This window comes from Neopsephotus bourkii, unplaced genomic scaffold (assembly GCF_033783945.1).
Source record: "Neopsephotus bourkii isolate Nb327-2 ecotype Australia unplaced genomic scaffold, CSIRO-AGI_Nbou_v1 NB_220, whole genome shotgun sequence".
Taxonomy (NCBI): domain Eukaryota; kingdom Metazoa; phylum Chordata; class Aves; order Psittaciformes; family Psittacidae; genus Neopsephotus; species Neopsephotus bourkii.
The window spans coordinates 163-133,413 of record NW_026900732.1 but is presented as its reverse complement, the minus strand read 5'-3'; the positions used below and the strand labels follow the sequence as shown (position 1 = coordinate 133,413).

General features: G+C 40.9%; 2 protein-coding genes across 3 annotated transcripts; one reads left to right on the top strand and one right to left on the bottom strand.

Moving 5' to 3' along the window:
- The first annotated feature begins 15,753 nt into the window (after positions 1–15,753).
- PGM5 (phosphoglucomutase 5) lies at positions 15,754–81,633 on the top strand. Its single transcript, XM_061344476.1, has 11 exons — positions 15,754–16,129; positions 23,171–23,333; positions 25,546–25,692; positions 28,522–28,647; positions 30,003–30,193; positions 31,090–31,244; positions 55,962–56,077; positions 65,423–65,558; positions 66,455–66,638; positions 73,249–73,383; positions 80,558–81,633. Exons 1-11 carry the CDS (start codon positions 15,869–15,871, stop codon positions 80,645–80,647), a joined length of 1,704 nt encoding a protein of 567 aa, XP_061200460.1. The 5' UTR covers positions 15,754–15,868; the 3' UTR covers positions 80,648–81,633.
- A 2,844-nt stretch (positions 81,634–84,477) lies between these two features.
- On the bottom strand, positions 84,478–86,794 carry TMEM252 (transmembrane protein 252). Of its 2 annotated transcripts, none has more exons than XM_061344474.1 (2): positions 86,424–86,794; positions 84,478–85,338 (listed from the first exon to the last, which is right to left on the bottom strand). In XM_061344474.1, the coding sequence occupies exons 1-2, from the start codon at positions 86,777–86,779 to the stop codon at positions 84,909–84,911; spliced, it is 786 nt and encodes a 261-aa protein (XP_061200458.1). In that variant the 5' UTR covers positions 86,780–86,794; the 3' UTR covers positions 84,478–84,908. The 2 variants fall into 2 exon arrangements, 1 of the variants encoding a protein (XP_061200458.1); XR_009724060.1 differs by having other exon boundaries at positions 85,200–85,338; positions 86,692–86,791.
- Positions 86,795–133,251: the final 46,457 nt, after the last annotated feature.

The following is a 133,251-nucleotide window of genomic DNA, read 5'->3' as shown; positions in this document are numbered from 1 at the left end:
GAAGATTGTGAATAAGGTCGGTGCGAGAACGCAACCTTGTTTCACACCATTGGTTATTGGGAAAGGCTCAGAGAGTGCATCACCATACCTGACTTGGCCTTGCTGGTCCTCATGTAACAGAATAATCATTTTCAGGAACTTGGGGGGACAACCTAATCGTTCCAAGATCAGCCACAAGCCTTTCCTGCTCACAGTGTCAAAGCTTTGGTGAGGTCAACGAAAGTTACGTATAACCCCTTATTCTGTTCTCTACACTTTCCTTGCAATTGTCTGAGAACAAATACCATGACTGTGGTACTTCTATTAGCCCTGAAACCACACTGACTTTCAGGTAGAAGTTCTTCTGCGATGGCAGGTACTAGTCTGTTCAATAGTATTCTTGCAAGAATTTTACCAGCAATGAAGAGCAGAGTTATACCACGGTAGTTTGAGCAGTCTGATTTGGCACCTTTTTTCTTATACAGAGTGACGATGATTGCGTCACGAAAGTCTGACGGTATTTTGCCTTGTTCCCAACAGCACACAACTAGCTCATGAAATTTAGCGTGGAGTGCTTGGCCTCCATGCTTCCATATTTCAGGTGGGACTCCGTCAACCCCAGCTGCCTTTCCAGTTTTCACCTGCTGTATGGCCTTAAGAGTCTCTCCCATGGTAGGGGCTAAATCCAATTCGTTTTTCACCGGATGTTGCAGAATGTGCTGGATCCCTTCGCCTTGAACTACACGATTAGCACTAAAGAGGGTTTGAAAATGTTCAGACCAACGATTCAGGATGGAGATTTTATCTGTAAGAAGCGTTTGGCCATCTGCACCAAGTAAGGGGCTTTGAACCTGGAATGTGGGTCCATACACTGCCTTCAGAGCCTCATAGAATCTTCTGTGGTCACCCAAATCTGCACATAATTGAGTCTTTTCTGCTAGGTTGACCCACCACTTGTTCTGGATGTCTCTAAGTTTCTTTTGGAGTTTGCTACATGCAAGACGAAAGGCTGCTTTTCTTACATGGCAGAGTGGCTGAGCGAGGTGTGCTTGATGAGCAGATCTCTTTTTTGTCAGCAATTCCTGGACCTCCTGGTTGCTATCGTCAAACCAGTCTTTGTTTTTCTTTGAGGAGAACCCAATGGATTCTACGGAGGACTGAAGGATGCTGTTTTTTATATGTTGCCAAAGCGCTTCAGGAGAAGAATCTGTAAGTTGGTCTTCAAGCCTAGTTTGAAGGTTAGCCTGAAAGCTGTCCCTCACTGCAGCTATTTGAAGATTATCAACATTGAGCCTCTTCCTTGGAATGCCGCCCCTCTTAGGTTTGGGCTTGAAGTGGAAATTAAGTTTGCAACGCACAAGGCGGTGGTCTGTTTGGCATTCTGCACTAGGCATCACTCTGGTCTGGCAGACATCACGAATATTTCTCTGGCGCACTAAAACATAATCAATAAGGTGCCAATGTTTAGATCGTGGATGCATCCAGGTTGTCTTCCAGCTGTCTTTCTGCTGGAAGATAGTGTTGGTGATGGTAAGCTGTTGCTCTGCACAGAACTCTAGTAAGAGACGACCGTTATCATTGCAGTTGCCAACACCGTGCTTGCCTAGTACTCCTTTCCAGGCTTCAAAGTTCTTTCCTACTCGGGCGTTGAAGTCACCAAGGATTATGATCTTATCTTCTATAGGAACTTTCTGAGTGAGGTGACGCAGGTCGGAGTAGAATTTTTCTTTTTCTGCAGGGTCAGCTTGCAGAGTTGGAGCATATATGCTGAAAAGAACAACGTGTTGCTTATTGTGTAGTGGAAGACGTAAGGAGATAACACGATCGGAATGACCTATCGGCAAATTTTCAAGTTTGGAGGCTATGGAGTTCTTAATCATGAAGCCGACTCCAGAAAGATGACTTTCAGTTTTGGGTTTGCCTGACCAGTAGAGTGTATAGCCAGCACCATGTTCTTTGAGGCTACCTTCCTCATGAAGGCGAACTTCACTGAGTGCAGCGATATCGATGTTAAGACGTGACAATTCATGGGCAATTAGCGCAGAACGGCGCTCAGGACGCCCACTGTTCACTGTATCAAGCATGGTTCTGATGTTCCAACATGCGAGTGTCAATCTGGACACACCTTTGGAGGCAGGTGTATGCCTTTGTCTCTTTGTCTTTAATTGACCGCAATAGAAGATGCCCGTTGGCCGCGGCTAGCCAACCAGGTGGAGGGGGAGATGAGCTTTGGTTAGGCCACCTTTTCTAGGCCTCTCTCCATATGGAGCAAGCAGTGCTGTCCTTGAAAAAGGCTGCTTGGTCATTCAGGATGCTGCCAAACAAGACTGTCATCTCCTGGGTCAGACTTGAGCGACCAATGTCCTGAACCGCCTGCATGCAGGGTTGGGTCTGCGACTTCCAGTGCACCTTATCACCTGCCGTTTCGTCCCTCACCTGTCGCTGCAGGGCTTTGCAAGTGTGGGTAAACCCTTCGGGCCTGCGCAGTGGATTTATTTTAGGTGAGGCACAGCGTGCGCAGAACTGGCCTCACCCTTTACACCTGAGGTTTATCTGCCAGGGCCTAGCAAGCTTGGACGGTGACAGCAAAGTCCTCAGGTCGTAGGTTTAATTAGAGTATCCTTCTCTTAGATGGATGGCCTTACAGGGCTACACGAGCTCCATCTGCCCGGGTTTGAAGTTGGAGTTGTCCTTCTCCTAGGATGGTTGCCTGAAGGCTAGTGAGCCCATCCTGCCCATGGACACACTTTGTCTGACCCTTCATTTGAGAGCTGACTGGCATGGGAGACCCTACTGGAAGCATAAGCCACCACCAGCATAACTCCCAACTTCACAAGGGCACGCAAGCTCTTTCCCCACGACAAGGGGGTGTCCGTGACCAGTGTATGGACCCACATTCCAGGTTCAAACCCCCTTACTTGGTGCAGATGGCCAAACGCTTCTTACAGATAAAATCTCCATCCTGAATCGTTGGTCTGAACATTTTCAAACCCTCTTTAGTGCTAATCGTGTAGTCCAAGGTGAAGGAATCCAGCACATTCTGCAACATCCAGTGAAAAACGAATTGGATTTAGCCCCTACCATGGGAGAGACTCTTAAGGCCATACAGCAGGTGAAAACTGGCAAGGCAGCTGGGGTTGACGGAGTCCCACCTGAAATATGGAAGCATGGAGGCCAAGCACTCCACGCTAAATTTCATGAGCTAGTTGTGTGCTGTTGGGAACAAGGCAAAATACTGTCAGACTTTCATGATGCAATCATCGTCACTCTGTATAAGAAAAAAGGTGTCAAGTCAGACTGCACAAACTACCGTGGTATAACTCTGCTCTCCATTGCTGGTAAAATTCTTGCAAGAATACTATTGAACAGACTAGTACCTGCTATCGCAGAAGAACTTCTACCTGAAAGTCAGTGTGGTTTCAGGGCTAATAGAAGTACCACAGACATGGTATTTGTTCTCAGACAATTGCAAGAAAAGTGTAGAGAACAGAATAAGGGGTTATACGTAACTTTCGTTGACCTCACCAAAGCTTTTGACACTGTGAGCAGGAAAGGCTTGTGGCTGATCTTAGAACGATTAGGTTGTCCCCCCAAGTTCCTGAAAATGATTATTCTGTTACATGAGGATCAGCAAGGCCAAGTCAGGTATGGTGATGCACTCTCTGAGCCTTTCCCAATAACCAATGGTGTGAAACAAGGTTGCGTTCTCGCACCGACCTTATTCACAATCTTCTTCAGCATGATGCTCCAAAGGGCTACAGCAGACCTCGACGAACAAGACGGCATTTATATTCGATATCGTACCGATGGTAGCCTATTCAATCTAAGGCGACTGAAGGCCCACACTAAGACCCTAAACCATCTTGTCCGTGAACTGCTCTTTGCTGATGATGCCGCCCTTGTTGCCCACACAGAAGCAGCTCTGCAGCGTTTAACATCTTGCTTTGCGGAGGCGGCTGAGGTTTTTGGGCTGGAAGTCAGCTTGAAGAAGACAGTAGTCCTCTACCAACCTGCACCACAAGAAGATTATCGCCATCCCCATATTACCATCGGCGAGTCAGAGCTTAAGACAGTTCAGCAGTTCAGCTATCTGGGAAGCATCATTTCCTCGGATGCCACGATCGACAAAGAGATAGACAACAGAATAGCAAAGGCATATAGAGCCTTTGGAAAACTCCATAAAAGAGTCTGGTGTAATAAACACCTGAAGAAAAGTACAAAGATCAGTGCCTACAGAGCCATTGTATTGTCTACTCTTTTATATGGGTCTGAATCATGGGTCATCTACCGTCATCACCTGCGACTCCTGGAACGCTTTCATCAGCGCTGCCTCCGTACAATTCTAAACATCCATTGGACTGACTATGTGTCTAATGTCACTGTCCTCGAACAGGCAGGGGTCACCAGCATCGAGGCCACATTGCTGAAACTGCAACTGCGCTGGGCAGGGCACGTCTCTAGGATGAAGGATCACCGCCTCCCCAAGATCGTGTTTTACGGTGAACTTGCCACCGGTAGCCGCAAGAGAGGTGCCCCAAAGAAGAGATACAAGGACTCCCTGAAACAATACCTTAGCCTTGGCCATATTGACTACCATCAGTGGTCCACCTTGGCCTCCAATCGGGAGACTTGGAGGCACACCATACATAATGCCGCTGACTCCTTTGAGAGTTCACGAAGAACTAGTCTCGAGGAGAAAAGACAACGCAGGAAGAATCGTGTCCCACCTGTTCCACCCAAGGAGACCTTCTGCTGTGCTTTTTGTAGCCGGATTTGCCTATCCCACATTGGCCTTCTTAGTCATCAGCGCGCTTGTAGTAAGCGTGGGTAAATGCCCTTCCCAAATCTTCGTTCGCGAAGTCAAGCCATGATGGTTGATGATGACATTGCACCATGGGTAAAAGCAAACTTTGGTTTGTCTTGCTCTTGTGTCAGGAGCATGTGTTTTATAACTGGCACTCCGATACACAGAAAAGTACTTCAGTTTATTGTGCTGACTGTACCTATGATGCAACAGAGGCAGTGGAAAGGCCAGTGTTTTCATATCAACCCTGATAACCATTGGTTTTTTTAAACAATTTTTATTAAATATTATATAACATTATTAATAATAATATTGTTAAATTCTTTTTAAACTATAGGCTGTTATACAGCATATTTTTATTTTTTTTAATCCTTCACAAGTCCTTGAGGGTTCAAACTTCATTTCACTTACACGTTTCTGTATTTTCCTTTATGATGTTTTCCAGGAAAGTCACATATGTTATACAGTACCTTTTAAAAGTACTTACATGTTACTATGCGTAAGTTCCTTATTTTAGCTGTTGTCAGTCTGATTAGTTAACAGGGCTGAGGTGTGGCTAGCTTCATATACGACTGCAGACTTTGGGGAGGGGGGTGGAATCTGAGTTTAAAGACTACAAAAATACCCATTTTTACTTAAGTTTTATTAGGAAACTATTCTTCAGATATCCAAGTGTGGGGCAAGCTTGCTCCACTTTCCTCAGAAGGAAGTTTCCTAGTTTATAAATTGCCTTGTGGGCTGGCTTCCCTCTGCTAGGGACATCATCTCCTTTTTTGCAGAAGGCAAGTGGAGAAGGCTGTTATCGTTGTGTCTGGTTCTTCTCGTTGCCAGAACTGTGTCCACCTCACAAGACGCCCTTCCTTACTCCTTTTGTTATTGAAACAAAGGCCGTGTTGACATGGAATTAAAAGTGTATTTTCTAGGAGGACAGTTACAGAATCGTAGAATTATAGAATCATAGTTTGGGTTGGAAGGGACCTTTAAAGGTCACCTATACCCCCCTCCTTCCATTCTCTTCCCCCCCACGCTGAGCACATATTCAACTACATCAGGTTGCTCATAAATAAAAGACTGAATAAAAAAAAAAAAATTTCTTAATTGTAACATTTGTTTTGCTTCTTTATGAAAAATCTGCTACTTTTTCCTGAAAACATCCCTGTGGGATCAGCATCTGCCTCAGATGAACTGAAGGAAGATGAGTAAAACTCAAACTTCTCAGCTTCTGGAGTTCTGGTTTGCAAACAAGGACATCAGAAAGCCTGATATCACAAAGGACAGCTCTTCCAAGTTAGGACTATAAAGCAGCATGCCGCTTGGGCTGCAACAAAGAATTTACAACACAGTAACTGAGTTTTACTCCATGAAGAGCTCTGCTGTTGTCTCCAGAGGAGCAGAATTTGTCTCTGACTGGGGATTTACCCCAGCTTGGCCCTTAATTCGTGATTTCTTTGCCTGCATCTTTTTTGGTAATTGAGCCCCTCATAGGAGAGCAAACGTCGCAAAAATGAGTATTTGCTGTCGTCTAGTGGTAACATTTATTTTAGCAATCATTAGCTCTGCAAGAATGCGATGTTAGTTTTTTCCTAGGAAATTCTGTATCTGATCGCATTTTTATGCTCTTTTCTAGGGAGTAAAGGAGAGGATTTATGAATACTAAAAGGCCTATATTCTTTTTCTGTGGTTCAGTCTAAAATCATAGATTTTTTTCCTGCCTTATGCTTTCCTCTTTCTTTTAAACATAAGAGAATCCTGACGCTGAGAAGAAATTGTGTGGGATCCACAAAGACACACTTCCAAGTTTCTGTGAACCTCATTTTAACTATCATCTGTGTTACAACAATGTGCATTATAAAGGAGAAAATTACATTGTCATATGTTTTCCAAGTATGCTTCCATCCCTTTCCACTTGACTGTGATCTTAGGAGAGCTGAAAGACAAGCTTGTAAGCTTTGAACCAAGATCACTCCAGAAGAATTACTTAAGCATTAAGGCAGGCTTAGCTTCCACACTGGAGAAAAGCTAAGAATAAAGGTTCAGAAACATCAGGAAACCACCACTTTGATAGGGTGTTTGCTGATTAATCATGTAGCCAAGGGGGAGGTTGGTAGGGAAACAGCATCACTGACAAAAACTGATTCAAAGTAAAACCTGACAGGCAAAAGACCAGTAACAGCCAGTCAAACCAGCATCCTCAGTAAAAGTGATAGGTATAAACAACCCTCTGCTTCTGTGCAAGGGGATCCATCTCTGATAAGGAACCTGTAATTCTAGAGTAAAGAAATAAAGTGGCATGTTACTTCTCCACAAGCATTATGGTCTAAAAAAGCCGGTTTTTCAAGCCAGTTCCATGGCAGAGTAATTTTTTAAAGCACAGACCTCAACCAACGCATGGACTGGAAGTATGAAAAGATTCATTAACTCAGTGTCTCTGAGTTTCCCTACTCAGAGGAAATGCCCTACTTAACGCCTGAAATTGAGACTTCATTTTATTTTGGATAACTTTCTATGGCAACAGCCAAGTACAGCTACACTGGTTGTCCAGAGCGCATCGAATCTTTGTTCCACTTACACTTTCACGGGATGTACGGGGGAAATTCTGGAATTGTCCTGGATTTACCTCAGGCAACGCCACGAGCAGAAGGCACACCAAAGCTGAAAGGCAAGTCTGTCTAACTTCCAAGTGCCCAAACACATACATCCAGGCGGGTATCCCTAATTAAGCACCCTTCCTGGCTTGCAGGTAGTGAGAACCGAGAGCGAGATTCTCAGAGATGCGCCAGAGGATATGGTAGATCACAGAACGGAAGAATAAACCAGACTTCTCCTGCTGGCGGACGCTCGAGGACCAGACTTTAATACAGACCAGACATGCAGCAGCAGGAGGCGCTGCTCGACCGCTTTCCACACTGCGGGTGGCACCTGCGGCTGCCCGGGGTTCTGGCCGGAAATCGGGGCTCACGCACAGATGTTTGGAGACATCCTGACATGACTCCTTTGACTCACTTTGTGTGATGCTTTTTCTGAATCTTAAAGTCAGTGGTTCTTTCTGTATTACTTGTATCAATCTAAAATACTGCTTTTCTGTCCATCATCTGACCTCAGAGGTGGCCAAAGAAACAATCAGAGCCACTTGAATACGAATATGCTGTTTAGCAGACACAACATATTTCTGTCAGAATTTTTATTTCTTTTCCTCAGGTATAGTCGAAAGATAAAATGAGTTTCCTGGAAAATTCAAATTTTCAGCTAGAATTTGGAGTATGTGTGCTGAAAAATTACTTTACCCTTGAGATCTCTTAAAAAGAGAAAAATCACGAGTGCTTTGCCCAGTAGTATTCCCCCAAATGGCAGGTCCAGAAACAGCAGGCAGAGAAGTGTGAAGTTAACAATGTGTTTTTCAAAGGGTGCAAAACTTAACGCAGGAAATCTTTCAGCAATTATGCAAAGTGATCAAAACCATGATATTGACACTTAAAAAGGAATCACTGGAATTCTGTGTAGGATCCCTTCTAAAAATAAGGCTTTTTAATCCCTAGGTCTAAAAGGCCAGTGAACTTTTTAAGTGAACTGATGGACTTCAATATATTGTGATTTCCCTAAAAGCTCATACGGAAAACTGCTATTAAAATCCCCCTACCTTTGCCCTCGTCTTCGCACCTTCCCACTCCCCCCCCCCATTTAAAGGAGCTGTTTTTCATGCCACTGCCTCCTTCCATTCTACTGTATTCCTGAAGAGTGTTTGTCTTGGGTCCTTGTCAGAGACACTGTGACTCAAATCAGGGGTGATGACATTTTGCTTTTTCCACCATGATATGTTGTTGTAGAAGCCAGTATATATAAGACAAGGAATCCGTGTACCAAACAATCATTATGGTGAGCGTGGATCTTCATTCAGATGTGTTTATTACCAGAAGGGGCATCAGGGGAGCATTTCCTGCTCTGTTTGTAAACTTTGTGTATGTTTTGACTTCATGTTAAAAAATCCCAGACTTTTTAAGTGAATGGTCAGTAGATCTGCACTATAAAGTCAGTCTCTGCTTCGTGTACCAATCTGTTAGCATGGCAAGAAGCCCAGCATTCTCTGTTACTTTCACTACCTAGCATCGCTGGATCTGGCAGATAGACGGCCGGGGGCATTTGAGAGTGTATTACTTCTGTATTATCACTGCCAAGTTCCCAGGATCAAACCATCATGCGTCAGCTGAGATTTTCAGTTTACTTAGTAATTCCACCACTGGAAAGCATGAGCATACATAGGGATGTTCTAGCCTCTAAGGAGTGGACTTTAGACCATGAGGTAATTTTTATGCCAGGGTTCTGCAGTTAACTAGTAGGTGACCACATGGAAAAGGCCAGTCATTTGTCAGTATCTGTCAAAAGGCATATTTTATCATGTTTATAGAACATGATGTCACTTAAGTGTTACAGCCCAGAGGGCCTCGTTTTGTATCACTCTCACTGGGTGCAGTAGTCGCGCCTATTTCTAGCACCTCTGAAAATCAGACCTGGTATTTGCAGGTCTGTGGAAGTAGGACTGGCTTGTGTTTTATTCCTGCATATCACGTGCCAGCATATCAATCACATGGATAAAGTTTCCACTCTTAACCAGTGACATAACTGGTAAATAGCCATAAATGGAAATGTAAGGCTTCCACAGTGTATATGGAGTAAGCTCCCGCTAAATCAGGCCTTGATGACACAGTGCTTACTTGGCAGTACAGTTTGTTGAAAAGGATGTATCTCTCTCCATCACACAGTCTAGCAAGACTGTGGTGACTGCACACTTCATTTTAGTTAGAAAAAAGTATGAAGCTCTTGACAGTGGGCAAAACTAAGGATGTGAAGCATCCTTCTGTGTTCAGCACTTCCACATGGAGTTTGTGTAGGACTCATAGGATCTGTCATTTCCTGAGCAGGAATTTAAGTAGCTAATTACAAAATGTTATTATTTGATAATGTCAGTGGTTTAGATGTATTAAGTATATTTCCAGATTTTGGGGGAAAATTCACATGGGATACATGTCAGACATCTTTGGTTTTTTGGGATTGCATCTCTGCTTCATTCATTCTGGGCATTAATTATATTGAAGCATATTTATGGGATAGTAGGAGGGAATTCTACTGTGGAGGGTCCTCTCCAACTGTCTTATCCTCCCATGAGAGAGAACTTTGTAGCATTTTCCTGACCATAGCCTTTCCCTTTCATTCCCTTTGTAGCTCTTTTCCACCCTTGAGTCACGTTACTTCCTCATCTGTACTTAATTAAATGACAGCAACAAACATTGCATGTGCTGAGGTTTCATTGTTCTACCCTGAACATTCTGGTACCAATTTATTTTTAATTCCCACTCAGGGGAAAAAAAATAGTAAATCACATCTGTATATAAATCCCAACATGAACTCAAGTGAAAAATGCAGATTTCCTTCCTAGAAGATGCCCCCTGCAGATGTCCTAACCCCTAATATTGGTGTCCAAAGAACTGTACAAATTCTACAGCTGATTTCAATGATTGAATCTAGCAGCTGTTTAACAAAGGTTACTAACCAATACTGACAAGAACTCAAATAATGTACTACTTAAGGCATTTTTATCAATGCAGCATTTATTACACCCTGTGCTCCCCCTGTGCTAGTCTAGACAGGCTGCCTAATGAGAAGCTGTAATTCTTGCAGAAGCATATCCACTGTACTCTGGATTTCAGACATCCAGCAAAAGCTGCTGCACAGCAGTGCCTGTTTCAGTCTACATGGTCATTTAACAAACCTTGCATGTGGAGTAAGACTTCAAACAGCTGTTACTATTTCTCTTAATCTACAAGGAGTGCGTAACAGGTGACAGGTCTAAGAAAGCTGTGTAAATAAGTAGAAATGGTGCTGTCAGTAGTGAGGCAACATATTCAGAGGAGAAACACTGCAATACCCCCTTCAGGACTGGAGAGAAGGCTGACTTAGACTCCCAGGAATTGCATTCTGTTTCCTCTCCCGTGCTGGTGAGTCACATTCCAAGCTGCTGTTAGGGCGATAGGAGAATTAAAGTGTCAGCTGCTTCCCCTGCTCGTTCCAGTCCTGGCAACGGAGGCTAAACCAGCAATGGAGCTGCTGAACTAAATGTGACGGGACTGGAGAGGGGACAAAGACGCTTGTGTCCATGGTCAGATTCTGCTGCTTCTCCACGCTGGCAAGAACCACCACACGAGGGACCTGTTGTTCATATCCTTGCTAACGCCTCAGCCTAGCGTTCAATGCACTTGCCTGAGTATTTGTATGGAATTACTTGTTGAAAACAAGAACAATGGGACTGGTCTGCCAGTAACACTGGAAAATGAAAAAATGCTATTAATGCTAAGCTATTCAAAGCACTAATCTGAGTAGATATATTGTTAAGAGTTTTGAGACGGATACTTACCTTGATTTCCCCTGCTACGCACAGAAGTTTGTGAATAAACTTTCCACAGCTGTGTCTGTGGGCATCTTAAGGAATGCTCTTTGTAAAACGGTTGCTTTCTCTGTTAGGTTAAAAACTGGCAAACTTCATTCCTCTTTTCCTCAGTCCCTTCCTTCCTTGTTTCTTCCTGATTTGTGGGTTGTAACAGGCAATTTTGTCAGTCAGACCCAGCTTACACATCATGAGCTGCTGACACAACAGTAAATCAGTTGTCAAGCATGAGAATTATGTTTTCAGGGAATTTTTCCTGTTTGGGCTTTGTAAATCAATTTGCATGTAAATTTGTAGGAAAATGTTCCTTAGAACAATTGCCCTGTTCCGCAGTAATTAGAGACATACACCTGTAGTGAAAGGTAATATTTTCTGGTGATTATTTTTGAGAACCTAACTGAATTGTGGTATCCACCAATACTACTTCTCAATAAAGCTCTGCTGCAAGGGAATTAATGTTTCTATAAGAGTATAAAATACACTTTCTCTCCCTTTTCTAAACATTATAGCAAGGCTTGCATAGAAAAGCTTTCATTTGTGAACTGAAAGAAAAGACAGCTCAAGTCAGTCAAAATACTGAAAAAATGTTCAATTTTATTGTCTCTTTTCAATTTTTTTAACTCCCAAGTAATTTACATTTTGAAACAAAGTCATTGCAAGTCAAGGAAAATAAAATATTCACAAGTAGGAAATATGTCAAGCACCGAGTTTTAAAAATATTTTGCTTTTATTAGCAAAACAATATATTAACTGAAATCAGCCATTTTATTCAAGTGTTTTTGACAGGCCAACATTGTATTTTAGAACTTGTCTGAAAACCTCTTTTTTTTCAACAGCTGAGGTGAACGTTCCTCATCTCATAACACTACTGGTGTGCTGTTCTTCAACCGATAACTGCACTACTAGTAGTAATTGGAAGAGCAATTACAAGAGTAATTGGAAAATGCAGTTCAGTGGCAGAATGAGAGTTTGAACTGCAAAGTATGGCACCATGAGGAATGGCTGAATTAATTCTGAGTATCCACATTTCTATCACAAACACATATTGTATGGCACAACTGTAAAAATGAGTTTCTGTCTAAAATTAGGGTTTTATACTAGCACTGAATGGTGAACTTGGTAGTGCAACAGTGAAGGAGTCAATACTCGCTTAGGTAGTGGTGCTGGTATAGTACTGCTGCAATGTTCGCAAGACAATACAAAAGATTTTTCCTTAACAGAAAGTAAGTTTTGGGTCTACAGCAATTTTTTGCATATGAGCATTAAATCAGAGCTGGGACAGACTTCTATAATCTACATTTTAGAAGATTCATTAGTAGTTCCTGCATCTTGCAGATGGGACACTTCTGGTCACCAGGTCAACTGAATTAGAGTAACTGGCTAGAGGGATTCTGTTGCTGTGGGACTAATTTCTTTCCTTGAGTCAACACAGACAACAACCCAGTGCTCAGCTCAGAGTATGAAAAAAATGGCTGAAAGGGACACAGAAGGGCACCAGTACAATGCTGGTAAAAAAAAAAAAAAAAGCTGAGGAAACACAAAAAATTATAACTCTTAATGTAATTAATATTGCTTCAGTCAATTGCATGAGACAAATCATGGTAAACACCTTAAGGCTCAGGAATTAAAAAGCTTTAAGAATCAAAGTAAGGGTTGAAAACGTTCCTGACCTAGATAGTGTATGTCAAACACAGCTTGCAAAATTGGCAGTCAGACAGCTAACTGCTTTACTTGGAAATGGAACAAATTTAACATGTATCATACCACTCCATTAAGTTGGTTTTTATTTCAACAACTTTTCAAAAACTAACTCACAACACACTATGGTAATACTACAAATATATTAAGCTGTTGTTTTTCAACAAGGCATTCCAGGCTTTTAAGATCATCCCATATTGATAATTACTCCTTTGTCAGAGGTACGTAGCAGTAACTACTTAATGCACTACAATATAGGCCATTTGCAGAGACCTCCACTTTCCAAAGAGACTGGCTGAGAGCAGAACTGCTTGTGGGACTCGCATTGCTATAAAAGAGAATTTGGAAACCTTCCCCATGCATAACTGCAACAACATAATGCTAATCCAGGTACTAGAAAACTGAAGCATTTATTTTAAAAAGTAAAAAATTTTCCTTCTATTCCGCTTTTGCGTTAGAATGTTCAGGCTCTCCACATTAACTTTTTCATGCTTTGCACTGCTACAGTGAAGGCTGCTCTTTTTTGGTTTTGTTTTTTTTTTTTTTTTTATTTGTAACAAAACTTGAGCTTCTCATGAAATAGCATGGCTTTGGGAAAATGAGTTTTCCAATGTATTAGAGGAAAACAGGGGTCACATAAACTTTTGCTTGGATTTATGTCAAGCAGAGCCTAGAGTGAGCTAAAAAATGTACAGTGCTCTTTACAACCCATTACATTCCTGGTAGGGTCAGTCAAGGTGATGCTGAAACAGACAGTGAAACTCTTCTTTTTATTCTTCAGCACTGCTTATGTAAATGATACAGGTGAAGGCAAACACTTCTGGAAAATTGCTGCTGCGTGTCCCTCTTAAATGTGCATTTTGGGAATGTCAACGTTTGCAGAGTTTTTAAAACTGATTCAAACTTAGCATTTTCTTCCAAATGCTGAACACATTTTCCCTATCCAGTTCTGTATTTTGAACACCCTTACTTTGTTTCTTACTTTGGTCATGATGTTTTCCTTTATTTGGCACTTGGAACTTACCATCTGCCCTTCCTAATGCTTTTGACCTTTGTTGCTGTTTCCTTGTTAAGTACTTGCTGTGGTAGATAGCAGTTATCTGATTCCATTTCAGCTCTCACTAATGCAGACTCTATGTTGTGGCTTCATTACTGACAGTACCCAAAACTGTCTAAGGCATAACAACTCCATCTGTAGTTGTGCTTTGTTTACGTTACGGGTGTGAGAAGTGGCATTTCCATACTGCACAATTTTCCTTTTGCTATTTAAAAAGCATTGAATCAGTACAGGAAGCCACAAATGTGGCTACAGAATAGGACTAAAGAGAGCTGAGATTATTAATTTCCCCATATTTGCTCTGGCCCTCTTGTCAGAGTATATGGCAGTGTATAGAGTATGCAGAATCCCTGTATTGGCTTCAGCTGATTAGTCTATTTAGATTAAACTGTTGGGCCTTGCCTACCACAGCAACGTATAGCGCTCTACTGCGAAGGCAGCGGTCCCTGCCAAAGGGATGTGTGAGTAGCTAACAGTCATGTTCTCTATCTGTTACAAGCCACTAAAGAGTCTGCAGAGACAGGGGTCAAAACCACGACTGAGTTCCTCTGGTTACCATTCATCAGGTGACTCTCACTGGCTCTTAATGCACTCTTAGTCTATGAAACAAACAAACCCCATGCTTGCCTGTCCACCTGCTGTTACACAGCTGATGTTGCTGAGCCATGGCACTCCATTGTGCTGCTGAGTGGTTTATGAGCAGACTCCAACATACAGACTTGAAGAATGTCGTACAAAACTATTTCTGTCTTCTCAGGTGCAGGTCAACACTGGGGGTTTCTTAAGCACCATAATGACATCTAGGTTACATGACTACTTTTTCCATCTCTCCAGCCAACAGAGTTGTCCCTGTAAAAAATACTGTTGTGTAGACCCAGTGTGAAACAAGCATTTGGGTGGAAAATTTCAGCTGATGTTTGACAGCCATAAGCATCTGTAAACACAACCTTTATACTGGAAAATGTCAGGCATCCTCACAATTGCCAGTGCCACCACCTCTGTGTTTAATCTAAGCAGAGTGAATATAAACGTCAATGAACTTGGCCTGACCACATCCATATGAAATACCTTACAGTTTTTCAAAGGGAAAAGCACCTTCAGAGGGTTGCTAAGCCTTACTGGGAGGAAGCCTGGACAGAAACGAGCATGACCGGGCCAGACCCTTCCTGTAGTACTTGGCTCCTGATGTGAAAAAGCAAACCCACCCATAAGTTCGCTTTAGAGAACACTTGCTTTAGAGTGGTATAGTAAAAAATAATAAAGAAAATTAAAATCGATTTCCCTTGCATAAGGTTTAGTAGTGGAAGAGCTTGTTCATGCTTGTATTGCCTGGTGTGGGTTCTCACACGGGACAGTATCAGTCCCGGTCCCGCCCAGCCTGGGGCCTCACCGGCTGCCCGCTGCGGCAGGCGCTGCTCCTGCCTTCACCTGGGAGGTGATAGCACGGGGAGAGGCGGCGGGGTGCTCCGTGCTGCTCCCGAGCGCGGCGGGGGTCGGTGGGGTCGGGCTCGGCGCTGACAGACCGTGATGCCGCCGAGCAAGTGTGCCGCGCCGGCTCCCCCTGCCTGCCCGCCTGCCTCCGGTTACACCCCTGGCAGGGGACCGCGATTCCCGGCGTCGCTTTCCAGGGTTATTTTTGTCCGGGGCCGCCGCTGGCAGCGGGCTGGCAAGACCCGGCCCTTCTCGCGGGCGGCGAGGCGCCGGCGGGGGCCCCGCGGGGCGGTGCAGAGGCGGCGAGCACCCCGCACCCACTCGGCTCCCCCGCGGCGCCGGGGGCCCGCCTCCGGCAGCGAGCCCGGACCCGCGCCGCGACACTCTTGTCCGCTCCCCGCAGCTTGCGTGAGGGGCTGCCGCTGCCCAGCGGGGCCCCACAGCGTGCGGGTGGAGCGCCGTCATGGAGCGGACCCCTATCCCAGTGCTCACCGTGCAGACGGCGCCCTACGAGGACCAGCGGCCGACGGGCGGCGGGGGGCTGCGGCGGCCCACGGCGCTCTTCGAGAGCCAGCGCAACTACCTGCCCAACTTCGTGCAGAGCCTCCTCTCCTCCGTCGACCTCCGCGACCGCCAGGGCTGCACCATGGTGGTGGGCAGCGACGGCAGGTACTTCAGCAAGACGGCCATCGAGATCGTCGTCCAGATGGCCGCGGCCAACGGGGTAAGCTGGCCGCTCGCCCTCCCGCCGTCCTCTGCCGGGACCGCCTGCCCTGCCAGCACCGGCTCCTGCTCGCTGTGGGGAAGCGCGGAGCCGTCCAGCGGGAACGGGGCAGGTTTTAATATCCTAACCCGGGCAGCGCTGAGTGTACAGATCAGAGTGTACCTCCTTCGGGGGTGTGAGCGCCCGGTGTGTTTGCGTGCATCACCCCGGCAGGCTGCTGCGCACGCCGTACCGGGTTGGGTTAGACTGAGGCAGGAGCGGGAGCTGAAAACACGGTTGGCTATGCAGAAGCAAATGTAGCAGAATTAAAAATGCGGGAGGCGAAGGAACCAGATGTAAATATCTACTGCTCAGGATCTTTTAAAAGTGCGCAGGGAAAACGGTATTATTGAAGCAAGAGGAATTCAGCGTTTTGGCTGCATCTTAAGAACAAATTATGAAATGCAAGAAGACAACTGTGGCAAATACCTCTGCGATCAAATGGGTTTTAGACTTTCTTGTGCAGTATTGAAAATAGGAAGGAGCTCAGGAAGAAAAGGGATGTCTTCTGGTAAATGCATGCACATTCAGGTGTCAGTGTGTATATACAGAAAGCTGTAAATGCCAAATGATGCAGACTAAGTCCTTCAAAGCAGAGTTGAAGCTGCTGTGATGGCTAAATCGATTCTTCAGATCTGGTGATAGAAGTGATACATACATATATATATACACACACATATATGGGGTTTTTTTGGTAGTGAATTTACTTTTTCTTGATTGTTTTGAAAAGCTTAATTCTTTAAATGCAGGCCTGTTTCATAACTAGGAGATCTTTCAACTTTGAAATGAATCTCTGTATGTGTCTAATTTCCCCCGCTTATTTACTGTCACCTACAAGCTGTAAGGGTTACAAGCTGTAAGGTATAAACAAGGAGTATTTTAAATTTATTTCCAAAGCATGTTCTCACTGGTACAATCAAGCAGACACTGGGTGGTACCTGGGATTTCAGAGAGGCTGGCTGTATTACATACTGGGCAGCTTTTGCAGACTTGCTGCTCACATGGGGGTTTGGTATAGTCCGGGGCTTACCTGGCCTTGGGTGCGAGGAGGGCTGTTGGGGGGCACACTTGTGAAGGTGGGGACACTGGCTAGTGCAGCGTGGTGGTGGTGGTGGTTTGTCCACAGCGGTGGGGAGCGAGCATGCAGGGAGTGAGTGCAAAGCATGGGGACCTGGCTGGTTTGAGGGGCATTGCGAGGGAGGTGGGGTGGGTCTGGAGGAGTGCTGCTCCCTACTCCCTTCACCTGTAGCTCAGTCCAGCCGGTGGAATTGTACCTGTTGACCAGGTGGGATAAAGTGCAGCAACAGCTAAACTGAGGCCCTGCATGAAGAGCTGCCCTGCTGAGGCTGAGGTCCTTGCCTGCCCTTGCACACCGGTAGGAGCTATGAAGTAGGTTACAGCCACAAGGTGACCACAAGGACTGAGGTGCTGAAGAGGACAAGTTTAGGGTTTAGGAGACCAGGGACTTGTCAGCCAGCTTACATTGTATTCCAAACTCCTTTCTGATTAATTTTTCCTGTCACCTTGCCTCCTTATTGCTGCTTGTTCTGTTCCCTGTTTTGCTCTGTTTCAGGTTTTAGCAGATCTGTAGTAGTGCTGTCGTAGTGCTCCCACTTAAGTCACTGCAAGTTTCTTGAAAACACTGTTTCTTTTTAGTGTTTTTTGAAGCCGTGACCCAAGCTTTTCTGCTCAGAGTTCCCACAAATATCTGAATTCAATCATAATACTCTTACAAATGTCACAGTGCTCACAATTTCAGTAGGCCAGCTGGGGGGGTGCTATTGACACTGAATAGGCTTCCAACTTCCATATGCTAGTGATCCATCCCCTCTTTACCATCCTTACCCTGCCCACTCTCACCCCTCTTTCAATCAAGCACGCTGTAAATGCATAAGCCTCATGTTTACTTAGTGAATACTGTTTGTATGTTTTATTCTTTGGCTGCTAAAATACATCTGCTGGGAAAATACCTAAACCTGCATGAAGGCATTGTTTAGTGCTGTGCTATGTAAGTGGAGGGCAAGGAGGGGAATACTCCTGGAGGCAAAGATCTCTTCATTTGGATGAGGTTAATGCCATTAGAAGACATGTAGCCAGTATCACAAGGAAAGAAGTGTGCAGGTGTAGGCAGGATTGAGTGAAATGTATGGAAGCTTTGAAGCTGCATTCAAAACCTTTAGCCACCCCAGAGTGCCAGGAGTGGGATAGCCACACAGTGCTGATAAACTGAACTTGAATCTCCTTCCTGGAAAACACATATCAAGCGTACGGTTAATTGTGCCTGCTGAATACAAAAATAAAAGGGATTTTCTATTATCAACTGTAAATGTATTGCCCTTTAGAGTTGCTAGGTTCCCCTTGTTCTAATTTGGTGACTCACCCCACATTCCCCCTGTGTTAACAGCCTAGCACAGTTGGCATAGGCCTCGGTACAAGGAATGAGATGAGGTCCCCTGCCCAGTCAGCTGCTGGTACTTGGACTGAGTTCTTCTTGTCTTCAGGCCTTTGGGCTTGTGCCCTCCAGTCTGGGGTTGCAGGTACACACTCCACAGCTATAGCCTATATGGGCTTCCTCGATGGCAACAGCTATGGGTTGGTCCATGATGAGCAACCATAACCAGCACATGCTCCACCACATCTTTCTGTTTAGAGCTGGAGGTGGCTAACCAGGGTCACCCTCCAATGGGTCACACTGCTGGAGCTGTAGCAAGCACATTTGGGTAAGTGACTGCCTGTCACAGGAGGATGCAGGAGCGTGAGGAAAGCCAGACAGAAGTCCTGTACCATTACTGGTTGCAACAAGCAAAGTGGGGTGTTAGGAGGGTATCTGAGGCTGTGTTTCCCTTTTCACCTGAGTCCTGTCACGAGTGGTGTGACCTTAATGTCTGGAAGAACTGGGTAAAAGGTTCCATGTTTATAAGACAGGCTACAAATTAAATGCAAGTATTCAGTTAGACCCATCAACTGGTTGTGGTGTCTCATTCTTTGAAACAAAGTTTAGGATAGGCTTAAATGAGAAGCTGCCGTGTTTGTGTCTCAGTGGTGGTTAGGAAGATGCTGATCATATTCTGAATATTGAAAGTCATAGCAACATACTAGAGAGATCACGGAGTATTGCTGGTAATGCTGTAAAAGCCTGAGATGGCAAAGAGTTTTCCAGTTATCTTCTTTATAATACTGTGTTGGTTTTATTTCCATGTTCTTCAATGCGAATCTTGCCCTCCTTACCTGGACCTGTGTGATACCTCTGTTTATTTCTACATTGAGTGTGGCACTCAGTCATCTTTGGGTTACAACAGCGAAAGATGGGAAGGCACAGCCCTGTGCTGTCCAGGATGTATCTTCTTGCTTCACGTTCTTTCAAGTTTAATTGACTGAGGCATGTGAGAGATTACTGGGGAAAATAATTAAAAAAAGCATTAAGTGACTCCATGATAATCAACTGAATTGTCTGAAAATGCACAGCTGCAAGTGGTAATATTGCATAAAAATGTCCTTGTAAAGCACCAGTGAGGGTGACTGTTCCTCCAGCTGTAACAGTTTGCTGGGGATCATAAGTCTTTGCTTCTGCTTGTAGCTGCTAAAAGCAGAGTGATAAAATAGAACATGGCGTAGGGGAACAGTATTAGAAGAAAAGTTACATGCCTGTGATCTCTTAACCTTGCAAGTTTTTGAATTCCAAAGATAATCTTTCCATGCTATGAAACTGTCCAAGATTTTCAGAAGGGTATTACTGGAACTTTAATTGTGAGACAGTACATGGACAAGATTTCATTACTGTTTCAGTCCAGATTTCTAGAAGTCTGTAAATCTGAGTGTTCCCTACTTACAGTTAATTAAATGTCAGTTTAGTATTTGGTTCAGAGACAAAATGAACAGCTTCTGGGCCAAGGGAGGATGAAGTTGTGTATTCCTGCCACCAAAATAAAGAGAGCAGAGAAGGATGGATAACCCTCAGGGAGTTCTGTAAAAGTACTGACAACCTTCACATAAGGTGACGCTCTTTGCAGTGGTCACTGCATGTGTATCATGCAAGTAATTTCACTTTCGGCATCCTTAATATGCTAAATATTGCACTGTTGCTGTAGCATGAAAATTAGTATAATAACTGATATTTCTAAGTAGTATAGAAATAATAGCCTTGCAAAAAATGCAGAAGGCAAAGCAGGTTACTCCTGTTCATATTAATATTGACATTGAAAAAAATGGGAGGCTGGTTTGTGCAACACACGTTGAACAGGAAAAAAAAAAGAAAATGTGGTGAAGAGGTAGTGCCAAGTAATTTGTGCTTTCTGAATAAGTATTCTTGCTTTAAAAGAACATTTAGGTGTTCATGGGGGCAAAAATCTAAACCTTACTAGTTTAGATAAAGAAGTACAGAGAACATGAGCTGATGGTAAGCCTGTATGCAAATATAAGGTGTTTATACTTGAGTACTTCTAGACAGATTCAGTGGTGTTCTTTTGAAGCATTTTGCAAAATGTAATTCCTGTTATTTTCCTTTTGCTTACCCATATACAATACTGTTTTAAGAGCTGGCACCCATTTCTGACAGCTGTATTTGGAAGATTGAGTCACTGCTCTAGCTTTCTACATGCTTCATAGTTTAAAAAAGGGAGAGACAATATTCAAAACACATATTTTCAATAGTTATTTTCATCATGCTTTTCTTTCCATAATAAAGGTACATGAGTACTGTTGTATAGGCTGAAAGAGAGTTTGTTAAAAGTCCATTTCCTAACATCCTGTGGTTTTTTTCTAGTGCTTCAGAACAATTGGCAGTAGTGGTTAAAATCATAGCATAAATACAGCAGTCTTAAGAGCCATGGTATGAATAGGAAACAGAATTGTTCAATACACTGATTTGAGCAGAAATCAGGTTCAGATGTGTGGTATATGTGTTAACTGTACATATGCTCCACTCGCACCAATTGACTGATCATGTCAGTGGAAGCACTGCTTTAAAAGAGTATGTTGAAACAGACGTGGATTTTGTGGAACAGAAAATGTGGATTTTGCTGATTTACCTTTTTCTCTCCTTAAGAGGATATTGTTTTCCCTGTAAAATGTTTTCATTGTAATAGAACAAAATTACTTGTTTCTTAACTTTTTCTCCTTTCGTTTTCTTTCATTTCTGTAAGTATTGCTCTAATCTGGGAGGAAAGAATACAGTGAAACTCAATGTTTTCCCATTAGTAACATGAGCAAGTCAAATGAACCCTGGAAGATTTTCCATGAACTGTACTTCCAATTTTTATAGCTTTTGTGGTTTCTAGTAATACATAGGCTTCAAAATTACCTGCAAAAGCTGTGAAAAGTGAACAAGGTGGACAAACACCCTATCATCAGATCTTGAGATAAAAATCTCAGCTAATGGAATACGTTGTTCTGCACATTATTTTTAATTTGAAAGCAGAAAAGCAGATCTTATAATTAAGAGTGAAAGAGAAATGTCTAACCTTAGTTCATGCTTTGTGAGGGTTTGCAAGTAAGTAACTTGGGCTTACTTTAGAAATTAATAATTTCAATGTAGAAAATTTTTTTATTTAAATAGTTTTCAAAACCAGGCTAAATAAATTATTTATTAATCCTTTGCTTTTCTGAAATCATTGAAACTTTTAAATAGCTGGACCCAGAAGAATTAATCTATGTATGAAGAAACAGCCTTTTATAGAAAGCTGGCAGGTAGCAACACCTCCTGAACTGTTGCTTTGCCACACACACAGTAGATTTATCAAATCTTTCTCAAACTAGATGAGGAAATCTGAGATTGAATTCCCAGTCTGCTTTTAGATGAGTGAGAAGGACTCAGTATTCTGCACCACCACCCTAAACTTAATAGTGTGTGTGCGTGTGTATGTTTGTTGTGTTGTTTTTTTTTTTTTAAGTGAGGATATAAATCCCCCTCCCCCCCCAGCTTTGTCAGTATCCTTTTAAGCTCCATATGCAGCTACCTCAGTTCTGATAGGTGACACTAACTTCCCCTTCCCCCCTCTTTTTTTTGTATCTGCCTGTATCCCAGGATCTGGAACTCTTCTGTATTTCTTTGTAAATACATTTCTGTCTGGCTCCTAGATTATTTATGTTGAGGTGAAACTGTAGTATCTGTGTAGAGGATGAAGGCAAGGTTTTGAAATTGGAACCTTGCAGCATAATGCCAAATGCATTGAGTCAGTGTTTAATAACGTCACCTGAAAACATTTGTTCCCTTTAAGAATGGTGGGAACTTCCCCTGCTCAGCTGTAACCTAGGAAGCACACCCTTTTCATCTGGAGTGGCCAAGCAGTCACTGATGGCTGAAGGAGGAGCAGTACTTTCCTTAGGGAAGGACATCCAAAGATGCCTTGGTAATAGAGATGTGTAACAGAGACTACAGGTTCTAGTATGTAGTGAAATTTATGATTGGACCAAAAGGATGCTCCATGAAAGGCAATTTGGTGTTCTCTTTTATGCTAGTTAAAGCCCTGCAAACTGTATCCACACAGTCAGGCCTAAACTATATTGGTATGTGAGGGGATTTGCTGTTTTGTGGGGATACGTGAAAGGGTTTCATAGCAAGATGATAGCCCAGTGCTATGCCTGGGAGCTCTGCAAATCACTGCCATGGCTGTGCTCTTGCTTTACTTTATGCTAGTATACTATACTACACTACTATACTCTTCTATAGAGATACACTATACTATAGATATACACTATACTATATATATACTATACTAGTATACTATGCTAGTATACTATACTATGCTATTTACTGTGACTATGCAAGTCACAGTCCACTGGAATTAAATGTGCCAGGATACAGCATTTTTTTGTCAGTGCTGTAGATTAGCATGCAACCAACTCATGTATGTGTATTTCTCTGCAAAAGAATAACTTCCATACTAAGACTTTACAATTTCTATCCTATTCATGTATGCCTATGTATGTATGTGTCTGTGTTTACTTACTAGTTTTCAAAAGTCTAGTACCATTCACAGTACTTTGACTTCCTTTTCCACCTAGATCGGCAGATTGGTTATTGGACAGAATGGTATCTTATCCACACCCGCTGTTTCGTGTATCATCCGAAAAATCAAAGCAGCTGGTGGAATTATTTTAACAGCTAGCCACAGTCCTGGGGGACCCGGAGGAGAGTTTGGAGTCAAGTTCGAGGTTGCCAATGGAGGTAGGGCTGTTTGGTTTTTAATAACACATTGTAGCATTGAATCTTGGTATGATGATGTTGTGGTTTAAACAAGGACAGATGAAAATACGCTGACAAGGATAACTGCTTACTTCAACTGTGTGTTTTTCATTTGTTCTGGTAAAACAATGAAGAATGTATGCATATAAATACTTATTTTTATTTTCAGTAATAGGAGTGTATTTTTTTACATGGGTCTGTACAATAAGAATTCAGTGTTCATTGAAATCCTTGTGGTAGCTGTAAGATTTCTATAAACAAGAAGTTCACCATCCCATTTTTATAGCATTTCTTGTAGTGTGCCAGGTCATTGTAACAGTCTGAACCTTATAAAGATGCCTCTGAGGGAGCTCTTTTGCTCATATTTCTGTGTTGCTTTTGTTGGCATTTACTTTAAAGCTTGTGATTTCAGAAGTGCTGTAAGCCGTATAACTCATTGTCTTGTATGGAAGAAGGCATTTCTCATGTTTACCCGGGAAATAACTGCTCTTACTGAGGGAGAAGGTTGTTCCATTTTAGCTATTCCAATACACTGTTGAATAATGGGAGTTTTATATATAGCTAATGTCTTGTTTTCTGGCAAACTAACGCATGTAGGTATGTTATACATTAAGCATGTTTTATGTTACAGATCTGTGTACACCCATAAAACATCTTGTATGCTTCATACATACATAGAGTGGTTTCCATCTGAAAAAAATGAAAGTGCTTCTAAAATAATGCTTCCTTCCCCATTTTGAAGGTGGGAGAACTTGAGAAGGGGATGCTCTCTTGTGTTCCTTGTTTAATTGAAAAACATGCATGGTTAAACCAGTGTGATTTTATAAACTGAATAGGCTTGAATCCCAGAGAGATTAAAGGGACTGTGTAAGGTCAGACAGTGAGAAAGCCAGGGTCACAACACTGTCATACCAGAGCCAAACTCTTTGATGCATTAGCACTCTATAAACTTTAAAATACCATATACACCTAGGATCTGATTAATGATTAACAGTTGGTGGGGCATTCTTTTTAGTGTGCTTTACCTATTTAAAGAAAATTCAGACAGGGTGTTGAGCTTTAAATATGAAACACTCCTCAAGCACAGGTTACAACGTTCAGTTATGTACGACAATCAGGAGGGATGTAATAAAAAGTAGTTGGTTTAAGTTGCAGCTGAGAAAATGAAAGTTCATTATTAGGCAAGGTTTTTGAGAGAATGGTTAGGCATCATGACAAGCTCCTAGATAGGGCTTTTTTGCTGTGCTCAGTCTATTTTACAGATCTAGTCCAGGCAGAAGCGGTTTGTCTCTATAGATGTAGGACATAATGTGGAACAATGCTGTGGGATCTCTTTAGCTAGCAATATTAGTACACCCATCTATCAAGAATAATCTGGAACTAATGAAATCCACCACTTTCATGGGTTTGGATTAGAAGAGTAAGAAGTCATTTTCTAAGCCAAATGAAGAGTTGAGTGAGCTGTGGACCATCTGGTACAATGTATCTGAGATGGAACACAGTAATAGACATAGCAAAACTGCATTGATTATAGTAGCGCTATAGAGGAGTGGGAAGTTGACATTGGAAAGAAACACAGAGGCTTTGGAATAGGGGAGAGATTGTGTAAAAGGTAAAGATATATTTCATTAAGTCATTGGAGGAAAGCTGCAATAGAACACCACTGTCAAAATGCTAAGACTTTTAAAAGTGATAATTATATCTAATGAAATACCATGAAGCACAAAGTTGTCTCACCTTCACAAGCGCGCATTTGGCATTTGCAGGAAGCCCTGTGAAACACCAGAAACTGCTGCTGAGGACACACTTTCCTTTAATATGTACATTGAGATTCCATGTAGAATAAAAAATGGTAGTCTTCGAGCAGTAAACCCAAAAAAAGGATGGCTGTGGGGTTTTTGGTGCCCTCACTGCCCTGCTCTGGATAGTTAAATACTCTTTGTGAATCAAAATGTTCCAAGTAACACACTGTATTTCCATGTTACATTTTTCCAACAAAAGTTTTAAACCTGTGTTACACTGAAAGAACAGACCTTATTTACCATAGTTCTTTCTTTGGGTTTATTCCTGAAATATATTGCAGAATATATTTCTGAAATACATTCAGAAAACTGCTTATTATAGCACTCACTTTTTGTGTAGGGAACCTTCATTTAATAAAAATGACCCACCACATTTTTTGCTTCTTTTACAGGACCTGCTCCAGATATAGTTTCAGATAAAATCTATCAAATCAGCAAAACCTTGGAGGAATATGCCATTTGTCCTGATCTCAGAGTTGATTTATCACGCCTAGGAAGACAAGAATTTGATCTGGAGAACAAATTCAAACCTTTCCGAGGTATCAACACATGCTTTTATGCATGCTATATCATAGAATCATAGAATCATAGAATAGTTAGGGTTGGAAAGGACCTTAAGATCATCAAGTTCCAACCCCCCTGCCATGGGAGGGACATCTCGCTCTAAACCGTATTACCCAAGGCTCTGTCCAACTTGGCCTTGAACACTGCCAGGGATGGAGCATTCACAACCTCCCTGGACAACCCATTCCAGTGCCTCACCACCGTAAGAGGAAAGAATTTCCTCCTTATATCCAGTCTAAACTTCCCCTGTTTGAGTTTTCACCCATTACCCCTTGTCCTACCACTACAGTCCCTAATGAAGAGTCCATCCCCAGCATCCCTATATGCCCCCTTCCATTGATTCTGATGCAAAATGATAATGGGTAATTATTTAAACATAACTTTACTTCTTCAAGATGCCTTACTACAAGTTACCAAAATATTAGGCACATAGGTAAGTGTTGCATTTGTTTTGCACATAAAGAAGCTGAGTTACAGACTTGTAAGTGCATGAGTCCTCATCATTTAGCCAGTTCCCACTGTTCTTTTGCCATTCATTTTTGCCAAGCATTTGTTCTTAGGCTTGCTAGTAGTTAAACACCAAACACCAACAGTTTTGGACTAGGAGTGGTTTGCTCATGGAAGTCTAATTAACAAAAGTGTTTGCTAGAGTCTCAGTTTATTCATTCTTTGCTCACAGTTCTTAAAAGTTGTGGGATGTGTAAGGCAATGTACTTCTAATGACTCCACGTGTAGAGGGAGTGATTAAACACGTTTCATTTTAAAGATGTGAATACTTTTATGCCTACACTTGTGTTGAAATGAGCCAATTTTTTAACACAGCCATTTTGTCTTGAAGGAGTCAAAAGCAAAGGAAGGGGTCCAGGCAGTATTTCACATGCTATGAAACTCCGTGGGGTCTCAAGAACTCTTCCTCATTCCTGATAGCCTGGAATTAAGGCTAGTTTGTTTTCCACCAAAACTTTATATTTTGAGATGAAGTATATTCTAATACATAACTTTTTTGATAAAAAATCCCCTTAAATTATGATTTTTTTCCAATTATTGTTATTGCAAATAACATGATTGGCTTTTTAGGCAGACAAAAAGGAAAGAAAATTCGGCTCCAGCACCACTCTGAAACTGTATGATTGCTACAGTTTAAAATTTTGCTTTTTCAACTTTTCAATCTCTGCAAATTATATTTTTCTAAATGAAATTGTAGTACTTCCTCTGCCTTAAAGGTAGTATGAAAACAGATTTAAAACAATTGCAATTTGTGTGAATGTTTTTCAAGGAAAAATCATTTCCCGATCATTTCTTCCCAGAATACATCATCCTCGCACAGTAGAGCTGCCAGGGATCTCTACTGGAGCAATGTGATTGGCTTATAAGTACATGAATAATTATACAGCTCTGAATGCAGAGTGGAAGTGCAGAAAGAATGAAAATAATTCTGATGTATTTAAAACTTCTACTTTTTCAGTTGTATGAACTAACAATTTTTCAGTTGTATGGATCGAGGCTACAGAGATATTGAAGCAACTGAGAGTAAACCAGTTGGGTTTGGCAGGACCTAAAATAAGTTTCAGACTTTAACCCTACATGCAGTTTATCTTAACATGTGTGAGCAGCTTCACTGAAGTTGAGGCATTTGTTCATATGTGGGAAGCTTATAGCCTACTTAAACATCATTGGGAGCAAGGCATAGAAGATGTATAGTAGTGTAATTTCAGTGAATCCTTGGCACTTCCAGCGTATACCATAGAATTAACTGATTTCCAAATAGGTTTTGCAGGTTGCTTTTTAGCCTTGAGAACCATTTTTTTGTTTGTTTGTTTGTTTGTTTGTCCAGTCAAGTGTATCATTATGATCTATTCTAAGTGTTCTTCCCAGGCTCAAAAAATGCCTGTGTCATTTTCATGTTACCCTGAAGAAGAGCATTAGCATGAGGCCAGTGTTTCTGAGCAAAACTGCCTGATTTTCTAAGTTACAATTTAACTTGTAACTGTAATATTTCAAGATACTCGTTTAACCAGATAAAAAGACATTTGTATAACATATGCTTTTTAATCAGGGAAAATAATACATTACAAGGTGATTGAGGAGCATGGCTTTTAACAGTTATTTGTAACATTATGGCAGACTCACTTTCATTTTAATATAAGGTTTTACATTCAAGAGAACTGAAAAGATTGTGCCTCTCTGCTTTTATGAATTTAAAATTCAAATGATCAAGACCTTAGCCAAAACCAGATGTTGTATCTGAGCCTAACTTTTCTAAGTCAATGACATATAAAATGCAGACGTATAATGGGAGATTGACAACAAACTGGAGACAGATACTCCTGCTGCCAGCACTGTAAAGAACAGGCTGTATGTTTCTCCTGATGGATTGGTGCAGATACATACTGCTGTCAGGTGGAAGAATATGGCTTCAACTTTGCATAGATATCTTTCATCCTTTGAGAATACATTTTTTTAGCTTGAAAAGATGTTCAGTAGCTTAATGAATGACAAATAGAATTTACTTTGATATATTGTATTCCTATGAATGTTTTCAGTGAAACAGGAAGTGTTGACTTACATTATCACTGCATTCCTTTAGCAGGCAATACTGTTGATCTTTGCAAGGCTTAAAGTTTGATGGTAGTCACACTGAAACCAGTAAAAGTCTTTGACTTTGCCTCTATGGGCTCCATGTTATGTGAGGGTCGTGTGCTTTGATTCTAATTCAGTTGTGTGGCTGGCAGAAGTGTGCTGAGAGAGGTATTTTCCTATGTGCAAACTGTACTGATTTTTTACTATCTTTCCTATTTTTCTAGTGGAAATTGTGGATTCTGTGGATATCTACCTCAATCTCCTTCGAAATATCTTTGACTTCAATGCTATCAGAAATTTGCTGACCGGACCCAACCAGATCAAAATAAGGATTGATGCCATGAATGGAGGTATGAAGTTAAGCTGTTATCAGGACAAAATTGTAGGTACATTGCAATAGCTTCCCAATAAAGACTGTAGACCACAATAGTTGCCCAATAAAAGTACAGAGTATCAAAGTCAGAGATTTTATTAAGGTTAAGAATAATAAGAAAGGATTTGAACATATGCTAGTAACAAGAGCAAATCTAACAACTGATTAGGTCCCTTATTAAGCAAAGAGGTTTATCTTTCTTGGTAAAGAAGTGAGGGCCTATGGGTAACAGTGAATAACCACTGGAGCAATCTATCAAAGATAGTTGGGGATTGTCCTTTGTTGTGGCATCACATCTAAAGGCTTTCTGGATGAGATGTGAACTCTAAAGAGGACCATGTGTATGTGGACAAACTGTCTTCCAAAGTTGGTTTTAGCTCTGCATCTCTGGATTATGCTTTTATGCCTGTAGGTGTTGATAGTTTAACACTGACTTAGAAAAGAGTGTTTTGTCAGGAGTGTACTTTTGGTAAGAACCTGAATTATTTTTTACTGTTATTTTACAGAATTAGCACCTACCTTTTCTTGAACACATTTGTTGTCTAGTTTTACCTCACATTATAGTTGCTCCAGTTAGCAAGATTTTGGAGTAAGGTAGGAGAAAGAGAGAACACCAGGGTGTGATTCCTTTTTACTCTGGGTGACCTGTTCTCACCTGCCTCAGGGATGCAGAGAACTCAGTCAGTGGTTAACAGTCCCGTCAGCCACCGAATGCAATACTAGTTATGCTATATAACAGCATGAGCTGGGGTCTTGGTTGCCCATATCTTTAACAAAATAAATAAGTTATTTTGAAGTTAGTCTTGAGGAAGTTTTTATTTATTATCTACATCGTAGTAACTAAAATGTGGTGAAATTCTTTGGTGGAAAAGCCTGTTGCAATTTTAACATGAATTGGAATGTTAAGTATATTTCCCAGTTGTATTTCCTTACTGTTTACTTTCCTGCTATTATGTGTTAAACTGTTGTTTGCATTCCAGGGCACATAGAGTAGCATCTTATTTTTATTCTAGTGAGAAAAACCCTCTATGTGTATGATAACTTCTTTACTTAGTAATGGGTGAATAAAACTTGCATCTTTCACCATGCAGTGATTACTTTTGCACTTCCACTACTGGGGACCTGGTTTTTCAATGCTGAATTGCCAGTTGATGTTCACTGAGGGGACAATCACACATCCCTCTGTGAAATGGTAGTTTGGGTTTTGTTGTTAGGACAGATGTATAGGATTGCTCCAAGTATGTTTCCTATCAAGTCTCCATGGTGCTGTGAAAACTTTGAAGTGTCAAGCATACGCTTTTGTGACTGCATGGCAGATTTCTGATTTTGCAGTTATGGGACCTTATGTGAGGAAAATCCTGTGTGATGAATTGGGAGCCCCTGCAAATTCTGCCATAAACTGTATTCCTCTGGAGGACTTTGGTGGACAGCCTCCTGATCCCAATTTAACATATGCAACTGCTTTGCTAGAGGCTATGAGAGGTGGCGAGTATGGATTTGGAGCTGCTTTTGATGCTGATGGAGTAAGTATTTTGAGCTGTCTAGAGGTTTCACCGTAGCTGTTTTGTCTGGGGTCAGATGTGGGACATGTAGGTATAATTTATTTGCCTTTCAGTAAGCCCTTGAAGCTGAAAATGGTATTACTTTCAGGTACAGATGATAGCATTTGCAACCCATAAATCAGACACACATGTTGTCATTTGTCTCTGCAGATGACTGCAAATCAAGCAGGAATTGAATGACAAATGGTAATTCTTTAAATATTAGTCTGGTTTTATCTTGTACTGTTGTAACTTTTTTATTTCCTGATTAGGAAGTCACAGGATATATAGGTAATACAGACTTGTCACAGTAATAACTAAGTTAAGTTCTTTTTGGTTGACATTATAAATTGAGGGATTTTTTAGCTAAATAAAGCACTGAATCATAATCACTGTTTGGTTTAGATGTTTTTTTATGTTTTATTATTATCATTATAAATAGCAAAGTGTTACATAAATAACTTTTTGTCCTGACAGGGTGGGAGAAAGATGAAAAGGTTCTGAAGAACTGAGTGTTTTTTGTTGTCAGTAAACACAAAACACCCTCCTACTCCCTATATAGTGCGTGTCATTGGCAAAAATATTCTCCTACATAAGCATTCCCTGGCAGGAACAGACCTACTGAAGTGTCATGTAGGAGGCTGAAGCTAGGACTGATCTGGGAGCTTTGATTTGCAAGGCTGGAGGGAGTGGTGATGTGACAGTGAGATTATAAACCTGCCAGGATGTTGCCAGTAAATTAACCTGCTTGAAGAGGGATGTGAGTAACCCAAAGACTCTTCTTTATTCCCCTGCCTACAGTGGATCTAATAAAAGAAATTACCACTCTCCAAAACATGGAATTTAAGATGCTTATTTGAGTTTGTTTTGTTCTCCAGGACCGCTACATGATCCTTGGCCAAAATGGTTTCTTTGTTAATGCGTCAGATTCACTGGCTATAATTGCTGCCCATCTGTCTTGCATTCCATACTTTTGTCATACGGGTGTCCGAGGATTTGGCAGGAGCATGCCTACCAGCACAGCCCTGGACAAGTAAGATGAAATACTTATTTGTATCACCTTGGTCATTATATTAGATATCTCTCTGTTTTGTACTATGTAGCAGTTCCAAAATCGTGAAGTCTTTTGATAAGAGTTTCTATTTTTCACAGTCTTTATGTGCTTTATTGTTTTAACAAATTCTGACCATATTTTGGTCTTACCTAAACTAATTTTACCAATGTTTACTTGAATGAAAATAGGTCAGTACAGCCTGGAAAAGAAATAAATAGGATAAATCTTTCTGAGCCTTCAAATAACTTGACTTGAAATTCCTTTTCCAAATAACTTTACTCTTGTTCTTAGTAAATAATTGTTTACAGCCTGATGCAGCAGCTCTTGAAATTCATGGAAGTTTTAAACAGATAAAGTACTAATTGAGTACTAAACAAGCTTTAAAAAAAAAACAAACAAGCCAACAGCAAAACAAAACCAAAGAAGCCTCTCTCCCTTTCCCCCTCCCCTTATTTTAAACCATTTAAATATGTCATCTATTATGATACAAAATGTCCCACAAGAAACTGCAGGCAATCATAAAATCCATCCCCAGTTTCAGGGCAGGTTAAAAGTATGCCTAAAGATATTTCTGACAGGTCCAATCTGCTCTTAAAAGATTTGCTGGATATACATCTTGTGTTAGCAGATGAATTTTGAGCAAGTCTCATCCAGGCCTCCATTTCCTCAAAAGACAGGCATAAGAGGATTAAGCTGAGTATTATTGTCGTACATATTCTGCGTGGAAGAACATTCACTGTGTCAGTCGTATCCAAGTGTTGATCTGGTTGCATAGCTTAACTAATACAAGAATGACCTATTGCCCTGTTAAATGTGTTTAATCAGGAAACGGTAATTTCAAAGCGAAATCTAGCTTGGATGAAAAGGATGATTGCTCTTGGAAAACCAAGGGTATTAGGGTGCTTCCCTAATTAGGAAATTTCTGAAAGTTACTAAATTCAGAGGTAGCAGCTTCCTTTAGTACTTGACAGAGTCTTCAGAGAACTGTTACTTACTTGTAGGTAGATGGTCTAGTTTAAGATGAGGCCAGGGTTTCCAGTAGTTTATTTATTCTGTTCAGAGATCCAAAAATCTAATTGTTTAAGTGAGAGCTACCATTATATTGAAATACTGTGTAAAAAAATAGAGGCTAATTTTTGGATATAAACCCTAGGATATCTGTATTCCTGTATGACTTGAAGAAACCATGACATTAAATATATTTGTCTTTTTTTCCTAAAGTTCAGTAAGTATTTCTGAATGTATGAATGTTTTTAATAACGCTGTGACTATTTGAATTATGTTCTTGACAATGTTTGCTTGACCGTCTGAAGCGTAGATCATCTCATGGTGATGACTGCCTTATTTAGTTCTGCGGAGCTAAGTCTGATTATTAAATAAAACTGAGTGATTGATAATGATGGAAGGATATAAATATTTTCTGAGCCATTCTTACAAATATTTATTATTATGAACTTTGCAGACTGTATCCAGGACACTTGAGTTTTTTTTTTTTCTTTTACTTCATAGTTGTATTTTTTTTTCCTGAAGATTTTAAAGTTACATGTTTTCAAAGCTGGTCACTTTTGTGACTCATTTGCACACATAGCAGTCCAAAATATTTGAATTAAGCTTTTCTGTAAAAAATGCCATAATGTTGTCCAGCGATTTTCAGGCTTTTGTGGCCAAAATCAAATAATCTGCTTAATTTATAAGAGCCAGTGCTGAACTCACTCATTGAAGAGCCCAGCTTAGTTCTGAAATCACAGTTAGTAGTTCTTAAGCAAGTCACTTCTAATCGTCAAATAATAGAATGGTTTGGGTTGGGAAGGACCTTAGAGATCATCTAGTGCCAACCCCCTGCCATGGGCAGGGACACCTTTCACTAGAGCAGGTTGCTAAAAACCCCGTCCAACCTGGCCTTGAACACTGCCAGGGATGGGGCAGACACAGCTTCTCTGGGCAACCTGTGCCAGTGCCTCACTATCCTCTCAGTGAAGAATTTTTATCTTGTATCTAATCTAAATCTGGCCTTTTTCAATTAAAGCCACTCCCCCTTGTCCTGTCACTACATACATATCAAAGTTAGAGGCTGCATGGAGACCTCATAGCAGCCTTCCAGTATCTGAAGGGGGCCTCTAAGGATGCTGGGGAGGGACTCTTCATTAGGGACTGTAGTGATAGGACAAGGGGTAATGGGTTAAAACTTAAACAGGGGAAGTTTGGATTGGATGTAAGGAGGAAATTCTTTCCTGTTAGGGTGGTGAGGCACTGGAATGGGTTGCCCAAAGAAGTTGTGAATGCTCCATCCCTGGTGGTGTTCAAGGCCTGGTTGGAGAGAGCCTTGGGTGACATGGTTTAGTGTGAGGTGTCCCTGCCCATGTCAGGGGGGTTGGAACTGTATGATCTTAAGATCCTTTACAACCAAAATCATTGTGTGGTTCTCTAGATTTCTTGTAGGCCCCTTTAGGTACCGGGAAGCTGCTGTAAGGCCTCCCCTGAGCCTTCTCTTCTCCAGGCTGAACAGGCCCAACTCTCTCAGCCTGTCTCCAAAGCAGAGGTGCTCCAGCCCTCTGATCATCTTCATGGCCTCCTCTGGACTCACTCAAACAGGTCCATGTCCCTCTCGTGTTGGGGGCCCCATAGCTGGATGCAGAACTGCAGGTGGGGTCTCACCAGAGCAGAGTAGAGGGGTAGGATCACCTCCCTCGACCTCCTGGTCACGCTCCTTTTGATGCAGCCCAGCACACGGTTGTTTTCTGGACTGTGAGCACACACTGCTGGGTCATGTTGAGCTTTTTGTCAACCAACACCCCCAAAGTCCTTCTCAGGGCTCTTCTCAACCCATTCTCCTCCCAGCCTGTAGCTGTGCTTGGGATTGCTCTGACCCAGGTGCTGTAGAGTGACAATATTCCTGTCCTGGGTTCAGCATTAGCAGTCATTTTTTCTCCTTCGTAGTAACTGCTGCATTGCTGTGTTTTTTTGACTTTTCGGCCTGGGACCAGTGCTGATAACACCAATGTTTTTAGTTACTGCTCAGGTGCTTAGTCTGACCAAGGACTTTGTGAGTCTCATGCTCTGCCAGGGCGGAGGCGAAGCTGGGAGGAAGCAGAGACAGGACACCTGACCCAAACTAGCCAAAGAGGTATTCCATACCACAGCACATCATGCCCAGGATATAACTGGGGAGTTACCTGGAAGGGCTGGCTTACTGCTCGATCGGGCTAGATCTTGATGGGTGGTATTGTATTCTCTTCCCTTGTTATTTCCCTTATCATAATTATTACTGGTGGTAGCACTAGTGGTTTGTGTTATACCTTAGTTACTGGACTGTTCTTATCTCAGCCCATGGGAGTTACATTCTTTCGATTCTCCTCCCTGTCCCAGGGTGGGGAGGAAGCAGGGGGAGTGAGCGAGAGGGTGCGTGGTTTTGATTTACAGCCTGGGCTTAAACCACAACAATTCTTTATTTCTGTATTTTGTTGTTCTAACACTAGAACTAGAGAAATCATGTTAAAATAAAGATGGCTGAAAAAGACACATCAACATTTATAATAGTAGGTGTAGTAGGATAGCGAAAATAGTGCCTAGGAAAAGAAACTTAATTCCTGTTCATTAGTCTTCCTGAAGACTAATGTCTCCGGAGGTCATGGGCCTCTGTCCTGAAGTCTGTGCTAGAGAGCAAATGAAAAACACCTCTTCTGATGGTCCGTCTGTATTGTGTGGCCACAGTTTAGCCTGAATCATTGAACTAGAGCTTTTCCTTAGCTGTATTAATAAACTTATATATAGTATTTCAGAGAAAGAATTTTTAAAATGTTATACTTTTTCCTTTGAGTGTATGATGATGTGTTGTTTAATAGCTCTTCAAAGAGCATTACTGAACTTAAACAGAGGGAAACAATAATCCATAAGACTCTAAATATTGCTTAGGAATACAGCACTAACAAACAGAGCAGTGGATTACAGGCGAATTTACTCAAGACCTTTAACATTTACATGTGTTTGCTTGAAGTGGCTGGTGGAATATACTAACTAGTATGTACTGTAGGGAGAGGTAACACTTGACAGGAAACATCTGCTTTAATACGTTCCAACATCAACAGGATTGCGGCAGTACATCTCCAGGTTTCAGTTCTTTAGTTATATGTACTCTTAGGTTGGTGTTCTTTTTCTTCAGGGGAATGTGAAGCTATGTACCCTGTTCAACAAACTGTTCTTTTTTTCATATCATTGTATTCTGATTTATCTGATGTCTGCATAACAGGAAAGGAAATGAAATACTGAGATGTTAGCTAATGGTTTACAAAATGAGAATCACAAGGGTGAGTAGAATTTATTTCTGTAGGAATTACGAAGCTGGGTGGCTGTGGAAAATAGTAGTCAAGTCTGTATGGGAAGAGAGTTGTTGAGAGAATACCATGGTGTCTAGCGTTACCTGGTACCTTGTTTCTGTGGCCAGGTCATTTCAACAGCATGTAGGTGCTTTGATTATACTCATCTTGAGAAAAATGTAAGCACCTTACCCTGCAGCACCCTGCCAGTTTACATCTGGTAGCCTATCTTTTCATGCAACTTCAACACCAGTGTTCTGTCTCTGATTGTCCGTTTACTATATGGTCAGCTAGACTCAGGTTTTAGGGAAGACTCCAGGGGCAGTGACTCTTCTGACTTATTTAGAGAAATGTCTTCATGCAGAAGGCCAGAGATGTGATGAGCTCCAGACAAGCTGCCTTGGGTGCAGGAAAGAACCTGAACCTTGGAGCACGAAATTGTTAAAATCATAGTGCTAGTTATAGTGGTGTCCATTTTGTTTGAAGCACAGCAAGAAGCTTTGCTTAAGTTATAGAACCATAGAATCATTTAGGTTGGAAAAGACCCCTGAGATCATTAAGTCCAACTACTTCTGCTAGTCTTGCTCTTCTTCCACCTGTTCCTTCTGCTATTTCCCCCCTTTTTCTCCTCTTTTTCTTCCGGCTTTTATTTCTTCTATTCTTTTGCTAAACACTTCCTCCTAATTTTGTTCATCTTCATTCTTTTCATCTATCACCTTCCTGTGTTCTTTGCTCTCTTCCTCTTTTCTAATCTCTTACTGATCCGGTTCCTCCTCCTTTTCTTCAAACTCTTCCTCTTGCCTCCAGATGCCTTCTCATCTTGCTTGCCTCCTGTTGGCTTCTCTTGCTGTCTTCTCCTCCTCTTTCCTTTTCCTTCCTGTTGTTTCCTCCTCTCCTTTTGCTTCCCGTTTTCTGCTGTCTCACCCTTCTCCCCCGTTGCCCCTTTCCAGTTCCTTCCTTTTGCCTCCTCTTCAGCTTCCTGTCCCTTCCTATTGCCTGCTCCTTTTTTTACCTTCTATGTGCCTCTGTATGCTTGTTTCTTTAATACAGGAGCCTCAAACATTATAAGCATCAGTGAATGTCACAAAGACAGGTTGGAAAATATTAATTCAAGTAACTGTCTTCTTACAGGTATTTTGTCCAAGGTACCTAACAAAGTTTGCCCAGTTACGGCAAAGGCAAAGGATACAGTTCTGCTTACTCATTATTAGTAGGGGAGTTGCTCTCTCTTACTGCTTAGAGAGGAGCAACACTGCCCAGTTTTTACTTCATTGTAAGAAATAGGAAATAAAGAGTTGGCTGTTCAGTAGAGATTGTCCAGAAGTGGTCCTTTCTTCATCCTCAGCTTAGGTCAGTTTGCTTTTGTCTCTCGCTCCTACCTGGAAGAACTAGAGAAGCAAATTAAGGAATCTTTCCAACATAAAAACTTCTCCAAGTTATAAATACATATTTCTATGTGGAGGATACTGCATTCACTCTGTGACTGTGATTTGTTCAAGTTATGCCAGTTGTGACCTCAGTGTTTTTATCTTTCTTCAGTAAGATAAGTCAGTCTCACTTTCTCTTATCTGGAATAGGCTTGCTGTGAATTTTTTAAGACACCTCTGTCAAACTGAGTCCCTGTCACGTACAAGCAGTTTTTAAATTAGATGAAGCCTGAAGGACAAGTACTGTTGTGGAATGCTGCAGAAGGACAACTGCATAAAACCTTCATTAGTGTCATTTAAGATGTCTGGAGCATAATACAAGGTTTTTGAGAACTGCAGTGGGAAATTTGGTCAGGATTTGTAACTTTAAAGATAACATTGCAATACGAAAAATAGCCATGTATGTCCTCCATGTACCTGTATATCTAATGAAGAACAGCAGTTTTTTTACAGAGAGGTGTACTGAAAGCTCTCTTCATTCAAAAGAAAAGATGAGTTGAAAACTATGCAGTGCTCTGTTTCTAGCTTAACTTTCGGCTGTAGGTGAGGTCAGTTTATCTATCAAAGTTAGAGAGCAAGATGTGGTGCTTTGTGGGACATAAATACATCCTGTAAGCTTGATTGCTCATGTTAGGAAACATGTTTAATCATAGTTCTCACAAACAAACTTTTGTCCAGGCTTAATATGCCAAACGTGAAAAAATATCTGAGAAAAATAAACTTTTTCCAAAACATCCTGAGCAGGCCTTGCACTATGCAATGGAAGTCCACAGTTTTCTTAGTGTTGCATCTGTCTTATGTCTCATAAAGTGTACAGCTACGAATGAACAACAGGAGTTCCTAGAATGTCCTGAAAAAAAAAGCCCAAAAGCATTTTAATTCAATCAATCTGAGGATTCCCACGTGGATTAGTATGTCTGAACATGCTTGTTATCTGCCCAAGAACAACCTCTCCCATCACAGGATTTTATTTAAATGGTTGACCTTCCTGAAGAAGGCTTCCCACTGATTTCAAAGAAAACTTATGGCACAGAATTTCTACAGAATTTCTACTTCTTACGTGTATTAGAAGATAATCTTTACTAGATTAGTGTGATTGTTTACAGATTAGGAAGACAGGAAATTCTGGGTGTTTGAAAATCTCTGTAAGCCTCTGACAGAGCTAGGGTCACATTGTTTGAAGATGTTTGAGAGTCAATCTTACTTGAAGTTGTAGTCATTTTCTCTGTTTCTGTGAACATTATCATAAAGTTGTGAAGCTGCTTTCTTCCTTAGCCTCCCCAGCCATGTATCTCAGCCACACAGAGAGTTTGCCAATTCTCACTTTCTAAAATCCACAGAACAGTTTGCAAAAGAGAAAAAGCAGAACTAGTGTAAGGAAGAAAATCTGAATTGAAATGGCATTGTTAGGGGCTTCTAGAATAAATAATATCTAACCAACCTGATTGCCTGGGTGATAAACCAATTATCGGTAAGGTTAGGGCAGCAGATGTCACCTACTGCCATTTTAGCAAAGGTTTGATACTGTGTCCCACTTTATTCTTGTATCCAACACAGGACTTAATGATTTAGATGAGTGGACAACTAGATGGGTAAAAATCTATTTTGGTGATCAGGCTCAAGGGCTGTTGATTAATGAGCTGGTAAAAAGGGGGGTATTGTATGGGTCTGTCCTGTGACCTGTCCTGTTTAACATCTTTATCAGTAGTCTGGAGGAGGGGATGGAGGGCACTCTAAATTTGCAGATGACAACCCCCCGCAAACTGGGAGGCGTACCAGCTGATGTGCTGGAGGGCAGAGCTGGCAGTCAGGGGAACCTGGACAGCTGGATGAACTCCACAGATACACATGGTGGAAGGACAAGAAACAATGATAATAACTTGAAGCAAGGAAGTTGTTCAGTGTCCAGCTGGGTAAAGTCATAAGCAACTTTGACTTACCTCATACCTTGGAGTAGAGACCCGCCATGGTCACTTTCAATTTGAATTGTTTTATAATGCTGCGGCCCTACAAAGAGACCTTTGCTGGTAAGTCCTCGGGCTACCAAGATTAAGACTGCCTGTACTCTTTCAGTTCTGTAGTCACCATGATTAACAGCAAGTTGGTGTACAGAAAACCTTGATGTTGCCTTAAATTATTTACTTCATTTTCTTCTAAACCAAGGAATTATCCAACTGGAGAAATTACACTTCTGATATGTACCTAAAGCTATAGTTTCTCTAATATTGAGACAATTCAGAGTACTGAAACCCCAGTTTGAATTACACTCAGTACAGTTTTGTACCACATGTTGTGGTTATATTCACATCTGTTTTGCATCTTTGTCAATGAGCATAGGCACAGTGCCTTCTGAGTCAGCTGACCTCATTGTAGTATGCCTAAAAAAGCTAATGATTATGGGCCACCTGTACTCCTGAGGTAATGGAGGGTCTTTTCCTTGTGGTTAGTTCATGGGATTATTGAATTTACTGTAACAGACCACAGGTCTTGCCAGTCATTAGTGATGATATTACCGAGGCTCACTTCTGTAAGTTGCTGTAGAAGGATATAAGGATAATACCTTTCCCTTTTCTCCATTTATGACTTCCCTTCTATTTTTTTGTTATAATTGCATCTTCCTGACATTTTCTGCATAATAAAAGAACTTGTTCCCTCTTGCCTTCACAGACTATTTTTACTGCTGAAAAACTCAGGTTTTGTGAGCAGCAGTGATCATGCAAGATTTGGGGCTAGATCAGAAAATGTCCCTGTTTGAGGGTGGGGAAGTGTGGAAGCTTGAGTGTTGGTAGTTCCTGGTTCAAGCTTTTTTTTCTTTCCTCATAGTTACAGAGGAACACGTTACAGACCCTTCTGACATTCCATTGTTGCACTAAATAGAAAATTTTTTCTAAATCCTTAATGGGACAAAGCCTGCTACTGAAATTAATTTGTGTCATTTTGTGCTCAGTTGTGTCTTCTGTTGGTGGGTGAATTTCCTCTTCCAGGATAGGCTTGCTTTAAACAGTCTGAGACTTTTTGTTTCTTTATGTTCTTTCCACACATTAAAAAGGTTATCCTCACATCTGCATTACTCAGGAAGCCAGTAACAAGGCAGGCTGTTAACATGGCATACTACAGTGTAGCAATGACAGCTGTTTTTCTGATGTATATACAAAAACCCCTGCCTTTGCTTGAAGACCTTAACTAGTCACAGGCTGTAGTCTTGGAAGTGGGACAGATGCTCCTTACACAGCTGCCTTATACAGTCAGCTGCAGCCATAGAACAGACAGTATCTTTCCTAGGACAAGGCATAATCTTTCTGCTACTGAGCCATGGCAGAATTTGGAGGCTAAAATAAGCTTGGAATCTTTAAAAGAATTTCATTTGTTACACCAAAGTTCACTGAAAATGCTAGAAGTCAGCATACTGTATGTATTGCCATCTGTTCACTTCGTCCTTTACTGACAAGAAGGAGTTAACTTACCCTATAGGCATGTGAATACTGAAATAGTAATGAAAAGTGATTCTTGTGTCTTAGGTAGGAAGGGCATGAATAACCTTGGGGATTACTGCAGTACATCTGGAGAGCATGGCCACATGCTTGCCATATGGTTGGACTTTTCATTAGTACTATGAACTCTGCAGTCAAACCTCGGGTTCTGTGTGGATCTACAGTACATGTGTATGTAATCTGTCACTGTGGCAGGCTCCCCAGGGAAGCGGTCACGGCTTCCCATCAGGATTCAAGGACTGCCCGGGTGATGTTCTTAGTCATATGGTTTAGTTTTAGGTAGTCCTGCAGGGAGCAGAGAGTGGGACACAATGATCCTTATGGGTCCCTTCCAACTTGAGGTATTCTATGATTCTAATTTCACCTCACAGGGACTCTGAGCATTGTGCCAACTGGTTATATTATGTGAAAGACAAATTTTTTGGAGGGTACGTTGCTGCCAAAGCACATCTCTCCCTCATTGTATACTCATAGAAACACTTGCGTTTATTAGTTGTCTTTAGCAAAGCAGCTTTTGTCTCTTGCTTTTAGCACAGCCATGTCTAGATATTTTATATGTCAACAGCTGTTTCTAGTCATTCTATTAGAGCATGTGTGGAGGAGACAATGAAGTTTTCATAAGGCACGGAGTCAGAGGGGCTCTGTCCTGAAGGTTATACTTCCTTTGAGAGCTGACTTTTGAAACATTTACAAAAGTGGGTGCGAGGTTATGCCTTTTGGATTTGAATCTCGAACTGCTGACTAAAGCAACATGAGACCAGCATTTGGTGTGGAACATCATGATAAGTACATCTGTTAGCATCCCACACACTGAAGAAAACAGTCCCATAATAAGAAAGAGTTAACACAGGCTGCATCTTGTGCATGCTTTCCAATACATTTGTAACCAAGAGAAACAGTTGAAAACAACATCAGTTACTGTAGTATTTTTTTGTTAGAAGCTTTCAAACATGGGAGTTTGAGTTCCTGGAAATGCACAGTTCAGAAGGCAGTGGTGGCATTTTCATGATCATGCATGTTACACACAGGATGTGTCTGTGTTATTTATATTTAAAAGAACAGTAATTTCCCCATATATATATAGCTTGTGACTGTAACGCAGAAGTGTTTTTTTCATCCTAGCTGATTTGGCTGGGAGACCTGTGAGAATTTTCATGGTTTTATTACTCAGTTTCCGAGAAGTATGGGCTTTGCTGTTCTTGAAACTCATTAGGGTTTTGCTGTTAAAGTGTACTGCTAAAATAACATCATGAGGTTGCCAAAATGTTACAGTGTGGACTAAGCCACAGCCTGTAAACTTCCATAAAGGATTGTTCTTTTTTATTTCATTTGGTAGTACAGATCTCAGGTGTGATATGTGTAGGGCTACTACAACATCAGAGGAACCTGTACTCTGTGTGTTTATTTCCATCACTAACTACCAAGATTCAGCAATACCATACATGAGTATGTCCTTTTATTTAAATATCATAAACATTACTAATCATTATAGGTAATACAGGTTAAAAGACATCCACAGTCACTGTAATTCGTACTGCTTAATGGATTTTCAGTGCCCTGACTGTTAGCTCCTTGTTCAGGCTTTTTACTTTTATCCTTTAATTTTTACTGTGTTTTTACTGTATTTTCCATCTAGGAAAAGTGAAAGACAATTGACACATTTGGCTATTTTCTACATCTAAATACCACAGTACTGTGGCAGAATTTGCTTTTCCCCTGCTTGAGACTGACAGAACTCTATGGAAGAACTTGGAGGTGTCATGCTGAAGGTGCCGTTCCCTATCCCTTTTTCCACAGTAACTCTTACTGTTCTTCTGATGGGTAGGCTTGCAGCATTCTGTGATTCCTCTGTAGTATGCTAGGGAGGTTCCTTAACGTCACTGTGCAGGCATTACAGGTGGTTTGACTGGCCTGCAGAGTATTTCTGTGATTTCAGAGAGGTACCAAAATGTCTCCGTACGCTGAATGCTTGGGTTGTTAGAAAGTTAGCTTAGTCATAGATCTATTTGTAAATTGGAGAATTAAGTTCTTTAGCAGCTGCTCCTGACTGGCTGATGGCTCAGTGCTGGGGTAGTCTGCTGGATTGTTTGACCTCTGCAGTCATCCAGTGTCATATTTTTCTTGGTATATTTCTACCTCTGTGAAGATCTATTTCTCAGGGAAGGCCGGGCACAATGTGATCGTAAGGAGAGCTCCTTTGTGGGCCAGGGAGCATTGGTTGTCAGCCTTTCTGCAGTAGTCCAACCAGCTCTTGGCTCTTGATTCTTCCAGAATCAACACCTACACCCCTCCTAGTTACCCGAACCTTGCTGAGATAGTTCTTCAGAAACATAAGGAATTGTGGTCTGAGATCATGAACCTGTGTGTTCTCAGGAGTGCTGCTGTGAGCTGATAGATCTGTAAGATTAGTTCCTTTTGTTCAAATGAATCAGTTCCCCATCAGGTACACCTAAAGCTCTCTTAGCTTCTTTTTGTCAAAACTCGTACAAGCATGGTTTGTTTTGCTCTTTCTCCCATAATTTAGAAATGCGTAATAGGCTTGATGTGTGTTGGTTTTGCCAATTACAGATTTTTACTGACATTATTACCAGTCTATGAGCTGCATGCTCCCTATCCATTTAGAATCTTTTTTGTTTTTTCTTTTTGCTGCTTTGCAAACATTGTCTTTGTGGTGCGTATCACTGAGCCTGCATCATCACAGGGTGAATTTAGGTTCTTGTACCTCACTAGGACAAAGTATTAGTAGAACGTCCTGCTAAGTTTATTGTAATAGTGTGTAACTATAGCTTAAACTAACCCGTCAGACCCTTACTTTTCTATCGTTATAGACACCATCAAATGCAGAATGAATCAAGCTCCACATGTCATATGTTTTCAGAGCACTTTGTTATTCGTACCAGATAAGTATATTCTTCGTTTCACTAGAAAGAGTTGTGGAAAGCCTGGCAGTGTCTTTTTGGAAATTCTTCAAACAGATCATTCAGCACATTAAAATTTGTTACTAATGAATGGATGAGAGTCTTGGCAATGCTTTAGCATGCCTGAAAGTATTTCCATACCTGAGATAAAATGAGCAAAGTGTCTACTGAGTTCCTCCTGTCTGTTGCTCATGCCCCAATTTAAGGAGAGCTGTTTTACATGCCTCCTTACTTAACAAGCTATCTTTAGGGTCTTTTAAACATCACTATGTGACTTGAGAGATAGCTGGGAAGTCACCATAAGTGACTTGAATACATATGGGCAGAAAATCAGAAAAGAAAAATGACTTTTTAAAATTCAGTAACTGTTCATTCTAGGTTTTCTTCTCCCATGTGGATCTGACAAACTGGCCTCCCTCCCACAAGCTTTGGAGTCCATCTCAGCTACAATTCATTGATTTGACTGATACCTGGACAATCTATTTGATGAGCCTTGAGTACAAGGTTAAATAAAGTCATATAAGGGACAGAATTTTCCTACTGGTACTTCTGGTTAAAGGCAAAGGAGGGGTCTGCAAGAGCTAGGCAGGAAGAATACATGCTATCTGTAGTCTCAGCATAAACATTTCATCAGTTCACTAAAGAATCATTGGGCTTCCTTATGCTGTGTGTCTGCAGCATCCTGGTTTTCTATATAGATGTACACACAATGAGGAGAAACCACAAGCAAGAGTATGAACATACCCATTTTTGCACATTGAAATTACTTCTTCCCTCCCTTTGAAACAATAAACCTTTCATCTTATCTTTATTTACACAGACCTGTTCATCTTGGCATCATTTTTTGTGTCTTCCTAAGGGCCCTATTTCTGCTTGCAAGGTACTAGATTTGTTAGCAGATTTCTTGGAAATGGCTCTTAGAGTAAACATAACCAGTCTTGCTTTATAATAGGGGTGCTTAATACAATAAAGCAAAAGAGTTGACTTTTGCTTCTTGGCACCAGGTCAGAAAAAACTCAAGCACACTTAATTTTTGGGCTCATGAGAACCCCAGAGATTTGACTGGAAATATGAAAGCCTGTGTAAAAGTTTATTTAAAAAAAAAATGAATGTTGAATGTAGAAAAAATAAATTTAGCACAAATTTTTTCCATGTTTTTCCTAGCTTTTCCATGACTTTGATGTTTTCACTTTTCCCCCATTTTATTATGTACTATCCTCTTTACTTTTTGGCAGTGATCCCTTGTATAAAACACTTGTCCTGTAAAGGAGAAACTGAAGTTGTGCTGTGACTGAGTCAGCATCCCTTAGCATGAACCTCCGAGGTTGCTTCTCTTCATAAATCTCAGCATGGGTGGCATGCTGGAGCAGGGCTGAAAAGATGTAAGAACACATGGAAGTGGAAGGGGTAGGGCTGATGCCAACCTCATGAAGTTTAACCATGACAAGTGCAAGGTCCTACACCTGGGTTGCAGCAATCCCAGGCACAGCTACAGGCTGGGCAGAGAAGAGATTCAGAGCAGTCCTGCAGAGAAGGACTTGGGGGTGCTGGTCGATGAGAAAATGAACATGAGCCGGCTGCAGTGTGTGCTTGCAGCCCAGAAAGCCAACCGTATCCTGGGCTGCATCAAAAGGAGTGTGACCAGCAGGTCGAAGGAGGTGATCCTGCCCCTCTACTCTGCTCTCGTTAGACCTCACTTGGAGTACTGTGTACAGTTCTGGTGTCCTCAACATAAAAAGGACATGGAACTGTTGGAACAAGTCCAGAGGAGGGCCACGAGAATGATCAGGGGACTGGAGCACCTCCCGTATGAAGATCGGCTGAGAAAGTTGGGGCTGTTCAGCCTGGAGAAGAGAAGGCTGCGTGGAGACCTCATAGCAGCCTTCCAGTATCTGAAGGGGACGTATAGGGATGCTGGGGGTGAACTCTTCATTAGGGCCTGTAGTGGTAGGACAAGGGGTAATGGGTTAAAAGTTAAACAGGGGAAGTTTAGATTGGATATAAGGAAAAAATTATTTCCTGTTAGGGTAGTGAAGCACTGGAATAGGTTGTCCAGGGAGGTTGGGAATGCTCCATCCCTGGCGGTGTTCAAGGCTAGGTTGGATGAGGCCTTGGGTAATATGGTTTAGGGTGAGGTGTCCCTGCCCATGGCAGGGGGCTTGGAACTTGATGATCTTAAGGTCCTTTCCAACCCTAACTATTCTATGATTCTGAGATCACAACTCAGAAGACTGGTTTGCGTGTCCACAGACAGTGGTGTAGTCTGAAATTGTATAAAGCTTGTGAACATTCTGAACACTGCTCCAGCTAAGGAAAATACAGTGCAGTAACACAGTAAATCCTGAACCATGCCTATTTCACTCTGTACAGTGTTTTTCATAGAAGCATGGATAAGCCCACATGTCTACGTTGTGCAGTGCACAGCAGTGCAGAGATATTATCTGCAGTCCCTCTGCCTATGTGTTGGCAAAGCACCAAACCTGGCTTGTGAAGGAGACCAACTATGGGGAGCCAGACTGCTTCCTCCTTAACAGATAGATTCTTTGCTGTGAGGCTGTAGATGCCTGAACCATGCTCAGTTGCACAGTATTGATGTATGCTTTACTGTCATTTGCACCTTCATAGCTGCTGAAGGTTGTTGAGCATCCAGCAGGACTTAACCTGGTCCTCTCTTCACATAAAACTTTGGAGTATGAATTTTGTGGAGCTGCACCTGAGAAGTCATGCATACTTGTTCCTAGTCTCTTAGTGTTTCTTTTTATCCCACCATGTCTGTGTTTTTCCTCACACACAGCAGAAAAGGGCACTAGTATAAATACTGTACTTAGAATAAAACCTTGCTCTTTGCAAACTCAGTCCATATACAAGCATTTAGTTTGTCAATCTAGGTTAGTTTTAAACAGTGCATTAATTCTGATTTGTATCATTCAATGGAAGAGAAAAAAAAGGGACATTATGGCCATGTGAGGAGTTCAAAAGGGTAAAATTATTAATAGTTTGGAAATAGAATTTTACACGATACTAATTCCTAGTAGAAAGAGATGAGAATAATTTCTAGCAGTTAGTAGTGAATTCGTGTAAGACTTGGTTCCTCTGCCAGTAATAAAAGTACAATGTTTCTTACGGAATTAAAGGTTTCTCATAATGATTAAATTAATTTTTAAAAAGGACGGGAAGAATTACTTTTCTCTTGAGCTACTAATGTACTTTATTACAGGTGAATTCCTACATTGGAGCAATTTCAAGACAGTACTTGTTAATATCCCTATTCATAGCAAACACCAAGTTGGTGTTTCTTCAATTTAATTACTTTATTACTGTGCAAAAGTCTAGCTTCTAGCTGTTGTGCCCATTTCTGATTCTTTTCTAAATATCTGCTCTATGCTAAACTCTGTCAAAGTGCTGAGATTTTAGGGGATTTTCTTTTCTTTCTGTGGTGACTGCAGAGAATTTTGTGTTTTATAGTCTGAGCTACAGTGCTTTTCATGCTGACAGCACTGTCCATATCATGGTAGTCTGGCTGAGCAGAACCAGATGTTGTAGGCTCAATGGCTGGTTTCCTGCCTGAAGCAGAGGCTTCTGATAAAGTCCAGTTTTTCATAGCAGGAATTCTTTAATGCTGTATTTCCTTGAAAAGAAAGAAAATTCTTAGTTTCCATGTGCACAAACTTCAATTAAATTGGATTAAGCACTTAGCTCTTCAGAGAGTTTTTTCTCCCAAGGAATCTCATTGCTAGGACTCTGTGTTATCATCCAGAATTCAACTTCTTTAATGCCTCAAATTGGGGATGGTAACAATCTGACTGTGATAATACATATGTAACTTGCATGTTATTGGTAGTTTTAACATTGTCCGTAATTTTATATCTTAGTCACTAGGACGGTAACTTACTTGCAGCACCTGCAAATATGGGGTGAAGAATTCCAGCTTTGCATTGGTGTATTTGTTAAATGTGCATTTACTGTCGCTGTTAGCTGGTGAATTCTGCACCAGTAGCAGTTCACTCCCCAGCAAATTAAGGAGCTAGGCTAAAGCACAGTATCCATAAAAAGTATCCTTGCACCTCCTTCCCATAGTGGACAGGATTATCACATTAGTTTTGAAGAGAAAGGCAGATTCAGCAAGGAGCTGTGCTGGCTATTTTTACTTTGACCACTTACTCCCTGAAGAGCAATGAAGAGGCAGAGGCATTCTGCAGCCCTTTCTCAGAGATCTGAAGCAGAACGAGCAGCTGTTGGCCTAGTCACAAGTGCATTTCAGTTCTGTAGTGCTCCCATGGCTCCATAGCTGGCAATGAAGTTAGGCATGTGAATTTACTTTTTTACCCCCTGGGACTGAATCAGAAAGTTGCCTGTTGGAACTAGGTCAAAAATTACCTTACCATTATTTTGTAAAGTGTCTCAAGTACTTTAAAAACTACTGTCCTTTTGGTATGGTGCACAAGATGCTGGTAATATTTGGCTGAGGTGTTACAGCATCTGTGTGACGGAAAACTTAATGGTATGAAGGACGGAGCTGTGTGTTCACACCATGACCTATAGGTGGCAGCGAGGAGCGGAAATAACTGCAGGGCCGCAGTGTGTGCGTGTTCGAGTTCCCTGATGAGTGTTTGCACCATCCTTGTGATTGTGTAGCCTTTTCGAGCCTGCTCCACCAGGAGACAGAAAAAGTCCTGTGAACTTGAATGACCCAAAGGGAGATACTAAGTTTGGCTTAGAAAGTTAAAGGCCAGGCACTGATCTTCCACACAGCAGTTCATGTCCTTGGAGTATTGTGGTTGTTCTGAACATTAATGTGCTTCGTGTAGCTCAAATAAGTTTCTAGTATGTATGGTTGCTGTATATTGCAAGGCATGAGCAAGGTAGGTTGTGTTTATAGGACCTTAACTTTCTGCTGGGGTAATTTTCAAGTTTTGCTGTTGAAATCTTTCAAACATGGGGAAAGGCTGGTGTGAGATTGAGAGGCAGAAGAGAGTTATCGGATCAATTACCTGGCACCACAGTTACGTAGCGTTAATGCAGAGGAGGCTCCATTGACTGAAAGGGAATTAAAATTGTCCTGATTAGAATTGGACAAGGAGATGATTTCTGCAATTACTAGAATCTGTAACTGTCCTCAGAACTATAGTCAGACAAAAAAAATATCCACCTGAAGTTGTAAGTCCTGCCCCTGAACAGCAGACCTTGATTCATTGTACTTTTAGTCCACTTGCAGAAGGATTTTAGAGTTAAAAACTGGGCAGGAAGGAAAATAAAAAAAATGTTTTTTTGGTTTTAGGTTCTTTGCAGATTTAAGTCCCTTCAGATTTTTTTTTGTGTATTGATTTCTGTTACTGTGGTATTTCTCAGTGAGATGTAGCAGACTAGAAAACAGAAAGACAAGAAGCTTGCCTACTGTTCTTTTTTTGTGCCTCATACTTCTGATAGCCTCTCTGCCAGCGTGGTAGTTTACGTCTTATCTTAGTGATATGGCTTAGTTATCTGTGTTGTGTATGAGGCGTTAACATTCCACTGCTTTTTGCTTAATAAATTGAAGACTGGGAAGAAGTAACACTGTTAATACTTGACCATATAAGGGGTATGACTCTTGTTTTAGTTCTGCTGCTTGCACAATATGCAGTTGAAACCTTTTAAGGGAAGGCGGTGCAGACGGAGTGAAAACATCCAGGAGGAGAAAATCCATTTCACATAATGGTGCCAGTGCTGGTGCTGTCATTGCTACTGCTGTGATTTTCTCACAGGTTGTTGGAGCTGCATAGTTAAAAAGGAGAGACTTACAGGTGGGACTGAAGAAAAAATTTAAAACCATTTAGTTCATGGCTCCTGCAACTTGAGAAACAGTAAGAATGAAGAGGGAACTGTCCAAAGGTGAGCTGAATTAGACTTCTGAAGTTGAGAAATGGAGTAGCAAAGTTGTCTTCAACATCAACAAGAAGAGACCACACACAGCAAGAGCAAGTGGAAACATCATACGGTGTGAATGGAATAGGGACTTTGTGACTTAAAAGGCAACGAATATTGTGTCTAAATTCTTAATAAAGTTTTTAAAATTATTTCTTTGCAAATAAATTTGATGTAGATGGAATGAGATAACTGTAAATTACTGGATGGAAAAGAAACTGTGGAAGCATGATAGGAGTTCAATCCTAGATCTCATCTTGCTACTGCAAAAGAATGAACCCATGGAATCTTAGAACTGGTTGCAGGTATGCTGAAGTGAAGTCTATCAAGGCAAAGACTGTACAATATGGTTATATTGTACAGGATTTCTAATAAAGGGATGGAAAATTGATGTAGGCAAACATAAATCAGTTATTTTGATCTCAGAAGTGTTCAGAGTGTTATATCCTTCAGGCCTTATGCACCTTTTTAAGTGGAGGCCCAGTGTGAAACCTTTTTTCTTCTATAGCTAGTAACTCTGAAAGTTCAGGTTGATCGCTTGTGAAATGCTAGTACCACACACTGTCCTTCAGTGGCCCACATGTCTGTCCCACAGATTACTTCGGTTCCTGTTTGTCAGGGTCTAAAAGTGCTTCTCTTTTTGCAGAATCAGGCTCCCTGCGGTCTGAATTACAGTACCTTGTCTACCTCAGCACTGGCTCCACAGAGAAGAGTAGGATTATTAAAAAAGTGTATTTTTGAACACTATGCTGTGTTTTGAAGTGGGCTCACTCAGGTGTCTGTGCATCTTTCACATGTGCAGCTGACACCTACAAGTGGTAGAAGATTAGAGACAGGGACATGCAATAGCCACTTCTTAGTGATTCTTTCATTAATACCTCTCTTCCTCCAGTTTAAGACTCCAGGCTGAACATGATGCTGCAGTTGACCCTAGCCAGCATTTCACCTACAGTGCAAAATTCCAGCAGATCATATACAACGATTCATGAGACCTGTCAAAGAAAGTCCTTCCCCCAGTGTTGTGACCTTTATCTTTGTGGCAAACAGGCATCATGACTGTGGTAGGGTGATGATGTTTGATTGACTGGTCTATGCTCAGAAGTTATAGAAATTTCACTAGGCACAAGAAAGTCAGCTTGCCACAGGCCATTTGTTACATCTGAATGATGTGTATTCATCAGGACGTTTTGTGGCATTGTAAAGATTAGGTTGGAGCAAGCTTCCCTTTTTCATTAATGTAAGTCAGGATAATTCTGCTGAAGTGAGCGCTGTTTTGCTAGTGCAAAACCACATTGACAGGGAGATACCTTCAAGGACCACTTTGCTTTATTATCCCATCTATGAAAAACAGTGTGTTGTCTCCTCTGAAAACTGAAAGAAAGCTACACTAGGATATTCCTTTAACCTTTTTAAAATAAAAGAACATTCTGGTTTTTCCCCCAGTGGAAAGTTATCTTTTTTACACAGTTTAAGCATGATAGTATTTTTACTGTAATTTCAAGGAAAATTATCTGGTCTTTTAAGGGTGCTGTATCCTCTTGTTTCTTAGTTAGGTGACATAGAATCATAGAATAGTTAGGGTTGGAAAGGACCTTAAGATCATCAAGTTCCAACCCCCCTGCCATGGGCAGGGACACCTCAATCTAAACCATATTACCCAAGGCTTTACGGTTGGCTTTCTGGGCTGCAAGCGCACACTGCAGCTGGCTCATGTTCATTTTCTCATCGACCAGCACCCCCAAGTCCTTCTCTGCAGGACTGCTCTGAATCTCTTCTCTGCCCAGCCTGTAGCTCTGCCTGGGATTGCTCCGACCCAGCATATGGCTATGAAGTATAAGGAAGAAGATCTGTGATATTCAGATGTGTAACTGCACTTCTTAGTAGTACAGTTGCCTGGTGCAGAACAGGTAAGTTTTCCACATTAGTCTCTTAAGGCTTTCGGGATCAATTTTAGAATTGCCTGATAATTTCTTTTTCCTGGCAGGAAATTTTCAAAAATCCTAATCTTCACAGTGAAGATTTTTGTTGTGTTCATTCTTACCTTTGTTATGAAATGGCCAGCTCATGGTTTGATAAGACAGATTTCAAGAACTGGCTTAACAATTCTGTATTGGTATTAAATACTCCAATAATTATGCTTTCTAGTTAAGAGATAGCTCAAACAGCTTGTCATGGCTGCATTGTATGTGTTGTAATGTTTTAATAAAAATTGGTTGCTCAGTACAGATAGTGCAGGATTAGCTCTTAAAAATAAAAAAACGAGTGATATTGTACAGTAGGAGGGTAAACTGAAGTATATAACATTACAAGAATTTATCTTCTTATTATGACTCACTAATATCTCCTCATTTAAAAACAGCTGCTCTTGCTTTTTTTTAAATTTACAATACATAGTTTTAAATAATGTGTGTAATTGCAAAAAGCACAGTCCACTCTTCTTTGATTTTTTTTCTTTTTTTTTTTTTTCCTTCTAAACTGGTATTTTGGCATACTGGGAACAGAAAGATTCTTAGCTCTGGTATGGACAGAATAACTAAGGTCATTGTCCTTCAGTTTAGGTCCAAGCGTAAATACTCCATTTCCCAGTCTAGCAAGAGCTTATTAGTGCTACACACAGACAGAAGAAACTTCATTGTGTAATTTCATTGATGTAGTGAGCACTTAACGCTGAAATAAGGCAAGCAAGAATACTATTTGAAGTCAGTCCCATTAAACGTCTGAGGTGACAAGAACCAGAATGTCCATGGTTTTGTTGTATTCCTTCTGCATAGTTCATACTCAGGGAACATATAAACACAGGTATATCAACTATGTGGTTAAACATAAATAGAATGCCTTTACTTCAAACAGACTAGCAAAATGAATGTATCATATTGCTCTTTTTTTTCTTTTCTTTCCAATTTTTATTTTGAATTGCTCTGGAAGTATGTTCCGTTCACCAAGTTGGGCCTTTTGACAGCTAATACCTCCACCTAGAGAACTCAGAGACTGAGGTGTTGCCCTTACAAGAACACTGCTGCATCAGTGGCTTGATAATGACAAGGAGTAATTTGTTAAAAAACAGGGGAAGTTTAGATTGGCTATAAGGAAGAAATTCTTTACTGTTAGGGTGGTGAGGCACTGGAGTGGGTTGCCCAGGGAAGTTGTGAATGTGTCAATTCATGGCAGTGTTCAAGGCCAGGTTGGACAGAGCCTTAGGTGACATGGTTTAGCGGGAGGTGTCCCTGCCTATGGCAGGGGGGTTGGATCTGGATGATCTTAAGATCCTTTCCAACCCTGACTATTCTATGATTCTATGATTCTATGATGTGGTTTTTACATATATGTATATACACGCACATATAAAAATACAAATATATATAAATACATATATAGGACATATAAAATTTACTTTGATGAGACCTCTGCAAGATGCAAACTGTTTGCAGCACCAGTTCCAAAACTCACTTTCTGAGAGAAGTAGTATCATGTCTGCACAAAAAGTCTCATATAGGTAACACAGTCTTTATGGTAACCATTTTCCATTTTTGCTGCTCCAAATGTAGGAACACCAGTGTAAACATACAGAGAGAAAAGAAACTTAAAGAGCTCTATATATATAGGCTTGTTTGAACTGTCCTGTGAAGATACATTGCTAAACCCATCATAGGTTGTAATTAATGAATCTGTGATTTGTTACGGATAATAACCTTTACCGTGACCCACCAAGCAATTGTTCTGGCAGAATTACAAGTTCCAGAAACCCTGATCCCAAGCATTTAGTTGCCTAGCAAAATAAAATATTTCCTTAGCAACTTTCAAGCTTGTCACAAAGTCATATGCTGCATGGATAGTGCTGGAAATCTTCAGTGCTACATAGAAACTAATTTCCAAATTTTGGTCCATGAGGGATGCTACCCTTTCATCTCTTTTTTTTTTTTTTTTTAATCTGTTTGCTTGCTGTAGCAGTGGCTGAAAGCTCTGATTTTGTCATTTTGGCTACAAGAAAGCAGATTGGTGAATGTAAAGTAAAAAAAAAAAGGTTTCATAAATGAAGTTTGGGGGGTTGTTTTTTACTAAAAACCTGTTATTTAGAAAGATGTGGATGTAGCATTGAAAGTCCCTCCCCCTTCCTGCATTTAATTTCTGTTTTCCCTGGCTTTGAAGACGTAGTAATTTGCCAGTTACAGATTATTAGTTTCCTTCCTCTGAGGGTATTTTCCTGTAGTTTGCATTGCTATATCTTTGTTCTGTTGCAGCATATAATCTCTCTTATCCTGCAGCTTTGAGAATTTTTTCTTAAAGAGAAGGCATCTTCTTGTGGGAACGCCTGTCATATTTCTGCGGGTAATCATTTGCCTTAAATGTCTATAGGCTGCTGAAAGGCACATTGTGAATTTATTGAGACTTCCAGTGATGATTCTTTATTTCAGTAAAATGGCAATTAAAATGGAGTATGATTATTTTTCAGTTTACTCCCATTTACTCTGTTAAAGTCTTAAGAACGAAACAAAAAAAAAATTGCAAGGAACAATCTGTCATATTTCACTGTAAACTTTGTATATATCTATATGTCTATGTTTATTTGTTTGAAAGGCTTAGTTTAAAGTAGGCCCAGTGCCAACAGAATTAATACCTATATTTATGTCTAGTATCTAGTGCTAGCCTAGTGCATAGAAATCTTTGGAAACCATGACAGACCCTGAAAGAATTTGGTGCTGGTCACAACAGATCTCTCCAAGGCTGTTTGTCCCCAGACCAGAGGAATACAGGAAAGTGAAAAGGAAAGGATTTCCTTCTCCAAAACCAGTACCAGGGTATAGGAACATTTCTGCAAGCAGATATATTCCTGCTGTGTTGTTAGGCTATCTCAAGAGAATAGGTTTTGCTCTCCCAGCATGTTAGCCATTGTTTTTCTGATTGATTGTTTTCTACTTTTTGGCAGTAGGGCTGTGTTCCCAGCCTGTAGTTACTGTCACTCAGAGATTAAGTCCTTTTATGTTCCTGACTTTTGCAGAGCCAGGCAGAAACCTGTTCAGCTGTGCACTGCGTAACTTCCCTTATGCAAGCAGCATTTCTAAGGGCCAGTAATATAGCTACTGCTTCCTAACACTAAGGTATACACTTGCCTCTACCTCTAGACATGAAAACAAAGCTCAGGATTAAGCATTTTGACATTTTTTTCTCCACGTGCTTCTTTAGCACTTTTAAAATAACTATCAGTAGTGTCTACTCTGTCGTTTACATCCCACTCTTTTTAGTTGTAATATATAAGTACAAAAATGAAGACCTAGCCTGAATAAGAGACTTATATAGCAATGAAAACTTATTACATAAAAAATGGGGGATTTGGAGACTTAATGCCAATGCTGATTAACAATTTGAAGATTTCATAGTGAATACTTAAGGGCTAAACTGTCATTTAGGTTCATTTATGTAACCAGATTTTGAAAGGTTGGTTATGTGCATACTTGGGACAGTTTGTCCCCTCTGCCTTATGCACCTTTTAAGACAGAGGGGAGGACCATCTGAAAACAGATGTCTGTCTGCTAATCAGAAAGGTGACTGGTTTCACCTTAACATGTAACTTCTAGGTTGTTTGTGCTAAACATGTTGAGTCCCACGTTAATTGGTCTGCTTTGCCTCGGCTTGGTTGCAGTTAAAATTATGTAAATCATCTCACATCAGGTATTCTTCTGTACAGGTGGAGTTTAGGAAGTGTTTATTAGTTGTGGTTGTTGCAGCAGTCCTACGTAGACTATAAGATCCTTTTTACTCAGTCATGTTGCTGGACTGTATCTCAAGTCTTATTTTTCATATAAAATATAAACAGCTGGCTCCAAAAATCCTAGGCACACAATGTAAAGAAGCAAATAGATTTAGAATCAAGAAGAATGGTAATATTCCTTCTGTGTAAAACCTAACTCAGTAGTGGGTTCCTTTGAGGATGTTCCTATGTCTTCCTTCTCATCTTTTAGTCCAAGAAAGGATTTTTACACTATGGTGTATAACAGGAATAATTACCAGTTCACAACCTGGGAAAGAAAAAGCACATCTGGCTTATACAGCAGTTTATTTTGCTTCTTGCAAATACTGACAGGTCAGCCAGCTAGTGGGAGCATGTCGTGTGTGTGCCAGAGGAGACAGGAAAACTTAAGTCCAGACTCAGGTTGTGCTCAGAAAGCTTTTTTAGAGGAGATGTTGCATCTTGGAAACATTCTTGTCTTGTCTTGCCTTTGAACACATGAACATAAGCAAAAGTGTCTTTCAAGCATATCAGTGTTGGCCACCCGGTATTTTGTAAAGGAAGGTACTTCAACATGATGCTTTAACTGTCACTAGAATATTAGTATAATAGAACTGTGTATCTCTAGATAGAACTGTTTCTTGCTCAGTAAGAAGAGAAAGATACTGGTAAAGCCTATTGAGCTGACTATTTTCCAAAATACTAGTTAGTATATAAACTACCTGGGTTCCTGTTAAAGTCAGGTGCTGAGACGAGGATGAGGTGCTGTTGATCTGTTGGGTTTTTTTGTTTGTTTATTTTATTTCTAGCCCAGCTGTAAGGAGATGCAGCAAGACCTTGAATATTCCTCAACTGATCTCATGCCATATTTTAAAAACAGTGTCATCTTAATCGTGTGATGTTCTGCTGTGTATTTTCCAGAGTGGCAAAAGTAATGAAGGTTCCTGTGTATGAGACACCAACAGGATGGAGATATTTTTCCAATCTCATGGACTCTGGACGTTGCTCACTTTGTGGAGAGGAAAGCTTTGGCACTGGTGAGTAATGCATAATCAAAAACTTCCACAGACTTTTAATGACAATTTTTCATTTTCCTGGATGTTTAAGTCAAAGCCAAAAGAATAAGCAAAGTAACTGCCCTGTACTGGAACAGTGAACTGTTAGTTGTTCACAACTTGACAGTCTTCTTGCAGCTGCGGTCCAGTACCTTGAAGTATGAAAAATGTGGAGGATGAATATTCAGAAGCCATAGGGAATCCTGTCACTGTACAGACAGTTTTTGCAGGTGCCTCGCACTCTCTTTTGGTTTGAACATAATCCAGAAAGGTCTCACTAGTTCCACTGTAATAGTCTCTTTGCAGTCTGCAACTGCATTTGGAGGGATTTTGCCTGTCTGGAAAAAACACATGGTTTTTCCTAAGGGGGTGCAGTGTAGAAAGTACGAGGACTGGTATGTCTAATGATACGTCTAATCAAACTCAGATAATCATCAGGAATTCAACTGCATATCAGCATCTGTGTTTTCCCTATGCATTGTTTCCTTGCCTGTCCCAAGAACCAGTCAAACAATAGAATACAGAATGAAAGACATATCTGAGCTGTCATGAATTCAGTACTGACAGGAAGCATTAGAGCAGACAATTGAAGTATGTAGTCTATTTATCTGCACAAGTGTGGTCTTGCTTCATGAGAAAAACTAAATAAATTTCACAGTGTTTCTTTTTTTTTTTTGTTTTGTTTCCTGCATTTTGGCACAGAAATTAGCTCTTTGTATTTCTTAGTAGGATTATATTACAAGTATTTTTAAATTAACACATATCAGAATAACTTAAACATTTGCCCAGCTAACAGTTTAGTCTGTAGTTTGGTGTGAGTTCCATGGAATTCTTTATTTTGGTGTAGATTTCTTTGGCTACAGCGTTTTATAGAAAATAAGTTATCATGCATGGAAACTTGGTTATAAATTTCATTTTGCTTTGGTTGAGTTAAATCTGGTATTAAGTTTGTTGGTTGAGGTAAATTAGAGCAGAAAACTGTTTATTTTAAAATGGGGTATCTTTAAGCCATAGACATGCCACTTCATTTGTTAGCCTGTCATTACCTGTAAGTATCTGAATGGACTATGAAGGAAGAACCAAAACTCTATTAGATTTCTTCAGATATCTATCTGTATAAAGTAAGAGAATTTAAATTAATGATCGAAGTTTATTTTCTCTTTGTTGTGAATGGGAACCAGTGTCCTATTATTAGCATGCCTTGGCTTAATTATGACTGGCACAGATTAGTATTGCCTTGAATGTGTATTTTAAGTATGTATATTCAAAGGGTACTCTGCAAGGTTATTGAGTGAGTTGTAACTTGGAGAGAGGGACAGGAACATCTTGTACCTTTCAGAATGCCCTGACATTTATTGTGGTGTGTTGTTAGACAGCATCTCCATTTGCCCGTCAGAGGTCTGGAATAGGGAGTTTCCAGCTCTAGCGGCTTTTTGCTGCTTTTTCACCAGGTCAGTTTCGTAACCCTTCCCTATAAATATTGAAGCTCCTCCTGTTCATCTAAATGCAGATATTTCCATGAAACTTGGGTGGTCTTGAGACATCAGCATGACCTCATTAGCTCCCAAATTATTTGGAAAAATCTCCTGCCTTTATTGTCATGCTGAAGAAAGGGAAGTGTGGGTTTTGACTGGAAGGACCTTGTAAAAGGTCGATGGAGAGTTTCCATCGGCTGAAGTACATCTGGGCACCTTAGCCCACAGAGTGCATCATCACCTGCTGCATGCAATTTTATCTGTTGAGGTATGTAAAGTGAGGCGGGATGGCCTCTATTTGTCACTGCCTTAGGCCTGTTTCAGCTTGGGAAGAAGCAAGTAAGGCTCCTAGACAGTATTACTCTGGTGATATGAGTACAACTCTTCCAGATGCTTTCTGTCTCAGGGAGAAGGGAGTAATCTTTGGTTGCTTAATAGAAGCCTTGTCTCCTTTGAGGAGACTTGCCATTTAAACTTTATGGCTCAGTTATAAAAAAAGCCAAATACCAAATTTCACATGCACAAATTCCCATGCACAGCAAAAAGGTGTATTCAGGGCTTGCTAAGCGGGTTGTCCCAAGCATTGGTGAACTTTAGCACTGCAGATCAGAAATCAGTAGAGGCTGAAACACTGAGAGCATTGTGGTCTGTGTTGGTCTAAGTTTATTACCCTGAGTACTGTTTGGGTGGTTGCTGAAATTGGAAAAGAGGGACAAGTGTCTCATAAAGTTCAAGCAAAGGCCTCTGGAGTTTGTCTGTTTTTCTAGGTAGGTAAGAGAATTTCTCTTAATTTCTCTCTGTTCATGACTTCTGACCTTTGCTTGTGTCCTTCTGTAGGGCCCTAAACCAATTGCTTTTTGTACTATAGCCTCTCTTCTGATTTTTTGAGGTCTCCTGACCTCAGACAAGTCTCTGCATTCTTAGTGATCTCTGTGTTTCTGTCTTAATCTGGTTCTCCTAGCCTATCATTAATTCTCCAGAGTCCTAATAAATGCTAAGGATGCTTGAACAACATATTGCTGGCTAGCATGGAGAGCAGCTCTACACCAATACCTGATCTGTGCATCCTGGTACTTTCTGGTCGGATGAGCTTTGTTGCACGCACTTAAGTGCAGAAAACCTCCTGACCTCCCATTTAAACTAGTGCCATTTAAAAGCTAATCTGAGCTCTCAAGATTGAATACCATGGCATCCAGACAGCTTGAGCACTTGTTTAAACTGGGTCCTCAGTGCATGTGTAGTTGCTTTGTAGGTGAATCATGACAGTGCCTACAGGGCAGTTATGCAGCCATTATGATGCCTGAAGTTTGTTTCTCTTCCTGCCTTTGTTTCCTTATCATCTTTCAATTCAATGCAGCTGTCTGAAAATATCTCATATACCAGTAGGTTTATTTGTAAAATGCAATCTGATCTGTAGCCGACCAATACTTTAACAATGTGAGCTGGTTTTAGCAATAAATATTCACCTTATTGCACATCTTTTAGTGATGTCCTCAGCTCTGTGACATCTCATAAATTTCTGCCAGTATTGGGCATTTGAATCAATCTTACAGCTTTACCCTTAGGGAAATGAAACTTGGCAATTCTTTATATTTCAGCATGGAATATTTAAATAAATGTACTATATAGATGATCAGAGTTGGAAATTTGCTGTTCTGTTCAAAAGAAGGGGGCTTTACAGATCCATAGTCTATCATCAAACTAACGAAACAGCACTGCAGACCAATTGCCTGTGTACCCAGGTAATCCAGGACAGCTGTAATTTCCAAATAATACAGAGGCCTGGTTTTGTAGCATAAGGGATTTTGCTCTAGCAAGTAAATAAATCAAATTTTCTGCTATAAAAGGACAAAAGATTTTGAAAACATCCCGTATGGCTGTGTTTCCCAGACTTGTTTTCTGGCAGCTGATCTTGGAGCTCAACCAATTCTTTAAAAACTTCTTCCATTTTTGTAGCAGTGTGGGGAGCTTGTCAGATGAGGTTAGTAGCTTTTTGCTTCTATGACTAATGTCCAGGACACAGTTCAAGGAAGGGCGTCAGCAACAGCAGTTAGATTGTAAATTTCATCAGCAAACTATTAATCAGGATTAGGAGAGTTGTGTGTCTGATTTATCTTTCTGAAGTTTAAGCCACTTCAGTAATTGCTACATATTTCATAATTTGCATGCTTCATCTCCAAATTTCCTGATTCTGTTAACATCAGGTGCCTTCTCCTGCAAGATTATGTGGAAGAGGGACCAGTGGAGAATACAAAAATGTGCTGCTGCTGAAATGAATGAAAGCCTTAAAAGAGCTGTTTGCTGCTATCTATTACAGTAACATGAATCTAAAATAATCTCATTAACTTGAATAAAGGGACAGAGCAGAATGCCTGTAAATCTCCATTTGCCTAAAGTATCATCAAGGTTTAGATCGATGGATGATAATTTTGTAAGACTCAAATTGTGTGCAAACAAAATGATTTATCATGAGTTTATATCTTCTTTTCAGTGAGGTTTTTATTTAAAAATCACAATTACAAAATGCAATATGCTAGACACAGATGACTAGTTTAGGTAAAAGCAATTACATTTTCTTAATGCATATGACCCTTACAGCTCACTATCAGGATTGGAAATATCAGATACAGCAGAAGTTAGACATATAGAAACCAGCCTGCATGTCCAACATCTTTCCAGTATCAGAAAAACCATAATAAGAATATTTTTTGCATGATCTTTGTTTCTCAGGCTACTGCCCCACAAGACTTTACTTCAAGCCTGTTTAAGCTGAGTACTTCTTTATGAATAGGAACATACTCAGAGTTTTTCCCAGATTGTTTATTCTGAGTTTGGTTATAGCAATTGATGATCACAGTAGTAAATGTAATTTTTGCTACTGTTATATGAAAGAATGTGTGACAATTAAAAATAAGTTGTTGAGGAAGTTGCAGTTACTATAATTTTCCTTACTGATGGCAAATTAAATATAATGGAATAATCAGAAAAATATTTGTTGGCTCCTGTTCTGTTGTCTCTGTTAGCTTCAGCTCCTTAAACAGAGTCTAGAATTCATTATTACCTTGGGTGGTTCAATTAAATGTATTACTGAGAATTATCCTGAGATTGCTGAGAGCCCTTAGAAAGCAGGGAGGACTATTAATATTGCAGTCTTAGGAATACATAGTTTCAAGGCACATTTTACTCGATCCCTCTGCACAAGAGAGCTCTGCCTTTGCAGATCCACAGCAGTAGATGCTGGATCAGCTGGGAGAAAGCAGCCCTCAGGAGAAGGACTTTGGGGGTGTTGGTTGATGAGAAGCTCAGCATGACCCAGCAGTGTGCACTCACAGCTCAGAAACCAGCCATGTGCTGGGCTACATCAAAAGGAGCATGACAAGCAGGTTGAAGGAGGTGATCCTGCCCCTCTGCTGTGCTCTTGTGAGACCCTGTCTGTAGTATTATATCCAGCTCTGGGGCCCCAATACAAGAGGGACATGGATGTGCTTGAAGGAGTCCAGAGGAGGCCACAAATATGATCAGAGGGATGGAGCACCTCTGCTATGGAGACAGGCTGAGACAGTTGGGCCTCTTCAGCATGGAGACAAGAAGACTTCAGGGTTACCTTCTAACAGTCTTCCAATACCTAAGGGAGGCCTACAAGAAATTTAGAGAGGGACTTTTTACAAAGACATATAGTGACGGGACAAGGGGGAATGGATTTAAACTGAAAGAGGGGAGATTTAGATTGGACATTAGGGAAAAATTCTTTTCTGTGAGGGTGCTGAGACACTGGCACAGGTTGCCTAGAGAAGCTGTGGCTGCCTCATCCCTGGAAGTATTCAAGGCCAGGCTGGGCTTTGAGCAGCCTGGTCTAGTAGAAGACATCCCTTTCCATGGCAGGGGCGTTGGAACCAGATGGTCTTTAAGGTCCCTTCCAGCCCAAACCATTCTATGATTCTATGATTCTGTGATTTATAAAGCAAAGCAGAATGGTGTTAGTGTGGGGCAGCAAAATGAGCTCCTTCCCTCCTGTGTGAACTGGGCAGTAGGAGTAAGTGAGAGAGAGAGAGGGCAAAGACATCTGCAGACAACCGTACATGAGGTAAAAACAAGAGCTGACTAACAGAGTTGCAGTTACAGATTTGAATTTTCCAGAAGAAAGACGGGCAATAAAGAGAACAACATATGTGCATACAGTAACCCAGTTGACCAGTGTGCTGGTGGAATAGAAGAGGGTGAATAAACAATTTCCAAGAAATCCCAGTTGTCCGTTTTCCTCCTCCTAAGAACAAGAAACTGAGACACTTCTTGGGCATACATGATTATTGTTCTGTACTCGCATCGGGCTAGTGTTTTTAACCCGTGACTTTTGATTCTGGAACAGTTGTGCTGTTTCCAGCTTTTCTGCACAGATTTTGGCCTCTGAATTGGTTTCTTCCAGTGCTTTCTCTTTCCAGAGGAGCAGCAATCTGTATGTCCTCCCGAAGGACACACAAGGATGCAGCACATGCCAAAGCTGCTAAATGGATCAAAAGAATGATATATTTATGCAGTTATCCCTCTTTATACAGGTTTATGAGCTTAAGCCATGCCAAAGCAAGGCTCAGTGCACAACAAAAAGCTTTACAAAAAGTCTTCCGTCCATGTTTTGCCGCACGATTTTGGTTCAATGAAACACACTCAAAATGTTTGCTAAAACACATTTCTTCTTCGCTGTTCAGTTCAGACCATCATACAGTTGTCGTGATATGTAGACCATTTTGCTGAACGGATGTTGTGCCTTTCACTGCATAATTTGTTGGCCTGCAGTCTGCAGAGTGTTACACAACAGGAGAATAAATGATCATTTTACACTGGCACAAATTGCTGAGGTGTTTAGCTCAATACCATGTCTCCAGTTCTTTCTGGTGTCTGTTGAGACACTTAGGCTGTTTACATTGCTGGTAATGTCAGCCACAGAGGTGACTTTTTAGGTGAAGCTGAATTTTCCAGTGTTAAGGATGAATGGCTGAAAGGAGAAACAGGTGGGTTAGGGAGGAGAGGAGCAGCCATGGTGGGGTCTTTATAAGCGAGCATGCTTCTACCAGATTCCTGCCCAGCCCCAGGGGGTCCCCCAGCCTGCCCAGGAACTTGGGGGTCAGCCCCTGCCCCAGTGATGCTGCAGCAGGGCCAGTCTCCATCTGCCCATACCCCCCCATCCTGCCTGGCCAGCGGTCCCCCCCGACAGGCCTACCCATGGTCCCACATCCTCGCCTGGCCTCCATCCATCCCCATCCCAAAGGAGGTGCCCAGTGCCCGGGGTGGGGCTGCCCTTGGGCCCCCAGCTGCCCTGCTCCTGGCTGGAGCAGTGGGGTGGGCCTGGCTGCTGGACCCTGCCCTGCCACCCCAGGTGAGCCCCAGTGCTACCAGTCCCAGGGGCTCCACAGATGCTGTGGTGACCTGAGGACTTTTCCTGCTGCTACCAGAAGAACGATGGATACCAGTTGGAAGGGACAGCTGTATTCTTGGTCTCTCTTTTGGTGACTATGGCAGAAGCCTGCACCATTATCTGGGAACATAATCCTGGCTACAGTAAAAATTATTGTGACCATGCTGTCTGCTTTGCCTATGAATAAGCTGACTTGATTGTCGGTAGGACATGCTGCTGGTGTTTCTGTAAAAGACACCCTTCAGTTCATTTAACATGTTCTCACAATGAGGGAGTAGAAAAGGTGACGACCTGATTGTTCAAAGGACTGACTTCCTGTGGAGGGACATTTATTTTCCTTCCTTATCTGAAGCTATTAAGAAAGGTATGAGAGCTCACAAATAACACTGCCCTTTTTCCTCTGATTAGTTGGCACTCCATGCTTTTACAGCGCCCAGGGCTCTGGAACTAGGAACAGAATAAGCTGTTGCTCTTCCTACAGCAGCCCCTCACAGACCAGCCCGTAGCTGTAGCTGTTGTAGGAGACTGCCCTTGCTGCAGAAAGCTCAGAGATCAAGGCAGATAAAAAGTGGCAGAAAGTCCCTCCAAGAAGAGGGACTGCCAAGTCCAAGGCAGCAGCAGTGACTGGAGGATCATCGAGACTGAACCTTAGGAATCACCGTGGCTCTCTGCATATCTTGCAGTTTTCCTTATATGTCTTTAATTTTCTGTTGACAGTTTTTCATATGATTAACAGCTTCAGTGGATCAATTTTATTATGAGAACTGTGTCTTCTGCCAGTAGCAAAACACAGGTGACTGTAGACTATGCAGGCTATTATGTAAAATCACACCACTGTGAAGCAGTCTTGCTGCCACAGGATTTTTGTGTTTGAGGAAGGAGGGTATTTCGTAAGACAGGTTTTCAAACAAAGACTTTTTAGATTCCTCTAAGTATCTTCTAACAGCACAGGCAGTTCAATTACCTGATGAGTAGGTAATTCATGGAGGAAACAGAACTTCTGAATTACTGCACTTCCGTTGTACTCAGGGTTTTAGTAACGTGTGACTAGACAGAAAGTTGTAAGGTTGCAGCTAACAAACTTTAAAAAAAATCTAGTGTTATTATGACAGAGCAATGAGTACATGTTTAAGTCTATTAGCTCATGTAGTCATCATCAGTATCAGTGTCAGGTTTCGTGCATTTTACTTTGTGTTAATTCTCATGTGTGCTTCTTCTTGATTTTTTGGTAATCTGTTTTAGATATATATTGCCACAAAAGCTTGTTCAAAATTACCCCAAAACAGATGGCACTTGCTGAGATGACCAGGAACCTTTCCATGAAGGTCTTCTGTTAGAGGATATTGATTTTATTGAAACTTTTTGCTGATTAATACTTTTCAGTTTTAACAGGCACAGCTTAGCTTCATAGAAATGTATCTGGTTAAAATACATTACATGCCTATTGCAGAATAGCCTATTATTCTGAGTTGACATTTTGCTTTGAGCTTGGGAAATGCAAGATCAAGTCTGCCCCTTTGAATTCAGATAGTAGACCTGACTTTGTGCCTCCCGTATTTTAGACTATGTGCTAAATAAATCCTCTGGGGTATTGCAAAATTGTTTCTACTCTCCATTTTTGGATCAATTTCTCTCTTCTTAAATATAAACCTAGGAAGGTATTTGTATCTGAGCATGCAAACAGCTTTACTTGTGAAAAGTATAGAGAAATATAGAAAGAAAAATGTGGGCTTTGTTTTGGTTTTTGCTGTTTCTTTTTTTTTGTTGTTGGTTGGGTTTTGTTTTTTTTTTCTTTTGTTTGGTTGGTTTTTTTTGAGGGTGGGTTGGTGGATTTGTTGGCTTTTTTGTGTCTGTATGTTTTGTGTTGTGGATTTGTTCATGTGTCTGTTCCCTCCCACACACACACTCCCAAAACACTTTTTCAAGCTCTTGGTTTTTCTTCTGATGGGAGATCATCAACATTCTGGAAATGTTCATTTTTAATGAAATGGGAAAATCCTTTCTGTGCAGCTTGACAGATGAACATCTGCAGAGTTAGGAAGATGCTGTTGAACTTGACTCACATAATTCAGAACATTCTGGTTCATGGCCAGGGGTTTTCATATCTAGCCCAGTTCTGGGAAACAGTACTAGAGGTGTGAAAACACACTCTATGTCAATGAGTGGGAATCATGACTGAAAATGTTTTCCTACTAATGCCATTTCTATTCAAGCACTTGTACATTTTTTATTTAACTTCAGGAGCATGGACTTTGTCATATATAAATAAATTACATTTCAAACATTAGTTCTGATTTTCCATCTGGAAGGTATCAGAGTTGCTGATAACTGTACTACTGATTATTATTATGTGACATAAAAAGTTAAATGAGACATTTTCCCTTACCTTGTTTTCTGATTTGTAGTGATACCAAATAACATGCTTTATGTATGTCTCTTTAGGGTCTGATCACCTTCGAGAGAAAGATGGACTATGGGCTGTGCTAGTTTGGCTTTCAATCCTAGCAGCTCGAAAGCAGAGTGTGGAGGAGATTGTCAGGGATCACTGGGCAAAATTTGGCCGACACTACTACTGCAGGTAAGCAAAGTGAGGAAAAGTTACAGGAACTTACACACTTGATAGGACAATTCTGCTACATCTGTGACTTGTTTAGCTGTAGGTAGCTGCATTTAGTTGTGTGTTTGCTGTATGCACAGAATGAAAATCTGACACAGATTACCACTCTTCTCTGGGCAGGGTTTTTCTGATGAGTAAGTGTCAGCAGAAGTTACTCACTTACATATACATCACTCTTACTATATGATTAATAGTTTTCTGATATCAAATGGCAGAAAGATCTGAAGGATTTACTTGTGGAATCTGTTGAGATAGTTTGTTACATGGTGTTGAAAAAAAATCAAAATCTCAGGAAGATTTAATTCTGCATTTGTTTCTGTATGTGCTTCTGTGCGACAGTGGTTTAGTGAGAACCGGAAATATGCCTACTTCTAATTCAGAAGAACTCCCCAAAGATCTGAATATTTACTCATTTTTATTACGTTCTCAAAAGGGTGAATTCTAACTGTCATTTATGTCTTACGCATCTCCCTTTCTCTCAGAATAGACTTAATCCAGAGTAGTTTACATATCTTTATTTTCCTTGGCTATTGAGTACTGTACTGATTGTGTCGTTAATCTTGGAGAGCTTCTTGTGTATCAAAGCCGTTTTCTATTCTACTTTAGAAACTGTAGATTTTCTAAATTTCTGTTGACTCAGAGTCAGGTGCCCAGTGTAGAGCTGTGGTACACATGCATGATGGTCAGGTTGCACAGGACATGCATGTGTTGCTTGTTTAATTTGCAATCAGTACTTCAATGGTCCACATCTGATTTTTAAAGCAGTAAATTGCTGACTGTGAGTATATTGAGTTCTCAGTTTTCTCAGCTGTAGGGGACTTACTTTTTGGTTCTAATTTTTTTTATTTACATGCAAGGTTTGATTATGAAGCACTGGAACCCAGAACAGCATATTTCATAATGAGAGACCTGGAAGCTTTAATCACTGACAAGTCATTCAGCCATCAGCAGTTTGCTGTGGGTAACAATATTTACAGTGTGGAAAGAACAGACAGCTTTGAGTACGTAGATCCTGTGGATGGCACTGTGACCAAAAGACAGGTATGGCTGTACTGATGGAGTAGCAAAGTTTTGCAACTGTCATTTTCTGTAACAGTGTTGTTTCTAACATTCAGCTGACAAGCCTCATATTTGTAGGATGATGTTTCCATTGCTTTGATAAGCACCACGTTTCCCACTTAAGATTAACTCAGTCTGGGTATGAAAATTCACCTCTGGTTTAGCTCGCACTTGCTGTGCATAACTGGAGGCAGTAGTGCCACAGAGAGTATAGAAGGGGTGGACTCCCTGTTGACATCAGTGTACATACATGGAGGGTTCCATTTCCTGAACAATGCAAAATGTCATGTAGAAAGATGATCTTCTGTTTTCTGTCTGAAATCTCTTCTTGCTACAAAAGGAATCTCGCTATTGGTGCCCTACAGGATATTTAAGGCACAATGTCTGTTGCAGCCAATAGCATGCAGAAGGCTTTAGTAGGTTGTACGATATGTAGGCGCATTTGACTTCTCTAGCCCAAATGACCAGTTCTTCTTTCCAATTGCTCCTTCTGGGCTATGTCTATGATGAGTCATAGTCATATGAAGAACTGCAGTTCAGACTGAGCCTTCAATGTTCTGAAGTTCACAATGTGCTCAAAGCTAACAATGTATTTTTTTTTTTGCCACAAATAAATATATATCCAAACATCTTTAGTAAGAGCTAAAACTCATTGTGTTCTGATTTTATGCTGTTTATTTTTATTGTCCTAGTTTCTCTGGTTTGTGAATTACTTGACCTGACCAGACCTTAGCAAATGATATTACAAGGCATTAAAACTACTGTCATGCCATTCTGGTCGGAGTCTTTATAGTTTCCATTCATCATTGCATCCAGCAAGTATAAGCAGCCCACCTGACACTGAACTATTCTTTTAGTGCATATTAGTGCTGAAACAAAATACAAGGAAATTGTTATATCCAAGCCCACTGGAAAATTACAGGCATGGCAGAGTTGTGCCTCTTTTATAAAATAGCTTGTGAATTTTCAGTGCACTTTTCCTTCCTTAATTTTCATACAAAGCCCTTGCCCTAAATTGGAATATAATTGCTAATCATATCACTGCTTAACACAAACGGAGAAACGACTTGGCCGATTTTCAGATGGACTCTGAAAGTGAGCCCATAAAACCAGAAACCATGTCTTTTCATAGGGACAACCACGTATTTACAGTTCAACCAGTTTGTCTTTCAGCAACACACATTCATAGCTCCATGTATCTACAGCCTTAGCAGGATTCTCTAAACACAGCAAAATAAGAGAGGACATTGATCCATGCAAATGAAACAACAGTTCATTCCTGCCATTTTCCTCAGCTAGCTTGCTCTTTATTTAAATGGAGATGCCTCTTTCTAACTGTCATGAGCTTCATGCATATTTTCCAGCTATGTTTTGGGAACCTGTTCAAGGTTTTTCTCCCCAGTAGGTAGCGGGGAGACAGTTTTATATTCAGTGTAGCTGCAGTGTATGTCGTAAATGAAAATGGCTACATGAAAATTAACCATCAGGTTCAGAAAACAGACCCAATAACAACAAAATAGGCAGCAAACAATATACCCAGGCTGTAGCTTCCAATTAATTCTGAGTATTGAAACCCATGAATATTGTTTATCATAGTGCAATAATAAGGCATAAAATTAAATGAAATATTCTGCTCTTAATGAAGGCTGTTTTCATTTTTGAAGCCCTATAGTGCTAGCTTTTGCACACATGAGCACATAACAGTGCTGCTCCTGAGGATCCTCCAAGACAGGAATGGGACCAGTTTCATTTTTCATGTGAAATTTGAATTGGAAGGATGAGAAGTACAAATTGCCCATTATAGTGGTTAACTTCGAGCTCTTTAATGAAGCATTCTTACATTCTGAGATTCACAGAATAAAGCTCTGGAGCTTTTTTATTAGAAGTTAATTAATATTTTCTCATTCCTTTGATAGATTTGGGATGCAAAGGGCTCTGCATGTGATCTTAGTGTTTTGGGGTTTTTTTGTTTCAGTTTGAGCAATGGTCAGGAAACAGGCATTGGAAAAGTTGGAAAAAAGTTATTTCAGATACTATCTCCAGAGATAAGTCAAAAATTCTTCTGTTTAGAATATTCCAATTGCATATTAGCAATAAGGTATTTCCTGTCAGAGTAGTGACTGCGGCCTGATATGCCTAGGGGGACTCTAAAGAGTCCGCAGAGGACCAAATAAAAATAGTGATAATCACAATATTTTGAGGTGAAAGTATTAGCCATTTTATGTGCTCCTAATTTATATGTACATCTCTGTGTCTGATATATTGCTACTAGGTTAGATTTTTCTACTGGTGTTACTCCCTGACATTATATTTCAAAAATGTTTTTCAAAATCCTAAGGTATTTTGCTTGAAGTTTGCTGCTTGGTCTTGTTCATTCTAACATATACAAATTGAATATTATGTACTTTATAATGAAATTGGTAATTAAAAAAATAAACCAAAACAAACTACTGGAAACCAAACCATACTACCATACAGTACAATATGCAGTAGGTTTAGTTTTCTGAGTGCTTCATAAATACATCAGTAGGCTGTTTAACTGAATTATAATGTAAAAGAGAAATCCCTGTGAAGCTCATCTTCATCACATCAGCTTCAAAGTCAGTGGGTTAACCGTGGAACATAATTTTGGTTCAGAGTAACCATGGAACATGATTTTGATTCTGAGTTTAGGCCCAGTTTGCCTAAAATCATAGAATCATAGAATAGTTACGGTTGGAGAGGACCTTAAGATCATACAGTTCCAAACCCCTGCTGTGGGCAGGGACCCGTTCCACTAAACCATGTCACCCAAGGCCCTGTCCAACCTGGCCTTGAGCACTGCCAGGTATGGAGCATTCACAACTTCCCTGGGCAACCCATTCCAGTACCTCACCACCCTTACAGTAAAGAGCTTCCTTATATCCGATCTAAGCTTCCCCTGTTTAAGTTTTAACCCATTACTCCTTGTCCTGTTGCTACAGTCCCTGATGAATAGTCCCTCCCCAATAAATATCTGTCGATTTTCAGAACTGTACTGAGCTTTTCAATTTCCTTCCTCCTAGAAAAAAAAAGTCTGTTCCCATAAGAAAACAATATTCTTGTTAGTGACAAATAGTGTGTCCTGTTTTATTAAAACTGGAAGTTATTCTATCTGGCAGGCTTTTCAGTGTTTTCTTTTCTTTATTCTTGTTTTGTTTGTAAGTTCTGCATATAAAATTTTATGTTTAATGGAGCTAATGCCTTCGATACAGCAAATAGCAAATATGTGACTTTAAATTAATGGAACTTATGTCAGGTGAAAAAATACTGTCATAAGAAACAGTAAATAGGCTGCTTGCAGTTTTGACAGCGTGCTTTGACCTTGATGATGTCAAAAGCTCAAAAGTGTTAAAAAGGGAAGTGTCTGTATGTTAAAGAGTTTTTGCAACAAGCGGGCAAAACCTGTTTGCTTTAGTCTTTGCACAAGATGCTGAGTCACAGGTTATTCAACAGGCAGTGCTTTCTCATATTTATTTGGTTACAGTGATTTTTTTTGGCTGGGTTTTTTGACTTTAAAAATGTTTGAAACTCACAGTTTTTAGATATAGTCTCCAGAAAACAATGAGGAATATAAAAATTTAATAACTCTTATTACTTTCTGTGGTGTTCCTGAGTGAAAAGCTTTGCTAGTGCTTAAATCACTGTTTCCAAGGAAGAGTTGAAAGTTAGCTTTTTTGCTGTATGCTCTCTTAAAAATGAGTTAAATCTCTAAGTGAAATATCATGACTTTAAAAGTTGACTTTCACAGTCCAGCTCTAAAGGCCATTGTTTTCGTAGCATATGATTTCTTCCTGGCACATAGGATTGTTTTTTTTTAATATAATGTATTATTACATATTTTAAGGAGTACAGCCACTGTGTCTCTGTAATTACCTTTTGCAGAGTATTTTCAGCTGTATGGCAGGAATTCTAGTCTAAGACAAACATTAACTGTCACCATGCATGTGTAAAAATAGGTACTGTCAGTTGTATGTCCCTGAGAAATGCAAAATGAATAAAGTGATAAGGTCAGAAATAGTAGAGTGCACTGTCTGAATGCTGGTCATGTGTACGTATACATTACATAAACATCCCAAGTGAAAATAACTGTGACATCAAACTGGCTACAGATTCTTGTGGTTTGATGGAGCATTTTGTGACAAGTTATGGAAGAGTTACGGGGAGTGTTTGTAAATTCTTTTTATTCTGAAGCCCGTAATTTAATGGGTGGTGGGACTTCAGGTGTGCTAAACCAAGTAGCAATGTCTTATTGTTATTATTGACAGATAAACATGGAGTATGTGAAAGGGTATTCAAGTGGTCTTGCTATTCATGTCATTGTGCGAATTGCTAGTCCTGGCAGAAGCAATTTAATTGGCACTGTAGTCTTCAGAGAGGAAGATACTCACATGCTCTGATGTTCATGCTTTCATTTTGTGCAGCCTCCCTTACTTCTGTCTTAAAGCTGATTGACATTAATGTTCTGTACTTTGTATTGCTGGTCCTGGTTTTGGCAACCATTTGAAACAAACTGTACCCAGAACCGTGAAACTCTTCAGTTTATCTTTTTCCATTTCACTGTCATAAAACGTAATGAACAATCAGCAGTAGATAACCCCTTGCTCACTGGTTTAGATCTTAGCAAACAGCCTGTATAATTGAAGTTGTCAAAGATGAAATCCTGATTCCACTGAAATCAATGGCAAAGCTCCCATCAGCATCAATTGAACCATCTCATTATAAAGTTGGTTTAATAGAAAATATTAGAAAAACAGGCTCTACAGCTCAGTCTTCTGAATGTAAACTATTTCTGCTTGTCACTTTTGCTGTATGTATTGAGTCTACTAGATAAATTTATTTATCTATGTTGCCAATGCATGTTAAAATTATACTAGCAGTTTAAAAAGTGTCATGATATCACCAACATTAGAGATGGAAAATACCTCTTAGGCCATCTAATCCACCCTTTGTCCATGCGGGATATTTTCCTGGTTTATACTTTCTAGTGTTAACTGACATTACACAGGAAGGACATGGACCTGTTGGAGTGGGTGCAGAAGGGGGCCACAAAAATGATCAGAGGACTGAAGCACCTGTCTTGTGGGGAAAGGTCGAGAGTTTCGGTTGTTCAGCCTGTACAAGAGAGGACTCCAGGGAGACCTTATTGTGGCCTTTCAGTACTTAAAGGGGGGTTGATAAGAAAGATGAGTACAGATTTTGTAGTAGGGCCTGTTGTGATAGGACAAGTGATAATGGTTTTAAACTAAAAAAGGGTAGATTCTGACTAGATGCAAGGAAGAAGTTTTTTACAGTTAGCGTAGTGAAACACTAAAACAGATTGCTCAGGGAGGTCATAGTGGAAATACTGAAGGTCAGGTTGGACTGGGCTTTGAGCAACCTGATCTGGTTGAAGAAAGATGTCCTTTCTCATCAGTAGATGAGCTTTAAAGGTCCCCTCCAACCCAAACTATTTTATGATTCTGTGATTACCAAGCAAACAATGCTTTACATCGTTCTGGAGATGTTTTGGCATATAGCAGAAGAAACAGAGGTTTCTACTTATTAGAATATTGGAGCACTGTGTTCCTAACAGCAGTGTCTTCTTCAGCTGCTGGTAAAAATGGAAGAAAATAAAGCTTCTCTTTAAATTCTCTTCTCTCATTTTTTCATGATCCCTTAAACAAAGGTAGCAAGGGCTTCAGTTTATGCGCTAGGTGTTTAACAACATCATGTCTAAAAGGGGAAATAAAGTTCAGTGGCATATGAGAGGTGACACCTAGTCTAAGGGTACTTATTACAGAAAGGGAACTAGGCGGTGTGTTAGAGCAGAATTGGCACAGTATTGAAATACTACAACTATGTAACAGTGCAATATAGTCCTTTGGACTTAAGGGCCTTCCTGAACAGAAAGTCTGTCGACTGTGGATCCAAGTATATTGTCTGTGGTCTTTAGAAGAGTGTGTTCATATATACAGTATAAAAGGGGGGTGGAGGAAAGAAAATAAGAGGAGAAAAGGGAAGCAAAGAGCAAATTCACAGTTAATGGGTTTTTTTTATTCTACACACAGTTAACGTGAATTAATTAATATACTTGAAATTAATTAACACTTCATGTTAAGTTTCCCAAGTTTGCTACAAGCTCTTGTTGAAACTCTTTGTAATCTGATATTGATGCATGGTCTTTGAGCGGTAGCAATTGAGTCTATCTTTTATATTCACTACTGACAACTGATTTTTGATCCTGAGTTTCTGTAGCTGTGTTTTAGTCCACTGAGCCACTGATCTTATAAGAGTTTCTTAGGCCATTAATTTTTTGCTCTGCCATACAGAACAAGAACAAAGCAGCCGAATAAAAAAAAAAACAAACCCAGCACTAAGAGAGTTCTTGTTATGAGGAGCAAGAGGAAATACACAAGATCATTTCTAGACTTAAGAGGGGGGAAAAAGAATAATGAGTGAGTTGTCCAAAGTTACAGGGAAAGAGGAATTGTATCCAAATGACTCTTCCTTTCATTGTTTATTTTAAATAGTGAACTGTGGTTTGTAAAGGTACTGCCACCTTACGTACATGTTGCTCCTTCTTCTCCCATAGGGGCTGCGGATTATTTTTTCAGATGCTTCCAGGCTTATCTTCAGAATGAGTGCTTCCAGCCATGTGAGAGCTACTCTCCGGATCTATGCAGAGAGTTATGAAAAGGATCCTAGCCAACACAATAAGGAACCACAGGTAATGCAGTAGTATTATGAGTCAGTAAGTAATGCACTTCCTCTGTATTAGCAATGGCTACAGGTTTTCTCCTTTAGATCAGAAGGAATGCTCAGCACCTTGACACCTGTTTGCTGTGTTTGTGGATGATTTTACTAATCATGTGACTGTACATGTTTTGAAGCAGGACCAACAGATTCAATATATGTGTAGTATCTAGCACAACAGGAATGTCAGGGGCTGAGATGCTTGGTGATAAATGCTGAGCAATGATTTTTAATCTAGTAAGAGAAGCCATGCTCATTTTATTTTTTTCACTCATTGTTTTGCAAGTGTTATAGAACAAATCCCAGTTATTGAACAATATAAAAAAAAATATTTTGCAAGCAGGTTATCTGGGGATCACTTAATTATCTCACCCCAGGGATGCCTCATGATGAAAGTACACTTAGGAAATATGGCTGCCAGAGTCTAAATGATGTAGGGATTCCTTATTAAGGGAAAGACTTGTAGCTGTCTAAAGAATTATCTCATAGCATAACCAGACTCTTTCCTAAGAAGAGTGAATGCTGAGAGCAAGTTGCAGTGTAATCCATCAGATGCCTAAAATAATTAACAATATAAACCACATTTTGAACTCTCAGATTTTTCCTAGTAAAACAACTTGATGCTGTGATATACAGTGAGAGAACTAAGGATGTTTCATGGGAGAGGTTAAGCAGTTACCTTGTAGTAAATCAAAACCCTATAGTTTGAAGTCCCGTGTAGTTGCTTGTTCATGTGAGGTGCAAATGCATAAAAGCTTTCAAAGGATGGGTAAAAACCACTGTGCAGCAGTGGCAGGGAGGGCAGGGTGAGAACATGTGGGAGAAACAGACACCAAGGTCAGTGAGGAATGGAGGAAGTGATAGAGCAGCATGGCGGGCACCTGGTGGGCAGCCAAGGTCAATGCACCACGGCCATGTAAAATTTTATTAACAGCACGAATTGTTTATCAGTTGGAGTTGAGATAATCATTTCAAATGTGGTTCTTCATGCTATGCAGGCAAGGCATAGATGAAACGATAGGTCATGGAAAGAGACAGACTGAGAGTTCATTTTAGAGGTTTGCAGTGGATTTTCAGTAACATTATGATATCTGACACAAAAAGTGTGATCTGAACATGTTTCCTGCCTAACAGATCCCAGCAAAAATTATAGAAAGCAATAGAGCATATACTTGTAACATTCATCTAGCTAAACTTTTGACTATTTAATTACAAATGAAAGCATGCCTTTTAAAATTGAATCCTTTTTGCATCAGCAGACTGTTCTATTTGTTACAAGGTATGCAATGTGAGAGAAGTAACATGCTGGGAGAGCTTAGGCTTCTATATCTCCTAAAGTAAGCTGGGCCAGTAGGGCTTATCAGTGCCCTCAGGGCTTTCATAGCCTGGTCTCATACTCCTAGGGTCAGAAAAATGTCTGGAAGGGTTTAGGGTTTTTTCTCTATTTATGTACTAGAGCCTGTCAGATTATGACACTTTTGGCTGTTTATCCAGGATATTCACTAGTGAACAGATAATCCCAAGGGCAGAAATGTCATTCATTGCCTTGAAACTTGTTGCAGGGACTTTCCTGCATTTATGCAGTGCAGGCAGATATTTTAACATCCAGACTGACTCAGGAAACACATGACAAACAGCAGTTTCATTTCGTTTAATGCAGTAAATTCTTTCTCTGGTTTCTTATTGTATAGCATTGTACAGTTCCTACTGCTCTTTCCTTGCCCTGGCTGGGTACATTGCCAACAGCATGAGAGCATTAGGATTTGAAAGGTGATATTTTATCGGACAGGCAGATGGTGGATTTCAAGGCAGTACATAAAAGTGATTTCAGGAGATCCTCATGCTAGCACAAAAATAACTAAAATTTGTCAAGAAAGCATTTGATCATCTTCAGTGGAATATGTGGAACAGAGTGAATAACAAAGAGCAGAAAACAGCATTGCTGGGGAGGGGTGGCATAGTTTTCCTGATAATTGTAATTCCTGTATTGTTTAGTTTGCTTTGAGATTCATGCTGGTATGTATGTATCTAGACAAGTTGTGATAGATTTGAAGTTTTAAGTGCTTTGTTTCTTCTTTACCTTCAGTAATAGAGGCATAGCCAACATATTCCTAATTGACCAGTTACTCAAAGAACACTGTTATAAAGGGTACATAAAGTATATACCTTATATGTAGTACTTAAGGAAGTTATTGCATTTGGGATAAATGCTTGTTTTTCTTCAAGTGTAGTTGATGTTTGCAGTTCAGTAGGTAACTACATGTGGCTTCCGTATCATTGCACTCTGCCTGGAACAGCTGGTCGTGAAAAAGTCTCTTCCGTTCTTCTTCTATCATAAACCAAGACATAAATTTATTTGATGATTGGCTGCTTAAGTAAATACTTGGTTATTTCTCCTTATTGGACCACCTCCTTCCAGAACTTTCTTTCCACTGATTATATAGACAAGTTGAAGATGAATGCTTTGCATTGGTGACAGTTCCAGTCAATACCTGCACTGAAAGACAAAAATGCCTTTTTGGCTCTTTTCCACAAGAAATGTATTACCCTGTCTTCATAGGCAACTCAGTTATACTGGAAGTTACATGCCATTTTGTGGAATCATTGTGGTAACTGGCTTGAGTTTGCCTCATGCCAGCATCCTGTTTTTCCACCTTCCTTTCAAACAAAGTTACATCTAAAATTGATGAACCAACTTTTTGGCAATTTTCAAGTTTTTCTAGTTTGCTTCTGTTGTCTTTGACAGTGTAACTGCTGATAGAGAATTTTCTGCAGATAAGCAGAAATCTAAACCACTCCTTCCAGTATGCATGCTGAGACATGCATATTGTCCTGAAACACCAGTATGAAATCATGGACTTTCTGAGTGAAGTGTTAACTAAGACATATTGTAAAGGTAATATATACATGGTTCTTCTAAACCAACAGTTCAACTGAGGTGGACAGAATTAATCATTCACATTAGAGGTGCTGTATGTCTCTGGATGGCCATAACTACTTTCCCACAACAGGCTGGACCTGGTGATCTTTCAAGGTCCCTTTCAACCTGAGCTCCTTCTATGATGAACTCTTGCCCGGAATGAAATTTGGACAAAGATCTGTAACAGTGCTCAATATCACTCAGGTTCAACTAACTGACAGTGCTAGCTGCTGGCCCAGCTTTGGTTCAATACCCAACAGAAAGCCTAACAAACTTTGAAATGTGACTGGGGCTGCTCAAACCTGTGCCTTTTGATTTTGGCCCCAGGGAGCCATGCAAGTGAGTGGTCCTCGAGTAAAGCTCTCTTCATGCTTTGTCGTGCTTCAGTACTGTGTAACTGTCTATGGGTCTCACAGGAAGAGCTGATTTTCAGGCCTTGTTGCCTTCAAGTGTATTTTTTGCTCTAGAAAAATTAGAGGTTCCATAACAGCATTCTTGTAACCAGAGCAAAGCAAGGCTAATAGGGACCTTTTGTTCCAATTTATATGTCGGCTAAACAGTAGCCATTAATGATCATAAGGGTCACCCAAATCTTCTTTTAATAACATCTTTCATACAGTTGTTAATGCTTTCCACCTAGAATTAAGCATAGCCAACTGCCTGATTAATAAAGTAAGAGTCCAAGGTAAAGCAGTAAAATATGCTAATAATTACAAGTCTGAGGTCACAGATAAATGTGAATAGCAGAGGCTTCTGGCTGTTGAAAAATCCATTGAAGGAAATTGGCTAAAGCAGCTTCATGGTCACCTGAAAGGTAAGGAGTGGCAACCTTTTTTCCAGGAGTAATGCAGTTCTTCTATAAGTCAGTATCAACAGGAGTAAAAATCAAGAGCAAAAGAAAAAAAAAAAAAAGAACCATCATGCTCTGGGCAAAGTATATTAAAACCAATCCCATGTAAACGTTTTAAAATTATGTAATTTTTAGTGGTGATGCAGTCTAGCTCTAAAACAAAGTCTTGAAAACAATGTTGTCCTGGGTTCAGCAGTAGCACTCATTTTTCTTCTTCGTAGTAGCTGGTGCAGTGCCATGGTTTTGACTTTTAGCCTGGGAACAGCACTGATAATACCAGTGTTTTTTGTTGTTGCTCAGTAATGTTTACTCTGACCAATGACTTTCTGAGTCTCATGCTCTGCCAGGAAGGAGGGGAAGCCGGGAGGAAGCAAAGACAGGACACCTGACCCAAACTAGCCAAAGAGGTTTTCCATACCACAGCACATCATACCCAGTATATAAACTGGGGGCAGTTACCCGGAAGGGTGAGATCACTGCTTGGGTCGGGCTGGGTATCGGTCGGCAGGTGGTGAGCGGTTGTATTCTTTTCCCTTGTTATTTCCCTTATCATTATTATTATTGGTGATAGCAGCAGTAGTGGTTTGTGTTATACCTTAGTTACTGGACTATTCTTATCTCAACCAGTGGGAGTCACATTCTTTCGATTCTCCCCCATATCCCTCCAGGAGCAGGGGGAGAGGGGGAGTGAGCAAGCAGCTGCGTGGTTCTGTGTTGTCAGCTGGGCTTAAACCATGACAAATGTCCAAAGTTTTTCTAAAATGTTCCCCTAGAACAGAGGAGCACTCCATTGATGCTCCTTGTCACTGGTCATGCCCCTCATTGCTGCGCATTACTGAGAAAGTTGCTTTCCAGCTAGCTGCAAGATTTCCTTAAAAAGATGATTTCTTGGGTTTAACTGGTCAAATAGGCATACAAATAGCAATTTCAGGAGGTTCAGTTCATTATAACAAACAACAGTTCTGTCTGAAGCCTTGAACCTTTATGCATTGGCATTTATCTTTTTCTAAAGTTAAGACCGTTATTAGTTGTGCGAAGTTTAATGCAGATGGAAAATCTAGAGATACATTCAATGGGCATGAAATATTAAAACAATGGTTTATTGACCTTTAGGCTCATTTATAGCTTTATTTTATGGATCAACTCATTATTCATTCTTTGCAGATCCTAACACATGGCTAATATCTTCTTGTCCTTTGTCTAGCCACCTGGATATATTACTGAATTGGGATAAGATTCAAACAGGAAGTTTCATATACAAAGACCAAGAAACAAATGACCCATTATGCAAAGTTGTTTGCCCTAGGAACAGTGTAGTGAATAAACTGAATTGTTCTGAATATGGATTAACTAGCTCTGTTTGCAGTATTATTCACTGTGTGAATTGCAACAGCAGTAAATAAGTGTTGTCGCAGACCTATGAAGACTGTATCAGTTACTCTTTAAACAGTGTGCAGTAAATAACAAATGGTGCAGTTCCTTTTGCCAAAAACTAGTGAAATATATGCTAATTTGCTTCAGAATCATTAGATTAGCAGCAACCAAAAAAAGGTTTTGGGGCAGGAGTTGTTTCTTCGCATTTTCCTTCAAAAAGCCAAGCCAAGTAAAAGAAAAATAATTGGGATGAAAAGTGTCTTGATCAAAAGACTGTCATCAAAGACTGAATTTTTGAGACAATTTTTTAATGGCAGGTAGCACAGGAAAAAACAAACTGATATTCAGGTCAGCATATGAAAGGATTATGATTTATATATGATTGTGTATATGTGTGTGTATATATATATATGTATATATATATATATATATATAATGGTTATATAAAGCAGTTGTCTGTGATGTGAAGTTTGTCCAAGAGCAGGGTGAACTTTAGAAATCAGTAACCTAGAAGTCCTTGTATCCAGTATGTTATCCCTAATCTTATGAGGGATAAAATTAAAGGTTTCTGCATGGTTCTGTCATGACACTCTTGCAACCCTAAGCACAAGTGTAGTTTGCTAGAGTATTGTTACCTCTTTTCATCACTGGATCTTTTAGCATGGCTCTGGTTGACTGTTAAAATGCACACTACTGTCCAGAGAAATCATATAAAGTTTTGCCTTTACTATTCATAAGATTTTCTTTGAGGGGCACATGGGATATGGAGATTTCCATCTGTTTGATCACACTCAAGTTACACAGCATATTTGTGTGATTCAGGTAATTTAGCTTCTGATTCTGCCAAAAGCCATACAGTGGATAAATTTTACATCAGCTGGAACGGGAAAGGAATGTAAGAAAAATTAATTCATGTGGCAGTGATTATAAAATACCTCATGAATAAAGGAAATTAATTAATTAAACCTAATCTTCACTTAAAGCTCATTGGGTATACTAGAAAAGAACTAATGTGTTGCAAACATGTTTCTGTGCAGCACAGCATTTACATTTTCCTCCTGTTTCAGCTCTCATGCCTGCCGTCCTCTGTTGTGAGGTGCAGAACAGCTGGCCTTAGATGGCTGAAGCGAATTCAAAGTATTGATTATATTAAGCTTATAAAAAAGATTCCTTCAAATTTAAGCTCTCCAGAATTACTGGTTTGTTTGATTTTATATTTAAACCTGCCAGGCTTAAAGGCAGAATGTAATTCATTTGAAAGAGGCAGCAGTGGGAAACCTTAGTTTAGTAATCAATACATGATTCTCTGAAAGTAAAGTTTTCACTGAAAACTCGGCTCTGCCTATTTATCTTTGCATATCATTTAATTAACTAAGAGAAGATTCAGTTGACATGTGAAAAAATGTATTTCACTTGGTTCTCATGTACTATCATAATCGCTATTATGCACTTACCTATCTGGGCAGTTTTATACATATGGCCAGTAAATAAGCCTGTAGCCTGAAACTTGAGAGTTCATGCTGCTAATAATTGTATTATCTTATTTAATACAATTACAAATATTACTCAGCACACACTTTTATGATTTCTGTTAAGGTAATTGTTACATTACCTTCTGACTCTAAACTTCACAGAAAAAAATCTCATCTACATTGCTTCCACTCATCAGAATAGAAATAATGCTACTTTTTTGATTTCTAGGTTGCTATGTACAGCAGATGTCACAAGAGCTACACAGTTCTTGTTACATAGAGATTTATCAATGTAGTGTATTTGCTGTTTTTTCTGCATAGCTTAGGTATACTCGGTATAACACTTCATAAAACACATGTTCAGCACGATACTCATTGTATCAAGTATGACAATACAGACACTCTGGCTGTGTTAGTGCTGCTTGTTACTAAATTATTTTTGAATTATTTATAATAGTGCAATTAAAGGAGAATTTATAAATGTGTCTTGATATTTCTGCTTCATCTAATTCAATGTATTTGTTTTCTTTAGGCTGTGCTGAGTCCTCTTATAGCAATCGCACTGAAAATATCTCAGATTCATGAGAGGACAGGGCGAAAGGGACCCACTGTCATCACCTGAAGCCACAGAAGATTGTTAAACCAGGGCCAAAAGCAAAGCAGCAAGGAAGAGACAGGATCTTGCTGAAACATGCTAGCCATTTGTGCCTTGTATGATTATAAGTTTTCCTGGGGATTGAGGTAGGGAGGGAAGAAACATTCAGTATAATATTGAGCATATTCATTTGCATTGATCTGCAAATACAGTAGTGTATTGATTTTGTTTTACCTGCAATATCTTAATTTCAGATAACAATATAACCAAAGAAAGAGGCCTTAACCTTCAACTGTTCTCGGGAATGTGTCAGAAAAGGAAAACTGCTTGATTTTGAATGCTGTGATAAAAGTTGGGGAGATTTCAGTTAGGAAGAGGGGGGAGAAGTTGCAAAACAAAGACATGCTTGGTAAATACTGTTTGGTGTTCTTGTCACCTTCTTGCTGGTTTACAAAGAGGTATACAGAGCATGTCCGAGGCATAAGGGCTGTATACTGCGGTTTGCAAAGGGTGTGTTTCCATACCTGACACCACTCTTCCTCTCCTGTCTCTCCAGTGCTCACACACACACGCTGGCAGCAGTGTTGTATACACACTTACACAGGCTCCCAAAGAAGGGGTTATCCCATATTTTTTTTACCCCTGCTTTTAAAGCATATCAATGTGACTTACGTATTTAGATTTTCCTGATTTTTTGACTGTGGGTTTTTTGTTTTCTCCGAAGAAAGGCATTTGGGCTATAGAAGCTGATTGTGACCTTCCAGCAATATGTCGGGTTTGGAATCTGGCTGGCCTTTGCATATTCTCCATGTCAGGAGGTGATACTGGTGCTTACTGTTTTAGAGAGGTAATCACTGCAAGTTCAGCAATTTTTCATGAAAGAGTTATTATGAAAGTTCTGTAAGTCTTTGGAATACTTATGCGCCACTTACCTCAAAGTGGTAAGTGAAGTGTGTAGTGAAGAGGAAATGAAAACAAACGCTGATGAATTAAATAAGAGATACTTGTCTGATTCACCATTTGTGTTAGATTCTTCATAACAGTGGATCGTGGAAAAGAAATCTGGGGAGTGCAAAGGGTGAATCAACATCCCGGCATAGATCTGAGAGGGATATTGGGGATATGGGCATCAACATTTTTATGCTTGTGAAATGATACTTCAGTTCTAGCTACAATACTGTGTCCTGAAGAAGAAGAAAAAAAAACACTTTATGCATGTGACTTGTTTGAAAGCTTTGCTTCCTTGGGAACAGTGTGGTCACTTGTATCATTCATCAAGGTGGCAAGGTACAACTTGCCTCTTTGCAGTGTGTTTCAATTTGTTATGGTTGTCAAAGTTTAGTGCAATTTATATAATACTTCAGCAAAGGAGAATGTTTTGATTCAACACTTCTGTCAAAAAATTGCTATGGCACTTAGTACACAATAAAGAGTAATGCTGTATTTCTGTCTTAATACATAATTGTGGACAAGACACTGCACTTTCAAGCATCCTAATAAAAATGCCTTTAATACAATTACATAATGTACTTAATTACTGTAAACAAATCAGGTACTAATGTTGTCACATAGTATTCTACCTTACGACTGGTAGTCACATAAAACAAAGGGGATTTGAAGCTGTTAGTTTTTTATAAAGATTTTTGTGGAGACCTCCGGGGCATTCTCACACAGTCTGGACTTCTACTTTTGACTGTAAGAATATTCATATTTATAGAAATCTTGTTTAACTAATCTTTCATTTTTCTTATGGATCAACTTCCTCTAGGTGCAGGATAGTAAGCTCTTAACTACTGGATCAGGCATGGTCAAACATATTCTGGATTATGACACTTAGTTCAAATTACTGGGCCACAGGAAAGAACATTCTGAAAGGAGTCCAAGAACTTCTAAAATCTTTTACACATTCTCTGACAATGAAATAATTTCTGATCACATGATGAACTAGCTATACTGGAAAGTGTCCTGTTTTCCAAACTTCTGGGACTACAACTTGCACTTTGAAAAGGGAGATACTGAAGCCAGGTGTCTTTCAACGTGCAGTGGGAAGACTTTTGAGGAGTAAATCAGGACTGGTGCTTTTATCAGAAAGTCACTAGAGCACCAGCTGCAGTAGATGGAAGTTTGCTTTCATGAAGACAGTCTTTGTGAACAAAGGATATGTTTTAAAATCTCAGTACTGACCTTCATCCTGGGCTTCAGAAACAATAGTTGTGCCCCTGCACTGAAATGTAAAAAATGGCTGTTTGTGTGCAGTTTTGCATAGCTGTCAAACAGAACTAGCCTAACCCCACGTCCATTCACCATCCCTTTTTAATGAATGGATATTGATAATATGTAACAACTGGTATTTTGCACCAGTTGATTGCTTTTCTATACAAGAAGACAAATAAAACTTTCTAAGGCTGAAGCACAGTGTATATCTTTATAGCTGGTGTATTTGGGGAAGGCCTGTAGCCATAATCTCATAAAGGGTACAGCTTTTCCTGTGGTCTTTTACTTATTAACATGAGAAATGAATGGTTGGAAAAGAGCAACATAGGTAAGCTTATGCAAAGATGCAAGGCTCCTAAACACAGACGATACACCTAGCAAAGCGAAAACCATTACTGTTTGTATTAATATCACAGTATCTGGGTGCTATGACAGAAACCCAGACCCATTTGTGGCTATTGTTGGATTAGCAGTTTCAGGAAGTCTGGAAATTGCAAGATTGATCCATTGTTCAGCTATGATTGCACTAACATTTACTTGGACAGTATTTCTGTTTCCCAAAGCCTCATCTTTTTCTGTACCCAGCAATACAAAGATAAACTCCCAGCATGCTGGAGGAAGAGGAAAAAAAGGAATTCAGAAAGACTAGTGAGAGAACTATCTCAAGGTACATTAGCAGAGGGCTGACCCAGAACAGAGAAAGAGGCAGCAAGTGGTGGAGAGGATTAGGAGAGGACAAACTGCTGGGTTCAGCTGGAAAGAGATAGATGTGATAAAAGAATAATAGTAACACAACAATGGGTTTTAGAGAGGGAACAGGGAAAAAGGAAGTAAAAGTGAGAAGGGAGCATAGTCTAAGAATGATTTTATAATATTCAATATCACCATCATGGCTTACATTTCTGGTGTATAGGTAGCCATAATGGTAAAGTTGTTGCCTTGGTGTATGTGGGCATCTGGAAACCATAGTAATTTTTATGTCTCACTTGTTCTGCAACAAAGACAGAAAAGGTTGCCCAGAGGGGTAGTGTATGTTCTGTTTGTGGAAACATTCAAGGTCAGCCTGGAGAGTCCTCTGAGCAACCTGCTCCAGTTGAAGATGTCCCTGCTCGCTTCAGGGGAGTTGGACTAGATGACCTTTAAAAGTCCCTTTCAACCCAAACCATGATAGGGTTTCTAAGAAAAAACACCTATAGTCAGTGTTGTGGGTCCAAATCTGAATGAACCTCCATCAAATTTTTATTGTCATCTGCAATTATAGATGTCAGTGGCCTGGATGCAAATTTGCCTCAGTGATTTTGTGGAAGGAAGGAAACCTGTAACAGAAAAAGGTTGAGTCTAAGCCTGTCCTCTTTCTAGTACTTGTTCTCTAACCGCAATGCCACTAGTGTCAGAAACAGGACACAGGAGCCCTTTTCTAGTTCCCACAATCTCCAATAGGCTGCAGTGGAAACAAGTGCTTTTAGAGACAGCTCAGAGGACTCAGAGAAGGTTTTTCCTCCTGCAATTGGTAATTTCCTGCTAGGAGCTATGAGCATGACAAGGGTTGTCTCTTTGGTAGCCAGGAAAGGTACTAAGTATGTTGTATTGTGTGCTTATAGTGAATCATGAACATGTCGTATCGTACAAGCAAAAGCAAGGAATGTTTTAAATACAAAATTTATTCATGAATTCAGTGGTAAAATACCGGCTGTTACTATTCCAAAATAAACCAGGTAACTTGGAAGGCATATGATACAAAAATAATCAGTTAAAAATATAATTTACAATTTCCAAATAAAAGCTGAGTTAGTAGGTTTCCCAAGTCAGCTAATGTTACAAAACCACAAAGACTTTCAGACAAAACTCCATTTGAGGCACAAGACATTTAAGATTAATTACAGCATGATGCTTTTATCTTGCAGCATAGGAAATTCCTATTGCCAGTGATGTTCACTGTTACAAGATACAGCCTCATCATTTCTATCTCTATGGAGATTCATTCTGCTTTGAAATACTGAACACATGTATATATATCCCCTCCACCTCCACTCAAACACACAAATAGTCAATGGTTTTCCTGGGCAATTTTAGCCTACATGGTGCACTGTTTAGGGATCACTGATACGTCTTCTTCCAGTTTTCTTTGTTTCACAGCTGCAGGACTTTGACTGCTGCCTGTCTCAGGTGTTTTGACAGCCGTTGCTCTTTCTGAGGTCCCCTGTCTGTCTGCATCCTGTTGGTAACTGTTTTCTTGTGTGAATGGATGAGTATTTGACTCCCCTTCAGGTTTTGGCTTTTGGTCATCTGTTTGCTCCTGCTGTAGCTGCTGCGCAAGCAATTCATATGGTGGTGGCTGTTCCTGCTCATTGGTTTCACTGATGAACTCCGCGCTGCTTTCACTATACAGAGGTGGAGGGATACTGAAGACTTCTTGCTGTTTTAGTGCAGAGGCAACTGGCAATGGGCTGGTCTGTTTTTCAGGATCTGTGCTGTACTCATAGGGGGGTGGATAGAAATCAGGCCTGAGGAAAAGCGAACCAAAAAGAAACACATGGTGAAATGTGATTTATTTCAGAGAGCTAAGTCGGATGCTTTGTCTGTTAGGTTTCCAAAGTTTCAGTGAGTCTTAAACTGTAAATAAAAACCTAGGTTTTTATTGATCTAGATTGATCTAGGTTTAGATCAATGGAATACATTACTATAAAACAACGGCATAGTTTTAATAATTACCTGTGTCTTTCTACAAAATGTGCTATTAAACCACAGAATTCTAAAAAAAAACCCTTCCCCACAAAGAGCTCCCACCCATGGTGTGCAAACATTCATGTTTGTACGTATTTCAGCAAGTGGCCAAGAAATGTTTGATTTGAAGAAGAAAGAGGTCATTGTCCAAAGTAGGTTAAATTAGTAATTTATCAATTATTACAATGATCATGGTTTTCCAATTTCAAAATTCATTTTGCATGTTTCTGCTTATCTAACCAAAATTTGCTGGATACCATTTCTGTAGTGTCTTTAGAGCACCTGTTGTCAGTATTTCTGATGCAGATTCCACAGCAGTACAGGAAAAATTATGCATTCAGTCAGAATGTTAAAGACTTTTGTCAGGCCTAGTGCCAATCAGTTTAAGAAAATCTCTCAAAGTATCAGTCTTTTGACAAGAGCACTTCGGTAAAAAGCATGTAGAGAGCTGAAGCTCCCTGCATACCTCATTGTTCATAAGTAATATGAGTACCTATCCCACAGCAGCACATCTGGGATTGTCTGCTGAGATGGAGCTAAGGATGCTCCTGCAGAAGCTCCATCAAGTCAGTGTAGCTGCACCTGCTGCCTCCATGCATGGCTGTGGACTACGCTGTGCAACCTGCTAAGTTTCCTGTAGAATACCTTACCTTGTGTCTTGCTTGCACAAACTGCTGTTTGTTCACATTGCTGCTTTCTCTAGTAAATCAAATGTCACACTACAGCTGTCTCCAGAGAAATACAATAAAATGGCTATATATGTTTTATTTAATAAACACCTTGTATTGCTTCATCCACCTCACAGTATGTTTGCAAAACAGCATACCTTCCTCTCAATTCAGCAGCAGCAGTTTGCAACACATACCTGTCTGTAGTGCTGACACGTAGCTCTCTAAGGCTTGGATTTAGTATGAAGATGCTGCTGAGGCCCCTGTATTTCAAGACTTCATGGAAAGTGCTCCAGAAAATGCCAGCCACAAGGAGAAAGAACCCCAAAGCCAACAGGCAATAAAACGCCAGCTCATTATTTCCACATCTGCAGGTAGAAGAACTCGTTGAAATGCACAAGACCCCCAGACACATAGTGGAGAAACTGAGTAAGAACACTAAAAGACGAATGAAGGTAAAAGCACCTTTTGGCATCTTTCCCAGCAGACACAGCACTTGGTTTCTGCCTGCTGTTTGCTTGCTGGCTCTCTCAGCTGTGCTTCTCATCTTCATGCGTTGTTATTTTATACGCTTCAGAATCATTTGGCCTTTGGACAATTAAGAGAAGCATGAGTATCTTTTAAGATACTCATTAACTCTTTGACGTACTCATAAGCTGTTTGGGATTAGTTTGCAATCTTACATCTACTTTAAGGAAGGAAACAGAAACATCTTGCACCATCCCTTTGCTTCTGTAAATTTCTGGAGTGCATACTGAGCAGCTGCATTCATTGCATGTAACAATTTGCAATGGTTTACACACTTAGCTGGTTTATGAATGAGACCTATATTTGTTTTGAACAGCCCCCTTCTCCAAAAAACCCCAACAACAAAGGCAGTGTTCATAACTCCCTGTTTAAAGTTGAAAGGGAAAATATACTTCCTTTTTAACTACATTTTCATCCACTGAAGTGGATTTTGGTCTCCATCTGTTTTTTTTTTAACACATCATTCAGCTGCCTTGATGCTTTTAATTGTTCTTTGAAAAAGGGTAAATTCTACCTTACAATGTGATATAATCAATGACTTTAGTAAATAAAAGGAAAGAAATCAGCGTTGCATAATGTCAGAAAAGGTTATAGGCATACAAGACATCTTCTTGTCTGCAGGTTCAATTGTACCCCAGTTCCTTTAGCATCATTCTCTTTTGTCTTCCAGCAATTTGTATTGAGTGATTTTCAAAAGGATCAATGCTCAAAGCTATGCAGGAACACCTATACCCTGTTTCCAGTTTTTCTTATTTCTGGCTTACTTTTGATGTTTCAGATCATACAGATTGCACACACACATGAATACTGAGTTATTCATGACTGGTATCCAAAGTTTAAGGAGTTACTGTAATTTACATCTTCTGTAGTACTTGTCCTTCTGCTACCACACAGTACTTACCGAAATAATTGTTCTAATGGAAACACATTTTTGTTCCTGTTTTCTGTTTATTGGTCTGTACTCTCACTCATCTGCATGCTTTGATTTTATAGCGGAACATGACAACATCATGTCTGTTATGATGTAGGCTAAGTTAATCGTCACAGAAAAAGCTAGGCAGGAAGTTATATTATGGCTATGTGAAAACATTTAAGAATTCAGATACATTCCTGTTCTGTTCCAGGAAAAGAGATAAAAAGAAATATTAGGAAAAACCGCTAATGAAGAAGTTACAAAAATAAAATGACTCTTAGAAGAATCAAAAGCTAATGAGGCTACACCTCACATGGTGGGAAGAACTGGTTTGTATGATAAACTTCAGCTTCAGAAAAACAAATTAATTTTCTATCCCAGCCAGTTCCCTTATACAAAATTCAAGAGAAGCAAGCGAGACCTGTCAGTGGCAGCTGCTGGCTCTGCAGCATTGTGAAGGCAGAATAAGCCCACCACAGGAAGATTGGTCTTGCGGTGCAGTGAACTGGGGACTGCTCAACAGTGACCCCACCTGTGGATGGAGGGGTGGCCAGGGAATGAGGTGTTAGTCCCTTGTGGTGCTGCGGGACAAGAAATATAGGACCTTTTCTTATGGTGAGGCTGTATGTCTGCCAATTGTTTCACATTTGCACATCTTCCTATTTTTGCAAGCTGAGGAAGATCAATGCTCTCTGCAAGAGGCCGGTTAAGTCCCTGACAACAGGCTATGGGTATCTTGTCCTTGAAGAAAACACTTGATTTCAAATTACTGAATCTCATGTAGGATGTATTTGAGAAAAAGGAAGACAAACTGAGGAGCTGAAATAGCCCCACAATGCTGTTTAATTTTCAGTATGCCATTATTTTTCCTGTTTTCTGTCACTTAAGATTTTCTGTAATGTTGTTCTTGGCCTTTTTCAACTACCCTAACATTTTGCAGCTTGACTGTTTTACTGGCTGTGTCTTGGACTGCATCAGGCTGGATGAGCAGATTTCCAGCTTCTTGTAGAAAACAGGAAGAAACTTGCTTCTAATGAGGGTCAGGTGAGAAAAGGGAACGGCTAACATGGTGTAAAGGTTGCTGAGTAGAACTGGCTTCAGACCAAGGTCAAAAGGTAGCAGTCCAGACGCACAAAAAGCAATTCTTAGGAAGTGTGATTGAAAATTAACTTAATGGATGTTCCACTGGACGATTTGACAACTGCGACTGTTTTGCAATTTGTATGTCACTTGGAAAGGTCACTGCTTATCCTGCATCCTGTTGAAACCTGTAAGGCAGTTTTCTCACGAACCACTTGCTGGAGTTATGAAACTTAAAAAGAAATTAGTGATATCAGACACATTTAAATGATTTTTTTTCAAACAAATCCACATTTTAAAAAATGCTAATAAAATGGAAAACATTAAACTCAGAAAATTTAAAAATAGATAAAATAGATATTTTAATGGAAATATGTGGGATATAGCAGTACCAGCTGCATATCATATTATAGCACATGATATATCATATTACAGGTCCCTTGTGCTACTGGCACTAAAGGATTGTATTTCACCAGAAATTTCAAGATTATGTTTTGCCCTAGTCTGAAATGTATCCTTTTTAATGAACTGAAAACCAGTCTTCATTTTATCTTCTCTTATATTTAGCACCCTAAATGATTCAAAGGGTATTTTACGTTCCTGTCAATAATTCAGTGCAGTTTTACCAATGGGTCTCTCTTTAGTAATTCATTAAAAATTTGCATTTGAGAGCATGTAAAATTATTTTAAGCTCTGCAGACATAGTCTTTTCTCTGTATCATACCTGAATTAATCACAATGATTTTGAGAGCATTATAGTCTTTGGGAATGCATTAATAGTAGAAGCAATGCAAGCATCAAAACTGTATTTCACAGGCTAGTTCCCAGCTTATGAGTTTGCTGATATCTATGCAAATCTAGATGTGTGAGCACAGCCAAGGACAGTCTTTGTCTTTGGAGACACTTCGGTGTTATGAGGTCTGGATGCTATTTGTGAATGAATGATTGAACTATATAAAAAAAAACAGTTCAGTTTATTATATAAATACTTAAAAGGAGGAGGGCTGAAATAGTTTGTAAAGAATAAGCTATAGCATTTTTACAGCAAAATTTCCCCTATTAGTTGAGAATGGTCTATCCCAGAAGTGGGTAGAACAAATAAGCAATAAATACTAAGACTTACAATAAGGAAAATACAGGTATCTTTAAAATCACTGAGAAATTTGAGTTTTAACAAATAATATTGAGATGAAGCTAAGGTGTTCTCAGCAGATGCAATGGTTTCTGTTCTAATTTCTTACTGTTAGAAAGAGAATGCTAGTTTCCTGTGCCAAAAATATACTAGTAGACATCATTCTGTCTGCAAGAGTTTATAAAGGAATCACCTACCAGTGAAAATACAAGCATGCTGTATTTGTCTTATACTCACATCTTTTAAAATATCACATCTTGCATGATATCCAGGAACATAGGAAAGTTCTGAATAGCATATGCATTGCTATCAACTTACAGGTAAAATACTATTTTGTGCAAGAAATCAAAGCACAACATATAGCTTCTATGCATACTTCCAAACAGGCCTCAGAGAAGCATGCAAACATATGACATATGGCATTGGCCATATGAACTGTGCTGTCCTCCTCTAGGAAAGGTGAAAACTACACTTGGCACTTGTTTGATCTACCTTTAGTTTTACATTGAGGAAGGCACTGAAGCGCAGTCCTGTTGGCACTGATGCCTATTTACCATTGGCAAAAGGAGTGAAGTCAGGTCTTCAGGCATGGCTGTAAGACTTCATCAGTTTTGTCAAAAGCAGATTAGAAGTGAACTTTGAAGGAACTGCTGATATCTCTTGTTCTAACAAAGCACAAAAATCTTACAACTAGCTCTTTGGTGGTAATGGAAGGTTTAATATTAAAGCAGGAGCTCATATTTGCTTTCAAATTTGGTTGAATATTATAATGTAATTAGATTGAATCTCCTGAAACTCTTATTTGACCTCCATCATTCCAGGAGGTTGGCTAAGCTCTACAATCAAGTATCAGATGCTAACAGATAGTTAGAGTTTAATTGTTACAGGTGTAACTTTTCAGAGTTTTAAGTAGGAAAGACCCAAAAGCTCTGCTATAGTTTCAAGGAAATATCCTGTAGCACAGTTTTACATGAAACCAACAAATAGTCCCAGGTAACAAAGCCTTGACATAACTTCTAGCAATTATTTTCAAGAGTGAATCTGGTGTCAGAAATTACAAATAGCTGTGTTTTGTTTTTTTTTAACTGCAGTGCAGTCTTTGGTATGTGCTTTTGTTTGCAGTGGTTTACCCACCTCTGATTTGGACCAAGCAAGTTGTTCAGAACTCGAGGTAGCATCAACAGTCCATCATTCATGCAGTCAGGTTTGTGAAGAATCAGGTTCTCAGCCCTTCTTACAGTATATCTAATTTGCACAAGCAAACGAGGGGCTTGGAAATCACAAGAAAATACAAAATCAAAATAAATTAAATAAAAAAACCAAAGGGGACAGTGCAGCAGCCTAGGCAGTAGTTAGCACAATTGCGCAATAGATGGTGAAACACATGGAAGAAATCTATAGTCGTTAGCTCACAGAAAGGTTTCACTGTGTAAATTTTTCAGTTTTGTGCAAATGAACAGCCATGGCTGAGGGAGAATGGGTCAGCCATACTCATTAAAAAAAAAAAACAACAAACCAGAGGGCAGACTAATACAGAAATTCCTAGTAGAAGGTGGAGGTCAGAGATGACGGTCTGCATTTTGGGGAGTGGATCCAGGAGCATCAGCAGAGCACCAGCAGACTCCTAGTGCTCTTCAATTTTCAGTTCAGAAACCTGATACTGGCAGGAAGTATATACACAACGCTGCTCATTAATGTGTGAAGCAAGGAGACCTATATCTAGATGGCTGCTGTAAGGGAAAATGGAGTGCAGGATACTGATACCTCCCTGGTGATTCAAAGAGGAGCGTGTTAGGACTGAGGATCTGAACTGCACCGCCAGCAGTTGACAATCCAGTTGCAAAACTCACTAACTTCACACCTCTGAGAGGATCTCTGTTCTCCTTGGAGGCCGATACAGAATACTGTACTGGCATTGCTTGTCATGATTTGAAGATCCCTCCCATATATGGGAGAACATGTCATGCTCTACAGAATGCACATGCCAATTCTGCCTCCTTTGTATTCACCAGCCTTACCCCCAGGGCTAATGTGCACTTCCCACCTCAGAAGATGCATTGGTTAGGATGGTCACCAATTATCTGCAGGAAAGGAGTGGGCCTCTTTTGAAGTTACTGGCTGAGCCCTTCCATCAGCTGTGGAGAAGTAGAGTGAGCACTGTTTCTGGTCAAGGAGGTGATACAGACTGATCTGTACATATCTAAGATACAACCTGATCTACAACAGCATGGAGGTCCAAATGCATCAACAACTCCAGCCGCTTTTTATAGAGGAGGTAAAAGCTGTGTTCCTGGTCCAGCACCCTACTGCTTACCTCTTGCTGGGATATATAGCCACACTGGGAAAAGGCAGAAACCCCACCTTTATTCTTTGGAGTATAAAGTTTAGGAAGTTTTTAAGCAGTACAGCTGGTGGGGCTGGAACTAGAAACCCTAAGTAGAAACAGAGCTGGTGGGTGATGCTGGAGGCAGAGTCAACATTAGTGAGACTATACTGCATAACATAGATTTTTGTTTTGGATAGATCCTTAAGGTATTTGCTGCTGAGCTGGTGGATGATATGATAATACTCAAAAAGAAGGTAAGAAAACCACTGCTTTTGACTGAAAGCCCAAGGAAGGGAAAGCAAAAGAAAAAAGTATAAAGGTAGCAGAAAAGTGGAAAAAGAAAAGGGGAATAAGAGGCAGGTAATGTATGCTGTACCAAGCTGGCTCAAGTTCCTAGGAACCAACAAAGCACTGCAGAAAAAGATAAACACTTCATAGACAGGTGGCCTCACAAGAGGGGTAAAAATTAAATCTGCAGTACTGCTGGTGACACTCATGGCTTGATGACATAACTGTAATACAGGCAGATACAACAGTAAGAGGCATCAAAAAAGATCTCTTCTGCAGGAATGTAGAAGCATTAATATCCCTACTCAAAAGCTATCCTGCCATGCATGACTTATGTTACCTTGGTCAAGGTTCCATTGAGCCTGCAGCTGACACAAAGAAGCATTATAAAGTAAACAGGTGAATCAAGAGCCTGTTGTACAGGAAGCAACTGAAAGTTCTGGACATGTCGTACTTGGCAAAGTGAAAGCTGAGAGGCAATACGGTTATTGTCTACAAACACATCAACGTGAACACCAAGAGGGGAAGAAAAAGAAATATTAAAATTATTACTGATGGAAGCACAAGGAAAACAAATATTCGAAATAGCCAGGAAGAAACTTAGCCTGGAAATGAGTAGGCTTAGAAGAGGGAAATTCTTGGTTCACTTCACAATCACGAGGAAAAAAATATAACAGCTATTAAGATATCTTAATAGCAACGGACTAAATGCCAGTGAGTTCACACCACAGTGACTAGTTTCCTTGTCTTGTATTCCTGAGCCACTTCACTTAATCAGGCTTCAGTAAAAGGAGGATTGTAAGAATTACAAAGTTCACTTACTGATATTAACAGATGAACCTGAATGACAGTTTATTGTCTTGTGAATCAATATAACATACTCTAACTAAAACAACACTGTTGTCTTTGAGAGAAATAATGTCTTTCTTCCTCTTTCCTTCCTGGCATATTGCCTTCAAAGCAGGAAAGCATAAATGGTATTTTACCTGCAAAGTTGAAGGTGAACCTTTGTCTCCAATTCATTGTGTCAGCAATTTAGTATACTTCTGCTGTTGATCATTTGTTTTCTGGAGGAAGAAGAAATGTGAGCCTGCAGCCATACACCTGCAGGACACCTCACACTAGCTTGATGGATAATGCTTTGTTTTCCCAGGTAATTTGTTAGAAGCTGCCTCCCCATCTCCCTCATCCCAGAAGACAATCCCTGAAAGCGTGTGTCCACTGATACCTGTTTCTATCCACCTGATCCACGCTATAACTCATAAGTAGGATGTCCCACAGTCCTGATATCAGTTTTTTTATTATCCTACTTATCTTTATTATCCTTTACTACGCTAATCATTGAATCCATTTGTCTGAAGCACAGAAAAAAATATTAAAAGTCCAATTTCAGAGGTTTCTCCTCTAAAAATGCAGCTGCTGATCACTGTCTTTATATTTTTGTTATTGCACATAGCCAGAACTACATTTCTGTCCAGGCTCAGCCCCTGGATTTCACAGGTATATGTACCCTTCAAAACCTTCAATAATCTGACCTTGAAGATAAGCAGAATTCAAGCCCTGTGCAGTTACTCCTCAGGTCCTATTAAACATTGTGATAAGTAGTTTAGCTTCTTGAATAGTGCTTTTCAGTCAGCATAAACCACTACCCAAGGGAATATGTGCCTACCTCCCAGCTCACAGTGACTGCCCTGTGTCCTTTCCAGCCCCCTTTTCTCTCCCTTCTCATTCAATTCAGCACTCAAATTCAAATGGCCACAGTGTGAATAGAGAAGGAAACTTTTTTTTCTCCTTTTCCTGCTGATCTGGTTCATCTTGCAGCTGCTCAGCTCCTGGACCCAAGTGGAGGAGCAGTTAGAAATGGGCAGCTGGGGTATGGAAAAAGGCAGAAATTCACCTTTTGGCATCTGTGAACTGATTGCACACCCACATTACTGATTGCACACCCATAGGAGAAATAGTTAATAGCTACATTCTGTATAAGGTTTTTTATTTCTCATACAGAAGTGCTGCTCTCTAGCTGTCATTCACACTCATTTTCTCTTTCCCACCTGTTTTTTGTTTCCATCTTCTCCCAGCTTTACGTATTACCCAATTGCCTTTGCAAAGCCAAATTTCTTTATTGCTGCTGCATTGTCATTTGAAACCAGCAGTTTCAAGTTTAACAGCAATAGTGTTGAATTTTAGCTCTCCATTATAAAACAGGTGTCAATAAGTTGAATAGGTAAGAGGAGCTCAAATAGCTGTAGCTGGAGCACATGGTGTATGAGAAAAATCTAGGAGAGGAGTGCTTGTTCAGCCCCATGGGAGCAGGGAGGGAGTATGTTGAGATGAGAAAGCCAGAATTTTCTCTGAAGTGAAACACTAGAAGTTAAGCAGATGGGTGAAAGCTGCAATAAGGAAGCAGGGAGCGGTGCAGTTTCAGCACAGAAACTGCAATCTCAAACCTTTCAGATTTTCAGAATTGGGCAACTTGACCTAGCTTTACAGTTAGCCCTGCCTGGAGCAGAAGCCTGGATTAGGTGACTTCCATAGGTGCTTTCTGATCTAAGTTTTTCCTTTGTTTGGCAGTACCTAAAAGGCAGCAACCTAGTAGCTAGTATTTTATCATTACAACCATGAGATACAAAAAGGTAATTAATTCATATTCCTTTCTAGCAGCAAGCTCTTCTTTAACAGCGCATTACTTGTTAGCTTAAAAATTTTGTCATGAGGACTGATGATAATTGGTGCAGAAAGGTAGCTGGCAATAATTTTTCATAAAATTGAAATGAAATAATGTAAAAGACTGCTGTCTACCTTCATTAGCTGAATCATTTAAACAAATCCTAAATGTGTTGCTATATATTGTGTAACCTTTCCATTATTATTAAGCAGTATGTGCAAGTAGGTTTATTACTTTTAAGCTGAACAGCAAATTTATTGTAAGACACCTCACTTTGGAAACATTGCAGACTACCTCTTCTTTATATTATGTTATTTGCTTAATGAAGATAGATACATTTTAGAGGGGAGAGTATCCAATACTTGTATTTTTTCAACATTTTTCACTATTTTCCACTTTTCTAGTTGACTCCATCCTGTCTGCTTGCAATCCACTTTCCTGAACCTTACAGATCCTGTTCTTGCTTACTGAAAAAGGAAATCTTGCTTCCCTTTATCACTAAGCATTGATCCTGAATGTTGCCAAAAGTTGATACAGTCTCCTGTTCTTGACTTATTCTTCAGTACCTCCTTCCTTTTCAATTTGTCTTGCCTTCAGACATTGTAGTATGGCTCTCAAAATGTTCATCTAATCTCTGTGAAAGACTAGTTTAAGAAATGGTTCTTCCAAAATTATCACAATCCACTTGCTGAAAATCAGAGCTTTGAATTAGTTTCTTAAACATGGAGAAGCGCATTGGTTTCTATGTTACTCTCTATAGAATTACAGAAGGGATTGTGCTACGAATACAGGATGATTAATGACTGAATCACTTTTGAACATCTGCTGAACAGGGACTGGATTTGGATCTTCAAAGTCATCTCACAAAGGCTACTTGCTCATTTGGTTTGGAAAACAGATTAACTTCTGATTCTTGCATAGATATCCATGAATGTTACTTTCATTAAAAACCAGCCCTGAACTCAGCATGGCTTGAAATGCAGTTCAAGTCTGCACCAAGATGAGTCTCTCCAGATGCTTCTCTTTGTAAGGCAGCTCCTTGAATCAAAGTATTCAAAAAATTTTGCAAGTGCAAATCCCAGAAGCCACAGAAGTGAGCAGGTGAGCTAGATCAGGAAGAGAAAGGGATTCACCATGAATACAGTATTACATGCTGCCAATAACTCCCTCTCTTTTAAATGTTTATGGTGATAACAATAACTCATTCCTGTAAGTCCAGTATTAACTAAGAGTAAGAAAAACTGTTGTATCAGCACATTGCCTTGTGTTTGGCAGCATTTCTAGTGAGTAATAAAAGTGCAGAGCTGGCAAGATAAACATACCAGGTGTCCTGAGCTAACCTGTAGGAATTCACTGCTGCAGTCGGCACTGACATGCATCCACAATGTGGCTTTCTGACGCCTCCAGTTCAAACTGCTCTGCAGGCATGTCATACACCCAGACTCAAAGGAAAAGGCCCTAGACTGCAAGTCAGTTGGTGTGTGTTTCATTGAAGGCTGTAAAGATCTTCTGTAAAAAAGTATTACTTGTATGTGTTGGGACTGTTTCCTACATATTTTGTGAGATAGAGGCATGAATGAGATGCCTTTCTCCTTACATGCTTTGCTGATTCAGGCTCCTTGTCCCTTCATTTTGCCTCTTACCTCCCTCCCTCCCTCTCCTTCCCGCTCATGCAGGTCTTCTTTTGTTCTCTTTCCACTCACTTTTCTGAGTTTCATCTACTTTCCTCACACAGCAGTGACCCCTTATGGAGACAGCTGTGCTTCTGCCTCCTTGTTTGCACTGGTTCAAAGGGCTTAGGGACAGCTGCCACAGCAGACCTGCCTTACTCTCACGTTAAAACAGCCCTAATGCACTTGAAAGGCATGTTTCTGAACACAGACCAGGGCTGGGAAATGTCCAGCTTTTTGCAACTCTGACAAGCCTATCACTTCCCTACATCTCAGGTATGCTGATAGGAGGCAGGTTGTATTTCTCTACTCCTCCAAGTTGGTTATGTATCAACCAAGTGACAGGGATGGAGCCATTCCAGTACACATACACTCAGCCTGGGTCCCCAGATCCAATCAGTTTTCATTTTCACACCTTGATTTCAATTCTGCTATATCCTGTCATTCACACATTACTGCTGAATGAAACATACTCTGTTTAAAGAACTTTTGTTGCTATTCAGTTCTTTTTCACTGGGAGAAATTCAGACTAGAAGAGATATAATGAAATTTTTTCTTGTTACTTGCCTGTAATGCAACTTTAATGATTTCCTCCCACCTCCCCAACTGTGCAATAACAAAGCCAGGCTTTGGACTGAGCAACTCATAATCTCACTGTGGGAGCTATTTCCTTTGGTGTAACTCAAAACATGTTGAACTGCTTGTGACAACTGTAATGTTAAGGCTCCGTCTGCATATTTCCTTGTTGAAAGTTAAGTCATCTTGCACTGGTAAAGACATAAAAGCAAACCATCATATTTAGTCGTCTAATTACCCATCTGTATGGAGAATACAGTCTTGTAAACCAAGCCCCTCCCCCCTAACAGATTTCTCTATTAATTAATCTTACTAAGATAGAAATTAAACTAAATTCTCCAGGTCAAAAAAAGAAAAAAAAGAAGAGACTCTTTTAGTGTGCTCTAATCCATGGCTTTGGAAAAACATGAACATGTGAATACTTTATCTCCTGCAGAGAGTGAAATAAATTGAGAGTTAAATTGTTTCATAATGTTCCATAATGGGAAGTTTATATCTGTTTTAAGGGTTTCAGTTCACAGCCCTAGTCCTCACCTTTAACTAGCAATCTGAAAAGATGTTAACATTCTTAACAAAAAAACCCAAAACAACCACAAAAAGCTCATAATTTTTCAATCTGTGCATCTTTCCCAGTAACCTGAAGTCCTCATTTCTCAACCCCTATTTCCATACAGTGCTGGCACCTTTTCACCCCATGCAGTTTCCCACCTGGTAACTCTGACCTCACATGAACAATGTGAGGCACTGCACAAACATGAGGTGAAAAAATATCCTTGAGCAGAAGAGATGACAGAACAAATACAGGGTAAAAGACCTTAGCTGCATCTACCACATGACTGAGAGTAAAACTATGACAGTGCTTATAACCAGTAGCCCTAAATACAGGTTATCTAAGTTGGAGTTCTCTTCCACCCTCTAACTATGATTGCAGAAAAGACATGCCACGCACAGAAAGCAAAGCTGAGGCTGTTATATCCTACTGCCCAAGAAGAGTTTCTTTAACCTGAGACTAAATCCATGGTACTGAATTATTTGCACAAAAAATACATCCATGTTCATTATCTTGAAGGAGAATGTATACTTGTCTCATAGAGCAAGCAGGTAGGAAGGAAGATGAAAACAAATGGTTAGCCTTAAGAATGATTTATAAAGCAAGAAATAAAGAAGTCCCAAGAAAAGTACTAGGAGAGAAATTCTATGTGATATTAAAATAAAATGGAAAAGTGTAGGATACAAAAGGTCTGAATTTTGTTTTCCCTTTTTTTCACAATAATCAGGCAGATGGTGTCTGGAACATGTAAATTGTACATAGTTGGCTGAGAAATCTTAGTAGATGACTACTACGAAGATTGTCCATGTCCAAGCTTTTGGGCTACATGGTAGGTTACTACTCCTGTTCTGTTCTGTTCTGCTCTACTCTGTTCTATTCTCTGGAAGTTGTGGACTGCGTGGCATGAAACTATTCACCACAGCATCAGCAGTTGTGTCAGCAGCCAGGAAAATTTGCTTCTCTTACAACAGTTTTAGCCATCATTACACTAAGAAGCATTTTAACTTCACAACATAAATTTTGTGCCCTGTATGTTGGCCACATGATGAGGAGCAAAACCCAGCAAAACTGTACGGCCCAACTGTACTGCCCAACAGCCTTCTGCAATGGATAGAGTGCTCCAGGCTCCACCATCTTGGAATCACAGCACCAATCAGTCATGGAGTAGTTTGGGTTGGAAGGGACATTTAAAGGCCATCAAGTCCAATCTGTCTGCAATGACCAGGGACATCTTTAACTATATCAGGTTTCTCAGAGCTCTGTTCAGCCTAACCTCAAATGTTTCCAGAGATGGGGCATCCACCACCTCTCTGGGCACTCTGTTCCAGAGTTTCACCACCCTCACTGTAAAAAATTTCTTCTTTACATCTAGTCTGAATCTACCTTCCTTCAGTTTAAAACCATTACCTCTTGTCTTATTACAACAGGCCCCACAAAAATGTTTGTCCCCATAGGCCCCCTTTAAGTACTGAAAGGCCACAGTAAGGTGTCCCCAGTCTCTAACCCCCAGCTATCTCAGCCTATGTCCATAGGAATAGGTACAGGACACTTCCAGAAAAAAAGAGATGAACACTTTTGTGAGTTCCTATGAGCAAGCATCTCCATTAATAAACTGGCAAAAGTAATTTTTATTGTTCCCTTTGCTATTGCAGTACCATGAAGTATTATGCTTTCAGAGTTCTGAAATGTACTTCCATTGCTTTCAAAAACAACAAAAAGCCTCCATCTGGTACATAAATGCCAGACACTTTGCATATTTCCAGGAGGGGATAATAATCATTATTGCAGTTACAGAAGGCTGCTAAAGGAAGCATCTGAGCAGTGCTACTGCAGCAAATTTACCTCTGTGCTTTCATCTCTGAGCATGCATATCAACACTGGTGTGCAGCAGCTCAGTGCAAACCCACTGTGTATGATCTCTTCTGACAGCCACCCACAGATGTACATCAATAAAACTATTGCCTTCAAATAACCATATAATTTGAAAAAAAAAAGCGCCAGAAGCTGAGAACAGCAGAAAGTTACTTGGTTTCTTTTGCACCCCGAAGCATAAGTACTTAATATGTAGAATGCAGCTGACATGCATGTATTAACAATTTTCCAAGACATTAATGCAAATTATATGATACTGTATTTTCACAAACTAATTTATTTTGCTGATATGCCTCCTGTATACACAGAGGTGACATTTGCCTGCTGTGGGACTGGCTTATATTCATGATTGCAAATGGCAGCAGTACCTGACAGATACTCCACTATTTCTTTCTCCTGTGTGCAGACAACCCATAAACCCTAACTCAGTCCTTACTTCAAAAGAAACCTTGACTGATTAAGTGCAGAGTCCAGAGACCTCTTGAAGTAAAACATAAAAACACTGTCTTCCTTTCAACAAGTGAGGCTGCACAGTATTTACCAGCTCCTGCAGAACTCAGGGTAGCTTTCTCTTCAAGATTGGCTGTACAGAAAGCTTGCTAAGACAACAACAAAATTATCCAGTTATAACTCCTTAAATACTTATCACTTAGTTAAAGCATGCAATAAATTGCTCAGACACCAGCAAGCACAGCAGCTGCAAGGGCAATCTGCAGCAGAAGCAGTACTGACTGCTTTCCAATGCCCCCTGCCCCATGTGAACACTAGTAAATTTTTTTTACTCCTCCCAGACGTAGGAGATCAGAAATAGTGCCTTTTTGTCTCTTTCTTGTAAGCTTCTCCCACCCCAGGTTTTGCTGCTTTGCTGTCAAGGATGCAAGTCCCAGCTTTGGTACGATCCAGCTGCATAGCTTTGGCTCAGCCAGCCAATAAAACTATTGCCTTGTGCTTCTTCATTGTGTGCAGTTGCCTGTGGAGTCTCCTTCCACCTGACAAACCAAACCATAAGAGGAGCTGTAACATCTCCTGCCATAACATCTCTGACATAAAACTTTGCCAGTAAAATGGCTGGAGCATCCACGGAGCTGGCTCCCAGCTTGGTCTGTGGCTCTGTTCTGACAAGGGAGGGTGATTCAGCACCACAGCATGTTCCTTGTCAGGATTTTACACAGGGAAGCTGTGATGAGAACTGCATGTACACCACTTGGGAGGGGTGCATGACATGAGGTTTTTTTGCATAGATGAATAATCAGTAGACGTTTGATCATACAACTGGGCTGACACAGAGCAGTGATCTCCTTGGGAAAGACTTTTTTCTTTCTTATCCCTCCCAGGGGGTAGTTGCTTTACATCTGTAGCTGCTGTGTAGGAGTTGTGTATCAGGATACAGCTGTATCTCCAAATGGCCCCAGGGCATTCCTGTGAGGGGATGCTTTATCCTGCATCTGTTTCCAGAGGAGCAAGCACCCTGCCTGGATGGAGGTCATAAAGATCCAAATGCCACAACATTGTGCACAGGCGGACCCCATGGAGAGAGCAGCAGTACAGCTGATCGTGTGTCCTGAGGATATCTGTAAGCATGACCCCCTCTCTGCTGCAAACAGTCGTCCTTAAGATCTGCCTTGTCTTGGTGCCACCAAGGGGCAAGTGTGTGCTGCTAGCAGGGAGTATGAAATACCCACATCTAAGGTGCTTCTCATCTCATACATGAGCTCTCCTCTCCCTCACCTTTTCAGTAGCTCTCGGAGTAGCAGTAACAGTTTGGGAGGCCTTAATTAGAAAGGCTGCTGAAGACAGTCTGTATCTTTTTAATTGAGTAGAAGCTTTATGGGTTTGGTGTGGAAAACCAAAAATGAGGCAGAAGATATCCAGTGCTGACAGAAGTTAAGCTTGGACCTGCGGGGTCCAGTGGAGGGAAGGGACAATGCAGTGGGAATTTATTGTGTGACGGGACTCACAGGATGGGGAAGGTGGAGGTGTCTGGCCTGAGGAATAAAAAGAAACCAGGCAGGGTTTCACTGCACAAAGGAAAGGCTTAGGTCGTTGTGGAAGGGACTTGCCCTGCTGGTTTGTTCATCTGTCCTCATTTCAGGAATCGTCTTTCCTGAGGTTGCCGGAAACTGTGTTTTTTTAAGACCTTTTTCCAATTGCGTGCTTTCCAGGTGATGGGCTGAAGCTCTGGGGTTCAGCTGTGTTAAACTGCCGCGTCTCAATTCAACGCTGTGGTTTGGGTGTTGGGTTTTTTTTGGGGGGGTGGGGGTGGGGGGTTGGAGGGGGGAAGAGGGGGTTGGCACAGAAAACTCCGAAGTGGTGGTCTTTTACTGACACCTGTGGATACAGGGCAGAACTGCACTCAGGCTCTTGGTGCGGCTCCCAAATCCTGCCTCTCAAAGACTTTTGCCTGAGAAGGGCTCAGTTCTATGCAAGGTTCATGACACGGCAGTGATGTAGGCAATGTGGCACATGTTGACCTGTAAGATTAATGTTTGTCTTTCACTGAACACTGAGAAGGGAAGAATTCTCTCTGCAAAGTGATTTAGGGATTTGCTTTTTCCAGGTGCACACCTAGCCGTGTGCTTTACAAGAGCAAAAGCAGGGCAAAGCAGTGTGCCTTCTAGTTGGAGCAGAAAAGCACGAGACACTGCTACCCCTAAACACGCTGTCTTTGGCCTACCTGTGGCTTTGACTGATGAGCAGGACAGAGGGATGGGATGAGGAGACAGCACTTGGTTCCCTTGTTTGTCAGTTGCTAGGTGATTTATCAGTACATGGAAGGTGTCTTCACGTTCCCACACCTGCAGGGAGAAACCCAGAGCCCGGCTGCAGTGTCTTCACTCCACTCTCCATTCAGGTTATCACAGCAGATGCAAAGGTCCCAGGGTTGCCTGGGGAACTGTCATAGCATAGATACTGTGCATTCCATCCCAGGAGTAGCAGCTGCATTTTTCTCTAAAACTTCTTAAATATTGTAACATAACTGTGAGGATTTGGGGTGCTGGTGGTGGTCTCCAGGTTCCCCCATTACTCCACAGTAGCATAACAGAATCATAAATGAGTTAAAAGAAAAGAAAGAAAAGAGCCAGCTGTCACATCCTGTCTCTCCCACCAATGAGGGCCACTCCTGGCCATAGACTTCCTGGAATCAAATGAATGAGTGTGCAGGTGCATTAGTTACCAATGTGAGGTACCACCACTTACGGTTTACTGTGCTTTAATATAGAGCATATGCTCATTGGGAAACATTTCTCATTTGCTTCCTGTGTCATCTGCAGTTATCTTGATTGTCTTGACAAAACAACAACTCTTAAGATCAGTTTTGCCCCTGACACAAAGATCTGCTCCAACATTAGCCCCCGCTGAAGCCAAACCTAGGAAGAGGGTCATTTGGCAATCATAGAATCATAGAATAGTTAGGGTTGGAAAGGACCTTAAGATCATCCAGTTCCAACCCCCCTGTCATGGGTAGGGACACATCGCTCTAAACCATGTCACCCAAGGCTCTGTCCAATCTGGCCTTGAACACCACCAGGGATGGAACATTCACAACCTCCCTGGGCAACCCATTCCAGTGCCTCACCACCCTAACAGGAAAGAATTTCCTCCTTATATCCAATCTAAACTTCCCCTGTTTAAGTTTTAACCCATTACCCCTTGTCCTATCACTACAGTCCCTAATGAAGAGTCCCTCCCCAGCATCCCTATAGGCTCCCTTCAGATACTGGGAGACTGCTATGAGGTCTCCACGCATTTGGGGTCAGATTGGTTAGCTGCAGTAATACCTTTCCCTGTCTCAGAAGTACGTTCTTCCTGTCTTTCTTGCAGAGTGATTTGTGTACTTTGTTGAAGGTTTGATTTGTAGTCTCTTTATTGCAGATTTGCATAGTGCAGTGGGTTTAGAATGAGCTGGTTGCTATTCCTATGGCCTATGGTGGGTGTTCTGCTACATGGCTGGACAAACAAGCTTTTCTAAACCATTTTCTAAGTGTTGAAGCAACCTCTGTGGTCTTTTGGAAATAAGTAGTGCCTGACCTAGTAGGGGTAAGAGGAACAGGAAGCCACAGTTCTTTTGCTGTATCAGTATCAGTAGAAAGCCATGCGCCCTCATGGCTTTCAATAGGATCAGGTTCGTGAGACAACTCATGTTTCCTGTGTCAGGGAGAGCTTGGAAGAGGGAAAATCTCTTGGTGGTAGGACTCTTTGCTTGCAGTACACTTACTTAGTTGTTAGGTTTTTTTCTTTTAAACTTTCTTTGAGACTCTAAAACAGACACAGATCTCTCTCACAGAAACTCTTCCTACCTGGCAGTGTTGGCACCCTTTTGTGCATACTATTTCAGTGCTATATCAGCAACTTCCACTGAATGGCAGCAGTAGCCTGCTTATACAATTCTTCTATGACAAAATGTCAGGTACTAAGTGTTCGGAATAAAGTTATTCAAATGTTGCCCTGCTCTGAACTCATTTGGACATCTCCCCAGTACTTTATAAATACATGCTGTGTTTACACTTTTGTGATTACATTGAAGTAACCTATTATCATAATGACAGTAATCACTCTGACTTCTGAATATATTAGAAACTACAATAAAAGGCACAGTCATAGTGAGAAGGGACATCTTTCTCCTTAAATAAAGGCTCTTAATTGTGGGTTTACAAGGCTATGCTGTGGAGACTGGCATAAATCTTCCCCAGTACCTGTGATTTATATATAAGATCTTTGTACATGGATGCTGTAGTCCTAATACACATTTCTTACAGTTCTTCTGGAGTGCAAAGAGTAATCCATAATGAGAGGCACAGCAAATGCAGTGGTAATACTCTTTGACTGAGGATTCGAAAGAATGTCAATAGACATACGAGTGGATGGTTTACAGCTTAAAAAGAAGGCATTCCCCAGTCCTTTGTGTGGTCTGTATGCACACAATGCTGATTGAACCAAAATTTAACATTTTGTGCTTCTGTAGTCAATTGTGCTCAATATGGAAAAATGCCTCTCTCTTTCCAACATTTCTTTATGGGAAGCAGTCCACAGAAATTAAAGGCCAGAGTTTACTACCTCTGGTTATCATAGAATCGTAGAATGCCTTGGGTTGGAAGGGATCTTAAAGATCATTTAGTTACCACCCCCCTGCCATGTGCAGGAACACCTTCTACTAGACCAGGTTTCTCAAAGCCTCATTCATCCTGGTCTGGTTATACTAAAGAATTTTTGAGCCGTACTCTCTGATATCACTGGTGCCTTTCTATACCATATGACTTTCTCATTTAGCTTGAATAATACTGTGAGGTTGGATAGCTTTCCACTGAGATAACTGCTCAGATTGCAGTACTGAGATACACTTTTATGCCCTTCATGTAACAGAGGTGCCACATTCAGTATCTCAGGAGCCTTATTTGTTCTCCACGACACATTTCAGGTCATAAACCAATCTGGAATTGATTCTGGGTCTGACAAATTTTGGCACTGAAGTTACACAACTAAATTCAAAGGAAACCGTAAGTCTGGTTTGTACTGAATCACACTGAAACTGCAGGTCATCACTGCAAGAATATGCCCAAAAAAGCAGTGCTACCATTTTATAAGTAGCTGTCTTGCATGTTAGAGTTAGCTGTGGGTAAAAGGATAGCTAGAGCAGTACACAGGCCTACTGAACAGTTCACTGTGTATAAAAATGTAACATAGGTGTTGGCCCTTTTAAGCCACTTCAGAATGCCTCCTTGATATGGTGACTATCTGAATATGTTTTCTGAAGTAGCAATTGCAAACTGTATGGTTGCTAGAAGCATATAATGCATAGAAGCCTTATTGATATGCAGTTGATACACATTAGGACAAAATGAGGTCGCAGGCATTTCTGTTGTCACCAAATTAGGTAACAACAAATGTTTCTGGAGCTGCTAAAGCTCATTTGCAAAATTTGATGGTTTGGGTATCCATTTGTTGGTTTTTTTCTTTTTGCTTTTAAATCTTAGCAGAGTTAAGCAATGCAGTTTTAATGATGATCGTTCAATAAAGCCTGCAGAAGAAAGGAACTGGGTATTTCAAAGCAAGCTGATTTTTCTTCTTTTCCAGGACTTGACTGATGGTTAGAAAAACTAAGCAAACATCATGATAAGCCCCAATTACTTTAATCCACAAAGAGCTGTCACAGTTAATTACTATGTGTGTTTCATACAGCTGGAATGCAATTACAGTTTTCTGACCGAAGCATCATCGTGGGTAGCTCACTGAAACATCTGCTCTATGAGTTTTAGTTGTCCAAAGCATGTAGGAGATGGTAAGGTGATGTTTTTTCCCGTGAAGATCACTGTTCAGAAGACATTAGTTCTGGAAGAGGATTAGGTGGCACAACTTCAGGTCAAGCACTATTTGCACTTCTCATGGTGACTTTGTGAAAGGAGTGGAGACTGTGGAAAATAAAGACCAATAGGAATAACCAGAGATACTGGCACATGAGGCTAAAAAGAAAAGTTCCTTGAGCTTTACAGAGTTAAAACACAGCATGTAGCGGTATCCTAGGAGACAGGGGCTGAGGTAGGTCATGGAATAGGGTGAAATGGAGGAGTCATGGTGGAGAGCATTATTAAAGGAGAGCTTGAAAGAAAAAATGTCAGATTGGCTGGGCAGGAAAGCGGTGTTTGATGACTTGAACAGTTTCAGCAATGTGCATGCAAGAGCACCTGAAACTGAACAAGGGTAAAAAAAGGAGAAGCACAGCCAGAAACCCATGGAGATGGGGGAGCTCCCTGCCCTCAGCCCCAGACTCTGACTACGACGACAGCAAGAGGCAAGTTTAGCTCTTGCATTCTTACAGTTCAGCTCTTGCATTCTTACAGCTTGAAGGTGGTATTTTTCTTCCTTGGAATCTAGTAGATGACAAATTCAGTTAGAAAGAGAGCATTTTTTTCTTAAAAAACAAGCAACCACTCCTAAACTAACAAAAAAAAAAACAAAACAAAAAAACAAAACCACAACCAAAAAAAAGTGTTGTCTTACGCCTGCCCACCAGTCCTGTAGTTTGTCCTGTGGATGTTGATCAAGGAGCAACAACAGAGAAACCCTGCCATCTCCAGGTGCTGCTGACGTCCCTTTGCCACAGAGAGGTTGGTCATATGTTGGTGGGACATCACACCAAAGCACAGGTAATGTGTATCAGGGGAGACTACAGAAGGTGGCTTTGGAATCAAGTCAGAAAAATGCCCTGGGGCAATGTGAGCAACAAGAAGGTGGTGCTGCAGCCGCAGCAAATTCAGGGTGGAGGACACCAGATGTTTGTGATCAAACCCCTGCTCAAGGCACGGCTGTGTGTTGCTCCAGACCTCCTCACAGGTGGACATTTCACAGCATCTTTAGGCAATCTGTTCTGGTGTTTGAAAAATTGCTGTAATAACAGCTAGCCAGAGGAGAAGTAGAGATTTCAACTTCTGGCAGAGCTTAGGTTACAGACCAAGTTCAAGTGCAAACTGAGGCCAAACCCCAAAGTGACTTTATTCTGCAGGTTTCTGAGACCAGTGTTTTGAATTTAGACTAATTCTTGTTTTGATCTTTCTCAAGATATCTGCATGCCTTAAGAAAAAAACCAAAGCAAAACCCTGACAGACTGCATGTTTGTGTGTTACTTAACTGAGCACATGCGCTACAATGATTAGGTGGTGACATTGGAAAGTGAAAGGTTGCCTACTATATTGTCTATGCTGCACTGATGTGTAGTGGGCACCATTGATACCCACCTGTGCTTTTGATGAAGCTAAAGTAGAAGAAAGGGCTACATTTTGAGAAGCTTGATGGTACTTAATATCTCCTATCATATGCCAATGAGGGCATTGGTGTGTACTACCATCATTCCAAGGCAGTACGTCCTTCACGAAGGAAAATGTAATTAATTATTCAGAATGTGAGGGTAGGAAGTCCCTGATGTAGGAATGTGGCTGTTCCTCATGTCTCCCAGGAGTGTGTTGGCCCCCGAAGCCAGTCTGGCTCCATTCAAATGGGAGCAGGAGGCAAGGGCTCCCTGTACTTGGTGATTCTCAAAGTGTTCACCCGCTTGTGTGATCAGGAAAGGGCACAGAGAATGCAAACGGAATGGCTTTGGGTCAGATCTGTCCCAGAAGTGGTTTAGTCAGCTTTTTCATCTCTTGAAAATGGTGACCGCTCCTAATACTGGTAGGTATTTTTTTTACCTTTTTGTCTTCATGGAATCATGATGGTGACATCTGAAAAAAGTGGGAGGATCTGATCCCCACAGCATTTACAACACAGGCAGCAGTGTGCAAAGCTCATGCAAAGAAGGCTTATCATCTGTTCTAAATTGAACACAGGAAAAGGCCCATGTTCATAACCTAATGTTAAAATTATTGGGATTTCTTTTGAGAGGGGTGCTGAACCACTAAGGGCCCTAAGTGAAAGAGGAGATTAAGTGAAAGAAGAGATTTGTTGCTTTTCATGTGTGTTTTTTCATATGTATCTAGTAATACCACTACCTCTTTCTGAATCCTGTTTGAATCAGATCTGACAGCCTGCTTGGTACTGCATGGAAGCACAAGAAAAGCAGTTCTTTCTCCACAAGGTTTATAAACTGACAAGGTTTTTCTTCTTTGTGTGTTTTCCCACTGAGGAAAGCAAAAGCAGGACTAGGGCAGTACTTGTGTAGAAAAAAGCACAAACTGTGCTGAAAAAGCACAGGGTCTGGAAGAGTCTGTTTTCCCATCCGCAACCACATCTTCTTGGCCTGGCAGCCTCATGGGTGGCCTAGTCCCTAGAGAAACTCACAGCTTCCTGGGTTTTGCTGAGCTGGAACCAGCACAAATCATGGTGTTTTGTGCTCTCCCTGTTTTGTTGCCCCTGATGTGGAGCCTGAGTAGGAATTGTGGCTAGAGAGGAAAATAGTTTACTTGAAAATCAAAATTCCTGAAAGCGATTAGAAATTGGGGTTGAAAATTCAGTTTTAAGTGAATGAAACATATGCGATTTTCAAAGTCCCAGAGATGATCTTACCTTTTAGAGGTATTGGCCAGGTATTACAGAAAATCAAAAGTATATCTGATCAGACTCCTCTCAGGCAAAGGCATAAGGGAATCGTGTTTTATCGTTAGCACATCACCTCCCTAAATATTCTTGTTAAGTCAAACTCTTGTAAATAAAGCAGTATGTGTATTTGTGAGGTGACTACTCTGACAGTCAATTAGGATAGACAATTATCTACCCTAAACAAATACAGGTGAGCTCTGTAATAAGAATTGACAGTGAATATATTGCTTGATTATATACATTTTTATGTGAAGATACACATCATAGAATCATAGAATAGTTAGGGTTGGAAAGGACCTTAAGATCATCCAGTTCCAACCCCCCTGTCATGCGCAGGGACACCTTGCTCTAAACCATGTCACCCAAGGTTCTGTCCAACCTGGCCTTCAACACCACCAGGGATGCAGCATTCACAACCTCTCTGGGCAGCCCATTCCAGTGCATCACCACCCTTACAGTAAAGAATTTCCTTCTTATATCCAACCTAAACTTCTCCTGTTTAAGTTTTAACCCATTACCCCTTGTCTTATCGCTACAGTCCCTCATGAGGAGTCCCTCCCCAGCATCCCTATAGGCCCCCTTCAGATACTGGAAGGCTGCTATGAGGTCTCCACGCAGCCTTCTCTTCTCCAGGCTGAACAGCCCCAAATTTCTCAGCCTGTCTTCATATGGGAGGTGCTCCAGTCCCCTGATCATTCTCGTGACCCTCATCTGGACTTGTTCCAACAGCTCCATTCCTTTTTATGTTGAGGACACCAGAACTGCACACAATACTCCAAGTGAGGTCTCACGAGAGCAGAGTAGAGGGGCAGGATCACCTCCTTCGACCTGCTGGTCACACTCCTTTTGATGCAGCCCAGGATACAGTTGGCTTTCTGGGCTGCAAGCACACACTGCAGCCGGCTCATGTTCATTTTCTCATCAACCAACACCCCCAAGTCCTTCTCTGCAGGGCTGCTCTGAATCTCTTCTCTGCCCAGCCTGTAGCTGTGCCTGGGATTGCTCTGACCCAGGTGTAGGACCTTGCACTTGGCATGGTTAAACTTCATGAGGTTGGCATCAGCCCACCTCACAAGCATGTCAAGGTCCCTCTGGATGGCATTCCTTCCCTCCAGCGTATCAACCGAACCACACAGCTTGGTGTCATTGGCAAACTTGCTGAGGGTGCATTCAACCCCATCCTTGTGGTTTCTTGTTCAACCCCATCCTTTCTTGGTTTCTTGTTCATCAAGAAACCAAGAAATCTTGCATGACAGCAGTAGGCCCTTCCTAATGGGACTGTAAGTGGCACTTTAGCATCCTGTTGCAATGGTGACCTATTAGAATTTTTTTTTCATTTGGATTTCATTCTATGTGTCAAATGAAGCTGTAATCACAGCATACACTTCTGCCAGTAATGCAGTGATCTAGCATAAGTATGTATGTATTGCAGTCTCTAAGGGTTGGGAATCAGTATTCAGTTTTCTTTCAGGCTACAGTAAACCTGCAGGAATATGACTCCCTTCATGTTAGTCATGCCTGGTGTTTTTCTTCTGAGCAGGATTAGGAGGGCTTGTCCCAAGGCTATGTAACAGCAGCTCCAAGCACCCCAGGACAAGGCAGGTAAGAAGCAAAAGAAGTGAAGGTTTTGGCCTCCCCTGTTAACGTCCTTCCAGGGACAGCCCGTGTGGGCTTAAGTGATTGAATATCATCTCCTTATGGAGAAATGGTGAAGCTTGGGAAAGCCATTGTGGCTGCATGACAGACAGCTGTGTCACTTGGTAGGCACAGGCAGCAATGTAAACAAGGGATCAGGCTAAGTGCATTGACTTAGAATCTTAACTTCAACATGTAATTAACATTTCCAAAGTTTCTTGGATCCTTACAAGACTTTTCCCTTTCTGTTGACCATCAGCCAGTATTGTTATTGGGCAGATGCCAGAGTTCCTGGCTTTAAAATTTGTAAGTCTGACCCACATTAGCTTTTCCCTAAATTTTATGTCTTGCTCTCTGATAACAAGTATCTATTCACTTCTGAGATGGAAATAACAAGTCTTTACAGAACTCCTCAGATTTTATCCATGCAAGTGTTGAGTGTGTGTACATAATCTGCAGCCAATCTGGTTGAAACTCAACTCCAAAAACTGCATCATGATTTGAAATCAGTGTTTGCAATACTTTCTAACATTTTTAAATTTAAAAAAAAAGTAGTTGTCAGAGGATATTAAATAAACCATCTATGGCTGATTGCTGGGAAGGGTGGCTTACAGCTACAGCAACTGTGACAAATGTGAAAAAGAAAATGATGGTGTGAACGTAAGTAGAATAAAGGAATAAAACAAAACGAGTAAAAAAGGAGTTTGGCACTAAGCAGCAAGACTTTAGAAAAGCTTAGGGTGCATGCCACTAGAAGTCTCCCTAATGAGCACAACACATGGGTCTGGATAGAAAAAGCTACAGGGCTGAAAGCCAAATAGAGTGCTTGGAAGGGCTACCCCAGCGGCTTAACGGTACATCTCACATCAGGCAAGACGGAGCCTTGCACCGCTGGTTAGAGGAGTGAGAAACACCAGGGAGATAACACGCATGCTTAGAGATTCTTGCTTAAAGGATACTGCTTAAGGGAAAAGTCACAGGTATTCTGTAGTGCCATACTGGCATATTCTGTGTGCCAAATATGGCATATTTATTATGGTAAGACAAGTGCAGTTTCACTACCTCCTCTGATTTCTCTTGGGAGACAATATTTGTTGATCATGCTTTCTAAAGCATGATTTAGAAAAGATAAGTGTCTGAAAGAACAATGAAATGCAGATACTTTGTGAAGTTCATTTTATGGTATAAATTTAATTTTGCTATTATTCTCCTCATTCCTGCTCCATTTTTTAACTCAGACACTGAAACCCTGTAAATGGACCAACTCACACATGTAGCAGTGCATAGTCTTGTCTGTTCCTGCTTTCTCAAGCTACTGCTTGTCTTGTCTCAGGTGCATGGACACCAGAGGAAGGTGGACATGTGGCCCTGCTTCTCTCACACTCATCGCAGCAGGGAATATTACTGAGAAGTGATCAGGAAAACTTTATTCAGGTTCTTGCATTCCTGCCCAGCCTTTGTCAGGAGATGTCTGTTACGAGCTTACTTTAAAAGCATCATGAAAAACCAGTCAAACAAAACCAACCGTTTCCCAAGTAAGAACATACCTTATTAAAGCAGCCATGCTGCAGCTAGCAGCAGCATCTCGGTGAAGTGCTCCTGCATCAACAGAGGGCACGATTCCCACAGAAATCACCCTACTTAAACAGGGTCCAGTCCTGCTAATGCTCTGAGCCTTCAGGTCCAGAAACAGAAAAGAACAGAACTGTTCCCTAAGGAACAGAAAAGCATCTGCTGCTGCTGCTCCCCAACCTGGGTGTCCAGATGGTTTTGGGTGGCCACTCTGAATTTCGCTAGGGGACTTGTGCATGTATTAGCATAAATGGCCATTATCCAGCCTAATTTTCACAAGCTAGAAGTAATAGGTCAGTTTTTTTTAACTGGTTGTTGGAACCTGGCACCAAAAATCTGTTTAAATGCAGCCCATGGAAACTACCCAGACACCTCTTTCTTTCTTGATGGTTGCTTGGCCTGTATTCCTCATGGAAACACTGCTTTTATAAACTTCACCCTTATTGAGTATGTTGCTTGATTTTAGACAGATCATTCTGTTTCAGTAGTTATTCTATAGGAGTCTGGGCTCATGGTTTATTGTTCCATCCTCATGGTTGTCTCCCACCCGAGCAGATCTCACCATCTGCTTTAGCTCTGTTTCCTGGGGCACTGAAATTCCTTCTCTTTCTCTCTTTTTAAAAGCTGCATTGTCTCCTTCATTTCTCCAGTCAAGGAGGAGAAGCTAGCCGATTTCGGAAGCAGGATGGTCCTTGCCAGCCTCTGTAGCTTCAACTTGCAGCAAAGAACCTTCACCCTTGCTGTCACCATGGGAGAAAGTCCCCAGTCCAGTGGGCTCTATTGTCTGTGGGGGATTCAGCTCTGGCTTTGAGCTCTTTGATTTAGGTCTGTCTCCCAGTGTAAGACAACAGTCATGCTGTGGGCAGCCCAAGAAGGAGCCAAGTGCCACCCAGCTGTTCCTGAGCTTGAGACAGGTATGGACCTACTGCAGAGATGGGGAGGAGGACAGGTTTCTTTTCCCTCTCCCCATTCAATTGCTCAAGGTGGATGCTGAACACAGAGGGATATAGGGGCAGCTGAGCCCTGCTGCCTGTGTTCTGAGAAGATACAGAGAAACTCTTGGCACTGGTCGGCAGCTGGAAATATGCAAAAGGCCTCAAGAAACGTATCATTGCCTGTACCAGCTCCTGGCAAAGAGTATGCTTCATAAGAGGATCATTGGAGCAGAGTCTTTGTTTAATGCTTCTGAGCATGATCCAAAAGGACATTGTGGTTCTGTGTATGGGCAGTGGCAAAGCACGACAGACTGGCGAACTCTGAAGAGCAGTTAGCCAAAGAGAGTCCGCTGGGTAATAAGTACTGGAGCCCAACTGTGTCTTTCAGCAATTGCTGTTGGCTTGGGCATCTGCTGATGGCCACTGCTGATGCAAAACTGAGACCAGTGGAAGCTTGTGGGTCACTAAGATGTGGCATGAAGGAGGTCTGAGAGAAGATTCTCCTTCTGAAATGTACACCAAAAACTAAAGGAGCAATCCTGTAAATGCTTCCTCATGTTTTACTTTCTTTTGTTCTTTATGGACAGAGTAGGGGAGTTCTCCCATGTTAGAATTCATGACTCAAAACTCTAAGTGAAACATAGTATCTCAAAAGACAGTCATCAAATACAAGAACCGTGTGTCCAGTGTTACAGACTGCTCTGTACCTGGATGGGAAACAGCTGTGCCTCACAGTGGGCTCCCAGTTCCTGGCTTAGGACCTGCTAAAATAGAAATACCCTGAAGCATAATGTTTATACACTGAAGAACTCAGTGTTTTAAACCTTTCAGCCCTTACTGCAGCTGTCCTTGAACAGGCAGATGTGATGGAGAATGTCACATTCAGATCTAATTAATGTCCCCTTCACAGGATTTAGAAGGCAGACACTCAGCTGGCATAGGTCAGCATGGCTTGCAGGAGCTGACATTTTGAGATTCACTGTCCGCTCAGCCTAATTAGAGAGTGTGGGAGTAAGTTCCTATGTTTTACTGTATGAGGTGAGGTCTGTGCTGCTTTCAGTAAGAGGAAGCTGGGGAAGAAGCTGATGGCTGGGACCAGGAGGCTGTTCCCAGTGAGGGTGGAAGCCCTTTGGCTTCTTCAGGGTCATCAGAAATGAAGCTCTCCAGGTAATGCAAACCAGCCTGTGAGAGGAAGGATAAACCACACGCTCTGCACAAGTCCCCTCTCTCCTTGGTCTCTCCCGCTTTGCCAAGATGGCCAGAGAAGGGGAGAGTTAAAATTCTCTTGCTCTCTGGAAGCCATCTGAAATCAGGAAGGAGCTGAAACCTCTGAGCTGGAGATTTCACAAGGTAGTTGATAGGCTGACCCAACACAGGCTCAATTGAAGCCTGCATATTAAGAAACTTTCAGAGAGAGAAATCTTGGGCTGCCAGGAATAATACATTGTGAAAATCAAGCACTAATACAGTTATCTATTTTAATCTTATTGTTTGTAGGAAGAAAGAAAGAGTAGCATCTGAGATAATAAAGTGTTCATAGCTGTTTTTATTTTAACTGCTGTAACATCTGGTGATGGATGATGCCATTTTAATGAAGAATATCCTTCTGCAGAAAAGTGGTGGGTTTTTTGATGTTTATTGTCCTTTGGGCTTTGAGTTACTTGAGGTTTGCTCTGTGTTGCATATTATATTCTTTTCCGGTGTGATTGTCATTTTGCTGAGTCACAGCTTTGTTTTTAATTTCCCAGTGACTCAGGAGCTGGCAGCAGTTGTGTGGGCATATGCACTGCAGTGCCGGACAGTAATGCAGCTCAAAATACAGGGAGCACAGCAGCTACAAAAGAACAGCTTGTGCTTGGCTGCAGTGTTTGAATTTGGCTACAACAAGCTTCTCATTACTGAGTTGTAGGGAATAAAAACAGAGGAGAAAAGCCCCAACATCAAAGTTCCTCCTTCCCTTGCTCCAGAAAGATATATTTTACCTGTAAAAATGCAATTTTGAATTAGGTGTAACAGAAAACTCAGGGGAAAACAAATGGATCTATTGGTATACTGCCAGGGAAGGAACATCTTTTCTAAAATGCCACTACACCTAAAGCAGAAAAGGAAGGTCTGAATTTCTGCTTTAGCTTTAGTGAAAGCACATAAGGCAGCTGCTACATCAGCTGCAGTCTTGCCAAGCTGTTTGCTGATAAGTGAGGGGAAATGTTCTAATATCATGATTAGGTAACTCTCTCAAACATCACACTGCCCATGACTTTGCTTTAAGTGAAGAAGTTGGTAGGAACATGGCCATTACAGACTTGCTGACTCAAGTCCTCTATGTTCCAGGGTCAAAAGTGAGTTGCTGAATTCAGTTCTGACTAAGCTGTTCGAAGATGTCCCCTTCAGGGACACATTTTGAAAATTCAGTCTGGGAAAACGATGAGTGACTGTGGCTGTGATCGCTGCAGCAGTGAGCATCACTGCTGGCCACTGGAAGCAGTCTCATGGAGGGTGGGGGGAAAAGCCTGCCATAGTAAAATCTGCAATGTCTGTAAAATTCATAAATGAATGAAATATACCTCCTGGCAACAAGCAGTGTTGTACCAGAAAGAACTTTGTGACCTGCACATCTGCTGTGCAATTCTCTTGCAAGCTTCTGCCTGATTTTGACCATGAGTGCACAGTTTTGCACTTGGAAATATTATAGTTAAAGCAAAATCTGCAGAAACACTTAAGAAGTAATGTTTGTAGATGGTAAAATCTTATAGATGCTCCCATCTGGGAGAACGACTGAGGTGCTGGCTGACCCAAAGCCCAAAGGCCAGATCCTCAGCTGTAATTTAGAGTCAATTGAGCTTTCTTTCAGGTTTCTTTGAGGTAAGCACAAGGCAATATTTACTACCAGTTCTAGTTTTCAGGACCTAGTAATTGCCTAATAGAGTGCCTTCAGCTGCTGCTGATGTGTGCTAGTGCAGCATCTTCTGTTTCAAAGAGAGGTATTTGTTCCACAGGGTTTAGAAGGAAATTTGGAACATGCCACCTGAACATAACTGGTGCAGTAAAGGTCTGTATGGACTTGGAGATGCTCCAAGACAACAGTCTGCAGTTATCTCACCTATCCCGGGCTTCCAGCAGGGTGTTAATGGAAGAAGAGAAATGGGAAACATTCATGGCTGAAGGAGCATGCTGTTGGTGGAGCCTGTGGGTTGCAATCTGCCTTGGGGAGGAAAGGCCATATCCCCCAGCTATAGAAAAGGGGTACCTAATGCATCTGGGTGAAGGAATCATGATCTTACCCCTTCTCTTTGGAGAGCAGATTCCAAGTTCCTACTGTGGACTGATCAGATTTGGACTATGTCTGCCCTGAGTGGCCATAAGGTGGGTGATACAGGATCAGAGAAGGGGATAGTTTGTCAGATACCCATCCCTTGTTGAATGTGATGGGATGAATGCGTGTACTTTATATGTCATCGGTTCTAAGGTGAATTTTAATTCTTGCTTGCTATCTGTTCCAAGGCACATCTTACCAACGTAACTTTCTGCTGTTCAAAATGAAAGTTCAGTGACTGTAATTTTCAGGGTATTATTTAAAATAGAACTTAAATGGAGTAAAAATGGTACAAAGATCTTAAAAGCTGCGTGTACAAACAGTGGTATGTTTGTCAACCTACAATACCACTGATAGTGAAAAAATGTTATCTAGACTGCCAGTCGAGACTTTGAATTGCTAAATGCAATTTTCTGCAAAATAAAGAATTAGAGAATATAGAGCAAGATTAACCTGTTTCAATTGCTAATTCAATCTTGTAATCTGCAATCAGGCCTGAGATCAAGTATATGATGGAATGGATTCACTTTCTAATTCCCTGCTTGGGCATAAAGTTTCCAGACAAATACTTCCTTGACTGTAGAACAAATCATATCATATGCCGAAGTAAATGCATTTTTTGCATATGTTAGCGGATATAAGATCAGATGTTTCTAACTGACCTGAAGTTCAGAAGTAAATTATAATACCTGGTAAACAGGCTTTGCCTTTCAGCAGCAGGATGTAGACATAACTGTCTTGTGAGGGGGTGCTTTGGTATTTGTGCATGTTCACATGTGACAAAATTAATTCCTTTTAATTTTGAAGCTCTTTTGTTAAAGTGATTCAGAATTTGTTATAGTCTTTAGCATCAAATTACTATTATCTATGGTGCATTTTGCTGCATAATTTAATATATGAACTGAACAGTTACCCAGAGGCAAATTTCACCCCACTCTGTTATTAATCTGTAATGGAAAGTATTTCTTCATGCTGTGTTCCAAAATCATCTGCATGTTGTCAAAGTTCAGACTGTTTGGCTGTTCATACTGTTTGGCTGTAGCATTCTTTCTGCAGATACAAAAATTCATAATGCAGTTCTCCTGTCTCAAAAAAACCCCAAACCCTTGGGCTACCTGAAAAAACTTGGCTACTTCCAGAGTTCCAGACAACTGTGATCACAGAGATTACTATGTGCACCTGAGCCGTGTCTCTAGTTTTATGCTCAGCTGAAAGTGGAAGCACTAAATTACAGGCAATATGTAAAAAAACTTATATGAACGTATCATACAGCTATATGCAAATCTTGGAAAAAACATATTTAATTGAGCACCACAGAAATGACTGAATAGAATTATAATCCACTCTTTCTGTTTCAGTCACTTTGCCATCTTCTGCGTTTTCACATTTCTTAGCAGGAACCCATTCACAAGCTTTGCTAGAAGCTAGGCTGGAATGTCTTTTATAATCTGCTCCATTTTCATAGTGCTTTGTAGTTAAGTTACAGTAAAGCCTCGGGGCGGTTATTGTTATCTTCACAGATCTGTGCAGAATCACTTTTCTGCTCCTTCCAGAAAATGTGGTATCTCCTTTAAAGGTGTTAGTTTAAACTGCTATGGCATATTAATGACTGCCACATTCAAGATGTACACACAGATTAACTTAGTCACTTGATAATATATAAATAGAGCTTTTATTTAACCATAGGTCATTCTCACTCAGTTTGATCTCTACGTTCAGCATACTGAGCTACTACTGGCTTAATGCAAGCAGTATTTAAGTTCAGGATAAAGTATGGGATAAAACTAGCCTGAGATGTCAAAAGGTGGAATTATATAAGTTAGTCCTCATGGATTTTTTTTTTTAGGCAGGCAGAAACTATTTGGAAAATCCTTTTCAGATGTTGGGAGGTTTTGGAGACTGAAGTTATTCTTGTGCAAAGTATGCCCACAGTTGCTTGTGACCACAGCATCATCCTTGGCTGAACCTCACTAGAGAGCTCTGCATGAACTAGAAGCTCACCCCTCCTCCGCCAGTTTGTCTTTGCAGTCCAGCACTATAACAGCAGTGTAACAGGACAACAGTGAGTGCCTGTGGATCCAGTTCTCCTCTGCTCCTGGGCTCCTGCTCCTGGACAAACATTTGCACCAACCTCTGGAAAGGCCTCTCTCCAGAAGCTCGCAAGCCTGCTGGAAGCAGCTGACTTCAGCAGAGTTCACAGTCCCGCCTGGCACCCTTCTCTCCGAGTCATTTCAATGGTGTGCCCATATCCACAAGGCCCTGTTACTCACATTGCCACTAGTGACCTATCCCAGAAGTCTTCTCTGCATACCTTTTCATTATGAGCATCACATGTGCAAAAGCAGTTTTTATAGCCAAAATCTGAAACATGAAGTTTTCATTTCAGATGTGCAATTTAGCTCTGCTCTGGGAATTAATTTCTTATCACTGAAGATTTTTTTTGTCTTAAGAAACAAATCCAAGAATTAGGAGACAATTGCTCAAGACAAAGAGACTACTTATTTGCCAGTTGAAGCCTAGGGTTTGCCACCAACATACTTTAAACTGACCCTTTTAAAGCTGATGGCAAATATATCCCTGTTTCCAAACTTTCCAAGCACTGTTGTCAGTGCTGCTCTAGAAAACAATCTGCCTTTCAGTCTCCCGTATGTTGATGTCACATAAAACTTATAATGAAGTTATAACCATATGCAAGCAGAACAAAAGTTTAAACTTCTGATGACCAAGTTGTAAAGACAGTTAGGATTTATACAGAGCAAATAATAAAATGCAGTGCACCCCAAAAATCCCTGTTGCTGTGTTTTCCCAATAGTACAGCATGATGGAAGTTGGAACTCTCTCAGGCAGATGACAGCAAAGCTCTCATGTATCCCAGCACCAAGAGGGCCAGCACTGCAGCTTGATACTGCTCAGTATTGCAATAGTGCACAGCTCATTGTTCAAACCAACACAACTTCTGCACCACAGCCTTAACTGGGGAAAAACTGACTGCTGTGGAGGAGTCACCTTCAGGAATGAACAGGAGCTGAATTGCTTGAAATGTGTGAAAACTGTGTACTACAAGTTCAAGAATGGAATTTGAAAATAAAGGTTCATTTTTTATTTTTTTTTTAGACTATCTAAAATTACTTCAGGTCAAGAAGGGTATAAACAGAGAGAAATTGTATATTTTAAATATAGTATTATTGTACTAAAATGGCTATTGGAGTGTTTTACTTTATGAAATTTAAAAGCAACTGTCCTAAGCATGTAGTAAAATAAGCAGTATTTTCTGAGATAATTATGTCTGTACAGAAATAACACTCTGTAAAGGCTAACAGGTCTTCTAAATATTTGACATATGCTAGAACACTAATTAAATGGTTTGTGTAAAAGTAATGAATGAAACACTAGGAATTGTTTATGAAGGCTTTACACAGAGGCTTTATACAGAGGACTAAATACTCAGCTTAAGGATTTCTGTGTGATTGGATACATTAATAAAGGCATTCTGTTCTGGTTGAATTAATCTGATCATTATTAGTCTTGGAAGGCAGATGCAGGGACTGTGAGAATGAAGACCTTGGGCCTATTATACGAGAGGATCTGGTTCAAGACCATTTTAAGAATCTGAACGTACACAAGTCCATAGGACCTGATGAAATCCATCCGCGGGTCCTGAAGGATCTGGCGAATGAAGTTGCTAAGACGCTGGCCATCATATTTGAAAAATCATGGCAGTCAGGTGAAGTTCCCGACGACTGAAAAAAGGGAAATATAACCCCCATTTTCAAGAAGGGGAAAATGGATGACCCAGGGAATTACTGACCAGTCAGTCTCACCTCTGTGCCTGGCAAAATCTTGGAGCAGATTCTCCTGGAAGGCATGCTAAGGCACATGAAAAACAAGAAGGTGCTTGGTGACAACCAGCGTGGCTTCACTCAGGGGAAATCCTGCCTGACCAATTTGGTGGCCTTTTATGATGGGGCTACAGAACTGATGGACAGCGGTAGATGTCATCTACCTGGATTTGTGTAAAGTGTTCGACACTGTCCCACACGACATCCTTGTGTCTAAATTGGAGAAACACCAATTTTATGGATGGACCACTCGGTGGATAAAGAACTGGCTGGAGGGCCTCGCACAAAGACTTGTGGTCAATGGCTCAATGTCCGGCTGGAGACCAGTAACGAGTGGTGTCCCTCAGGGACTGGTGTTGGGACCAGTCTTGTTTAACATCTTCCTTGCTGACATGGACAGTGGGATTGAGTGTGCCCTCAGCAAGTTTGCCGATGACACCAAGCTGTGTGGTTCAGTTGATACGCTGGAGGGAAGGAATGCCATCCAGAGGGACCTTGACACGCTTGTGAGGTGGGCTGATGCCAATCTCATGAAGTTTAACCATGACAAGTGCAAGATCCTACACCTGGGTTGCAGCAATCCCAGACACAGCTACAGGCTGGGCAGAGAAGAGATTCAGAGCAGCCCTGCAGAGGACTTGGGGGTGCTGGTCGATGAGAAAATGAACATGAGCCGGCTGCAGTGTGCGCTCACAGCCCAGAAAGCCAACCGTATCCTGGGCTGCATCAAAAGGAGCGTGACCAGCAGGTCGAAGGAGGTGTTCCTGCCCCTTTACTCTGCTCTCGTGAGACCTCACTTGGAGTATTGTGTGCAGTTCTGGTGTCCTCAACATAAAAAGGACATGGAACTGTTGGAACAAGTCCAGAGGAGGGCCACGAGAATGATCAGGGGACTGGAGCACCTCCCATATGTAGATAGGCTGAGAAAGTTGGGGCTGTTCAGCCTGGAGAAGAGAAGGCTGAGTGGAGACCTCATAGCAGCCTTCCAGTATCTGAAGGGGGCATATAAGGATGCTGGGGAGGGACTCTTCGTTAGGGACTGTAGTGGTAGGACAAGGGTAACGGGTTAAAACTTAAACAGGGAAGTTTAGATTGGATATAAGGAGGAAGTTCTTTAAGGGGGGTGAGGCACTGGAATAGGTTGCCCAAGGAGGTTGTGAATGCTCCATCCCTGGCAGTGTTCAAGGCCAGGTTGGATGAGGCCTTGGGTGACATGTTTTAGAGCGAGGTGTACCTGCCCATGGCAGGGTGGTTGGAACTTGATGATCTTAAGGCCCTTTCCAACCCTAACTATTCTATGATTTTATGATTATCCATTTTTGCCAGTAGGATTTCATGGGTTCAGTGTTAAATTATCAAGTATCAAAGAAAGTGTGATTTTTATTATTACACAGTTTTCAAATTCCTGCAGAACTGAATATTGAAGCACAATGAATTCTCTCACACATTCCCTGTCATTCACATGACCAAGACAAGCATCTTGTAACAACTATCTCTAACAACATGAGCTACCATACATTTAGCTAGTTAAGCTAAATAGATGTTTCAGTGTTGACTAGTACCTTGAAAGTAATCTTCTTGTTAGGGAACCATATGTTGGGATGGTTAAACTACCAGGACAAAGGAAGGTGAATTTATTGGCTATGATTCTATGATTCTATATAGTTACTATTATGAAACAGTTAAATAAGTCAAACAAAATCAGTTTCTTTAAGCAGAATCTTGGTTGGACTTACATTCCTTTTTAATGTAGAATCAGAATTATGTAATAGTTAGGGTTGGAAAGGACCTTAAGGTCATCCAGTTCCAACCCTGCTGCCTTGGGCAGGGACACCTCACACTAAACCATGTCACCCAAGGCTCTGCCCAACCAGGCCTTGAACACTGCAAGGGATGGAGCATTCACAACCTCCTTGGGCAACCCATTCCAGTGCCTCACCACCCTTAAAGAACTTCCTCCTTAAATCCAATCTAAACTTATTTTCAGTTTTAACTTGTTTCAGTTTTAACATGTTTCAGTCTTAACCCGTTACCCCTTGTCCTGTCACTACAGTCCCTCATGAGGAGTCCCTTCCCAGCATCCTTAGAGGCCTCTTTCAGGTACTGGAAGGCTGCTATGAGGTCTCCACGCAGCCTTCTCTTCTCCAGCTCCCACTTTCTCAGCCTGTGTTCATATGGGAGGTGCTCCAGTCCCCTGATCATCCTCATGGTCGTCCTCTGGACTTGTTTCAACAGTTCCATGTCCTTTTTTGTGTTGAGGACACCAGAACTGCACACAATACTCCAAGTGAGGTCTCATGAGAGCAGAGTAGAGGGGCAGGATCACCTCCTTTGCCCTGCTGGTCACACTCCTAAAGCAGTCAGGATACGGTTGGCTTTCTGGGCTGCGAGCGCACACTGCAGCCGTCTCATGTTCATTTTCTCATCGACCAACACCCCCAAGTCCTTCTCCGCAGGGCTGCTCTGAATCTCTTCTCCTCTCAACCTGTGGCTGTGTCTGGGATTGCCCCGGCCCTGGTGTAGTTGGTTGGAATGGGTGCTTGGGTGTTGCCATATTGGATGAGTTGTTTATTGAGTTCAGTATTCAGCAGTAATTGAAGAAGCTTGGAGACACAGATGAAAAGGTCCAGGGAATGGGGCAGTAAATCAGCTAGAAAAGAAGTTTCTCTATAATCCTGTTTGATGGGAAGTTCTCATGTGCCCTCCATAGTGAAAGCTTACAATACTGCCGAAACTCATGGCTCCCAGAGTTACATGTTTCACTGTAACTGTGGTTTTATCTTTTTTCACAACATTACTCTTTTGGATCCTGCCGATCTCTGTCCTTCAGTGGTGGAGAAACACCTAACTCCTCTATATGTCCTTTCCCAGTAATTTTCAAAGCAGTTTCAAAGAAGGTTGTTATAATTAAAATATTTTCCTTTTTAAACTTTTGTTTAAAAATGATGCTCATTAAGCATTAAAGCTGTGTAATGAGCTTCATCAGTGAAACTGTGCTTAGGAAATGGTTTCACAATTTAAAGTATGCCATTCTTCATATAAGCATATGTGGGAATAAGCAGAAAATCTTATCCTGCCTTCTTTTAGTCTTCCTTTGGTTCTTTCTTATAACTGATCACTTGTTTTCAATTATTTTTCTTGAGCTTTTCATTGTGATTGTCTGTAAAACATAGAGAGTGAAATTACTGCCAAAGGCACCTGTAAAGTATTAGAGCTCATGTGTTACCACTGTGTTTGGGTCTCTCTTGTGGATGATCCTGCTTTGTGTTTGGTCGTCTGAGGCCATGTAGGTGGAGCAGTGTCTCACTGTTTCTCAGCCTGGTCCTGAGACACCCTACAGCCCTAAACCATGGGTATGACAAGTGTCCCCTGAGCTGAGCTTTGGCCTTTCCTTCTTGTTTGGTGACAGCTGGATGACCCATGGCAACATCATCTTCACTCAGCTGCAGCAGCCTTGCTGGTCCACTAAGAGGAGGTCCCCAAGGTGGGCGAAGTGATGGCCAGGCTGTGTGGCTTTGAGATGAGCTGCCATGGCTTCTCCCTGGTGATCACAGCAGCACTGTTCAACTCTGAAAACAGAGGTTATGCTCTGCATTGCAGTGTGCAGGTATTATTGCCACTGTATTTCAACAGTGCCAGGAAACCTGTTTTGACATTAGCTGCATGAGTTTGCTCCAGCAATGTGAGTCTAAACCTTGCTATGGCCAAAGCACTGATTTGGGCTCATTAGCAGGTGAAACAGAGCAAAAACTATTTTGACTACCCAGCAGTTGATACAAATTCTGTGAGAACAAAGATCATTTGCAGAGATTACTTCATGATTTTTTTCTGAATAACACGTCTTTTAGATGAGACCTGCTCTCATCTAAATGTCGACAGCATTAAAAAAAAGGTGATATTTGTGAAGACAAGGACATCATGCCTGATTATGCAGCGATAGGTGTTGTTTCTTTTCCCTACTGGTGTCTTGAAGGAGTGCAAGTCTGTTCACCAAATAATAATAAGAGCATGAGACTGTTTTCCTATTGATAATAGTTGTGAATTAGACAACCTATGAACCAAAGAGGCAGTGCTGCAGAGAGAAATCTTGTGAGGAACCAGTGCTCTGCCATTATAGCAATCAGATGGTTAACTTCTATTATATTTCACTGTGAGAAAACTCTGCTCCAGCACTGTAATTCTGATTTAGCGTCTGGTATCTAATGCTTTCTTCACTATGAGTTTTTTCACTTGCTTCAGTGTAAATGGCCAGCTATCACTTGGGAAACATAGAAAATTCTTTCTGTTGCCTAACACATTTCATTAACCTTCCCTCCACCCTTTGACACTTCTGCTTTCAGAAAATTTCTTTCTGAGGTTTCGTTGCCATGTCATGCAATTTTTCATTTATTTTTTTTCCTTTTATTTAGACAATGGCTTATTCAAAATCTGGCACTTCCAAAGTGCATGTGCTCAAGCATGTCCAGCCAACAGATGCTAGGCACTGCAGCCCCACAGCACAACACAGTTTGCGAAATCATTTAGACATAGTAGTCAGGCCTAAATCAAGCAATTATATGCAATGTAGCCTTGTGTGTGAGTACCAGAAACTACTTCTGTATGTGAGCCTCAACACAGGAACTCTGCAATGGGCCAGATTTGAGAAAGACAGTCTTTTCCTCTTTTCCTTTTTCTTTACCCTTGGGAAAGGCAATTCTTAAGAACCGAGGTAAAGGGAAGAAAAGTGTGCTAGGTACAATAGTGCTCTCTGAGGTGAAGGCCTAATCATGTTGTTTCTGTCTATATAACTGTCCTCATTATCAATCTGTTGTTGAAGTCAGCACAGGCAGAGGAAAATAAGTAGATGACTGATTTGCATGAAGGTTAATATGGGTCACTGCACTTTGACAGGACAAAAATACAGTAAATTTGGATCAGTGGAAGCATCAGTGGAAGTAACACAGCACAGCAACCTTGTTGGTGAAAACTTCCGTCCTTGCCTGCACTGGGAAGCCTGTATGTTGCTGCTCTGGGAATTTTGTCCAAAACACAGTGGAGTGTATCAACAGCTGATGGTCCTGGGTATGATTCCATGGCTCCCCCTGCGGAAGAGGCCCATAGAGAAGGCTAGGTATCTGGCTTCCTTGTTGGCCCAGGATGAAGAGATTTTCTGTGTAGCAGTGTGGAACTGCAAAGTTGTGAAAACAAGCTTTGATTTGGGAAACTAGTAATATCATTTTTCATATAGCCAATGCATGAACTGCTCTCCATGGTTCTGCAGTGATGAGCTAACTTCATTCCCCAGCTGCCGGTTGAGCACCCTTGAGGTAAGAGTCACTTGTGTCATTCCCTGCCCCCTTCATATGCCAGCCCCAACATTATGCCTGGTGAGACCACGCAGACCATCACTGTCCCAGACCTGCTGCTGCTGCCAGTGCTCCAGCAAGGGTCTGCCTCAGAGGCCACACATCAGGGTCCTTAAATAGGCAGAGAAGCTGTGAGAATAGAGCAGGACCAGAGAGAGACTTTGCTTTTTCAGCAAAAGTGCTGCTAAAAGGTAATGGAAATGTTATTTTTGCAGATGATAAAGAAAGAATATTCCTCTACACCTAAGTGTCTGCCCACAGTCCTGAGCAGTCTTTGACCTCATAGATGTGCACGAGTGGACAACAGATCTCTTTTAGTTTTGCTATTATCTCATGATGAATTCTCTGGTCCTCCATTTCAGTTAGAAAGGGCCAAAGATGGGGAATTCTATGATTGAGCACGACCCACCACCACAGTCCACCCAAAACTCAGTGCTCATTCTAAGTGAAGCAGACATTAAAGTTTCACGGGGGATAGACAAAAGAATACTTGTGTTGAGATGTCTGAGGCAATGAGTAACACTCTCTTCCTCCCAGAAGTAGCCTACAGAAAAGCAGCTCTTATCCTCTGCTCTCAACCTTTCTCAACAACCTCCAAGTCTACTTCTGACCACCCTCTTTATGTTGTCCAGGTGTCAATACTCCTTTAATTTCACTTCCTAGTGAGGAGCAATGCCAAGCATTACAAACTTTTGCTGGAGCTGTGTATAGATGATGGACATTTATGGAAGTAGGAGATTATATAGCCAAATAGCAACGACATACTAGTCTCCAATACCAAGCTGAGGGTGCCTTTATCTGTTTGTACATAATTCATCTTGGCTGCTGTTAATGAAAGAGATGCAAATTTTACTTTCTCAGCTGTCACTGAGCATGAGACATCACTGCTCCTATGCCACAGGGTAAGGCATCACTATCCTGTCTCATGGGAAATGCTGAATCATAATGCAGGGACATGAAATCTGAAATTGTAAGTACCTTGATTTCCCTGGATGCTTCTGTACTGTTTTTGTCTACTGCTGTTTTCTTCCTTAGATAAGCAACCTGTGTAACGCAGGTTGGAATACGGCTCTAAAAGAAGAGTTGCTGATGACATTTCCCTATGAAATGTCCATAGGGAAAGGGATGTTTACAGCCTTGAGTTCCCTCCTTCACCCTAATGTGATCCAAATGCACAGTGCCATCTTGATCAAGTGTAATGTCTGGAGCAGGGAAGATCTTTCATTTTGATTAAACCAGTCTCACAAAAGATTGCTGCTTACTGTGTTGTCTTCACTGATTAGTTCATGTTTTCTGCTGCTCAGTTACACAACTCCACTGTCATCAGTCACTGACCCTTTTAGCATCTGCAGGGGAAAAGCTTTAGCACGAATGGAAAGACCCCAGTGCCTCTTCTGAGCTGAATTCAACATTTTGGAGCAGCTGGAACATTTGACCTGTTTGGGGTTACAGGTATTGCATGGTGTTTGGGGATGGGGTAGGGAAGACAGTAGTGGAAGCTTGCACATATAAGTTACATTGAGGGGCTATTAACTTTGTGGGAAGCAAACTGTAATATAGCTGATTTATTGACTAGGGAAGGGCTTTCTGCCTTCCAGTAATTCACTGTTTCAACAGAGGAACCTGCTTGCAAGTATTAAGCATGAAAGTGTGTGGTGATGCAGGGTTACAGCTGAGGCACCCTCAGGTTTATTCCTTAACACATTGACTCTGAGGCTTTTTAGAAAATTTGAGCTGGGTTTGTTTCAGTGCAAACTGACTTTTACAGGATTTCTCTACTGGGGCTGAGCATCTGAGCAAGCAGGAAGCACTCATGGGCTGGGACCTGCTTCCCCAGAAACACTCTTGCACTTCAGCTGCTCTGTGGTCTGTGCTCCCTTCTAGTGTAGCGCTTGGCAAAACAAGCCCTTGGTGAAGCCTGGTGGTGAAAAAGCACAGTGTACAGTGTGTTTGCTTTGGGAACTTGGGGGGGGGGGGGGGAGGGTTGCACGTGGGCCCACAGTTAAAAGCGCAGGCCACGGGTGAGAGGCTTCTCCATTAACTAGCAAGGAGGTGTGGCAGCTCCAGTCTCCTGGCACGTCTTCCAGTCCAGCTTTAATTAACTACAGCGTGAATCTAAATTCTGCTCCTCTGACATTCCTTACGTGGGTAGTAGGTGCACATGCAGCCTGGCCTTATGCAGCAGAGATGGTGCAGAGCTAATTTAAAAAACACTTGTGAAAGTCCAAGCTCAATGGTCTTATTAAAAAATAAAGCCCCAAACTGCTGGGTAAAGTTTGCTTGATTATTGTTGAGATTTACCCACCTTATCACAAGCTGGCTTTTGCCTTCTTCTTCAACATATATCTTTCTGTAAGTGAAATACTACCATAGCATTTTTTATGAGTACTTTCCAAAAGCTTAGTCTACACAAAAAGACATGTCTTGTATTTCAGGTTTTAACCTTACCTGTCATATAGTGGTCTTTTCAGTCTTTGGGTTTATTTTTCCCATGGCAGCATATTTGTTTTGTTTTGTTTTGTTTTGTTTTGCTTTGTTTCGCTGTGTTTAGTTTATTTCCAGCAGCTAGGCTCTTTGTGCTTCTGTTTTTAATTGCAAAATTCAATACAGTAGGCCAAATCCAGCTTTGGTGTAACTTTATTGAATTAAATGCATTTATTTATGTGAAGCATTGCTACATTTTTTTACTGCATTTCAATATTAAATATTAATGCATGTACCCAGCACATTGATTTACAGGGCCCTGCAGCAGTTGAATGCTCATCTATAAGATTAAAACCATTACTGGCTACACTGGGTGGCATTGCAGAAGCATTATTGCAGCTCTTACCAGAATCCTTGGCAATTGCAATACTGTTTGTCAAACACTGGGACAAAAAAAACCTGCAAAACAAACAAGCCAAACTCAGCAAACGGCAGTGTGAATAAACGCAGCTTTCCACAAGCTCTGGCTCTTGTTATGTATGTGTAATTACCAATAGCAATGGGGCAAGAAATCAAAACCAAGAGCACATATGGACAGAAATTTATTCTTTCGTGCATAGAATGCCTTTCTTCATCATACTTTTAAAATTTAGTTGTACTTCTTATTGTCCCTACCTGATTTTATAATTTTCAGAAAAAGAATTGCATAGATGGCCTTGTACAATTTGGAGATCCATGTATGAGAATCCTCCATGAGAAGGCTTTTCCCCCACTGTGTGTTTCATGAAGAGCTACATGTGAGATGCTTGAGCCCATCCCCTTTCTTTACTGCATCTTTACTGGGTGCTCAGCAAGCCCCACTCCCCCAGGGAGCACATGTGTCCAAGCCGAACCTTTCTGAGAGCTGTTCTGCAAGGCCTTGTATTTGTTCTCTCTGTCTGGGTGGCAGACACTGAGAGCTGATGATTGCATTGCCTGAAAGGGAAAAAGGCGTTAATTCCTCAGTGAAACACTGCAGCAGTGTTGGCAGCTCTTGGCACAGCCACCATGGGGGAGCAATGTCCCCATCTCCTGTGCCAGCTCTGAGCTCCTGAAATATTTCCTCTAGCAGACTGTGGCAATGAGAGCAAATTGTCATCAGCATGAATTATTTCTGAGATGCTCAGCGACTTTCTGATGCTGGCACTTGCATTAGTGACAGCAAAGTCATTAGCATTAGAAATCAATATTATTGTGGGCTGATTATGTTTATCAGTAAAGTGTCTGGGTATGTCTCAAGTACTAAGGCTTAGCCTAGCAGTATCAACAGTGTGCTGCTATGTTGATATCAACATCAGGGGCTGCTGAGCTGAGGCCATATGCTACCAATGCAATGAAATTACAGGTATATTTTTCTGCTTCTAGGCCTAGTAAGTCAGTGGAATAAACAGCTGGTCTAAAGCAGTCCTTTGACAGTGTTGTCAAAAAATCATTTAGCACTTTACTGATATCTATTCTGGAAAAAGAAAAAAGAAAAAGAAAAGACTACATTTGTCAAAAAAAGCTGATTTTTCTCCTGAGTTGCCCAAGTTATAAATCTCCTTTAAACAGCTCTGCTGTATGGGAGTGAGCTGCCAGGGCTCTGCAGCCTGTATTGTAACATGTGCAAAGCCCAATCCTGTTCTCACGAGTGGCAACAGCTGGGTCTGGAGCCATTAAATCTGCATCTGATGTCTTGTGATGGGTAATATTGAAAAAGTCACTTTGGCAGACCAGAAAGCCGAGTGGTAAGCTGGTGTATAACTCTGTAGAGTTTCTCTGCAGGAATTTCTCCCCAGACTTTTGTATGTGAAATGTATTTGTGCTGTTGAGAGAATATAAAGATGTGAAATGGCTTCTGGTTGTGTGCTGTATGAGATGGTAGGAGATTTTTTCCTCCCTCACTCATGCTTAGTACTAATGCTGTGCTTTTCCCTCTCTGCATTTCTTATTTTGTCCCTATCCAGTTTTCCAAAAGAAAAAGTATATTTGTATTTTCTTCCCTGATTAATAAAAAGAAAAAAAGAGACAAAATTTCCCTTCAGATAGTCTCTAATTTGTACCAGATGGATAGATTTACAGGAAGACAGGAGGTTTACTATGCATAAAATATGGTACTGTCACAGCTTGCGCTTCATCAGAAAGGAGCTGGTCTACAGATGACATGCTAATTGAAGAACAGAAAGTGTTTTTAAAGTTTTGTGCGAGTTTTGACAAATTAATCCAGTTCTGTTGCTCTCTGAAATGATGCCCAGAAGACCACAGCACGTTTTACTAGCCAAACTGCTCAGGGTTCTTTAATGCTTTTTCCCCTTTTCCTTATATACCTGCATATTGTGTGTAAAATTTGATATCTGACCTGTGCTGAATGCTGTGCATGCATTTGCCTTTTTGCACCCATGTGCATTTGTGTTCAGGTACGTAAATAACACACATGTACACACATGTACGTTCCTCTGTGTAGATATAGGGCAATATTAATTTTATGCTTTCACTATAGCCTCAATGCATTGACTAATTCACCAGAGCAAGGTACGAATCGAATAAACTTTCAGTTATGTTTTCTGAACAGGAGTGTACAGAAAGAAACCTTAGACTGTTAGGTAGGTCTTCGCTGTTTACATCATTGCTTTTGTTTCAGCAATTTTTAGAATGGCAATAACAGCTTTGCCTGCTGTTAGTGGCTTCATCCAAGAGGCTCTGAGCTCTTTAAAATCGATAACATTTATAAACAATGCATCAATTGCAATACTTGTACTTCACTACAGGGCACAAAACAGCTTGAAGAGGTCAGGCTCTTGTCCGCAGTCTCAGATCAATGCAGTGACCGAGGGCTGAACCAAGCTGGATTTTTCTGACCCTTAGGCTATTTTTTCAGCCATTAAATCTCTCAGTCGCCATGAACTGGGACTTAAGCAAATGCTATCAGCTGGTAAAACTGAGGCACTTCGAAAAGAACAGAGAAAGTGGTATCCTGTACCTTCAGATACCTGCAGGTGTCATGAATGACAGTCTACATCACTGTGAGCTAGGCACTGCAGCATCAGTTTGAAAAAGCATCTATTTTCCAAAGAGCTGGCTTCCAATAAGACAAAGGCCTGTTTATAAAGGAAGTAACTGCGTATTTTAATTTGCTGTCTAAAGTTGAAGCTTGATATTCCCTTGTAACCAAGGGTTTTCAATACCTTAGTTGCTCTGGTTGTAGAAGAGAACTAAGCAATGGCAGTAGTATTGGGAGTGTCATCAGATGCCACAGTGACAGTGACTGTGCACGCATCTTAGGCAGGTAAAAGAACATTGTGTGGTCTTTAGGAGACAGGTAGTTCACACTGTTCTTTGTATTATATTGGCTGAGATGAATCTTCTTGATGAGAATTCCTATTCTTTTGACCTACAGATGACACAAAGTGAATTGGTATGGTTTGAGCAAAATAGTTTCCCACATAGTAGCCTAACAGGCTGCAGATTTACAAAAGCACCAGCATTATTCAAAGGAACAACCCCCTCAAATGTGCTTACTCTGGTAAACATGCAGCTTGATTTCACACATTCCCATATATGACAGGCTACAGCTACTGAAGAAGCACTTGCTTTGGCCTTCATCTTCATCTCAAAGAGATAAGGCTTACAATCTGCCTATACCTTGGTCTGCTTTACTAGTTTAGTAGTACAGTAACTGTTGCACCTCAGCGCTTCCTGAGCCACTCCAAAATCAATGTGACCTTAATGTCCTTTGCTGACGCCGCACTTCACAGCATGTCTTCTTCAGGACATAGCAAGTTTTGAATGATCATAGAATCATAGAATCATAGAATAGTCAGGGTTGCAGAGGTCCTTAAGATCATCAAATTCCAACCCCCCTGCCATGGGCAGGGACACCTCACACTAAGCCATGTCACCCAAGGCTCTGCCCAACCAGGCCTTGAACACCGCCAGGGATGAAGCATTCATAATGTCCCTGGGGAACCCATTCCAGTGCCTCACCACCCTTATAGTAAAGAACTTCCTCCTTAAATCCAATCTAAACTTTTAATCCAATCTAAACTGTTTAAGTTTTAACCCGTTACCCCTTGTCCTATCACTACAGTCCCTAATGAAGAGTCCCACCCCAGCATTCTTATAGGCCCCCTTCAGATACTGGAAGGCTGCTATGAGGTCTCCACGCAGCCTTCTCTTTTCCAGGCTGAACAGCCCCAACTTTCTCAGCCGATCTTCATACCTGAGGTGCTCCAGTCCCCTGATCATCCTCATGGCTCTCCTCTGGACTTGTTCCAACAGTTCCATATCCTTTTTATAGTGAGGACACAGAACTGTACACAATACTCCAAGTGAGGTCTCACAAGAGCAGAGCAGAGGGACAGGATCACCTCCTTCGACCTGCTGGTCACACTCCTTTTGATGCAGCCCAGGATACGGTTGGCTTTCTGGGCTGCAAGCACACACTGCAGCTGGCTCATGTTCATTTTCTCATGGACCAACACCCCCAAGTCCTTCTTTTACATGATCAACATCTAACACCAAGTTGTTCACAAAATATTATATTTCTAAAGCATGTGCCAGTGTAGGATTTCACATGTATTTGGAATGGGAAAGTCTCGTGTGTTCATAAAGACCTAATAGCTCACAACTCAGATCCCAGCTGTTCCACGGATTTTCTGGGTGATCTGGGAAAGTATGCTCGGCAATCTTCTGTGAGCTGGAGTCTCACAAAGAACATGAAAATCTGTGCTTAAGTGCACTGGTGAGTGCTTGATGTTAGGCATAGTTGAGCTTTAACCTCATGCAGTTTCTCTCTTCCAAGAGAAAATATTAACATCAAACCCCCTCTTATGCAAAACTTTCTTCACCCTTGCAGAAAAGCAGCACAAAAATAATTAGGTCTATATCTTTGTGATCCGTACTGGAGAGATAAACAAGGAACGGTGCAGCCACCTTTGCAAGATAATATTCACATTGAATCTGTAAGTGACTTACCATTAATAGGAATTGGGAACTCAGATGCCCCCAGGCTTGGCCCAAGAGCCTGCTCGATAGAGCTGCAAGGAGTGGAGTCCTACAACATTGGATAAATGTCCTTAATGTCTGCTGTGCCTCAGCATGCAACATTTGGGTTTCTGTTGTTATTTGACACGTGCTCTGATGTCTCACATGGCAGTGCTGTCTACATCTCCCATAGCAGTGCTGTCTACATCTCCCATAGCAGCTCACCATCTTTTCCTGGAAGTCATATAGCAGCATGACTGTGGGCATCTGCTGAACCAGGCTGTGTCTTTTCTGGTACAGCAGTTTTGAAGGTTTGCATCTGGTGAGGAAGATG

Coding starts and splice junctions, on each gene's coding strand:
- PGM5 (XM_061344476.1), top strand. CDS start 15,869: ATGGAGCGGACCCCTATCCCAGTGCTCACCGTGCAGACGGCGCCCTAC. Junction 16,130..23,170: donor AGATGGCCGCGGCCAACGGG/GTAAGCTGGCCG, acceptor TTTTCCACCTAG/ATCGGCAGATTGGTTATTGG. Junction 30,194..31,089: donor CTGCTTTTGATGCTGATGGA/GTAAGTATTTTG, acceptor TTTGTTCTCCAG/GACCGCTACATGATCCTTGG.
- TMEM252 (XM_061344474.1), bottom strand. CDS start 86,779: ATGAAGATGAGAAGCACAGCTGAGAGAGCCAGCAAGCAAACAGCAGGC. Junction 85,339..86,423: donor CGTGTCAGCACTACAGACAG/GTATGTGTTGCA, acceptor GCTTTTCCTCAG/GCCTGATTTCTATCCACCCC.